A 144179-nucleotide genomic window follows, 5' to 3' on the forward strand; every position below is an offset into this window, starting at 1 on the left:
CCCGTCTGCGTGTAGACCTGCTCTAGTGCCTGTATGGCTCTCTCTCTTGTTTGTAGCTGCTGTCTGATATCTTTCAGGATACCTGCAGTCGTGCTGATACACACCCCCCGTATCGTGACTTTAAAGGCCTCCCATAGTAGACATGGGTCTTCAGTCGTGGGACCGTTCGTATCAAAATAATCTACTATAGCTTTGTGAACGGTGTCCACATATAATGGGTCTCTCAACGCAGCCGCATTGAAACGCCAAGTGAAGGGCGGCGGCTCATAGTTTGGGATGGTAACCTCCAGCAGCACCGGATTGTGGTCGGATAGTGTTCTAGGTAAGTGTTTGATGTTTGTGACCCATGTCAGTATTTCCTGCGTGCCCAGCCAGTAGTCTAGTCTGGACCAACTATTGTTTGCTGCATTAATGTGTGTCGCTACTTCCTCCCCCGGTTGACGAACCCTCCACATATCTACCATCTGTAGGTCATCCATGGCATCCCTGAGCATTGCCCTCGCATTACCATGTTGTTCCGGTGTGTGTTTCGCCCTGTCTAGTTTGTCTCGCAAGGTTACATTAAAATCGCCACCCCATATTATGTGGTCAGCCTGATTGTCAATTACGTGTTGCCACACCTTTCGAAAAAACCCTGGATCATCAATGTTAGGGCCATATGTATTTACCAACATTATTCGCCGCTGCCGTACCATACCTGTTATAATAACACATCTCCCCTCTGTATCCCTGTGCGTGTGTGTGATCTCAAATAGTATCCCATTCCGCACCAAAATACTAACCCCCCTAGAGTAAGACGAGTAGTTCGAGCTGGTAACAGTTTCTGCCCACTTAGTGCCCAAGGTGGACGTGCAATTGCTCGCTAGGTGTGTTTCCTGCAGGAAAACTATGTCAATGTGCAATCGGTCCAAGTATGCAAACAGCTGTCTAATTTTCTTCGGGTTGCCTAGGCCTCGTATATTCCACGTGAGAAGTTTAAGAGCACTAGCTTGAGACATGGTTAACAGTGTTCAGTTTGTCAGTTCTTGCTGGGTACATTCGTATCATCCGGTATGAGAGGTCTACATGCCAGTGTAATAGACAATTAAATAGCAATAGTGTGTGATAACACCCATCGGTTGTTTCGTGGTAGTGCATGAATGCGGAGATCGCCATGCTTCTCAGACACAGAGGTAATGACTCAAAAAAACCCTGTTCCCCCGCCCACCCACCACCCACTTCAGCACCCAAACATTGCCAAAGCCATCCCCCATCAACATTCAACTTCAGTATAGAACTTGTTTTGGGGCTCACCCACCTGGGGGTGTCGTCAGGTTCACACATCTCCATCCACATAGTGGACGTGGACGGACGCATGTGCTGTTAACATAAACATTGCGATAATAATCCTTCACCCTTTCCCCCGCCGCCCACCCGAATCGCTCGTGGCATGACCCAGAAACGCAGCCATCTAGGTCCACAGCGGCGCTGCCATACAGCTCAGCAATGCATTATCCCTTCACGCACTCATCTGACCCATGTGCGGTCTCCAGGTAGATACTAGTTTTAGGGGCCTTTACCGTGACCGGGCAATCCAGCTTCAGTCGCCCCCCTACATTCTGACCCAACACGTGTAACTGAAACTTCAGCCAAGTGGCAGCCCCCCACTCCCTTGGCCATGAGGGCCGACCTGCAACCATTATCTACAACATGTCCCCTGGTTACTCACTGCGTCGGATATCGTTCAGTGGGAGATCAGCTATAAAATCAGCATGCACAGTACGTTCTCGATCTCACCCATTTGTAGTAGTCCATTTCAAGCACAGTTCTCGTATCCTTCAGCAGAACCTTCTCCAGAACATCTCGACATCCGGTCGGTTTCATCCTCGCTGACCCGTAGAGTAGTCTGGAACGTGCATGGTCCTGTCCGTTCAGTCTACATCACTCGTCGGTTCATCTCGTTCCTGAGCCTTTCGTCGCTTCCCCAGTTTTTTGAGATATTCCTGTGCCGCTTGCACTGTCGGTAGGTGTAAGGGTTGCGACTGATGGGTAGCAAGTAATGAGGCAAAACCACAGAGGAAAGTATAGTGGTACTGAGGGATTTATTAAAGTCTATACGACAACAGAACTGTAGGTCGGTTATAAAGTAGTTTCCTCCGTCAGGCCAGGGTCCCCGGATGGTACATCTGGAGGAGGATCTTCTTACTCCCAGGGGGCGTGGCGCGGAAAGGAAAAGAAAGAAAGAAAACGCCACATTACTGGACTGCGTTGTTTATCTGACACGTGGAAAGGATAGGGTAGGGGCGTGAGGGGGACACCAGGGACCATCACCTTTTGTCATGTTTCTCTACCAAGGCGGCACCTTATACACTCCCGTCCCTTAGTCACTCGCACCCGCCCCTTAACCGTTTCCACCCTCCGACTGAAAGAGTCCCCGTATACGAGCTCGTACCTTGCGGTGCCACACTTCTCCAGGTGAAGTGTGGCTGGGCGAAGCGTGGTTCCGTTGGCCTCCTGGCACCCCTGTGGTCAGTCTCTCCCCGTCTCCTGCTTCAGTCTCCTCGAGCAATCCGGTTCCGGGTTCCTTCCGTCCAGCGGCGAAGACGTCCGATGCTTCCTGTGCTGCTCCGGCGTTCGCGCCCTCCTGTTCGAAACCTCGCGTTATCAGCGCCGTCGTGGAAGATGATTGGACATCAGGGCACGACGTCACCGAGGAAGGCCCCGCCTCCGGGTAAGCCCAGGCCGCCGTGGAAGGTGCATGAACATCCTGTGTGTGCCGAGGTGGAAACGAAGAGGGACAAACATCAGCAGCAGAGTCGTGGCAGGTAGGAACCCCCTGACACATCCCTCCCCCAGGATTTCCCCGATCGGGGGAAAGAGGAAACCGGGACAAGAAGTCAGCGTTGCCCTGATCACGACCCTTACGGTGTCGAACCTCAATCTGAAAGGGCTGGAGAGCAAGAAACCACCGAAGGATGCGATCATTGTGGCCACGGTTGCGTTGCAGCCAAGTCAAAGGGGCATGGTCCGTATACAGGACAAAAGGACGACCCTCCAGATAGTACCGGAGTTTTTCCACACTCCAGCGGACAGCCAAACATTCTTTTTCAATGGTGGAGTAAGCCTGTTCTCTGGGGAAGAGTTTACGACTGATGAAAAGAACCGGCCTCTCGAGTCCATCAGAATCCTCCTGGGAAAGGACCGCCCCTATACCCACCCCAGAGGCATCAGTCTGAAGAATGAAAGGCTTCCTATAGTTAGGCGAAACCAGAACAGGCGAAGTCGTAAGGACAGTTTGTAGGGCCTGAAAGGCGGTCGACTCCTTAGGACCAGGGGCCGGCAGCCTTGGGGATGACTGCGTCTTCTTCAATAAGTCCGTGAGAGGACCGGCCAATTCAGCGAACTGCGGAATGAAGCGCCTGTAGTAGCCCACTAAACCCAAGAAAGCCCTCAACTCCCACTTGGTTTTGGGATAGGAAAGGTCCAGGATAGCTTTTATTTTCTCAGTCTGGGGTTCAATCAGTCCATTGCCGAGCACGTACCCCAAGTATTTAACCTTTTTGAAGGCTACTCGGGTTTTCTTGGCATTGATGTGGAACCCCGTGCTGCGTAGACTAGAGAGTATGTTCTCAAGATGGTCTTTGTGCTCTTCCCATGTTTTACTAAAGACAACAATGTCGTCCAAATAAGCGCAAGAATACTGCTGATGTGAGGATAGTACTGTGTCAATTGCTCTTTGGAATGTGGCCGGTGCTCCATGGAGGCCAAAAGGAAGAACAGTGAAATGAAAATGGCCTGAGGGGGTGGAGAAGGCCGTTTTCTCCCGATCTGCTGGGTGTAGGGGAATCTGCCAATAGCCCTTGGTGAGATCAATAGTTGTAATGTATTGTGCCTCACCAAGACGCTCTAGCAGTTCCTCCACACGAGGTAGTGGATAAGCATCCTGTTTTGAGACCCTATTGACAGCTCGAAAGTAATACAAAAACGGATACTGCCATCCGGTTTGGGAACAAGAACAACCGGAGAACACCAGTTGCTTTTCGAGGGTACAATGACTCCAGAACATAACACCTGGTCGATTTCGTCCTGGAAGGCCTGTCTTCGGGCCTCTGGAATCCTATAGGGTTTTTGTTTCACTACAGTCCCCCTGGGGGGTGGGAATCGTGTGAACCGCTATGTTGGTTTTACCGGGCTGATCAGAAAAGACATCCTTGTAACGGAGAAGTAGGGACAGTATCTATTCTCTTTGAGTCTCCGTTATTTCAGGGTTGATAGGGGTATTGTGCACCGTATGAGGGATGACCTCAACAGTTTGTACAGACTGGGGAGGTTTTTCCAACCATTTTTTTAGGAGGTTGATGTGGTACATTTGGGTCTTATTCCCTTTTACGCGTAACACATAGGTGGTCTTTCCTATTTTCCGGAGAATCTCAAAGGGTCCTTGCCACTCTTTCTTGAGCTTGTGTGTAGAGGATGGCAACAATACTAGAGTCCAGTCGCCCACGTCTAATTCCCTCCACTTCTTTCCTCTATCGTAAAAGGTCTTTTGCTTCTTTTGGGCTACCGCTAGATGTTCATGGGCCAGCGTTCTAAGTTTGTGGAGTCTTGACTGGAGTTGTCGTGTATAATCCAAGAGAGCCTCGGCCTCTTGAACTCCCTCTTTTTCCCAACTGTCCTTCGTAATCTCCAGTAGTGTCCTGGGAGCACGACCGAACAGCAACTCAAACGGGGATGTTCCCAGGCTAGCTTGTTTTTGGCTTCGAAGGACAAAAAGGGCTAAAGGTAACAACTGGTCCCAATTCTTACCATCCCCGGACAGAAGCTTCTTTAGTGTAAGTTTTAGACTACCATTATACCGCTCGACTAAGCCATCTGTCTGGGGATGGTATACAGAGGTTTTGATATGCTTTACTCCCAGTTGTTTAAATACTTGGGCCATGAGTCGTGATACAAAGGGGGTTCCTTGGTCAGTAATGATTTCCTGAGGAAAGCCCATTCGGGAAAAGACTTCTACCAATTTCTGAGCGATGGCTGTAGAAGTGGCTGCTCTGAGAGGGAAGGCCTCAGGGTACCGAGTGGCATAGTCGACTAAGACTAGCGCATACAAATGTCCCCGTGTCGACTTCGGTAAGGGCCCAATAAGGTCCATTCCTACCCTATCAAACGGCTTTCCGATGATGGGTAGGGGGTTCGATGGAACCGGTGGAGGAACATAAGGATTCCTTCGCTGGCAAATTTGACACTCCTGGCAATAACGTTGTATCTGTGCATATACTCCAGGCCAAAAGAAGTGTTTTAGAATAGCCTGTCCTGTCTTTTCTGCCCCTGAGTGGCCTGCCAACATGTGCATGTGCAAAAAACAGTATTTGGTCTCTGAAGTCGACAGGAACTAAGAGCTGTGGGGTGTCATCGGGTTTGGCTAACCTGTATAACAACCCGTTTTTCTCAATAAAGTTGGGGAAGGTTCTCTGTGAAGGGTCTTGACTGGACCGGGCGATTTGCCAGGCATTGGAAAGAGTAGCGTCATTCAATTGCGCTGTTCTAAAGTGCGTATCTCTAGCCCAGGGCTCGGGGACAAGCAGCGCATTTCGTGGACCAGTTTGCAAGGCATCCTTTAACAAGGCAGAAAATCCCGGGTTGTCAGTGCCTATGATCACGGGTTCCGGCAGAGAAGGCATTACTCCCACCACTACCTCTGTTACTGTTCCTGCAGCAGTACACAAACTAACCGTGGCTAGGGGATATTCCCTAACGTCCCCATGAACACAACGTATATGTACAGTTTTTTCCGCCATTAAACACGAGGGAGGTACTAGTTCTTGGCGCACAACCAAGTGTTTACACCCAGAGTCTAGTAGGGCCCTTACTACCTTCCCATGTATGGTGACACTTACGTAAAACACCGGTCCAGTTTCTTCCGCAAAGAGAAGAGAATACGGTGCATAACTGACATCCATGGGCTCTTCCTCCCTTTCTTTTGGTTTTTTTCTACAAAACCTCGCTATGTGTCCCCACTCTCCGCAGTCATAGCATTGAGGACCAGGAGTAGGTTGTACCTCAGGCTTGGGATAGCGTGGTCGCTGAGGTTCAAACAGAGGTTTTACATACTTTTTCTCGACTTTCACTGGTACGGGTTTCAGAGGTTTTTCCGGTTCTTTTAGCGGGGGCCGACCCTGAGCACGGGCATAAGAGGTGGCCATTTCAATGGCATGTTCAAGAGTTAGTCCTGCGTGCTGTTTCAACCAGCGTTGTGTGCCATAAGGGAGTGCCTCTAAAAATTGTTCGAGGTAAATTTTATTCATTACATCGTCTATGTTACCTTCGTGCGGTTTCAACCAGAGATCTGCGGATGCTTTAAGTTTGTAAAACAAAGTTTTGGGAAGGTCTCCGGGGGTGCCACGTTCCTGTCTGAACTTGAGTCTGTGAGTCTCTTCATCAACACCCAGCCGATCCAAGATATACTTCTTTACGACGGCATACACTGCAGTGCCGTCTCTATTAACCGTTTGGTAAGCGGATTGGGCTTCCCCAGTAAACAACGGTTAATGGTAGAATGGCCACCTATCCCCCGGCCAAGCACTGGCGGCTCTTTCAAAGTTGAGGAAGAAAGCCAAAGGATCGTCACCCGGAGTGAATTTTTGTAGCGGAACAACGGGCCCAGGGGCGTTGGTTGTGCCTTGTCCCAACACAGCCAACAGTTGATTCTGTCCCTCAGCCAACTTCACCAGATTATCAACTTGAGCCTGTATGGCGTTAGAAAACGTTGTGCGGTCAGTGTCAGCCTGAGTAGCGGTCTGACCTATTGTCCACTCGAGTTTGGTCTGAGCCTCTTTCATTTGTTGTATTAAAGCTTCCATCTTGTATCAGAGGACGGTTCAAAGGGGAATCCGAGTCACGGCACCACTTGTAAGGGTTGCGACTGATGGGTAGCAAGTAATGAGGCAAAACCACAGAGGAAAGTATAGTGGTACTGAGGGATTTATTAAAGTCTATACGACAACAGAACTGTAGGTCGGTTATAAAGTAGTTTCCTCCATCAGGCCAGGGTCCCCGGATGGTACATCTGGAGGAGGATCTTCTTACTCCCAGGGGGCGTGGCGCGGAGAGGAAAAGAAAGAAAGAAAACGCCACATTACTGGACTGCGTTGTTTATCTGACACGTGGAAAGGATAGGGTAGGGGCGTGAGGGGGGACACCAGGGACCATCACCTTTTGTCGTGTTTCTCTACCAAGGCGGCACCTTATACACTCCCGTCCCTTAGTCACTCGCACCCGCCCCTTAACCGTTTCCACCCTCCGACTGAAAGAGTCCCAGTATACGAGCTCGTACCTTGCGGTGCCACACTTCTCCAGGTGAAGTGTGGCTGGGCGAAGCGTGGTTCCGTTGGCCTCCTGGCACCCCTGTGGTCGGTCTCTCCCCGTCTCCTGCTTCAGTCTCCTCGAGCAATCCGGTTCCGGGTTCCTTCCGTCCAGCGGCGAAGACGTCCGATGCTTCCTGTGCTGCTCCGGCGTTCGCGCCCTCCTGTTCGAAACCTCGCGTTATCAGCGCCGTCGTGGAAGATGATTGGACATCAGGGCACAACGTCACCGAGGAAGGCCCCGCCTCCGGGTAAGCCCAGGCGGCCGTGGAAGGTGCATGAACATCCTGTGTGTGCCGAGGCGGAAACGAAGAGGGACAAACATCAGCAGCAGAGTCGTGGCAGGTAGGAACCCCCTGACAGTAGGATAATTGGTTTTCCTGCGTTAGTGATTTTGAGTTTCGCCGGGTAGAGCATGGCGTACTCCACTCCGAGCTTGCGCAGTTTCTTTTTAACTGGGGCGAATTCTTTTCACGCTAGTTGCACCGCCATGGTGTGATCAGGATAGAATTCCAGGGTGCTCCCCTGGTATGCAATTTTGCCCATTTCCCTGGCAAGCCGGAGGATCGTGTCTCTGTCCCTGTAGTTGAGGACGCGGGCAATGATCATGCGTGGGGCAGCCCCGGGTTTAGGTGCTGGCGCCAGGTAGCGGTGCGCACGCTCCACCAGGAACACCGATGAGAGTTTGTCAGCGCCAAAGATCTCCTTCAGCAAGGCCTCGATGTAGGTTTCCATTTTGCCTGTGTTGGTGGTCTCCGGCAGGCCCGAAATGCGGACATTATTGCGTCGCGACCTGGCTTCCTGGTCCTCCACCTTGGCGCGTAGGTTCTCCACCGTTTTTTCCAGGCCGCCGCAGACTTTCGTCGCGGATCGACATTCATCCTCCACCTTGGAAATCCGCTGCTCCGCCTCGACAATCCGCTCGTCATGCTTTCCTATCTTCGCCGCCATGTTGTCCACCCTCAGCATTACGTTGTCCAATTTGCCATTCATCTCCTGCAGACTGTGCTGGATTGCACGTAGCACCGACTCCATTCCCGACCCCTCCGCCATTTCCCGCTCACCCTCCACCTCCGAAACTGTAGCGGTATTTTTTACCTGTTTCCTGGTTTCGAAAGGGAGCTTTGTCTGCTGTTTTTCTGGCTTCCCCATGTCTTTGGGTGGCAGAGGTGGGCTGTGTCCCGATGTCCTCGGGCTTATGGCCGTTGGAGTGTCCGTAGTAGACGCGGTGCGCCGCGCCGGTGCTGTGGCTCCCCGCTGTGAGACACTTCTACTCATCCGCTGGTTAGTGTGTGTGCCGGTAGTGGTCGGCCCACGCGATGGCTGCAAGGTGACCAGTTGTTTTATTCATCTGGGGCCCCCCACGTTGCACACATGAGTCGTAGTGTTCCCATGCAGTACTTAGAAGCTGCTCGATGTCCACCCTGGAGCGAACTGCCTGGCACACCCACAGAAATGAGCACCAACCTGGATATCCGTGTTCATCAGCGTGCCTCTCCGCTCAGGTGCACCACGCGGCTTGCGTTAGCAGCATCTCGCCTCCCGTTGTGGCTGTCCTGCATTGCTGTCGTATTGCGCCGGGGGTCGGAAGCCAGCTCTCACTGTTGTGGCCGCCAGTGCTCTCTAGGTCATTTGTTCCCCCTGTCTGCCTCACTGTGACAAACTCGCCGCATTCACTGCTCTGGTCAGCCGGTGCACGGGCAGCCGCCGCAGCAGATCACTTGCGTTCCAGCGCCGCCGCCATCTTGTGGCCGCTAGAACGCATCTCGGTCCGCAATGTTCCCCTTCTCCGCAGCGGTCCTCGGCCACCCCACAACCATGCACAGCTCACCGCACCTCCAGGCTGCCCATCCGTGGAGTGGAAGACGTCCGCACCGCTCCTAGATCCGCAGTCTTCCTCACTTGCTCCGGTCATCGGGCGCGGCCATTTTGGGTCCGTGCTGGAGCCGATTTTAAATTTCGCCTTTATGTCAGTTCACGGCTCCTAGAATGACACAAGGGTGCCATGAGTAGGTCGGTCCCGCATTCCGACGGCCGACATTATTTGTCTCAGGGTGATAGCGGCGGTTCCGAGGGGTCAAAGGCCGCTAGGAACGCGCCCGCCCGGCGGAGCTGACACTCTAGTCAGCCATTCCGCAGTGCGCCCTCTAGCGCCCCACATTTTTGTAACTTTACTTGAGTGTGATGCGCTGGACCTTTTCAAAGTCTGCTTTGAAATCTATAAACGTGGAGTATAAAGTTGACTTACTTTCTATTGCATTTCCCACACAGATTTTTGCTCTATTTCTGAGGCATGATGGAAGGCATTCTGTGTAAAAGGATTGAGATTTTGTTTTTTGGCCCAACCCATCACATCATGCAAAGTGCATTTTGCATAATATTGTGGGTTACTGTGTGACAGGGCAATAGGCTGGTAGTCTGCTCAGTTCTCTGGGTCTCCTTTTGGATAATTGTTTCTATTATGAATCTTTGTCATGTTTTTGGAATAGCTTGGGTTGTTAAGCAGGAATTAAAAAGTCGAATAACTATCTTGGCCCAGAATCCGAATTTGTTTTGGAAAAGTGCTACCTGTAGGCAATAGGGCCTGGGGCATTGTCCTGTCTCACCCTTTTTTATTGTTGCACACAAAGAGGTAACTTGCATCTTGTAGGGCGGTGTAGGAAGAGAGCTAGATGTGCCTTTGGTGATATGGTCAGGCATTGAATGATGCACTTCTATTAGTGTGACTGTCAGAATGATACACTGGACATAAAAAGCCATAAAGAATTGGTACTAACCTTCTTTAGATATGTGTTGTGAGGTCTTACCCAATTATTTGTTAAAACAATTATGTGGCCAAAAGTACCTAGGCCCTTATTTATGAGGCCTTGCTTCAGTTTTGCGCCGCCGGTGCGTCACTTTTTGTGACGCACCAGCGGCGTACAAAAAGCGACTTGTTGCGCCATATTTAAAAAGTGGCGCATCTAGGTAGATGCGTCACTTTTTAAACCCCTGCGCCACATTATACCTGCGTCAGGTATAATGTATGCAGAGGGGGCGTGCCCCCGCAAAAAGCCTCGTAATAGTGACGCAGTGAAATCTATGAGATTTCACTGCGTCACTTTTAGGATGCCGTTGCGTCAAAATCTTGCGCCTGCCTCACAGCAGGCGCAAGATTGACGCAAGCCCTTTCACATGGGGCTTACCCCATGTGAAAGGACGCATTGCTGGAGTTGCATCACTTTTGTGACACACTCCAGCAATGCGTCACTTTTGCGCTTAAAGATGCGTCAGAAATACTGATACTGATTTCCACATGTAAGTCCTTGCGACATGATGCGTCATACATTAAATATGACGCATCGTTGGTGTCGCAAGGAGTGCGCAGTGAAAAGTGACGCATCGCTGTTTTCACGCAGCGATGCGTCACTTTTCATAAATGAGGCCCCTAGGGTTTTTCTTATTTCTTGTAGTATATAGCTTGCTCCCTAGGGCAGTCCTTGTTTTATGTTTCCTGACCAGTATATACGAAAAAATTATCCTGTAGGATTTTTGGTTGTGTTCTGAACTTCCTTTGCATCGCCTTTTTCTGATCATGTAGAGGAACCTTGCTAAATGAGGAGGTACAATTTTACATTCCTCCCTATTGAGGTATATATTTATTTGATGGGAGGACTCCAACTTCTGAGAATTTCTGCCATATTATAATTTCAGTTAGGGTGAAGCTTAGAACATGTTTTATTTAGTGGAGAACAAGCTGATGGTACATGTTGGCTGTTATATCTGTAAAGATCCATACGTATTTACCTTCACTTTAGCCTTTTGAAGGTTGTCTGATTTTGGGAATCACAATGTAGTTTTCTTTGCTTCTAAAACACTGCTCTGCTAAATAATGACAAATATTTGAGGCATGTGATCACCTTCCATTCTTTTATTATTTGAAAATTTGAGATGGATGAGAACAATTGGGCATTGACATGTGTAATCCAGGATGGAGACACTTGATGAGTAATACTGGTATGGATTAGCAGGCCGGTCTTGTGGGAACCTGCCACTTAGAGGGCTAAGGACTGCAAAGTTGCTAGTAACATTTCGCCCTGATTATCTTTCCTTGTTATTAAGTAGACTGATCTTTATCTTGTATGGTGACGTTGTCCTCACACTGATGACCTGCCATTACCTATGTGTTGAAATCACTTGTGTATGAACTTTATTATTCCTGGCTTTCTTTCATGTATTCATTTTCAGACATTGAGTTGATATATATGTTGATTATTAGTAGTTGTGAGAAAGTGCCATCTTTCTTGCATTGGTATGCCCCCACTTTTTTTCTGACTGCTGATGTGCTTTGACTGAGTGTGCCCTGGGCTCCTGCCAACCAGGTACCCAGGGCCTGTGTTCCTTCCCTAAAACTGTGTTGAAACTAAAACCCAATTGGCATCTCTGGCTATCTGTCAGCCCCTAGTAAATGGTACCCTAGGTACCCAGGGCATGGTGACCAGAGAAGACCCCTAAGGGCTGCAGCACTTATTGTGCCACCCTTAGGGGCCCTGTACCCTGGCACCCACACACTGCCTTTGCAGGCTGAGTGCCTAAGTACAGAACTAAAGAGTCGATATGGGCACACATCCCTGTGTGCCATGCCCACAAACCCACTGCCCTGGCATACATCAGTCACTCCTCTAGCTGGGTGCCCTTTGCCAGTGGTGTGGGCACAGGTGTCTGAGCTCTGTGCCCCTACAGTACCCAGGGCCATTCCTGGGCACTGTAAGTGCATTGATGCCATTAAGAGTATATGGTGCTGGGAGGTCGACATTACAAACTCCACAACACCATAACGGCTACACTGAAGACTGAAAAGTTTGGTATCAAACTTCTCAGCACATCAAATCCACACTGACGCCAGTGTGGGATTTAATGAGAAATGCACCAAAGAGGGCATCTTAAAGATGCCCCCTGAAACCTAACCACAATCCACGTCTGGACTGAGAGGATGCCCAGGCTGCCACACAGCAGACATGTTGCTGGACTCCTGGGTGTAGAGCCCCCCACTCTCCTGGGCCTGCAACAATGCACATCCTGGGTGAGGTGCTAGGTCTCCTCCCTCAGGATGGGCAGGGGAAAGCTTCAAAGGCCTGTTGCCTCTGTGAGCTTCTCCAGACCATTTGCTGTACCCATCAACTGGCCCCCACCAGTCCTGACCCCCACTCTGGCGGGAAGACTGGCAGGAAAAACTATGTCATGAAGGGGTGTATGCCAGCCTGTGCCAACCCCACCCCTCAGGTGGGGGAGGCAAGGTGAAGCACGACCCCGGGCTCTGGCCATCTTGAAGATGAGGAGCCCTGCCCAATCACAGCTAGGCTCCTGCCCCCCTCCCACAGGAGAGGAACATGCTAGGGGGTGTACCCACCCCAGGACAGGGACCTATTGCTCCCTGCCCTTGCCCTACCTGTAACCCCCCTTACATTCAGTATGTAGGGGCTCCCTGAACCTTCCTTCCTCAGATCCCGATACGAAAAGATCAAGAGGAGGAGGAGCTGCAGTGCAGCTGCTAACAAGAGGACAACCACAACTGACTTGGCCCCCGACCTACCGGCCTGTCGATCCTGGAACCTGCTCCTGCCCAAACCCCAGCGACTCGAGTGGACAGCAATCTTGGGACACCCAGAGGACCTGCCTGCCTTGACCCTCTTAAAGACTGGGACTCCCATCAGCAGAAGCTCTGCTGCAACAACACCACTTGTGCCAGCAGGAAGCTCCGGACCACCCCACTCAGCACCCCACTGAGCCAGGCCCGTGCCCAAGTGATCCAAGACCACAAGGACGTCCCCCCCCGGCGACTGGGACCCAAAGTGCAGTGCCCAAAAACCCTCCTCGACGAACCAGACGACGCCTGCAGACTCAGAACCAGGGGCCCCTCCAACCGCAACCAGCCGAGGGTAAGCTTTCCTAAAGACACCCCTGCACCTGGTGCCCTACAGCCCCCTGTGCCTTCCTTTGGGGTACCTACCTGTGATCCAAGATCCCAACGTACCTCTCCAAGTGGTGGTCGCCCCTGCAGAGTCTCCGTCCCTGACCCTGCAGCCTTTGTTCGCTTGTGACCTTTCTTATTGAACAACATTGAGCGATTGAAGGCTTAAAAGCACCCTGCACCCAGCCGCCCGAGTGTCGCTGGCAGTGCCACCTTGGCCCTATCCTACTTCCCCATTTGCCCTGAGCAAGTGACCAGGAGCTCAGCTCCCACAGCCGCGGGGCCTGCTAGCCAGCAGCCACCAACCGGAGGCCCCCTGCCCCTCTTTGGATAACATTGGGCTTAATTACCTCTGCACCCGGCTGCCCCTGTGCCGCTGAGGGTGAACCAACTGTACCTACCTGACCCTGGGGGACCCCTGAGTCTATGCCCAGAAACTTAACTTCACCTTGAAACCTGTAACTCACTTACCTGCCATTGGATACCATTGCCTACTTTTGAAAACATGAAATATTCCTATAAAATCAGCCGAGTAACGAATTCTGAAGTACTCACCTGTGATGAGGGGAGAAGTCAATACTGTACCTTGTAGCCCAGTATAGAACCAAAAAAGTAATCGGAACCGGGTTTACCCTTAATCTGTATTTTCTTCATAGGAATCCATGGTCTGCTTTTCTATGAAATTTCTTCTAAGTGCATACTTTTGAAAACTTGAAATATTCTTTAAAAATCATACGAAATACTGAAACGTAATTACTTACCTGTTTACAGTTGAGACCCCAGTGCTGGACCCAGGACCCCAGTACTGGATTACAAAAGTAACGAGATCGCACTTTACCCGCAATCTGAATTTTCTCCCATTGGATAACATTGCCAGATTTCTGTTGAAAAGTTTCTTTGTGAACTTTTAAAATAGCTTTACATTCCTTCAAAATCATTGCAACAACTAAAACGTTTTTACTAAATTGTTTTCAGCTTAGACCCTAAGACTGAATCTAGGATCCAGTCCTGGAACTTCCAAAGTAATCTACAAAGTAATCAACTGTGTTTACATTGAATAACCTATTGAGCTCAATGCTAAATTGTGTGTAGAATTGTGTTCCTACTACAACCCCTGTACCTATTGTGTTTACAAAGTCTTTTGCCTTTCTGCAAAGTACACATATGAGACCTCTCATATTGAGAGCAGTATATTTTGATACCTGTTGGTTCTAAAAATAAAACAACACATCTTTTGATATAAAAACAATTGGCCTGGAGTTCAGTCTTTGAGTGTGTGAAACCCTTTGCTGACTGAGTGTGTACAACAAATGCTTTACACTATCCTCTGGTACTGCCTTACTGCTCAACCAAGCTACCACTTTAGAGAGTACGGTCACACCAGGCTTTAACCTCTGTTATACCTCTGGGGTTTGTGGACTCTATACACACTGTACCTTGTTCTGGTCCAGTAAATATAGTGCCACTTTCTCACAGTAGTGGAATGATTTTTTGTGCTTATCTCCAATTTTCTGTGCACATTGCTTGGACTGAGTTGCTGTCGAGTGCAAGATCTGTTCTTTTTAATGTATTGTCCAAGTTTGCATATTTTCTAATTGATTGAAAGCTTGGTATGAATACGTTTGTTTCGCACCATGTTTCCTCGTTACGAGTTTCGAGAAATAAGCAAGAATGTCATCATCTTTCAGCTGCCTTTTGAGGCATCCTACATTGTATGAGCATGACTGTTTTAGGTTTTGGTAAGAATAGAAGTTAGTGGGTCAAGCCTTTTTCTTTATGCTGCAGAGAAAGCCAGGTCCAGTTTTCCTTGTGTTTCTGATTAGTGGTAGACTTTAGATTTTTCACAGGGTCATTTGTGAAGATAACCTCCATTTTATGAATTCAATATTTTTCTTAGCTTTTTGTGCCAGAGGTGTTTTTCAGAATTGATGATTGGAACTTTTTGCTTCTGATTTTCAGATGTTTTATGTCTATCTTTCTCATAAGGAAGGAGAATTAGTGGATATCTCTCCGTAGTTGGTTTGATGGATTCGATCCCCCATTCCCTGAACATTGTTTTCAACTCGTAGACAAAAACTGCGTCTTCGCATGTTACTCACATGATCCTGGTCGACTCATTTTCACCACTTATTTTTGATGGGATGAACTCAGTGTGAGTTATGTTTGTGTTTTTTATGTGACTGTGATCCAGGTGAGCTTTCATGAGCTCTCATAAATTGCCTCAGATTGAGATGTTGAATTTACCTCTTGACTTGTGTTGTGAATGCAGAATGAATTACTTTGAACACTCCTAATATTCTGAACTGTATTTTGAGTTTGGCCCTTTGCATGTTCTACTCTTTTTCAAAAGGTGGGATGGGAAGGGTGAAGCATCTGTGCTACAGAGGATTTTGGCTCTCTCTTTGTACGTAGAGGGCCATGGATTAAGGGTGATTGACATATATTTTGAGAAGGAACAGCAATTGGAACTGATGCTAGCTCTAAAGCGGAAGAATGAAGGACTTGGAATGGCTTACTGAGGGATTACAGAAAATGTGGGCCTTTGTTAAGAATAGCTTGTGGCTGTGACATAGCAGTTTAAAAGGAGCACCTTTGAGATTGTCAGCCACTGCGGTGCAGGCCAGAATTTGAACACCAGTTGAGCTGGCACATTTTAAATGGTTTGCATGCTCTTCATTAGACAGGGATGCTAGAGTAAAGGGCATTCAATTAGTCTAGACAGCTGGCAGATGTGGCCTTAGTGACAATTTCATGGCAAGGCGCGGAGGCTAATATTATGTATGATTCCTTTATTACTCCTCACTCACAGTAGCAACAAAGAACTTAGAATTAGACTAGAACATCCTTAGAAATCTAGAACTTAACAACATGCATAATATGCTAGAACACGCAGCCTTCTATCTTCTTTTATTGCTGCTCATACACAGATTAGTACTATTTCTAATTACTTATGTGAAATGAGAATTTATGTTGGTCGATTTGAGAGTAGAAGGATTGGGCTGGGGTTAATACAAATAATAATAAATACGTGTTTTACAATTTTTCAAAACAACAAAATATTGATAACATTAAAAACAAACAAATTTCACAAATTCACGTAAGTAATTAACAAATGCAGTGATTAAATAACATTTTGAAAAAAATGTTACATTAGGGAAGCTTGGGAGGTACCATCAATGTAACAATGGCATTTCCCAGGCTCCAAATAGAGAACAGAAACCACAAGTTTGACATGACAGGAGTACAGTTGATTTTCAGTGGTGCTCTCGCTCTGCCAATCACAAAATGAGGTTCATAGTTGCCTATCCCTGAAATAACTGTGTGAGAGGTAGGAGGACCTACTCTGCCTGATGCCCACTCAGTTTGTTAGGAAGTTTTACAGTATCATTTAATTTCAGTCACTTTCAGTGTTACTGTGTCACAGTAGTACACACAAAGTGGCTGCACAGGCCATGTAAAGGATCACACTTTTGTAATATATTCATAACTTTTCAACTATACGTAAGATAAGATGTACATCCATAACATGTGTAGCCTTATCACTTGTCCATGATTATATGTGCAATAGACCAAATTTGTAGATTGCTCCTAGTCCATCAATCGGGATTTCAGGCCTGAAGTTGCCTTCTCTTTAAAAATGAATGCAAATATTCCACATATTTTACCTTTTTTTCTTGTGTGTCTTTAATTCCATCATCATTGTGTATAATACTTACCACTCATGTGGTAGAACAATAGTATAGATATGTGTGTACACAGTGATAGACTGTTGAATTGCGTAACATGCACACAAACTATTAATCTAGCAGACCTAGCTGGAGATGATACCTTACTATCACTTGTGTAACCATTCAAATCCATTAACCTGTATGCCAAATGCAGGAGAAATTATGTTTCTTAGATCCATATGTATAATGTTATATCTTATGTGAATTTGTGTGATGGTGCACTGTGTTAAGTAGTCATGTGTTGAGTGAGCATCTTCTGCACAGTGTTGGGTTCATGGTGGTGATTTGAACCGCTAGTACTTAATGGTAATTTGCAACTTCTGCAATTATGTCAATGTTTGCTTTGATTTTGTTTATGTTGGCAACAGTTTGTGAGAAGTCTGCTGTATTTGTGGGATTTTACAGAGAAGTGATTATAGGCAATAGCACCGTGGACCAGGTTATAGCTGTTCCATACTGCCCAACTGAAGGACGGCAGGCCCATATTTTCTGTTTCCATTAGGGGCCATGTCAGCCTTGCTAGGCTGGAGGCCTTTTCTCAGCAATAATTCAAGCTCTTCCTGCTGAATATTCATAAAGGATGACATGATTACAGCTGTTCTTTTGAAAAAAGCAGCTGCTTACTAATGAAGAACTAAATTAATATACAACATCCTTGTCCGTCTGAACTTCAAAAAGCCACTAAATTAACCTGTGCTTAACTCTCAGTTAGCTTGGCAAAAAACAAGCAGGATTAATTTATAGGCAATGTGTAAAGTAATTATTCAGCACTTAAACATAATAAAGTGAAAACGCAAAACATTAAAAATCCCAATCCACTTTAGAAAAATAGAAAATATTTTAATAAAGAAGATGACACAAAATGAAAAAAATCCAATTAGTAAACCAGGAGTTACAAATGTAAGTTTTTGTGTAGAGCAAACCACAGTATCTGCTTGGGCAAGACCAGGTCAAAGTCAAAAGTTAAGGCTGACTGTGATGGAGCATGGGTAAGATACAATGGGTTGATTAGTCCCAGTACTGGCTTTTATTCAGATTTTTAAGAAATTTCAGATAAGCTCTTGAGAGGGTAGAGTAGAGCAAGGCACTAGGCTGTATGTGAAGACTAGTTATCAATGGCAGGGAGTCACTGGACGAAGTCTTGGTGAGGCCATTGATGATGGCTGTAAAGCTCAGAGTGGGAAAAGTTGAATTTTCAGGCTAGGGAGGTTGTAGTAGTAAATGGGTGCTAGTCGTCTTTGAGGCTGGTGAAGATTTCTACCTCTGTATTTAGAGGTTTTTCTGGAGCTAGGAATACCCTAGTGGGATGAGGCCGTAGGCTGTATTGGAAGGGGGCTCCTCCAGGAGCGATACAGTCATCTAAATGTTCAGCTGAAAGGGATTTTCTGCTGTGGAGAAGAATTAAGCAGGAGCAGAAGCGAAGTCAAGCCCACCTGTGATACACATTTGTCAGATCAGCTTGCAGGTATGTCCTGGTCTCCTGTTGGTTCTGAAGGCAATTTTTGATGAAAAAGTTTGTATGTTACAGGTTTTGGATTTTGGTAGGAGTGGGCCCCTTTAGCAGCACATCAAAGATCTATTAGCTGGGAGGGCACCACTTGGGGGCTAAGACTCACTCGGGAGGGACCATCAGGAGAGTAAATTTAAGAGTCTCTGGAAATTGTTGTGTCCCGGTAACTCACACAGGAGGATAAGCGGCTCACCCTTGGAGTCACTCTGATGGTACTGGATTCTAGGAGCAAGTTCAGTCTTCATTCCTCAGGCAGCAGGGCAGTCCTTCTCGCAAAAGGGGAGCAGGACAGTCCTTCCAGCAGCAAGGAAGCAATGCAGTCTTTCTTCTTAGTCTTCCACAAGTCCAGAGGTTATCTGACCTAGGGGTCTGAAAGTGCCACCTTTTACCAGCAATGCCAACCTTTGTGTGGGGGCAACACCTGGCCTACTCCCCTGCCCTTCCTGGGTTTGGCTTCCTAATGCCTTGGGTGAGAAAAGGCTAATGTCAGGTCCTTTGTGTGTGCTACAGGCAAGGTATTTTGAAGTGTAATTCAGGGCTTGGCACAACTACTTCCTCAGCCATCCTGCCAGGATGGTTCATCCTGTCACACCTACGCCCCTTTTGTCCCCATGTCTGGGAGAAATACACATTCCACAACAGTAGAGCCATCCACAGTCATGTGACCCAGGACACTGGCAGAAAGGCACACTGGTTTAAGCACAGAAAATTGCAACTTTCTAAAAGTTACATTTTCAGAACTGTGACATAAAATCCAACTTTCTATCTATCAAGCCACATCATGAAATAAAATAGAAAATAATACTCTGAATAAGGAACAACTAAAAGGACAAGATTGGGAAAGACATCATTGCAAATTTCTTGAGTCAATCTCAGATGTGACGATTTGATGTATCAATCAATGCAGTGTATCAGGATACAAGATAATTGCAATATTGAGTATCATCATGTATACTTTCAATTATATTAGTACTAAGCAAGACTTTGAAAGACTGACTAAAAGCTGTTTTTATATATTGAACAACAGAGTGGGGAGTGTGAGAGATGTACACTTTTGTATGAAATGAATAGTTTTTTAGGGATTTTATCCGTGTTATTAACATTATTTGCACTATTTTAGATGGTTGTTTTCTTATGTGATAAGTGTCATGATCCCCCATCAGAGATAAATCAGTTATGAAAAATATGAGCAAAGAAACTCCCTAGCACACTTCAAAAATCAAGTTCTTTTCAGTTTTTTCAAAATTAATGCATTCAACATTATTGCATTCAGAAATGAATTTCGTTCGTATAATCCAGTTGTTTCTTGTGAAGTTTTATTCTTGGACTCTCACAGCCAACACGTGTTTCGTCGTATTGGGAATGTAACCCACGACTTTTTCAAGACTGCATTGGTAAAAGAAAAGAACATACACAATTTTTTGAGGACCTAATACAACAAGTACCATTGACACAGTGTTAAAAATCACACTGTTAACTATTAGTTCTTGCTCAAGTTGGTTCGTTGTTATTCATTCCTGCCATGCAACAAAGTATCACAGGTGGTGATTAGTCAGTCAACTTCGTGCTTTGAAACAATGTTTTAAAATGATATTTTTTAGAAAAAGTCATTCTTTACGTAGATGTGACTGTTCGTATTCATTAAATAATATAACACATAATGTACCCCTGTATTCAGTAGGTCTATGAACTCGTAGTAAGATGGAGAGATCAACACGTGATATGAACAACTATGTAATAGGTGCAGGTGCTCGAGGTACTATCGTATTCAGAGGTGATTTATTAAACTAGGGAACTCTTTAGTAAGGAGTTCTGGAAGGTCGTGAGAAGGGGATATATATCTTGGTGCGATATTACATGCACAATATCTGGTGAAAGAGTGTCAAAATACCCTAAAAGAATACCTCTTTGTGGTAAAGCGGTCGTATCTGTGAATAAAATAAATTTTACAAAAAGAGATATTTAGTTTCAATATACTGGATTAATGTCCATCGCCGTATTCACCTAGCTAGTCGCATTACTCACATATTTTGCGGTGATACTTCCAACCCGCAGTGGGTTTCTGTAGGGGACGATCTCGGCGTCTCAGTAAAATTCAGTGTAAGAAGTCAAGGAGTGTAGCTTCTTAACTCTGTTCATTCATATGTAGGGCTGTAGGAATAACGTACGGGTTCTAATTATTTATAAAAATGCTTTAGTCTTTATAGAGAAGCTATTTATCAAAAATCCATGTCTTTTCATTATTAAATATCTCGGTAACTGCGGTAAGATCTAATCAGACGTACCGTGCATATATATTAAAAATAACCGCTCTTCGTAATATTCGCTACGAGAGATAGAGTCACAGGGTTGATATTCGCCTCATTAGCCCGATACATTGCATTCTTTTTACACTATTATATCGCAGTTCAATTAGGCATGCTCAATAAAAAAGTGTGTGTGTGTTAAAAGAAAGGAAATGAACTCTTATTCAACATTATGCTATTAGATAAAGTCACAAGGTTGATATTCGTCTAATCAGCCCGACAAGTTACATTCTATTTATATTATTAAGCCGTAGGTCAATATGGCATGATCATTAGTAAAGTGCGTATATGTTGGGTTACATTCCCAATACGACGAAACACGTGTTGGCTGTGAGAGTCCAAGAATAAAACTTCAAAAGAAACAACCGGATTATACGAACGAAATTAATTTCTGAATGCAAGAATGTTGAATGCATAATTTTGAAAAAACTGAAAAGAACTTGATTTTTGACGTGTGCTAGGGAGTTTCTTTGCTTATGTACATGCCCTTGCCTAACTTAGCGGGAGTTGTGGTTCCCTTTACCTTATAGCACCGTTCTTCAGATACTGGTCGCACCACATTAGTGAGATATTCTGACTGGCGCCTTAGAAACCTATAAACAATACCACTGGCCTAGTGTTTCCTTTCATAAAAAATATGAATCGACTAAATAAAACAATTTTAATTCTTCAAACAAAAGTTGCTCTGAGCCTATTGCACATTCATGTTATGTTAGGACATACGCCAATTGATAGACCTGGCACCTTGGCGTGGGTCTCCCTCCATTTTTGCTATTGCCTCATGTGCTTTTGCTGGTGTTAGATGCTTAGGGTACTGTGCCACTGCTGTCCAGTGTCACAGTGCAAGTGCTCCCTATTGTAAATTGATGTATGGATTAGTGATTCCATGATTGGCTGATCTGGATTACTGGTCAGACCCTAGTACAGTGCACTGAGTGGGCCCAGGGCTTGTAAACTAAATTCTGCTGGTGGGCGTGCAGCACTGGTTGTGTCACCCACAGAAGCAGCCTTTAAAAGTGTGTCTCAGGTCTGCCATTGCAGAGTCTGTGTGAAGTCTGGTACTGCCATGCTGACTGGGCAAGTGCACCCACTTACCAGTCCCTAAACCTTACCTTTTCATCATATGAGACACCCCTATGGTAGGCCCAAGGGCAGAGTGCATTGTAAGTATAAGGTGGGACAAGCCCTGATGTGTGTGGCATGTCCTAACAGTGAATTGCAGCCATTTTCCTTTTCACTATTGCAAGGCTACCTATTCCCATAGGCCAGAATGGGCGGTTAGATTATTACTTTTTATAATCCTAACTGACTCGGGGAACTAGGTTGAAATTCGAGTTTAATATGCCTGAAATCAGAATGTTAAAATACATCTTTTAGGGAAGTTGGTTTTAACATTCTGTGTTTGAAAATACCACTTTTAGAAAGAAGGTATTTTCTTGTCTAACTATCCAAGAGTGCCTCTGCTAGGTTGTGTATTCCTTGTCTGGAGTTTGAGTGATGGGGGCTGGGGGATTCCAGGAGACAGGGTGAGGCAACCCAGTGGTGAATAGAGAGATCTGCATCTAGATGGGAGGGAAGAGTTGCACCTGGGTCCTGAATAGGACTGTGCCTTCCCTCCACAATGCTGGCTCCACCTCCTGTAGCGTGTCTGATGTCTCTGCCCTGCACTGTGAAAGGAAAGAAAGAGTCATGTAAACAGAGTGCTCCAGGACTGACCAGAACTGTTTTGTATTAGGCAAAGGCCTCTCTGCCTTCAGAGAACAAAGATAAACTGTGTATAAAAGAGGGGACCCAAACCCCAGAACTTTAGATCACTTAGGGAACAAGAAGAAACCTTTGCTGAGGAGAGGAACCAGAGAGACTGAGGAGAGACTATTCCTAAGCTGAAGTGCTGCTTGGGGGATTGGCCTCCAGTGGTTGCCTGACTGCCAAAGAAAGGAGAAAGGAACTGTGTGTACTTTTGTCAACTTGGGAAGGATCTCCAAGGGCTTGAGAAAAGAGCTTACCTCCTGTTAAAGTCTCAGGGACAACAGAGTTCATCCACCAGCTCCCCAAGAGTTCTTTGGAAGTGCCTGCAGTTCTGCTGGACTTTCTGAAGAACTGCGTGTCGCAAGGAGCTGGAAGCGCGACTCAAGAACAAGAAGTGTGTCGCCGAACTGCCGCTTCACAACACAAAAGCACCTCGTATCGCCGGAGAAGAGGATCGACGTCAAAACAGATGCTGCTGCATCACCGGGAACTATGTCGCAGAGCTTGTCGCGGCTCAGAAGAATCGTTGAGTCATCGCAGGGCCACCAAAGTGCCTCGCATTGCCAGGAGAGAGGATCGACATCGCAGCAGACGCCGCCGCATCACTGGGAAGCGTGTCGCAGGGCCTGTCATGGCTCATCACCAGAGAAGAGGATCGACGTTGCATCAGATGCTGCAGCATCTCCGGGAAGCATGCTGCAGGGCCTGTCGTGGCTCATCGCCGGAGAAGAGGATCAACGTCGCAGCAGATGCCACCGCATCACCAGGAAGAGTGATGCAGGGCCTGTAGCTGGCTTCAGTGTGGAAGCAACTCGCATCGCCAGAGGAGAGGATCGACGTCGCAGCAGATGCTGCTGCATCACTGGGAAGCGTGTCGCCGGGTCTGTCACGGCTTGCATCGTGTGGATACATCTCGAATCACCGGAGAAGAGGATCGATGTTGCAGCAGACGCCGCCGCATCACCGGGAAGCTTATTGCATCAAGAAGAAAGCACCATCTTTGTTTCTTTGCACCAGATCGTCAACGCATCACCGTCCTTGCAACACTTTCGTTTTCTTGCGTTACCCATCTTAAGGTACATTGACTCAAAGTGTTGAATTGTAAGATCTAAAGAGAACTAAGCTAATTCTACCATTTTAGGTACCGTATTGTGGGTTTTTGTCGTTTGTGGTCTTGTGTTAAATCTACATAAAGAATACTTTCATTTTAATATACAACTTGTGTGGTGTCCATCTGTAGTGTTGTCACTGGGTTACTGTATGTGTTCACAAATGCTTTACACTTACCCTGACTAGACTCAAGGTCCATATTTGTCAAAGGTACCTACTTCTACCAACTAGAGCCCCCCAAATCTAACATTGGTGGTCAGCGGTGAGGATTCTGGACTTGCATTTGTGAATCATATACAGTGATTGGTGAACACTACTACTGAGTGCACACCAAAACGCAACCACATACTTTTGGTAGATTTATTTGTTTCTGTGACTTTTTATTTTTGCCAAGGTTAACTACCATGGATAAAGCAGCATCCATAGCATCAGTTGATAATGATTGGGAAGAGGAGAAATTGGAATGCTACACTGTTAACCAGCGTAAGCACTTCTGCAGGAGGTTCAAAGTTTCTATGACCAGTATCTCCAGAAAAGAGGAGTTCCAAAAGGCGCTGAGGGCCTGGATGGAAGCTAGGAATACCCCTGAGAATGAGGAAGGGGGTGTGAATGCAGATGGGCAGCTGAAAGGGACATTGGGTCCAGTAGGGAGGAAAGTAGTCTCCCCAGCAAGTAGCAGGGTTTCTGCCAGAGGACTGTCTCCAGAAGAGTTGGAGGACAGGAAAGAGAGTAGGATGCACAAAATGGAGCTGACGAACGCTCAAGCTAATTGGGCAGTTAGATTTTGAGCTGTAAACTAGGAAATTAGCCCTGGAAGAAAAGAAACTGCAGTTTGAACATGAGACGGTTTTGAGGGAGTTGGAAGTGAAGGCCAAGAGGTTAGAAATTACTTTCTCTGGTGGCAGCACACCATCAGTGCCTGTAGAAACTAGGGTGTATATTCCTAAAGGTGTGGTGAAAGAATTTTATAAGAATGATGATATTGGGCAGTGGTTCAGAGCCTATAAGGTAGCCATGTCTTTCCACCGGGTCCCTGAGAGAGATTGGCGAGCGGGGTTGTGGGCGCAGTTCCTTAGTGAGGGACGGGACACACTGTTAGACTTACCTTCTGAAGTCCATAATTCTTATAGCCACATGAAAGATGCATTATTGTCCAGGTAGGGTTTGACATCTGAACTGTATAGACAGAGGTTCAGGAGTTGCAAGAAGATAGAGGGCAGTACCTGGGTGGAATATGTTGCTTTCTTTTGCAGAGCATTGGATGATTGGGTGAGGGGCTGCAAAGTTAATGATTCTCAGGAGCTCTTTGATTTGATTGCATGGGAGCATTTGTCCAGTAATTGTTTTCCAGAGCTACGCCAGCACCTGATTGATAGTAAGCTGACTAACCCTAAGAAGCTTGCTGAAGAGGCGGAACGTTGGGTGAGCACCCCGGTCCACAAGGGTCTCATGGGAGACTCAGCCAAAGGTGGGCAGGGTCCCCAGCAGAAGAGTGGGGGGACAAGGGTAAACAGAAGGAATTCCATAAAGGGCCCCAAAGTAATTCCTAAGGGAACCAAGGGAAAGGTTCCCAGCCTCCCCCGAGAGAAAGCAAGGGGCCTGACCGGTAGTCCTGATCACCAGGGACCCCTGCAGTATTACAAGTGTGGGGCCCTGGGTCATAAGGCGAAGGACCCCAGGTGCCGCCTATTTGGAGAGACAGCACCCCCTGGTGCTCAACCCCAGCAGATGGCGAGTGTAGCCTTGGGGGAGGAGATTGGTGTCCAAGGTGGGTGGGGCCCACAGAGATGTCCCTTGTCTCTTTAGGAGTCTGTGAGGTACTCCCAGGGACCCAACTGCCCAACAACACTAAGAAATATGGGCAGTGAATGAACATCAATAGCCATAAGGTAGAGGCTCTTGGAGATACAGGAGCCAGTGTGACAGCTGTCAAGTGTCACCTGGTGTCTCAAGAGCAGATTGTCCCTCATGCATTTTGCCGAGTTGTTGCTGCCGACAGCACAGAGAGCCATTGTCCAATGGCTAAGGTTCCCTTTGAGTGAGGGGGGTCTCTGGTACTCTTCGTGTAGCTGTGAGGCCCACCATGCCTGTTGACTGTTTGTTGGGGAATGATTTGGAGAGCTTACCTTGGGGAAAGGTAGAGCAGAGTACTCACTTGGAGATGTTGGGTCTGCCTGACTGGGCGTGTGTGACCACCCGGTCAATGGCAGCCTGTAGGGGTGTCCAAGAGGACCTGGAGCCTGAGAGGGAGGCCCAGGGACCTGCCTTAGAGAGAAGAGGCAGGGCGGCACGGGAAACCGGCCCGAAGTTCCCACAGTCCAGGAGGATATAGACCTTGAGGGGGCTGCCCTGGAGCCTACAGGGGAACAGGTAGCTGAACTGAGGGACCTGCTTGAGCCGACCCATTGGCAGCAGGAAGGAGTACCCTCCAGGGAGGACTTCTGCAAGGAGCAGAGAGAATGCCCTTCTCTAATGGGTTTGCGGCAGCTGGCTGCAAGCCAGGCAGCAGGTGATCAGTCTGGATCACATTGGATATACTGGGAGAATGGTCTCCTGTATAGTAAATGTAATGTGTAAATGTATTTGAGCTTATATAGCGCACAGCTACCCACAAAGGGTTTCCCGGCGCTTGCTTAGGGAACCCGTCCTGGTATTCCCCTGTGAGATAACCCCGGCAGGGTATCCACAAGGTGAAAGCCAGGCATCCCGCCGCGAGGAGCCGTTGTGGAGATTAAGCAAGCTATTGCCCAGAGTCGCAGAGTGTGAACCCGTGAGTCGAGAAGGCCCCGGAGCGAGAATTATCGAGTCCGTGGAATTTTTGAGCCCAAGACCCGCCGAGGCAGGGAATTGAACCCTAGTCCAGGGCCGATCTCAGCTTCCGGGTCTGCCGCCTCTAACCCCTGAGCCACACTTCTCCACACAGTACCTCAGCAGGTTTGACCTAACGTCTGGGTAATGGCAGATCACCTTGACTGATGGGGCAAAAGAGAGGTCAGAATTCTCCACACCAGATGGGCACTTCCAGTTCTGGGTTATGCCCTTTGGGATGAAGAATGCCCCTGCCACCTTGCAGAGGTTGGTCAACCAGGTGTTGGCTGGACTGGAAGAGTTCAGTGCCTCCTATCTGGATGACATTGCAGTGTTCAGCACCAGTTGGGAAGAACATCTGCACCACCTCTCGGAAGTGTTGTTGGCACTGCGGAAGGCAGGCCTCATGATCAAGGCGAGTAAATGCCAGAATGGGCAACGTTTTGTGGTGTATTTGGGACACCAGGTTGAGAGCGGCCAGGTGGCGCCCCTACAGTCCAAGATTGAAGCCATACTGACTTGGGATCCCCCAAAATCAAGACAGAGGTGAGAGCCTTTTTAGGACTCACTGGGTATTACAGGAGGTTTGTCAAGGGGTATAGCAACATTGTTGCACCCTTGACAGAGATGACTTCCAGGAAGCAGCCCAGGAAAGTGATTTGTACTGACGCCTGTCAGAAAGCGTTTGAGGCCCTGAAAGCTGCCATGTGCACGGCGCCCATGCTCCTTGCACCCAACTTCTCCAGAGAATTTATCATTCAAACAGACGCTTCAGAGCATGGTGTGGGGGCTGTTTTGTCACAGATGAATGAGGAGGGCCTAGATCAACCTGTAGCCTTCATCAGTAGGAGGTTACTTCCACGGCAACAGAGGTGGAGTGCTATTGAACGTGAGGCATTTGTTGTGGTCTGGGCACTAAAGAAGCTGAGACAAAACCTGTTTGGGACTCACTTCCGGGATCAGACAGACCACCGGCCCCTCAGATGGTTAATGCAGATGAGTGGTGAGAATCCAAAGCTGTTGAGGTGGTCCGTTTCCCTACAGGAGATGGATTTCACGGTGGAAAATCACCCTGGTAAGGAACACGGCAATGATGATGGTCTGTCCAGATTTTTCTGCCTTAGTGATGAGACCTCCCAGGAGGTAGGGTAGTTCTCCCCACATTTCAGCTGGAGGGGACATATGTTTGACCTGGCACCTTGGCTTGGGTCTCCATTCCATTTTTGCTGTTGCCTCGTGTTTTTGCTGGTGTTCGATGCTTTGGGCACTGTGCCACCACTGTCCAGTGCCACAATGCAAGTGCTCCCTATTGTAAAATGATGTATGGATTAGTGATTCCATGATTGGCTGATTTCGGTTTACTGGTCAGACCCTAGTCCAGTGCACTGAGTGTGCCCAGGGCTTGTAACCAAATACTGCTGGTGGTTTTGTAGCACTGGTTGTGCCACCCACAGAAGCAGCCTGTAAAAGTGTGTCTTAGGTCTGCCAGTGCAGAGCCTGTGTGCAGTGTGGTACTACTATGCTGACTAGGCAAATGCACCCACATGCCAGTCCCTAAACCTTCCCTTTTCTTCATATCTGACACCCCTATGGTAGGCCCAAGGGCAGGGTGCATTGTAAGTATAAGGTAGGACAAGCCCTGATGTGTGAGGCATGTCCTAATAGTGAACTACAGCCATTTTCGTTTTCACTAGTGCAAGGCTACCTATTCCCCATAGGCCAGAATAGGCAGTTAGACTATTACATCTTATAATCCTAACTGACTCAGGGAACTATGTAGAAATTCAAGTTTAGTATGCCTGAACTCAGAATGATAAAATACATCTTTTAGTGAAGTTGGTTTTAACATTCTGTGTTTGAAAATACCACTTTTAGAAAGTAGGTATTTTCTTGTCTAACTATACAAGCCTGCCTCTGCTAGGTTGATTATTTCTTGTCTGGAGTTTGAGTGACCGGGGCTTGGGGATTCCAGGAGACAGGGTGAGTCAGCCCAGTGCTGAATAGAAAGATCTGCATCTAGATGGGAGGGAGGAGTTGCACCTTGGACCTGAATAGGATTGTGCCTTCCCTCCACAATGCTGGTTCCATCTCCTGTGGTGTTTCTGAGGACTCTGCCCTGCACTGTGAAAGGAAAGAAGGAGTCATGTAAACTGAGTGCTCCAGGACTGACCAGAACTGGGTTGGACTAGGCAAAGACCTCTCTGCCTTCAGAGAACAAAGATAAACTGTGTATAAAAGAGGGGGCTCAAACCCCAGAACTTTGAAAACAAGAAGAAACCTTTGCTGAGGAGAGGAAGCAGAGAGACTGAGGAGAGACTATCCCTAAGCTCAAGTGCTGCTTGGGGGATTTGCCTGCAGTGGTTGTCTGACTGCCAAAGAAAGGAGAAAGTAACTTTGTGTACTTTTGTTAACTTTTGAAGGGTCTCCAATGGCTTGAGAAAAGAGTTTGCCTCCTGCTGAAGTCTCAGGGACAACAGACTTCATCCACCAGCTCCCCAAGAGTTCTTTTGGAAGTGCCTGCAGTTGTGCTGGACTTTCTGTAGAACTCCGTGTCGCAAGGAGATTGAAGTGTGACTCAAGAACAAGAAGCATGTTGCCGAACTGCCGCCAGAAACCGGTCCCCGGTAGCTTGTTTCCTTCCCAGTGTAAGAATTGGCTTTTGTAGTTTGGTTTGCCCTGTTCCCATCATGCACTGGGACAGGAACAGACTAATTTGCATACAGCCAGGTTCTGAAACTGGGATGGTGCAGTGAACTAAAAAACGGTGTTGGATCTAGCCCTGATCTCTGGACTGGGTGAGAGTATTCTGCTTAATTCAGAGACTCTGTCCCTCACCACCCCTTGTTGTAAATATTTTTGTCCACCCTAAGCGTGGAAGGGTATACTCAGATGTGAGTCCCTTGCTCATTGCACCATCAGGATTCAAGCAAGCCGGGCCGAAGACGGCTGAAATGCCAGAAACCGGTCCCCGGTAGCTTGTTTCCCTCCCAGTGTGAGAATTGGCTTTTGTAGTTTGGTTTGCCCTGTTCCCATCATGCACTGGGACAGGAACAGACTAATTTGCATACAGCCAGGTTCTGAAACTGGGATGGTGCAGTGAGCTAAAAAACGGTGTTGGATCTAGCCCTGATCTCTTGACTGGGTGAGAGTATTCTGCTTAATTCAGAGACTCTGTCCCTCACCACCCCTTGTTGTAAATATTTTTGTCCACCCTAAGCGTGGAAGGGTATACTCAGATGTGAGTCCCTTGCTCATTGCACCATCAGGATTCAAGCAAGCCGGGCCGAAGACGGCTGAAATGCCAGAAACCGGTCCCCGGTAGCTTGTTTCCTTCCCAGTGTAAGAATTGGCTTTTGTAGTTTGGTTTGCCCTGTTCCCATCATGCACTGGGACAGGAACAGACTAATTTGCATACAGCCAGGTTCTGAAACTGGGATGGTGCAGTGAGCTAAAAAACGGTGTTGGATCTAGCCCTGATCTCTTGACTGGGTGAGAGTATTCTGCTTAATTCAGAGACTCTGTCCCTCACCACCCCTTGTTGTAAATATTTTTGTCCACCCTAAGCGTGGAAGGGTATACTCAGATGTGAGTCCCTTGCTCATTGCACCATCAGGATTCAAGCAAGCCGGGCCGAAGACGGCTGAAATGCCAGAAACCGGTCCCCGGTAGAGTGTTGCCTTCCCAGTGTAAGAATTGGCTTTTGTAGTTTGGTTTGCCCTGTTCCCATCATGCACTGGGACAGGAACAGACTAATTTGCATACAGCCAGGTTCTGAAACTGGGATGGTGCAGTGAGCTAAAAAACGGTGTTGGATCTAGCCCTGATCTCTTGACTGGGTGAGAGTATTCTGCTTAATTCAGAGACTCTGTCCCTCACCACCCCTTGTTGTAAATATTTTTGTCCACCCTAAGCGTGGAAGGGTATACTCAGATGTGAGTCCCTTGCTCATTGCACCATCAGGATTCAAGCAAGCCGGGCCGAAGACGGCTGAAATGCCAGAAACCGGTCCCCGGTAGCTTGTTTCCTTCCCAGTGTAAGAATTGGCTTTTGTAGTTTGGTTTGCCCTGTTCCCATCATGCACTGGGACAGGAACAGACTAATTTGCATACAGCCAGGTTCTGAAACTGGGATGGTGCAGTGAGCTAAAAAACGGTGTTGGATCTAGCCCTGATCTCTTGACTGGGTGAGAGTATTCTGCTTAATTCAGAGACTCTGTCCCTCACCACCCCTTGTTGTAAATATTTTTGTCCACCCTAAGCGTGGAAGGGTATACTCAGATGTGAGTCCCTTGCTCATTGCACCATCAGGATTCAAGCAAGCCGGGCCGAAGACGGCTGAAATGCCAGAAACCGGTCCCCGGTAGCTTGTTTCCTTCCCAGTGTAAGAATTGGCTTTTGTAGTTTGGTTTGCCCTGTTCCCATCATGCACTGGGACAGGAACAGACTAATTTGCATACAGCCAGGTTCTGAAACTGGGACGGTGCAGTGAGCTAAAAAACGGTGTTGGATCTAGCCCTGATCTCTTGACTGGGTGAGAGTATTCTGCCTAATTCAGAGACTCTGTCCCTTACCACCCCTTGTTGTAAATATTTTTGTCCACCCTAAGCGTGGAAGGGTATACTCAGATGTGAGTCCCTTGCTCATTGCACCATCAGGATTCAAGCAAGCCGGGACGAAGACGGCTGATATGCCAGAAACCGGTCCCCGGTAGCTTGTTTCCTTCCCAGTGTAAGAATTGGCTTTTGTAGTTTGGTTTGCCCTGTTCCCATCATGCACTGGGACAGGAACAGACTAATTTGCATACAGCCAGGTTCTGAAACTGGGATGGTGCAGTGAGCTAAAAAACGGTGTTGGATCTAGCCCTGATCTCTTGACTGGGTGAGAGTATTCTGCTTAATTCAGAGACTCTGTCCCTCACCACCCCTTGTTGTAAATATTTTTGTCCACCCTAAGCGTGGAAGGGTATACTCAGATGTGAGTCCCTTGCTCATTGCACCATCAGGATTCAAGCAAGCCGGGCCGAAGACGGCTGAAATGCCAGAAACCGGTCCCCGGTAGCTTGTTTCCTTCCCAGTGTAAGAATTGGCTTTTGTAGTTTGGTTTGCCCTGTTCCCATCATGCACTGGGACAGGAACAGACTAATTTGCATACAGCCAGGTTCTGAAACTGGGATGGTGCAGTGAGCTAAAAAAACGGTGTTGGATCTAGCCCTGATCTCTTGACTGGGTGAGAGTATTCTGCTTAATTCAGAGACTCTGTCCCTCACCACCCCTTGTTGTAAATATTTTTGTCCACCCTAAGCGTGGAAGGGTATACTCAGATGTGAGTCCCTTGCTCATTGCACCATCAGGATTCAAGCAAGCCGGGCCGAAGACGGCTGAAATGCCAGAAACCGGTCCCCGGTAGCTTGTTTCCTTCCCAGTGTAAGAATTGGCTTTTGTAGTTTGGTTTGCCCTGTTCCCATCATGCACTGGGACAGGAACAGACTAATTTGCATACAGCCAGGTTCTGAAACTGGGACGGTGCAGTGAGCTAAAAAACGGTGTTGGATCTAGCCCTGATCTCTTGACTGGGTGAGAGTATTCTGCCTAATTCAGAGACTCTGTCCCTTACCACCCCTTGTTGTAAATATTTTTGTCCACCCTAAGCGTGGAAGGGTATACTCAGATGTGAGTCCCTTGCTCATTGCACCATCAGGATTCAAGCAAGCCGGGCCGAAGACGGCTGATATGCCAGAAACCGGTCCCCGGTAGCTTGTTTCCTTCCCAGTGTAAGAATTGGCTTTTGTAGTTTGGTTTGCCCTGTTCCCATCATGCACTGGGACAGGAACAGACTAATTTGCATACAGCCAGGTTCTGAAACTGGGATGGTGCAGTGAGCTAAAAAACGGTGTTGGATCTAGCCCTGATCTCTTGACTGGGTGAGAGTATTCTGCTTAATTCAGAGACTCTGTCCCTCACCACCCCTTGTTGTAAATATTTTTGTCCACCCTAAGCGTGGAAGGGTATACTCAGATGTGAGTCCCTTGCTCATTGCACCATCAGGATTCAAGCAAGCCGGGCCGAAGACGGCTGAAATGCCAGAAACCGGTCCCCGGTAGCTTGTTTCCTTCCCAGTGTAAGAATTGGCTTTTGTAGTTTGGTTTGCCCTGTTCCCATCATGCACTGGGACAGGAACAGACTAATTTGCATACAGCCAGGTTCTGAAACTGGGATGGTGCAGTGAGCTAAAAAATGGTGTTGGATCTAGCCCTGATCTCTTGACTGGGTGAGAGTATTCTGCTTAATTCAGAGACTCTGTCCCTCACCACCCCTTGTTGTAAATATTTTTGTCCACCCTAAGCGTGGAAGGGTATACTCAGATGTGAGTCCCTTGCTCATTGCACCATCAGGATTGAAGCAAGCCGGGCCGAAGACGGCTGACATGCCAGAAACCGGTCCCCGGTAGCTTGTTTCCTTCCCAGTGTAAGAATTGGCTTTTGTAGTTTGGTTTGCCCTGTTCCCATCATGCACTGGGACAGGAACAGACTAATTTGCATACAGCCAGGTTCTGAAACTGGGATGGTGCAGTGAGCTAAAAAACGGTGTTGGATCTAGCCCTGATCTCTTGACTGGGTGAGAGTATTCTGCTTAATTCAGAGACTCTGTCCCTCACCACCCCTTGTTGTAAATATTTTTGTCCACCCTAAGCGTGGAAGGGTATACTCAGATGTGAGTCCCTTGCTCATTGCACCATCAGGATTCAAGCAAGCCGGGCCGAAGACGGCTGACATGCCAGAAACCGGTCCCCGGTAGCTTGTTTCCTTCCCAGTGTAAGAATTGGCTTTTGTAGTTTGGTTTGCCCTGTTCCCATCATGCACTGGGACAGGAACAGACTAATTTGCATACAGCCAGGTTCTGAAACTGGGATGGTGCAGTGAGCTAAAAAACGGTGTTGGATCTAGCCCTGATCTCTTGACTGGGTGAGAGTATTCTGCTTAATTCAGAGACTCTGTCCCTCACCACCCCTTGTTGTAAATATTTTTGTCCACCCTAAGCGTGGAAGGGTATACTCAGATGTGAGTCCCTTGCTCATTGCACCATCAGGATTCAAGCAAGCCGGGCCGAAGACGGCTGAAATGCCAGAAACCGGTCCCCGGTAGCTTGTTTCCTTCCCAGTGTAAGAATTGGCTATTGTAGTTTGGTTTGCCCTGTTCCCATCATGCACTGGGACAGGAACAGACTAATTTGCATACAGCCAGGTTCTGAAACTGGGATGGTGCAGTGAGCTAAAAAACGGTGTTGGATCTAGCCCTGATCTCTTGACTGAGTGAGAGTATTCTGCTTAATTCAGAGACTCTGTCCCTCACCACCCCTTGTTGTAAATATTTTTGTCCACCCTAAGCGTGGAAGGGTATACTCAGATGTGAGTCCCTTGCTCATTGCACCATCAGGATTCAAGCAAGCCGGGCCGAAGACGGCTGAAATGCCAGAAACCGGTCCCCGGTAGCTTGTTTCCTTCCCAGTGTAAGAATTGGCTTTTGTAGTTTGGTTTGCCCTGTTCCCATCATGCACTGGGACAGGAACAGACTAATTTGCATACAGCCAGGTTCTGAAACTGGGATGGTGCAGTGAGCTAAAAAACGGTGTTGGATCTAGCCCTGATCTCTTGACTGGGTGAGAGTATTCTGCTTAATTCAGAGACTCTGTCCCTCACCACCCCTTGTTGTAAATATTTTTGTCCACCCTAAGCGTGGAAGGGTATACTCAGATGTGAGTCCCTTGCTCATTGCACCATCAGGATTCAAGCAAGCCGGGCCGAAGACGGCTGAAATGCCAGAAACCGGTCCCCGGTAGCTTGTTTCCTTCCCAGTGTAAGAATTGGCTTTTGTAGTTTGGTTTGCCCTGTTCCCATCATGCACTGGGACAGGAACAGACTAATTTGCATACAGCCAGGTTCTGAAACTGGGATGGTGCAGGGAGCTAAAAAACGGTGTTGGATCTAGCCCTGATCTCTTGACTGGGTGAGAGTATTCTGCTTAATTCAGAGACTCTGTCCCTCACCACCCCTTGTTGTAAATATTTTTGTCCACCCTAAGCGTGGAAGGGTATACTCAGATGTGAGTCCCTTGCTCATTGCACCATCAGGATTCAAGCAAGCCGGGCCGAAGACGGCTGAAATGCCAGAAACCGGTCCCCGGTAGCTTGTTTCCTTCCCAGTGTAAGAATTGGCTTTTGTAGTTTGGTTTGCCCTGTTCCCATCATGCACTGGGACAGGAACAGACTAATTTGCATACAGCCAGGTTCTGAAACTGGGATGGTGCAGTGAGCTAAAAAACGGTGTTGGATCTAGCCCTGATCTCTTGACTGGGTGAGAGTATTCTGCTTAATTCAGAGACTCTGTCCCTCACCACCCCTTGTTGTAAATATTTTTGTCCACCCTAAGCGTGGAAGGGTATACTCAGATGTGAGTCCCTTGCTCATTGCACCATCAGGATTCAAGCAAGCCGGGCTGAAGACGGCTGACATGCCAGAAACCGGTCCCCGGTAGCTTGTTTCCTTCCCAGTGTAAGAATTGGCTTTTGTAGTTTGGTTTGCCCTGTTCCCATCATGCACTGGGACAGGAACAGACTAATTTGCATACAGCCAGGTTCTGAAACTGGGATGGTGCAGTGAGCTAAAAAACGGTGTTGGATCTAGCCCTGATCTCTTGACTGGGTGAGAGTATTCTGCTTAATTCAGAGACTCTGTCCCTCACCACCCCTTGTTGTAAATATTTTTGTCCACCCTAAGCGTGGAAGGGTATACTCAGATGTGAGTCCCTTGCTCATTGCACCATCAGGATTCAAGCAAGCCGGGCCGAAGACGGCTGACATGCCAGAAACCGGTCCCCGGTAGCTTGTTTCCTTCCCAGTGTAAGAATTGGCTTTTGTAGTTTGGTTTGCCCTGTTCCCATCATGCACTGGGACAGGAACAGACTAATTTGCATACAGCCAGGTTCTGAAACTGGGATGGTGCAGTGAGCTAAAAAACAGTGTTGGATCTAGCCCTGATCTCTTGACTGGGTGAGAGTATTCTGCTTAATTCAGAGACTCTGTCCCTCACCACCCCTTGTTGTAAATATTTTTGTCCACCCTAAGCGTGGAAGGGTATACTCAGATGTGAGTCCCTTGCTCATTGCACCATCAGGATTCAAGCAAGCCGGGCCGAAGACGGCTGAAATGCCAGAAACCGGTCCCCGGTAGCTTGTTTCCTTCCCAGTGTAAGAATTGGCTTTTGTAGTTTGGTTTGCCCTGTTCCCATCATGCACTGGGACAGGAACAGACTAATTTGCATACAGCCAGGTTCTGAAACTGGGATAGTGCAGTGAGCTAAAAAACGGTGTTGGATCTAGCCCTGATCTCTTGACTGGGTGAGAGTATTCTGCTTAATTCAGAGACTCTGTCCCTCACCACCCCTTGTTGTAAATATTTTTGTCCACCCTAAGCGTGGAAGGGTATACTCAGATGTGAGTCCCTTGCTCATTGCACCATCAGGATTCAAGCAAGCCGGGCCGAAGACGGCTGAAATGCCAGAAACCGGTCCCCGGTAGCTTGTTTCCTTCCCAGTGTAAGAATTGGCTTTTGTAGTTTGGTTTGCCCTGTTCCCATCATGCACTGGGACAGGAACAGACTAATTTGCATACAGCCAGGTTCTGAAACTGGGATGGTGCAGTGAGCTAAAAAACGGTGTTGGATCTAGCCCTGATCTCTTGACTGGGTGAGAGTATTCTGCTTAATTCAGAGACTCTGTCCCTCACCACCCCTTGTTGTAAATATTTTTGTCCACCCTAAGCGTGGAAGGGTATACTCAGATGTGAGTCCCTTGCTCATTGCACCATCAGGATTCAAGCAAGCCGGGCCGAAGACGGCTGAAATGCCAGAAACCGGTCCCCGGTAGCTTGTTTCCTTCCCAGTGTAAGAATTGGCTTTTGTAGTTTGGTTTGCCCTGTCCCCATCATGCACTGGGACAGGAACAGACTAATTTGCATACAGCCAGGTTCTGAAACTGGGATGGTGCAGTGAGCTAAAAAACGGTGTTGGATCTAGCCCTGATCTCTTGACTGGGTGAGAGTATTCTGCTTAATTCAGAGACTCTGTCCCTCACCACCCCTTGTTGTAAATATTTTTGTCCACCCTAAGCGTGGAAGGGTATACTCAGATGTGAGTCCCTTGCTCATTGCACCATCAGGATTCAAGCAAGCCGGGCCGAAGACGGCTGAAATGCCAGAAACCGGTCCCCGGTAGCTTGTTTCCTTCCCAGTGTAAGAATTGGCTTTTGTAGTTTGGTTTGCCCTGTTCCCATCATGCACTGGGACAGGAACAGACTAATTTGCATACAGCCAGGTTCTGAAACTGGGATGGTGCAGTGAGCTAAAAAACGGTGTTGGATCTAGCCCTGATCTCTTGACTGGGTGAGAGTATTCTGCTTAATTCAGAGACTCTGTCCCTCACCACCCCCCTTGTTGTAAATATTTTTGTCCACCCTAAGCGTGGAAGGGTATACTCAGATGTGAGTCCCTTGCTCATTGCACCATCAGGATTCAAGCAAGCCGGGCCGAAGACGGCTGAAATGCCAGAAACCGGTCCCCGGTAGCTTGTTTCCTTCCCAGTGTAAGAATTGGCTTTTGTAGTTTGGTTTGCCCTGTTCCCATCATGCACTGGGACAGGAACAGACTAATTTGCATACAGCCAGGTTCTGAAACTAGGATGGTGCAGTGAGCTAAAAAACGGTGTTGGATCTAGCCCTGATCTCTTGACTGGGTGAGAGTATTCTGCTTAATTCAGAGACTCTGTCCCTCACCACCCCTTGTTGTAAATATTTTTGTCCACCCTAAGCGTGGAAGGGTATACTCAGATGTGAGTCCCTTGCTCATTGCACCATCAGGATTCAAGCAAGCCGGGCCGAAGACGGCTGAAATGCCAGAAACCGGTCCCCGGTAGCTTGTTTCCTTCCCAGTGTAAGAATTGGCTTTTGTAGTTTGGTTTGCCCTGTTCCCATCATGCACTGGGACAGGAACAGACTAATTTGCATACAGCCAGGTTCTGAAACTGGGATGGTGCAGTGAGCTAAAAAACAGTGTTGGATCTAGCCCTGATCTCTTGACTGGGTGAGAGTATTCTGCTTAATTCAGAGACTCTGTCCCTCACCACCCCTTGTTGTAAATATTTTTGGCCACCCTAAGCGTGGAAGGGTATACTCAGATGTGAGTCCCTTGCTCATTGCACCATCAGGATTCAAGCAAGCCGGGCCGAAGACGGCTGAAATGCCAGAAACCGGTCCCCGGTAGCTTGTTTCCTTCCCAGTGTAAGAATTGGCTTTTGTAGTTTGGTTTGCCCTGTTCCCATCATGCACTGGGACAGGAACAGACTAATTTGCATACAGCCAGGTTCTGAAACTGGGATGGTGCAGTGAGCTAAAAAACGGTGTTGGATCTAGCCCTGATCTCTTGACTGGGTGAGAGTATTCTGCTTAATTCAGAGACTCTGTCCCTCACCACCCCTTGTTGTAAATATTTTTGTCCACCCTAAGCGTGGAAGGGTATACTCAGATGTGAGTCCCTTGCTCATTGCACCATCAGGATTCAAGCAAGCCGGGCCGAAGACGGCTGAAATGCCAGAAACCGGTCCCCGGTAGCTTGTTTCCTTCCCAGTGTAAGAATTGGCTTTTGTAGTTTGGTTTGCCCTGTTCCCATCATGCACTGGGACAGGAACAGACTAATTTGCATACAGCCAGGTTCTGAAACTGGGATTGTGCAGTGAGCTAAAAAACGGTGTTGGATCTAGCCCTGATCTCTTGACTGGGTGAGAGTATTCTGCTTAATTCAGAGACTCTGTCCCTCACCACCCCTTGTTGTAAATATTTTTGTCCACCCTAAGCGTGGAAGGGTATACTCAGATGTGAGTCCCTTGCTCATTGCACCATCAGGATTCAAGCAAGCCGGGCCGAAGACGGCTGAAATGCCAGCAACCGGTCCCCGGTAGCTTGTTTCCTTCCCAGTGTAAGAATTGGCTTTTGTAGTTTGGTTTGCCCTGTTCCCATCATGCACTGGGACAGGAACAGACTAATTTGCATACAGCCAGGTTCTGAAACTGGGATGGTGCAGTGAGCTAAAAAACGGTGTTGGATCTAGCCCTGATCTCTTGACTGGGTGAGAGTATTCTGCTTAATTCAGAGACTCTGTCCCTCACCACCCCTTGTTGTAAATATTTTTGTCCACCCTAAGCGTGGAAGGGTATACTCAGATGTGAGTCCCTTGCTCATTGCACCATCAGGATTCAAGCAAGCCGGGCCGAAGACGGCTGAAATGCCAGAAACCGGTCCCCGGTAGCTTGTTTCCTTCCCAGTGTAAGAATTGGCTTTTGTAGTTTGGTTTGCCCTGTTCCCATCATGCACTGGGACAGGAACAGACTAATTTGCATACAGCCAGGTTCTGAAACTGGGATGGTGCAGTGAGCTAAAAAACGGTGTTGGATCTAGCCCTGATCTCTTGACTGGGTGAGAGTATTCTGCTTAATTCAGAGACTCTGTCCCTCACCACCCCTTGTTGTAAATGCTTCACAACACAAAGCACCTCGCATCGCCGGAGAAGAGGATCGACATCGCAGCAGATGCCGCAGCATCACGGGGAAGTATGTCGTAGAGGTTGTCGCAGCTCAAAAGAATCGTTGAGTCATCGCAGGGCACCAAAGCGCCTCGCATTGCCAAGGGATCGACGTTGCAGCAGACCCTGCCGCATCACTGGGAAGCATGTCGCAGGGCGTTTCGCTGCTCATCGCCGGAAAAGAGGATCGACATCACATCAGATGCCGCAGCATCTCCAAGAAGCATGTCACAGGGCCTTTTGCTGCTCATCGCGGGAGAAGAGGATTGACGTCACAGCAGACGCCACCACATCACCGGGAAGAGTGCTGCAGGGCCTCTCGCGCTCGCTTTGTTGTGGAAGCAACTCGCATCGCCAGGGGAGAGGATCGACATTGCAGCAAATGCGGCCACATCACTGGAAAGCATGTCGCAGGGTCTGTCGCGGCTCGCATCGTGTGGAAACATCTTGCATCGCTGGAGAAGAGGATCGGCGTTGCAGCAGACGCCGCCGCATCACCGGGAAGCTTGTCGCAAAAAGAAGAATGCACATCTTTGTTTCTTTGCACCAGATCTTCAACGCATTACAGTCCTTGCAACACTTTCGTTGTCTTACGCATCTTAAGGTACATTGACTCAAAGTGTCGTATTGTAACATCTAAAGAGAACTAAGCGAATTCTACCATTTTAAGTACAGTATTGTGTATTTTTGTCGTTTGTGGTCTTGTGTTAAATCTATATAAAGAATACTTATTTTTAATATACAACTTGTGTGGTGTCCATCTGTAGTGTTGTCACTGGGTTACTGTATGTGTTCATAAATGCTTTACACACTGCCTCTGAGATAAGCCCGTCTGCTGGTGCCAAGCTAACAAGGGAGTGCGCAGGGGTTATTTTAGGAGTGTCCCCCCTTACCCTTGACTAGACGCAAGGGTCCCTATTTGTCAAAGGTACCTACCTCTGCCAACTAGAGACCCCCAAATTTAACACTGATCAATTGAGAAGGTCAGACCAAGGTTCTTCTTGTGTGTATTAAAATATGATTCTTGCCCCATTGACCCATTGATAACAGGGGGGCCCTAGTGTTGAATTTTGTTAAAATCCTAATTTACCATTAAAAGGGTTTCAAATTACAATTCATTTGCGAGTAAAAATCATTTTTCTACCTGCTCCCAAACTTAGGTTATTGCTTATTTATTGTAATAAGTTAACCCAATGTTAGCCTAAGGGGGATAAAGGCTGAAAAATGACCGAAAAATGGTTTTATCTATTTGGACATGTAAAACTTACAGTCACATGTCCAGCTTTTTGAATACATTGCTCCTTGCTCTAGGAGATTTTAGAACCTAAATTAGGGGTGAATTATAAGTATTATAAAGGAAAGTTTATCCCTGACAAACAGTTTATTTTGCCAGGTCGAAATGGCACTTGCTAACTGCACTACAGGCTGCAATGGCAGGCCTGAGACGGATTTTAAAAGGTTACATTAGTGGGTTGCACAATGAGTTCTGCAGGCCCACTCAATCAATCAATCAGTCATTTGTAGAGCACGCTTCTCAATCCGTGAGGGTCTCAAGGTGCTGGGGGGGGGGGGGCTGCTACTGTTCTAACAACCAGGTCTTGAGAAGGCTCCTGAAGGTCAGCAGGTCCTGGGCCTGTCGCAGGTGGATGGGGAGGGTGTTCAATGTTTTGGCGACGAGGTGAGAGAAGGATCTGATGCCAGTGGTCGTTTGGTGGAAGAGTGGACCAGTGGTGAGGTCAGTGGACCAGCGGTTCGGGGTGTAGAAGGTGAGTCGTTTGTTGAGGTATGCTGGTCTGGCTTAGTGGAGTGCTTTGTGAGTGTGGGTAAGGCGCTTGAAGGTGATCCTCTTGTTGACGGGGAGCCAGTGCAAGTTCCTCAGGTGGGCGGTGAGGTGGCTGTGGTGGGGATGTTGATGAGGAGGCATACAGAGGCGTTCTGTATGCGTTGTAGTCTCTTCTGGAGTTTGGCCGTGGTTCCAGCACATAGGTCGTTTGCCGTAGTCCAGCCTGCTGGTGACGAGGGCCTGGGTGACCATATTTCTGGGTCTGGTGGGGATCCATCGGTAGATTTTGCGAAGCACGTGGAGTGTTTTTAAGCAGGAGGAGGTGGCATTGACTTGCTGGGTCATTGACAGAGTTGAGTCTAGTATGAACCCCAGGTTGCGTGCATGGTTGGTGGGTGTCGGTGCAGCTCCCAGTAAGGCCGGCCACCAGGAGTTGTCCCAGGCAGAGGGGGTGAAGCTGAGGATGAGAACCTCCGTCTTGTCCGAGTTCAGTTTCAGGCGACTGTTCTTCATCCATTCGGCGACGGCCTGCATTCCATCTTGGAAGGTTTTGGCAGTGGTGGGGTCTTTGGTGAGGGAGAGAATCAGCTGGGTGTGGTCGGCGTATGATATGATGTTGAGGTTGTGTGATCGGACAATGTTGGTGAACGGTGTAATGTAGACGTTGAAGAGGGTCGGGCTGAGGGACGATCCTTGGGGTATGCCTCAGGTGACTTGGTGGCTTCGGATCGGAATAGCGGGAGGCGGACTCTCTAGGTTCTGTCGGTGAGGAAGGAAGTGTTCCAGTCCAGGGCTTTGTCACGGATCCCTGCATTGTAGAGACGTGTGCATAGGGTGTGGTGGCCCACGGTGTCGAAGGTGGCCGAGAGGACTAGGAGGATGAGGGCCGCAGTTTCGCTGTTGTCCAGCAGGGTCCTGATGTTGTTGTTGGGGGCAATGAGGGCGGTTTCGGTGCTGTGGTTGCTGGTGAATCCGGATTGGGATAAGTCCAGGGTGTTGCTCTCTTCAAGAAAGTTGGTCAGATGTCTGCTGACGATCTTCTCGATAACTTTTGCCGGGAACGGGAGCAGGGAGATCGGTCAGAAGTTCTTGAGTTCCTTTGGGTCTGCCTTGGGCTTCTTGAGTAGGATGTTGATCTCTGCGTGTTTCCAGATTTCTGGGAAGGTGGCGTATTCGAATGAGCTGTTGAAGATCTTTCGGAGTTGGGGTGCAATAATGGAGCTCGCTTTATTGAAGATGCGGTGAGGGCAGGAGTCTGATGGTGATCCGGAGTGGATGGTGTTCATGGTTCTGTTGGTGTCTTCGTCATTGATGTGGTTCCAGGAGGGTAGCAGGCCGTTGTGGCTGGGGGGCGGTGAGTCTATGGTGTCGGCGGCTGTCGGGGGGGTCTGTAAGTTGAAGCTGTCATGGATGTATATGATCTTGTGGTGGAAGAAGATGGCTAGAGAGTCGCAGAGGTCTTGTGACGGCGGGATGTCGTTAGAGCTGGAGCTGGGGTTGGCAAGTTCCTTCTCGATGTTGAAGAGCTCTTTGCTGTTGTGTGCGTTGTTCTTGATGCGTTCCCTGAAGGAGGTTCTTTTTGCGGTTCTAATGAGTTGGTGGTGTCTGCGGCTGGTGTTTTTGAGGGCTGCATGATTGTCCAGTGTTTGCTCATGGCGCCATTTCTTCTCTAGTCTTAAGCATGTCTGCTTGAATGCCTAGAGGTCAGCAGTGAACCAGATGGCACTTCTGTTGGTGCTTCTGTTTGAGGGTTTCTTGATCAGGGACAGGGTGTTGGTGCAGTCGTCAAACCATTGCCTGAGGTTGCGGGCCGCTGTGTTGGTGTCGGTGTGGCCGTTGGTGGGTCACGGGAGAGGGTGTTGATTAGCTGGTCTTCGGTGACCTTGTTCCAGCTACGGTGGGGGACTCTTTGCTGGTGGTTGTGTACATTGGTTTTCTGGAAGGAGAAGTGGATGCAGCGGTGGTCGATCTAATGGAGTTCGATGGTGTAGCTGAAAGTGGCGTGGTTGGTGTCAGAGAAAATGAGATCAAGCATGTGTCTGGCGGAATGGGTGGTTGTCGTGATGATTTGTTTGAGACCGAGGTTGGCGAGGTTGTCCAGCAGTTTGGTGGAATTGCTCTTGTCAGTGTTCTTGAGGTGGAAGTTCAGGTCTCAAAGGAGGATGTTTTCTGTGGAGGCCAAGGTGTGCAGGTTGACGACATCTGTGATGGGGTCACTGAACTGTGTCTGGGGTCCGAGGGGTCTGTACACGAGGGTTCCCCTGAGGGTGGTGTTGGGATCGATGTGGGCCTGGAGGTGCAGGAGTTCGGTGGAGCTGAGAGTGTCTTCGGTGTTGGCCGAGATTCTGAGGGTGTTTCTGTGGACGATGGCGATTCCTCCTCCTGGTGTGTTGGTGCGGTCCATGCGGGTGATCTTGTAGCCATCTGGGTGGCTATGGCAACGTCTGGTGCCGATGAGGTGTTCATCCAAGTCTCCATCAGGAAAGCGACGTCCAGGGAGGATGAGTGGAGGGAGGAGGGCATGGCTGCAGGGGATGCAGCAGCGGGAAGGAGGAGGGCAGCAAGGGCAAGGGGTGGAAATGCTCTAAGGACAGAGAAGTAAATAACAATAAATAACAGAGAGTAACAGCAGAAGAGGTGAACGTAAATAGGAAGGCAAAAAAAGGCAAAAAGTAATTACTGAGGACGACAGAGGACATGTCTAGGGAGGGCCCTGGCAGCCTGAACTAGCGGCAGCGGTGGGGTGGGAGACATGGCACAGTCAGGTGGAGCTGCGCTGCATGGGGAGCAACCTGCCTGAGAACAGGGTCAAGGGTCTCTCTCTTTACCGTGCAGTGGCCGCCATTAAGAAGGGGAGGTGGGAGGGAGGAGCAGCTGGGAGGCGGGTGTGGTCGAATGGGTGAGCGAGCGGGGTGGCAGGGGATGCAGCAGTGGGAATGCGAGTGGCGGGAAGGAGGAGGGTGGGAAGGGCAAGGGGCGGAATGCACCATCACAGAGAAGTAAATAACAGAGAGTAAGAGCTGGACAGGTGAACAAAAATAGGAAGGCAAAGGCAAAAAAAGGCAAAAAGTAATTGCTGAGGACGACAGAGGAAATGACCAGGGAGGGCCCTGGCGGCATGAACTAGTGGCAGTGGTGGGGCGGGAGACACAGCACAGTCAGGTGGCGCTGCGCGGCGTGGGGAGCGACCTACCTGAGAACATGGTCAAGGGTCGCTCCACTAGTAGCTCCACTAGTAGCATTTAATTGACTGGCCCTGGGTACCATATACAAGGGGCTTTTAAGTAAATTAAATGTGGCAATTAGGTGTAGGCCAATATTACCATGTTTTAGCGGGAGACCACAAGCACTTTAGCACTGGTTAGCACGGTTAGCAGTGATAAAGTGCTTAGAGTCCTAATGCCAACAAAAAAGAATTCAGCAAAAAAGGAGAGATTTAAGCAAAAGTTTTGGGGAAGAATTTAAAAAATCTCTATATTACAGTCAAAACATAATTTCCTGGACTGGGGACAAAACACGGTCCTTTAGTTAGTAATTGCACTTGTTAAGACAAAGCAAATGCTGAAAGATACCAAATCGGTGTTGTATTTCAGGAAAGTTCCTGATTCCTCCTTTTTCCTATCTTTGAAATGGATGTGCTTTCAAACGGTCAGCTGAGTTTTGGGTTTGTTCCTTTCAGTCTCCAATTGCTATAAGTGCCAGGGGACAATATGTATCTGTGCCCTGAGTGGTCTTCATACAAGCTGTATTTTTCGCTCAGCAGGCTTTCTTCAAAGCTGTTTAAAGGCAGAGACAAAGTTGCAACTGGTGGGATCCTCACCTTCAATGGGCCCTCTGTTAAAGAGATCTCTTTTTCTCATCTCTGTCTTTTCTCTGTCTGCATCTCCCTTCCTTTCACTCCCTACCTCTACTTCTGAATACCTACCCTGTCCTCACTTCCGTCTTTATTCCTACCATTTGTCTCTTCATCTATCTCTTTCTTTGTTATATCGCTTCCTATACCTGACCTCATCCCTCTTTACCTCTCTGTTTCTCTGCCTACGTTCCTCTAGTTTACTCCTCACCTTCCTGTCAACCTCATGATGTACCACTCTCTCTACCCCACCTTCCTCTACCATTCTCTCATACTCTTTCCCCTGAATATTTGCACCACCCTAGCCATCCCTACCACTCTAACCCCTCTATCTAACTCACCTCTGTCTACTTCAGTCCTCTTCTGCACCTCATTGTCTTGTTTCCATCTCACTTTCATGCTGCTTTGCTCCATCACTTCACATCTTTCTTAGGTTCATCTCTTTATTTTTTTGCCTCTCTAACTTTCATCATCTCGTCATACCATCCCCCTCTCTACTTTGTTTCTCCCTGCCCCCTTACTCACACTGTTTCTCACATTTTTCTGTACCTCATTTCTCTGTACCTCATATCTTGCTCACAACCTCATTCCTCACTATCACACCTCTTGCTAGATCACCATCTCTTGCTTTCTGACTACACATTGTTCCTCACCATTCATTGGCTATCTAATATCTCCACCTCTGATTTTATGCTGTCTCTGCTCCCTTGACCTCACCTCTCTCACCAACTTACTACTTTCTCACTGTGCCTTTATCTCTAGCATTACCTCCCCAATCTCTGAGTTTCTCACTCTTAGCTTGCTCATGTAGCTCTTCTAGTTAATCACTCTCTCTACCTCACCTCTTTCTCTCTACCTCACATCTTTCTCTCTATCTCACTACTCTCTTTTTATCACTGTATTTCTATCTCTGTATGAACCTCACCTCTCTTTCTCACCTGCTTCTCTAATTCAGCTCATCGCTCTTTCTGCCTATTAGACCTCTAATTTACCTTTCTAACTTCCTCATTACTCTGTTTACTTAGCTTTTCTCTTTACACCTCACTTCTTATTCAGCCTCCCTTTCTGCCAATTAGCCCTCTAATTTACCTTTCTAACACCTCATTACTCTGTTTGCTTAGCTTTTCTCTTTACACCTCACTTCTTATTCAGCCACTCACTCTATACCTCACCACTCACTCTCTACTAATCTTTTATATATACTTATGTCATTTGCATACAGCTCTACCTTCTCTTCCTCTCTAAGTCAGTTATCTGTCTACTTTACCTCTTTCTTTAACTTGAAGCTTTGGGTAACCCACCCTCTTTCTATCTATGCATTTCCTTCTCCTTTTCTCTTCTTCTAGCTACAAGTTCACCACTCTAAAAACATTACTGTAGCAGGGTTTCCGTTCTCCCACAGAACTGTGCATAGAGATCTAGAACCTCAGTGAGTTAGGATGATCCAAAACTCATCTCAGTGTCAGAAATCCCCTTACCTAGCTAGCTACAGTGTCTCATGGATCATTATGGAATGATCCATGTCTTAGACAAACCAGAACATGATCTTTAGAATACCTCAGGAATCGTGGAACACATGAACACTCTTTCGTTATATAATCATTTCAAACCAAAACTGAGAGTCAAAGAACACAAGTGCAAGTTTGAAATATTTATTATTCAATGCAAAGTTCTCAAACGCAGTATCTTGTATAATACCAAAATGCAGATTATAAAAATCAGAGTCAGCAGCATAGTCACTAATCCATAGTAAGCAAAAGGTGCTAGCATGTTATAATGCAAAATCTATAGAAATCTATATCACCTATATTTCGCGCACCCTATCTAGCATATTATTTTATATCTAAGAAGGTCTCATTCGGGCTTTAGCAGGGCGGCCCCATACCTCTCAATGTCAGTAGGAGCAGATCACATCAACAGCTACCAGCTCTCTTCATGCGCAGCACCAAGTGTCTACGTTCATTCCGTGTAACTCTATCTTAAACCCGCGTAGAGCCCAAAATGTTGGCATCAACATTATTTGTGTTATGTCTAATGTGGTGCGAGGATCAGGCCTCCCAGCAACCTTGTGTTAGGTTAATCTTAGAGTGTGCAGCTCTCAGTGTGCAGACAGTTGTACCAAGCAAAGCTGATAGCATAGAAATAACATATTATTCTCAAATAAACCACCTCACCGCTTCTAGGGTGAAAGCGACAACAACAAGTATGTGTCGTGTGCAAAACTGAAGCCGAAGGAAAAAAGGCTGTTTAAACATGTAATGCACTCATGCTAACTTAACGCAATATATGTAACGAAGTATCCATATGACACCCCCCCATTGGTCCGAGCACCGTCAAACATAAGGGAAAAGGCAATACTAAATCAGATACAAAAATTGAAAGCAAAGTTCAATAATCTTGAGCTAAAATAAGCTAAAAATGTGTATGAATGAATATGTATGAATGCCTACAGTGGCCTCAAGTCTAAAAATAAAAACAAAACTTTCGAACCAAAAGTTATCCGCCAGGTCTCAAAAATATGGAATGTAGGACCAGGCCGCATCAATTCAAATGTCTGTAAGAGAAAAAACAAGGCACTTATCCGATATCCAAAGTCATGTGCCACATTGACGTTATCCTCAGCGACATCACGTGATTGAACTCTCCATCAGCTGAACACAGTCCATCCCTCCAATTCAGCGAGGGGAAAGTCATATTTCACAACAAAGCACTCCTCCCAGGCATGTCATGATTGGAAAGTATATGCAAAGAAAGTTGCAACAGCCTCCAGTATGAAATCACTGCCATCATCCGAAAATAGTTCAGCAATCCAATTCAGCAATGGGAAAGAACATACGTGCTCCTCCAGCATCGGATCCTCCTGTAACGTCAGAGGACAACTCGGTGGGTTCACCAGATCGCTGTGTGTCAGAAAGGCATCCGCCGCTGCAGAGATTTCCCATTGGCCCAGAACTCCATTTATCGCTGCCAAGGCCATAACTCTTTCGCCAGAACAGATCAGCTCGTGAGCCACCACGGGACGCATTAGCTGATCAAAATCGACGTCAGGAGCAGTCCTCAAGCATAGGCACAAATCAATGGCCCAATCGAACTCGCAGCTCAGGCAGTGAAACACAGGTTGGACACACGTGAAGTCGGTGAACCGAAATGACAATCCATAGGCCGTGCTTAATGCTGCAAGCGGCAATGTTCCATAGTAATTGAGCATCCGATTACGGCACAGTGTCAGGAGGCGTTGAACGGCTTCTTGTGCAGGACGGGCATCCATGTTTTATGAAGAAAAACACCAATAAAATGCCAGCGGCTACAGCCAGCAACACAGGTAGTCCGCCAAACAAACTCGAAAAAATAGAGTGGAAAAACGTGGGAATGATACCAAAAACTTTTTCAAACGTAGTCACGAGGCCACTGCTTACTAATTTAAAAAAATGTGCAAGCCCAGTCGTTGAAGAAGCATTAAAAATCTGGTGCACCAGCTCACAGAAATGAAACGGCAAATCAGTATTTAAAAGCGCCTGCACCTCTGTGCGGGTGTTAGCTATGTGAAGGACATAAGTTTCCCGGGCCGAACTCAGGGTCACTTGTTTTTGAGACAAAAGGGCCCTTATTCTGCTTAAACCATTGAATTTTGCTTCCAAGGTTGGAATCCGTGGCCAGATGGAGACATCTGAAGAACCATGCGTGGGTGGGTATAGAACATTCTTGCAACACACCACACGCTCTGATACAGTTACCACATAAGCCACACCAATTAATAACCCACAACATACTTCGTTGTTTAAAAGCAAATAACTACCATTAGTCAATAATGTAAATGTGGGAACTACTGCTGGAACTGGCGTGCCTTTTAAAACACATGCTAAATTTGGCCGGTCCTGATTACAAGAACCGTGTAACTGAATGTGTCTGCATATTAATGAATGGTCAGGTGACTGTGTGCATTCCTCACCATTAAGATTCACTTCTTTCCCATCCTTCAGACATCTGTATGTGTATGGTAATGACCATGCCTCATGTAGGAATGCATTGCCTAGTGGTTCATATCGTCCTATAGCAATATACCGCATACAGTTAGTAAATTTATATAAGGGAAATGGTAATGTAATTAATCCATGAATAAGCCACGTGGCAGTAGTGGTTTCAGCAACAGAGAAAGGCAAGGATTCTAGCTTCTCAATATGTAACATAGAAAATGAAGCATCACGCATTGAAAGCATGCGCTGTTTTTCAGTCAGATTAAAAGGGGCGAAAAGGGATGAAACGTTCAATGAGGTCCAGGGAACTCGACCAGCCTTAAGTGTCTGTAAGGTCCAGGCAAACTGCATTACAGAACGCAATTGATTCTGACCATGGTATAACGTGGACACTTCATCATGTACAATATCAACAACAGAAGAAACAATATTATCCAATGTGTAAATTCTGGAAGAAAGCATGTTAATACTGTTATCGACCACTGCAAGCACTTTTTCCAAATTTGCTTGATCAATAGCCCTCAGGCGTTTAGCTGCCTCAACTTGTGAAAATTTCCAAATTTCATTGTAAACAGCATAAATAAAGCATTTAGATCTACCCCTAGCCGGGCCTTTTATAAAATCATTCAGCTCTATATTTTCATTCAAACGTGACAGATGCAGTTTTACTGCAGCCAAAGTGGAATGTTGTAACCAGTTCTGACACAATTTGCCTACTGAATAAGTAGTAACCATGTGATCTGTATAAAAACGGGGATCTGGCCTGATGTGTTTAAAACCTTCAGCCAAACCCAAAAAACGACGTTGGCAAGAATCAGAGCTTTTTTGCCATAAAAGCCACCCCTCCGGATCAAAACTGGAAATATTAAAGGAGGAATTGTGCAATAGGTCTCGCATCTCACTGATGGACAATGTGGTGAAATTATTCCAACCTGAATATTCTTCCAAATCAGGGATGGTCGGTTCGTTTAATTTTTTAGATGTAGCCAATCCAAAACATGTTGTCTGGGAAATAGTAGAATTTAAAAACAACATGTGATTCGGAATGAGACATGCACGATGCAAAGCCTCAGTGCCTTGTACCTGCCAATCTTTGGTACCCCAAACCGATTTAAGGTCAATAGCTTCCTTCCATAACTCATAGCCATCTACAGCTAACCTGTCTAGAAAGGACTTTGAATACAGCAATTTTGTATCGGTAAGTCTGACTTTGGACATGAATTTCTGTTTCACTTTAAAATAAAACGACTCAGGATTTGATTGATTAAAATCTGTAAAATATAAGTATTTTCCCAGGAAAGTACTCGAGCTCCCTTGCAAAGGCGCAGGACAATGTTCCCACTGTGTGTAGTTTACCGGAACCCTCACGGAACTCGTTTTGTGTAAGAAATGATTCCCATAATGTTGATAGCAAAACAAATCACCATAATTAACAGAATCCAAGTACAAATCCTCAGCATCAAAGGCCGCATAATATTTCAAATCAGAGAACAATGCTTCTACGGCCTGAAGATCCCAATCATCAGAACGAATATTTTGCTTAATCACATCTCCCATGTTTACTCTAAGCACATTAGGAACATTAATAACTTCTGTGGGGCCATGTATCTGAAACCTAACCGCATCCCACACAATCCCATCAAGGACAGGCCAAGCAGTAATCTCTACTGAATGTAAGTCTCTCTTTAGTCTGTGTGCTGAATGTGAGGAGGAAAGAGGGGCCAATGTTCCATTAAGGTACCGAATTCCTGTTCTTTCTTTCACATAATGGCCATCGATCAGGCGGAAAAAATAAAACACAAAACCAATTGACATAAAAAGATAAAATGAAAATAGTATCAGCCAAATGTATGTCCAAGGTGGAATTAAAAAATGTTTTTTAAACAACGTGGCATAGATAAATCAGCAGGATCTGCATAGGTCACCTCATCAATGTTAGTAACAGGAATAGTATTTAATAAAGGACTGGATATGGCAGGCATCTCGAGGGACACCTCCTGATCTGCACCAGATGTAATAGCCAGCACAGAGTGCCTCACCATGGAAGGACAGGATACAGCCGGTGTCATGCTATGAAGAATCGGCCACCCTGTGTGTCTTGACATTGTCAATAGAAATAAATCTGTTTTCTTTACGACCTGGAAGTGGTGGTAAAATGACTGTTCTTGTGCCCTTCACTCCAAGAACCCGAACTGGTGCACGATATGAGGGACCAAACTCTTTCTTGTTATCGATCTTCTCTCGAACCAGTTCTCCAACTTGGGGTAGCCAGCCAACTACCGGGATCTGCAACGCATCATCCGACGTGGAGGGCAAGTGTTCCTTTGCAAGACTGTCTCTGGTCTTTTGTAGATCCTGTAAAACATTGCAATGTTCATCTACGTCAAAGGCCGCGGCCTGGGCCTGGCAGTCTGCACCATCAAGGTCAGGTACGTACATCTTGATACCAAAGAGCATTTCGTATGGGGTCCGCCCACCCAGAGACCTTCTAGGGAGATTATTAAGCGCACGCTGCACGCCATAGAGGTGGGTCAGCCAGTTTCTACCAGTGCCTATAACACGGGCTGTCAAAGATTGCTTTAAGTCGCGGTTCATTCTTTCTACTACAGAATTGCCCTCAGGCCTGTAGGGACTTGAAAACTTCACCTGTACTCCCAATGAAACCATAGCATCCTTATATGCCTTAGAGGCGAAAGCCGGACCCTGGTCCGAATGGAAAGCACCACAAGCAAAGATTCCCACAAAGACACGCAAATCCTTAATGACAGTTCGCGAATCAGCGCTTCGATGCGGCCATACCCATACAAAGCGTGTGCATGAGTCAACTGCTACTAAGATGTATTTATACGCAGTATCAGAAGAAAAAGGACCGCAGTGATCCCAATAAACACAACCAAGTGGTTTATTAGAGATGTACAACTGTGTCTGAGGCGGACGCGCAGCAGTAGAAGGCTTGATCTGCTGACAAATGTCACACATAAGGACATAATTGCGCGTCTGTTTGTACAGTCCCCGCCACCAGAACCTCTGTTGTAGCTGAGATACAGTGGCTGAGACGCCCGCATGCGCAGACGCCACACCTTCATGAGCCGCTGTAATCAGAGAAGCTCTGCGATCCGAGTTGGGAACTAGACGCTCTCCAACTTCAGGAATTTTCACATAAGGAACCTTATCGGGACTTAAGTGGTATGTGTACTTCGAAGGGAACCCGGCAGGATATTTACCTCCCTTCTCCGTGGCAGCAACAGCCGCCAAGATGTCATCATCTATTTTGCTTTTGGACCTCGTGACTGCTGCAACTAAGTATTTTGATACCGCTGACTTCGCTGCTTCATCAGCAAGCGAGTTGCCAACAGCGTGGACCCCCACGCGCTGGTGGCCAAGAGTATGAATCACAAACACGAGCGGCAGTTTCTCTTTAAGTTCCGCCACTCGGACCCAGATCATTTTATGTTTTATTGTGCTACCCTTGGAATCACGAAAATCATTCTGAATCCAAAAGAACAAGTTCTCATTGTAAGACTGGACACAGTAGTAAGAATCACTTACGATTAAAGTCGTCACACAAGGATCAGCGTACTCCAATGCGAGCATAAGAGCACGAAGCTCTGCTAATTGTGCGGTGCAGTCTCCTAGTGTTTGCGTGTGCACGACACTGGACTTGAACTCATCGTTCACCATGGCACCGACCACAATGGCGCAAGCGGAAACGTAGGCATGTTTAGAGCCATGCGCAACCTGCGCCGAACCATCCGTGTAAATGATACAATGGAAATCCTCCAACGGCCGCATTGCTAAAGGAGCAGGATGAACAAATTCATACTGTAAATACTCCTGCGACCGTAAAGCGGCGTCAAAAATAAACGTGACATCCTGAGATGTCAAGGATGTAGCCCACTGAATCCACCGAGGGTGCAAAGCTTTAGAATTCGGTACACTGGCTTTCGTGACCGCCTCCAAGGCAGGACACGGGGTAACAACCAACATGCGCTTTCCCTGCGACAGGGCACGTTCTTTAAGAATTGCCATCTGCACAGCCGTTAAAACTTTCTCCACAGTGGAAAAACGCAGTTCAGCCGAAGTGTACAAGTGTGACTTGTAAGCAATAGGTACAGTATCCCCCTCATTAAAAGTCAGGTACGTGAAACCCACCGTCCCAGGGATAATTCTTATCACCAGGTTGGTCTGGTTATCACGGGTCTGTAAGTAGTCAGAAGTGAGCAAATCAGCCTGCAAAGACTGCAGAATGGCTGAATGCTCAGGCAGCCAGCATGATTTGGAAAAAGATGGTTGTACCAAGGCATATAAAGGCTTGATACGCTGGGCATATTCCGGAATGTATGTCCTCCCGAAATTTAAAAAACCCAGTAAAGACTGTAATTTTTTCAGCGTTGTCGGAGAGCGCAACTGCGCGCACTTCTCCAGGAAGTGAGGAGCCAATCCCTTTCCTTCATGGTTAAGTTCATAACCTAGAAACAACACTGTGTACTCCGCAATGTGTGATTTTGCAAAGTTAAACTTGTAACCCATGTCTGCAAAGTTACAAATTATGCTGTTTACTCGACACAGATGCACCCAAAGTTCGTCGTCTGTGAGATAAATGTCATCCACATACGAACATGCAACTGGATCGAAACTCTCCAAAAGAGAGACTATGCGGGCGGAAAACACTCCAGGACTATTTTTATATCCCATTGGGAGTCGTTTAAACATTTTTTGTACGCCGCCGCACGTAAAACTGGTCCATTGAGAACTTAGACCATCTAATCTATGTGCATAAAAACCATTGGAAATGTCAAGCGTGGTTTTGAACCGTTTACGCTCAAGACTATTTACTAGGGCAGAGCCGTGAGTATTCTGTACTGCACAGTTACGGCAATGCGAGTTCAAATGCCGGTAATCCAAAACCAGACGATATGAGCCGTCCGGCTTGTTAACAGTAAAAAGGGGATTATTCATTGGTGACACACACGTTTCAATTACACCTTGATATTCCAATTGTTCAAGGATAGCCGCGACCGAAGCTTTAGCTTCACGCCGTATGGGATACTGGGGTTGTGGCTGCGGCTGTGACCGTAAAGGAATCTCATGGCTAGGGGACAATTTATCCCAGCCACACTGATTTCGGTACACAGCCGGCGCAAGCGCCAGAGCCCACTCTTCTGCAAAATGCAGCGCTTCCACTCTCGATACAGTGTGCGCGAAACTGGGGAGGATTACCTCCTCCCCTCGCGGAGCTGCGAGAACAAAAGGTGGGGGCCAGTCAGCCTCCGAAAGCAAAATGTCATACGTATCCGAAAGATTCTCCCAAAATACCCCTTTTACAGTTCGCTGCATGTCACCTTCAATTAACAGGACAATTTCAAAAAGTCTTTCAGGGGGAGCAACATGTGTATCAGCTGTTTCAATCACAATAAAAGTCTCAGTCGCTGTCACCTTCAACAGTGGACGGAGGGCCTCTCTCACTATGGTAATCTCCGCCGCGCTGTCCAGCAAGGTCAGAGCCCACGTCAGATTCCGAAGCCGCGTTCTCACTATCTGGGGCATATCGATGCGCCGTTAAGGCTGCGACTTTCTTCTTGGCAAACTGCGGTCTCTTTGGCGTAGAGTCGTCCCGCTGATCCCCTTCACTTCGCGTGCAGGGCTGGCCACGTCCTTGCTGGCCACCCCTGCCCCTGCCGCCCCCTCCACCACCGGTTGACGGAGCCGATGAGTCCTGAAAGGAACGAGGAGAGCGTTGGTCAGAAGCCTGAAATCTCTCAGGCGATTTAATCGTCGCGCGATCGCGCAAATCATAAACTCGATCTGACTGCGCAGGCTGCGAAGGCGTAGGACTAGAAACCTGTGTCTGCTGTTGTTGTTGCTTACCCCGATTCTGCTTTTTAGGCCAATTTTGTTTTTTGGACTTGGGTTGTCCACCCGTTTCCGAAGACTGTCCCTGGGGCTGCTTCCTCTCTTTTTCAGAAAAAGCTTTTAAACCCTTAGAAGTGCGGCCAACCATTTTATAAGCCGCCACAATAATTCTTGCCAGCTGACGGGGTTTCTCGGCCTCGGGAATTAACGCCAGAGCATTGGCCACCTGAAAGTTCACTGCATCCCCCTTGACATTTGCAAGGATAAGACCGCAAACCGTCTCAAACGAGCCGCTCAGGCGCATACCCAATTCAACCGCCGACTCTGGTCCGTGATCATCCTGAACACGTTTAAGGACCTCAGAAAGGTTTGACACAGACGGGGTGCCATAGCACCTCGAGTAAACCGCTGCAAAAGTCTTACCCCATGTTTCACAGTCAGCAAGTTCAGGGGCTAAATCTTTCGGTAAACTAAGCGTAAGAATCCGGTGTTTTTCACCCGGAGTCGTATTAGGAAACACAGCCTCCAGCTGGTCGAATTTCTCGGCAAGCCAGTAAGGAAAATCATCCTTATTCTCTGGCTTTCTGCCCATAACGGAATTCAGCAAGACAGGACTGATTTTCAAACCAGCCTGTTCCGCTCGAAGCTGCGCACCTGCGGGGGCTGCGCCATGAATATTACGACCAATGTAATGAACAAGCGCTCTAATCACTCCAACCGCGACATCATGAAGACGCCGCAGGTCACCCACATTACAAGTGGCGCGATTAGGATGAGGAGTAAATCCACCCACAGCGGGCCAATTTGTGCCCGGAATGGACAAAGGACCTAACCTCGGAGCCGTTAAAGAATGGGGTAGGGCGCCACCAAACCAAACTCCGTGCTGCCAAGCGTCGATAGGTACTTCCAGTGCCCTGTACGGAGCATAAGCCGCCGGTACATCCGAGGCAGTGTATGAATGGAAGACACCCGAATTAGCGTCCACTGCCGGAAATGTTACCCAGGAATAAAACAATTCGTACGGGTACGCATGTTCCGCACTCACCACTAGAACCACAGCTAAGCCTTCCGCAGGTACATTATATGCCCGCAAGTGGTCGCGAACCGCGACGCGGCTATGCTGCGCTATGTCCACGGCCATGTTAGCACAGGAAGTGAAAAGAGACAAAGAGCACTATGTAGCACAACTGGGTAGTAATTCAAAGAAACCGTTTTTAGAAAAATTCAAGCTTGAAAAGACCTATTTCAAAAATAGGTAGGTTTTTCCGACACCACCGTTTACCGGAAACGGGAATGAAGGTGTCAAGGTTTGAATGATATACTACTCGAGTGTCATGAAATAAGGCCAACCAAACCGTTGGGCGCCATGTAGCAGGGTTTCCGTTCTCCCACAGAACTGTGCATAGAGATCTAGAACCTCAGTGAGTTAGGATGATCCAAAACTCATCTCAGTGTCAGAAATCCCCTTACCTAGCTAGCTACAGTGTCTCATGGATCATTATGGAATGATCCATGTCTTAGACAAACCAGAACATGATCTTTAGAATACCTCAGGAATCGTGGAACACATGAACACTCTTTCGTTATATAATCATTTCAAACCAAAACTTAGAGTCAAAGAACACAAGTGCAAGTTTGAAATATTTATTATTCAATGCAAAGTTCTCAAACGCAGTATCTTGTATAATACCAAAATGCAGATTATAAAAATCAGAGTCAGCAGCATAGTCACTAATCCATAGTAAGCAAAAGGTGCTAGCATGTTATAATGCAAAATCTATAGAAATCTATATCACCTATATTTCGCGCACCCTATCTAGCATATTATTTTATATCTAAGAAGGTCTCATTCGGGCTTTAGCAGGGCGGCCCCATACCTCTCAATGTCAGTAGGAGCAGATCACATCAACAGCTACCAGCTCTCTTCATGCGCAGCACCAAGTGTCTACGTTCATTCCGTGTAACTCTATCTTAAACCCGCGTAGAGCCCAAAATGTTGGCATCAACATTATTTGTGTTATGTCTAATGTGGTGCGAGGATCAGGCCTCCCAGCAACCTTGTGTTAGGTTAATCTTAGAGTGTGCAGCTCTCAGTGTGCAGACAGTTGTACCAAGCAAAGCTGATAGCATAGAAATAACATATTATTCTCAAATAAACCACCTCACCGCTTCTAGGGTGAAAGCGACAACAACAAGTATGTGTCGTGTGCAAAACTGAAGCCGAAGGAAAAAAGGCTGTTTAAACATGTAATGCACTCATGCTAACTTAACGCAATATATGTAACGAAGTATCCATATGACATAATCTTTTATATATACTTATGTCATTTGCATACAGCTCTACCTTCTCTTCCTCTCTAAGTCAGTTATCTGTCTACTTTACCTCTTTCTTTAACTTGAAGCTTTGGGTAACCCACCCTCTTTCTATCTATGCATTTCCTTCTCCTTTTCTCTTCTTCTAGCTACAAGTTCACCACTCTAAAAACATTACCTATTTCATTACCTTGCTTTCTGTACTTACCTCTTCCTTTTTCTACCTCTCTGAATCATTCTTTGTAGTAACCTCACATTTCTCTCTATAGTATGTCTCTCCCTACCTCACATGTATCATTATCTCATCTCTTTCTCTACTTCCCTGTTCCCTCTACTTCATTTATCTGGCTATGCCTTTCTCATTATCTCTTTGCTTTTTCCTTCTCCTTTTCCTACCCCTCGATTTCTATTTCTCATAGGAAGAGAAGAGAAGAGAAGAAAGTGGGCATGAGAAGATAATTAAGGAAAACATTGTGAGATGTCACATGATGCTTTGGAAAACATGGTGAAAATCCTTAGAGCAGTGCTTTGGTTTTCACTGTTGCAGTGAGATTGCAGTTTTAAAGTGAGATTTATTTCTGATTATGAATATCAAGAAACAAAGTTACATTTTCAAGTGCTGTGATAAGTGTGAAATATTTAGAGGGTAGGGGGACTGGGGAGTCTCACCCTTATTTCTCATCCTTGATGAGACCTCAGAGGCAGTGAGGTAGGACATTGACTATGTTGATATAAACAGTATTTACAGTATCATGAATAATCAATATGTATGTTATGTAGCATAAACTGCATGTTGCTTTAACTTCAAGATTTGCTTTGCCACTCACGGGTGATACAGGTGACCTTGGTACAATGCACCAATGCTGAATGTGAAATACAGGTTATTGTAGCCCCGCAGAACCCCACCCAATACATTGTTGAAGTGAAATCATTGCTTCTGGGTTACTAACAATCCCTAAACTGAGATCTTAGGGAGAAGCAATACACTGTCTATCTTGTTGACAGCTAACAGCTGTAGTTAGTGAGATGTAAAGGCAGTGTTCCTTGCAAAAGGAACACACATGCAGCGGCACCGGCCTTTCTCCTGGACTCAGCTCATTCCTTATCTGTATTAAGTGCAATGTTGCATCTTCTTGGTGTGTTGGCTACAGTCAAGACTATTTCCAGCAGTATCTTGTATGAAAATCTGAGTGAAGGACCTCTTCTGAAGTGGTCAAATGTCAGTCAATATAAACTAAGGGGTCCATTTATGAGTCAGATTGCATTGAGTGACGTAAACCTTACATGTGGTTTATAAAGTCACACAATGCCACTTTATGTGGCCCTGAGTGGCTCCATAAATCTGGAGTAAGGCAGTGTAGCACAAATCGCTGGGTTGCCATACTCTGTCCTGGGAAGGCATTCTTTGGGCATTGCATGGATGTTCCCATGCATCTCCCATGGTTTCTGATGCATTCCCAGGGTTACCAGAACTGGAATATGTGGGAATGCCCCCAAAAGACTCGCCTTCTCAGGTGAGGCGTAATGAGGAGAATATCTGTATTTCTCCTTATTATTTCCTCTTTCTTTGTGTGCTGTATTCTGCAGCACAAATAGAAAGAGGCATTTGCCTCTCAGGATGGTGTTTGTGCAGGAAGGTCAGGACTGCTTTTGTGCAGGAAGATGTCCCTTCCTGCACAAAAATAATCCTGCTTGCAATGCAGGCTCCCTTGCACCACAGTGCACGGGAACCTGCATTGGCTGCCAAAAGGGTGCCAGTGCAGGGTAAAAGGTAGGAATGCACCTAATTGCCTTAAATACAGTGAATTCCTGCCCTTTCCCAGTCATCCGGTGGGGCGCAGCAAGGTGACTTGCTGCAGTGCATGCGTGACATTCTCGCAAATAGCCCACTTAATCTTATCAGAGATTGGAAATTCTGACATAAGTTTAGGACTGTCTGGCATAGAATATGTACATCAAGGTGTATGTCTCAGGTGTATCCATATGAACATATGTGGTAAAGGGATGTCAATTCAAACTACATTATTCTGTGTTTTCTTTATTTTGACCTTGATATTATGATAACCAGACACTTCTCCCAGACTTGATGTTGCATCAGGTGTGATATCTATATCACTGTCTGAATAATTTGACACTTTCACAGTTCTTAGAATGATAAGGTCAGGTGACTTCTACATCAATGGCAGACATGACAGCGATGCTGCATAAATTGAGGAAAATGGTGACTCCCATTACCTACAATTGAGAAAATGGCAACTTTCATATAAGATATGAATCAAACAAGTATGGACGTTGTAGAGTACTGGAGAACAGAATATCATTCATCAAATCAATAAAGTCACGTTTTTAAGTGACATAGCTCATCCTCCAAGTAAGGAGTCAACTCTGAGTCTTTATTCAATCCATATAAACTACAAATCATGCCATCAACACACATGGCTAATTACTTCCCATATTACATCATTCATGACATGTACAATGACATTATTGATAACACCACTGTAACATCTAAAATGGCATAATTGATGACACCACTGTGCATGACTGGGGCGCGAGTCATAGTTAATTTAGGGCATAGTGATAGTTACATGAGATAAATATAACTGGTGAATTTCAGTGGTTTTATTTGTTTAAAACTGTATGTTTTAACTGATATTTTCACCTAACTATAATGATTCTTTAACCTTTGTGGCCACAAACTGGAAGACCAAAAGGAGATGTTGCAGCTGAATTGGAGTATCTCTATTTTTCCCAAGCTTAATTTTAGACAGTTGCTGTTCTGTCCTTTGCCTATGTGCAGCATACAGTTGAGGAATTTGGCTGCAGTATGATCAGGATCACTGGACACTGAGACTACGATTTGGGTGTCATCAGCATAAGATATTACTGTTATACCAAAATATTTTATAAGCCTTTCCAAATGGGTGACATATACATTAAAAAGGATGGGGCTCCAGGAAGGCCCTTGTAGCACACCAAATGGAAGCAAAAATGGATCGGACACAAATTTGTCCAAAGCAACAAATTGTTCCCTTCCAGGCAAGAAGGATTTTAGAAGAGCAAGAGCTGCTCTCCTAATTCCTATAGAGTAGAGATGGTCAATCAGAAGGTCGTGGCTAACCGAATCGAATGTCGCCAAGAGGGCTAAAAGAATCAGGGTGGTATATCATCCTTTGTCTATGGTGAATCTAATGTCCTCAGATGCCACAATCAGGGCAGATTCAGCGCTAAACTCGCTTCTAAAGCCAAACTGAGTAGGGTCGAGCAAGTGATTGATGTTTATGAAAGAAGCCAGCTCTTGATTAATGTTTTTTTCAACTATCTTGGCCGGGAATGGCAGACGAGATATTGGCTGATAGTTGCTAGGGTCCAAAGGGTTGAGGTTAGCCATTTTTACTACAGGCATGTTAAATGCTTTTTCCAAGCCTTAGGAAAGTAGACAGAGCTAAACGTTCCATTAAAGATATCAGTCTGATATTGTTCTCTGGACAAATTGTATTGTTTTCGGAGGACATGGTTTCAAGGGGGTACCTAACATCATAGGATTGACCAAGCTAAGCACCTGATCTGCAATGAGTGGTGAGAAGGAAGCTAATGTTTCTAGCTTAGAAGGAGAGGAAAGCTCATTGAGGGAACGTAAGATCAGAGTGGAGTTAGCAGCAAAGATGTTGTACACATCTTCATCTTTAGCCTGAAAGAATGAGGCTAGCATATTACAGAATGTTTGATTAGAGTGAGTGTTTTTATTTTCAAGAATATTGGCAAGTTTTTTACAGTCTTAAAGAGTTCTTTAGTTTAATTGGTGATAGTTTGAGATACTACATCCAGTTATTTAAGGGAATTGGGCTTTGACCTAATAGGAACCAAATCTAGTGCCACTGATTCTATCTTTAGCCACAGATGCCACTTTCTAGCAGAGCACAGGGGTAATTTATCCGATATTTATATATTAAACATGACCACCAAATAGTTGGGCCAACTCAAAGGCAACATTGTCGTAATATTTAGAAATGGGCTGTCTAAGAAAATACCATCCAAAATGTGGCCAGCCAGATGAGTCAGACTTTTAAAAACTGAACAAGGCCAAGGCTGGCCATGATATCAATTGAAAGTTCTGAGTCTCTGCCTGATAGGTTCTCAAGTTGAAACTTAAAATATTGAAGAACTGTGTAGTCTGTGGAGTTAAATCTGAGGTCTAGCAGATGACTGTTACCTTGGTAAAAGCGGATCTAGGGCCCGAAGGGCGATAAATGAGTAATCCATTAAAGGTGTGGTTTTCAGTTCAAATCACTATTTAAAAAAAGTGCTTTGCAGTCTGTAATAGATGAGACTACCAAAGCCCTTTACTGCCTGTCAGCAGCACAGCGTCTGTCCCGGGGACTCCAGTCCCCAGCTGCGTCCTCGCCAGGAGGCGCAGATGTGAGCCTTTTGTGCCCGGAGGCGCATAAATCACCGGCGGGCTCTGGCAGTGCGAGAGCCCTCTACTGCCTATCAGCAGCACAACGCCTGTCCCGGGGACTCCAGCCCCCAGCTCCACCCACGCTAGGAGGTGCAGACATGAGCCTTTCACAACCGGAGGTGCATAAATCAACGGAGGGCTACCGCAGTGTGGGACATGCACGGGCTTGCCTGTCTGCTCCCGGGCAAAGCCCGGGCTAAGGGGGGCCCGTCTGCAACCGTCAGTGCCTGTAAGAGGCCGGGCTGGGCCAGGTCCCATGGTCATCTCATTTGGAACTTTCACGGGACCAGGACATTGTCCCCTTTTCATCAACAAGGTACTTTTTAAGGAATTTCTCTTAAAGAGTGTGTTAAACATTCCCCCTGGTCTATTACAATCAGTTTACACCATGCTGCGCATAAGTCTAGTTAATTCAGCGCTAGCAACATTGGCAAAAGGAAATGACTGAGAGACGGCTCTTGCTTGGGGCAGAGAAACTTGCCCAGGAGTCTGCTGTAGCCTTGAATGGTGAGGCGCAGGAAGTGGCAGGGAATATTGTGGGTATGTCAGTGGGAATTTTAAGCTCTCTCGCATCTGTGCCCATACGCCCAGTGGCCCCTCCTGGTGGACTGCAACGCCTTCAAACACCTTGACAGCCAAACCAACAGCAGGTGATGATTAAGTTTTGATCTATCCTCCAACCAAGAGGTAGCGAATAGGCTGTAACAAGGCCACAAGGAATTCTCCACTGTCTAAATCTCCATTATCAGCCGAACATTGTTGGACACTCTTTTGGTAAGACTGGAGTCAATGATTAAAGCCCCCTTAGCACCGATAATGTTAAAGTTGGAAGGGGTGGAGAGGAGAGTTAATGCTTCAATCCCCACATGAAATAAATGCCCCATAAGATCAAAACCAGTGGGGGGGGGGAGGGGGGGGGGGGATTCCTGTTCTGTGTCTGACAACTCGAATCAAAATTTTCAGGCATTATGTTCTAAATGTCAGGGTTATCAAAGCACTCTTACCTGCTTATCCTGGTTTCTTACCTGTAAGGTGCTTGGTAGTGTTTCGCAGAGACCCTATGGGCACACTCCCAGGAACCCTGGGGCATATTACCAAGGTGGGCGATATGTGATTATCACCGCTTTAGCAGCCATTTTTGGCCGCTAAGCGGCGATAATTCTATCGCCCTATTAGCAAGCTGTCTTTAACAGCACAGCTTGTAGGCGATAGCGAGCGGTTCGGGGCCCGCTTTGCATGTCAGCGATATTTATCGCTAATGACATGAAAAGTGGGCGTACCCAACCTGTTAACAACTGATAGCAGTCGCTAACGTCGCTATCGCCTATTAGAAAGGCAGGCGTAGCGATGGAAATATTTGCGCTCCAAAAACTAACGCCTGCTCAGACCAGTTCTTAGCCATTATATTCAATGGGAGGTGGATATAATGGCTAAGACCCTGTTAGAGATAATGCTTGAATATCACTGTATTCTCAGCGATATTCACAGATTTCGCGGCTATCGCCGGATATATTATCGCTTTTGAGATAAACGTTGCTAATAGCACGTTATCTCAGCGATAATATCCGGCGATGAGCGCTGATAACAAAATTGCCGCTAAGCCTACTTAGCGATAAATATCGCTAGTTGTTGGTAATATGCCCCCCTATACTGCAACCTGCGATTTTAATTATACACTGTAGGTTGATTATAGTAATTAGGGAGGAGGGCCGGATTCAAACGCTAATGAAGTTCTTGTAGTCGACCTGAGAAGCAACAAGAAATGCCCTTAGCAAAAGGAATCCTTTTATAGTTTGTTTCCTACCACTTTCTTTTAAAGATTATTTAAATTGTTCCTACCTGCGATCTACAGAATCGGGCTTCGTGTTCAGTTGTTGTCATGAGTGAAGTCCGGCATCTTTTTGAGGATATTGTCAGGTAGGTGTTGTCCTTAGTGTTGTCCTGATGGGTGTCGTTCTTTGTGTTGTCTTTTTAGGAACACTGCAGATTGGGTAGTACAGCAGTACTTATCCTGAGAAACAAACAGCAAATTAAATTAGTGGATATTCCTTCTTAATCCTGTTTCAGAACTAACATTGCTCACGTTGTTTTAACTTACTTCAAAGAAAACCTTTGTTCTTCTTATTCACCTCACAACCTTCAAATCCTAGAAAGGAATACTGTTAATAAACTATACATAACACTTTCACTAACTTGGAAAGCTTTTCAACAGAAAGAAATGTCTCTTCCAACTATTCTTATGGAAAATGTCTCTTTAAACAATTAACACTTTAACTGTTATTCAAGTCCAAAGCTCTCAGTTCCTTTTCTTGACAAAAAGGATGTTTCCAAAAATTGTTGGTAGAATTCTTTCTTGCGGTGGGCGCCTAAGAAATTAAATGGTTCACTTAGCTTAGTTTTCTTTGCTTTCTTGTAGGTTGCATCTCGCTGAAAGGAATGAAACCGAAGACTCTGGAATCCTGGACACCTCAAGGTAAGTGATGATTCCAAGCACGGTGCATAAATCCCAAGCGTGATGTTGTCCTGACGAAATCCAGAAGGCTAAGCACTTTCTGGAAGTTGGGTGTGGCTTAAATACTTCTGCCACACCCAGCCACAACCAAGGACGTCCGCCGAGCCATGCGCGTCCAAGCGTTCTCACGCTGTGGAAAGAAACCGCACCGCAAGAGAAGAAGACCTGCACACGAGCGTCTGCATGCTTTCTCCCATTTCAGAACCATAACGGAGTCACAGTCCTGCCAAGCGTCACGCAACAGGTGTTCAGACCAGCTGCAGTGCCCTCTTACAGCATTCTGTCTCCAGGCAGTGCCCTTCCATTTCTGGTGTTTTCAGCAGTTTTAGGTTCTTCTTAGACTATCTTGTTGCTCAAATGGATGCAATTTCTGCTATTTATATGTAACCCTTGTCTTCCTTGCTGGATTTTGCGTACGATAAAGTGTCACTCATAGTCGTTGAAATGTCACTCATAATTACACTGAAATTGTGAAGGTGTCACTCGCAGCAGTCTGAAACCTTGGCAGCTATGGAGTCAGCATGTAAACGCGAGCATCTTGCAAAGCCCCAACACCGCTTCTCATTGTCACCTGATGCATTTTACCAAAATCAAAGCTGAAGACGATCTCAAAGGCTGTTTTTGAAAACAAGCATTGGTAAAGCCACAGTGAATTACACGATTCTCAACATGTTGTCAAGTTGCATAGTACATAATGAAACACTACAGATTTCTGCCTCGTTATAAATTGATACACTAAAACGCACTCACACGGAAGTGCATGATGCACGGGATAGGGGTGGATTTCAATGAGGTTTGTGAACCACCCCGATATTCTAGATAGCTATGGTCCTTCCCAATTAGCATGGGACAAGGCCGGATAAGGCAGGTTCATGACACTAAAGTCCCAGAGACCGAGGAAGTGTCCTGTAGATCCAGACACAACAGCACACCCAGAGAGCTGATTCCAGCAGCTCAGGCAGCCCAGATAGCTCAGATGGGCAGGCACCTAACATCAAAGAAAGGCCCAATACCTAGGTGCACCCTGCCACAACTTTTCATGTCCAAGGACGAACACCAAAGAATTCTCGACTTGCCCCCCGCATCCGCTCCCCTAGTTGCAATATTACTAGGGCTTCCCTCATCTTCTCAAGGATCTAAGGAATCCTCCCTTGATCTTATAAATAAGGTTATTCACTGGTGCAATAAGAATGTGGTAAATGGCAAGAACATATCTTCTGATATTATTATGGCCTGAAGAGTTGGATGGATTGGCCACAGGACCAAATACAAAATGTAGTTGGGGATTGCATAGTTGTTAATTTTAAGCACTCTATGCAGGCTAATTGCTAGTGGGTTGTGTTTATAAGAATAGCTCTACTTCCACAATCAGAACAGAACAGAATCAGTTCTTCTGTCCCCCCAAGCAGCCGCTGGCAATTCCTCAATGGCAGTTACCCTCAAATCCAATGGGGCCCTGCCATATAAGCAATATTGATACAATCCTACCCATGAGTAACCACTTTCAACCCCTAGCCAGTCTCCAGGGCCTGGATGAAAATGACTGACTAAAGCTGGAGGATGAAAAGATCCAGGGCAAGAGATAACCCCATATGGTCCCTAACACTTTAATTCCACCAGTCTTTATGCCCGACATAATGGGTGCTGAATCCCCTGGCACTATTCCCTCATCAACCTTTTCTGTTGCCTCATGTGTGAAGGCTCTCTCGTGGAATATTGCGGGTCTTAGGTCGAAAAGGGGCATTATATCCTGGGAAAATTTCCTTTCAATGCACCACAATATTCCCCTACAAGAAACATGGGAGGCAAATGATTGTTTTTAGTTAGACTGTTTCATTTAGTTCTGTAAACATACTACACCTTCAAATATGGGAAAAGCTAGAGGGGGTTTGATTTTAATCTTTCTCTCAAACTTTCTTGTAAGACCAGAATGATTGACTGCCGTTCACCCCATGTCTTAGCAGTAGAGCTGTCTTTTAAGAATCTCCCCCACCCTGCTAGTGGTCAGTTTTTACAATTCTTTTTCCAGAAGCCATGAGTTAGAATTACTCCTGGCTCTAGAGGATCTCTTGGAACGTTATGAGGAATATGTGAGGAAGATAGATTAGTTCATTACAACCTGATAATTTTAGAGGATTTTAACATTCATCAGTGCTGTTCCAATTGTATTTTAAAGTCGGAGCAGGGGGATCCTTTTCCATCATTTAATCATATTGAGCACACACCACGAGGCATATCCCTAGAAGGTCTTCTTTCAGCCCACAATCTACACCGCTTACAGCAAACAGACACCTTGGCTCTGGTTCCTACCTGTGCAGGATACGGAAGGCCCAGTATTATCGATCATATTATGCTTTCTGCGCCATTATCACTGGCCGGAGAGAACTTGAGTGTCTCCTTTTCTGGTCTTAGCAGTCACAATACCCTCACACTTGTGCTGTCCCTTTCTGCCATTCTAACAGGGGAGGCGACCTCCTGCATCACAAATAAAAAAGTTAGCACCACAGTTCAAGCTCGCAGGTTGAAGTGGGAAATGATTGTCCTGGAAAGTTTCCTGGACAATATGTCTGTGCTACAGAGGTTCAAGCATATCTGGATCCCACTACACATGGCAGAGTCACTTTAGAGGCCTTTGACAAATTACTAATTAGATATCATCTAACATAACCACCGTAAGCAGAGTAAGATCCCCTAAGGCCAAGAGGTGGTTTGATGGCTCCTGCTCCGTGGCCCATAGGGAACTTTTGTAGGCCCTTAAGCATAACCCAAGGGATGAAGCTGTGGTCAGGAGTAGAATATAGGCATACAAACTTGCAGTGCAGGAGAGAAAGAAGCTTAAAAGAGAGCAAGTGTGTTGGCATATAACTCCAAATTCCGGTTGGTGGTTAATAGTTCATTCTTCTCTGATATGCCAAATTCCAATATAGACTGCATAATTCCGGCTGCCCAATGGGTACAGCGCATTGGTCATTTTTTTGTGGTACCAATTTAGGATATTCTGAGGTCCATATGGAAGGTGGGCCAATTAGTGTACCCCTCCACTGTAGCATAGATGATGTCGAAAATACAATCATCTCTACATCTGGGGGCAAGGCTCCTGGCCCAGACAAGTTACCTGCAGACTTATGTAAAGCTGACCCTAAGGTTTAGCCAAGATTTTAGCTTTCGTTTTTAATGCAGTGTGTTCATGTGGTTTTCCCCCTTCATGGGCAATGGCAGTTATTATCCCGATTTTTAAAAATGATTCATGGGATGACCCCACATGTTACAGACCGATCTTTTAGATTTCGCTGTTAAAATTATGGGCAAAGTAATACTGGATCGTCCAACATCATTGCTTGATCATTTTAAGGTTATTTCTGATTTGTAGTACCGTTTTAGGCAGGGCAAGGGGACACTGGATCAATGTCTTAACTTACACTTAGTGATTGAAAAATATACCATTGTCAAGAAGGAAATTTTACATTTGGCTTTCAATGATTTGGTATCAAGCCTTTGATTGTGTAAACAGATCTAAATTATGGTTGATTTTAGGTAACATGGGCCTTGATGCAGAGATGGTGGCCTTTTTACATACTGCTCACGAAAATACCACTGCTGCAGTCAGATATAATAGGGATGGTGGTCTGATGGATTCCTGGGCTGTGAAGAGAGGGGTTAGTCAGGGCAGTATCTTGGAACCCCTGCTGTTCATGCTTTACATGAATAAGTTAGGGGATTTTTTATTTTAGATGCAAAGACATTTCCAGGGCTGGCATCAAGATGATCCCTGCACTCCTGTATTCAGATGATGTGGTTCTGCTTGCTAGAACCCCCGTGGGCCTACAACTACTTTTGCATGGTTTTATAGCTTTTATGGACTCCTTAGACCCGACCACAAATTTCACTAAATCGCATGCTATGTCTATAGGCCCCCAAAAGGCCATTAAAGCTAAATTTTACTGTAAGGGGGTTGAGCTAACTGAAGTCCAAACCTTACCCTATTTAGGGGTACTTTTTGATGAGCGTGGGTCTTAGTGTGCACTAATCACACAAAATAAGAACACCTTAACTAGAGCGGCGAGGGCACTCTAATTTTTGATAAGAGATTAGGGTCCACACCATTCCCCGCTCTCTTGAAGATCTACAAAGAAAAGTGCATCCCCATGGCAACTTATGGATGTGATGTCTGGGGTTACAAGGACTGAAAGAATATCCAGGGGCCTGAAAACAAGTTTATGCGTAATATCCTGGTAGTCCCGTCACTACCCCGGCATTTATTTTACATGAGGAATTAGGGGTAGGGTACATCTCAGATCTGATAGCGGTTGCACCCCTGTTGCGCTGGCTGAGAGTTTGGGCCGGTCCCATTACTAATTTAAATCAACTCATAATTACTGATTGTGTAGCGCTGGAGGGGGCTATGAACATCCCTTGGCTAAAATATGCGGAACTGACAAAATGGCTTGGCTGCCCTGATCTGTTCCTGACCCCCAAACCTTTGGGTAAAGCAGCTGTCAGAATTATCAAACAACAATGCCTGGACAAACGGCAGGAGCTCAGGGAGGAGAAGGAGTTAGCAAAGCCCACTGTGAGAAGATATGTCACTCTGTCCTTGTGCAAACAAATTCAACTGTATTTAATCATTGTTAGGAACGCTTTTCATCGCTTTGTGTTGACTAGATTCCAACTGCATTTGGTCTCTTGGCTTCTGGCCTTTCCTCAGGGATTCACAAAACCTGGTACTTTAAAACCATGCCCCTCTGACAACTTCTCTTAGCAAGATACCCAGCATTTGATTTTTTTTCTCTGTGATTTTTATCATTCACTGCACAGAAGGTTTTTATTCCCGCTGCTTAGAGATCGCCACTTCACTTAAGTTAGTCCTGCTTTACTGTAGCTTCAAATGTTATCCTCCCATATGTTCTGTTTTGGGGTAGCAAGTTTTTTAACAGGGGCTACCATGCATAGGAAAAAGCTATCCCTGAAGTAGGCAGCCAGTTCTTTCTTGCCCTGGGGCTAGGGCCCATTTTATGTTAGTATGTTCACTTTATAATATACTGCCCATTGCATTTGGTCTTTAGCACTACGCTCTTTACATAATGTATCCTGTGTAACTTCAAAACCAGAATCCTGGTCTTTTTTTATATCAATGATGCTTCTATGTTATCCTTTTATGTGACCAAGGTTTTATAAATTCGGATCTATGTTGATTAAATGAATCTTTTTATAAAATGTTTTCTTTTATGGCTTTTAAGTGCCGAATAAAGTACTTTTTGACTTGACTTGACTTGACTATCAAAAGAGGGGAGGTCAACTGATCGCAATAAAGTATTACTAGTCCATCACCTCTTTTTTCAGGTCAGTCCCTTCTAAAAATGGAGTATGCTGACGGAATGGCGGCCACCAAATTAGGCCCGGAAGAGGAGTCAGCCTGGGTTTCAGTTATTTCAGTTATAAATGTCAAGTCTAGTTTATGGGAGTTTAAGAAGTCCCTAAACCATTTTTCTTTTTTTTTTTTTTACCAAAGATCTGACGTTAATTAAAGTGCATACACAGATCTGTTGATTAATGGGCTTGTATGTAGTGGCTGATTTGACAGAGTTAATGTTTCCAAATCTATGGCTAATTAGTACAAACTTACAAGCCTGACATTTCATGGTATCCATAGTCCCAGAGGTTCCAAGGTGGTGCAGTGAGGTTTCAGTAGTTCTTCCCATGAATAGCTACAGGTGGTGGAATGGAAACAGACAGGGAAGGACAGGCGGAGGGCACTGTCCTGGCACGGAATAACGCATACAGGCATGATTTTCGTACACCTTCGGCGTTCCAGGGGCGCACCTGCTGCGGGCAGATGCTCTGTTCTAATTGCTTGTACGCAGGCATCCAGGGGGTATGTCAGGGGGCTTGACGAGACAGCACTTCTCAGCACGACTTACAAACTAGTGAGCGGAACATTTTATTCAAATAAGGGTCCAGCAACCACTCGTATGCTACCACAAGCTCCCTTTCAGAGTGGTACTACTGGTAAAGCAAACAGAGCTACATTAAAGGTGAGGAATATAAGAAATCATAAAACAAAGTGATTAAAAAGGGCACAAGCCTTTTGCAAGTGGCACAGGAGAAACAATGCAGGACCCAGTCACCTCCTGAAAACCGCACACTAGTTGGAGAAACGGGTGGGCACTCACCTTGATGCGAGGGAGTAGACTTGAGGCAAGTGTGACTACAGGCGCCCCTTTCCCTCGTATGGTCTCGTGATGCAATTAAGAGGCAACAATAATTTGATAATCTATCTATGATGATTTCGACACCAATGGGTGCTGTATACATTTATTCATTATTATATTTATCACTAGCATAAGAGTGGTACCAGGGATTTTTTTCATCCTTGGTCCTGAAGAATAGCCTTGGGGTAGGGATAGAAACATATCGATCAGTGAAACCTAGGCACATTGTTAGCTTCAAGTTCCCCAATTTCCCCATAGTTTAACTATACCAGACAGGGGTAATAATCCTTCTGTCTGGGTTTTTTTAACCTTTGTTTCCCCACTTAGACCTCCACACTTCATCAACACATAGCACCAACTATAAGTGCTGCCACGTCTCCATAGTTCGCGACATGCCCTGTTCCGCAGCAGGATGGGAAGAACCCGATGATGAAGCATGCCACCAAGGGGGAAGCCTGGTGGTTAAGGGTTAAGAAAAACACAGGGGCATATTCACAAGCCCTTATCACTTTCAGTGACGTTGTGGTGGCGATAGGGGCCTCGCCTTATTCACAGGGCAGCGTTAAACCACTTAAAGTGGCTTAAAGCTGCCTTGTGAATAGGCCCCCTTTCACGCTGTGTTTAGGGTGAAAGGGGCATGCAGTGGGTGTTGTGATGGGCTTCCATCGCAACCCCCATTGATATTTACACTGCCCCTATTCACAAGGGCAGCGTAAATAGGAGCTAACGCCAAACTAAAGACCATGAAAACCCTGGTCTTAAGTTGGCGATATGAGGAGAAAATGCTGTATTTCTGCTTGTTTTGCATCTTCCATGTGTGCTGCCTTGTGCAGCAAACATGGAAAATGCAAAATGCCATGGTTTGTTTATGTACAGGAAGGTGTCCCTTCCTGTACATAAACAAACCTTTTTTTTAAAATGTTGTTTTGTAACTTACATGTGTGCTGCATGAAGCAGCACACATGTAAGTTACAAACTGGCATTTTAGGTTTGTTTATGTGCAGGAAGGGACACCTTCCTGTACATAAACAAACCTCCCTGCTTGCAGACACCCTTGCACTCTGGTGCAAGGGTGCCTGCGTTGGCGCTGAGTTGTGAAACTTAGTGCCATCGCAGGGGGAAAAGCAAGGCTGCAGCATGTCCTTGTTAATATGGTGCAGCCTTGCTTTACCGAAGTGGTGGAGAGAGACGTTAAGCCAACAAGACCTCTCTCCGACATTTCCTTGTGAATATCCTCTACAGTGTTTTCCTTAGAAAAACGTCATTACCATCTAGGTGGAAAGAAAAAAAGCCTTTTGGCATAGCAGGGGGACTCTTTTTGATTGTTATATGTTTATCTTTGGAGGACGGTCCTCATATTTCTAATTTTCCTCTACCTCTCCATTATTTTTTATGTATCAAATGGGCCATGACAGGGGGCTTGATGAGACAGAGCGTCTCAGCACAAGCTAAAAACTAGGTAGGAGATCATTTTAACCAAACTAGAGTAAAGCAACCCCTTGTATGCTATATGGTACCGCAAGCGGATTTGTAGAGTGGTACTACTGGTAAAGCAAAGAGAGCTAAATTAAAGGTGAGAAATATAAGAAATCATAAAACAAAGTGATTAAAAAGGGCACAAGCCTTTTGCAAGTGGCACAGGAGAAATGATGCAGGAGCCAGCCACCTCCTGAAAAACACACTCTAGTGCATTGCATTGAAGGTATAGGCAGAAAACACTACCTGCTACTCAAATTAGGCAAAGAAAACACGTATTTATTTATTTTTTATTTTCCCCTATAGTCTTATTCGTAGGAGTTCAATCGGCCTATCCATTACTATTTTTTATTAGGAAAACTTTCAAGGACAGATTAAACGACACTGGTGTGTCAAAATTAATTTCAATTTATAATTTTATTTTATCCCCTGGGGTTACATGTGTTCTTTCTTAACAGAGGAAACGAGCCATATGCTTTTCCGCTTGATTCCTTCTCTGTAGTCAAAATAAATACAATAAAAAATAAAAGTTCGCGTTCTCTGCATTGACAGTGCAAGCATGCCCCTGGTGTATAATTTCTGTTTGTTTGGAATTTTTAGGGGTGTAGCTGTGCTCAGGCAGCAAGCCAGGAAATTCCATTTCCTGATGACACCTACACACCAAGGACTTGAGAGGGGTATGAGACAGGAATTCTTTAATCTTTGACGTTAAAAAATACGTCTTCCGACTTCACCCCTACTTTTGCTGTACCATGCTTTCAATCAAATAGCTGGGACCCGCTGCAGTTGTTTTAATACATAAAAAAGACATGAAATATGATTTGAGATTTGCGGGCATCTACAACAGATGGCACGCGGGATTATCAGCTCAATTTACCATACCCACCTGGCCCCTAAACATAGACACCTAGAACCTGTAATCCAGCCTAACTTCCTGCCTATCAGAAATTAATTTCCCTTTTAGGACTTGCACCTGTCCACCATGACTTACCATGACTTACCAAATCCTTGTCACCTGTAGTCTAAGTCCTAAGGATCAATACGGGAGTTAGAATAATATGTAGAATATAACAGTTACCTTAATGAAATAACCACAGACTCAGGAAAATGTTTAAACACTTTATCTATGCAATATTTTGTGAGTTGACAGCCGCAATAGAGAAACTAAAGACTTTTCGAGTAAGAAAAAAATTATTAAAGCAATAATTCTGCAAGACTTTAAAGATCTAGGGCCAGATGTAGGTGGCTAAATATCGGTCGGTAACGCCGAAATTCGGTAAATTTCAGCATTACCGACCAGTATTTAGCCATTCCTAATGTAGGCAAGGAATCGGTAAATAAGCAATCGTTAAATAGGGAATCGGTAAATACCAATTCCTTATTGCTCTTGCATTTAAGGAATCGGTAATACTTATTCCCTAAAAGCAATGTAGGAAGCACATTAAAGAGTGCTTTTGAGCCTTAAGAAATTGGTAATTACCACCAACTTCAAGTTGGTGGTAATTATTGATTTCCTTTAAAAAATCACTTTTTGTTTTTTTGTAAAGTGCCATGTGGCACACATTCATACCCTTAGGGCATGGATGTGTGCCACATATGCACACAATGTGCAGGTATGGGCAATGAAGTTTCAAAAAGAAGCGGTTTACCTACAAGGGATTTTGTTTATCTTAAGATTCAACAACGTTTTGTGACAATTTTTATCTCACCCGAAACCGTGGTGAAAAATAGAATAAATCAAAACTAAAAATACAAAATAATCACAATTTATCTAATGATCAATAAATCATACACGGGGCAACAAAATATATTTCAAAAAAACATTTATATATTTAATATATATGTATTTAAAAATTTGAAAGAGAAAAGCAAAAAAAACACAGTCTGTAAGGTGACGTCAGAAAACCTATACAAAAAACTATGTTAACACCTTCTCTATGTCATTAAAACACTCAATGTGATGTAGAGATAGATGTTGGAGTCAACGTTTCGGTCTGTCAAAGGAATTAAACCATCAGACCATCTTCAGGACAGTGTGTTGACTGTAGCTCCATATAGGTATACAGTTGACCTGTAACCTGTTGTATTGATTTAGCTGGTGTAATGGTAGAGTAATTTTTTGTTTGAAGACCAGAAATAGGTAACTGTCGCGTATCATCAAACAGCTATTATGTGTCGGTCAAACCGTCAATTGGAGGTACCACTCTTTTGTATTTTAACTGCCGGTTTAGTTGTGGTAATGAACTGTGTCTCAAAGCGACAGTTTTGAGGAAAACGGGGAACGAAGACTCGTATTGTTGGGTTACAATGTATCTCAGAGCAACAATTTGAATAAATCTCTGTACACGGCTGTAGTTCAGTTCATCTTGACACGTTATCACCCCTCTCTGTGGCTAACACTCAGACCCCGACTGGGTCATCGAATCTTCTCCCTCAGTAAACTCCCGATTCTTCTGACAGAGTGCTTGACTAGCACTCTGCTCTCGATTCTCCTTCAGCATACGTTGGGTCAGTGACAGGACCACGCAGCACTTTTATGGCTCCAGTGAGCCATAAGACTTTAGACTTATTTGAACAAATCGTCAAACAGGACCTTTCAACACTTAACTTTCAGAAAAAAAGCCCTAGGAATAATCTCACAGCCAAAGAATTTGGTATACTATGATCAATTTCTAACAATACTGCTATAGTTTGTCAAAAGGTGGACAAAGGAGGCGCTCTAGTTCTTATGAACACAACATACTATTTACAACAGGTGAACCAACACCTACAGGATGAGAACACATATATGCAACTTGACTCAAACCCAACTATGGAAATTAATGCCACCTTAATGGAAATCATTCAAAGAGCGGAAGACAAAGGCATCATCAACGCAAGAGCTAAAAAATATTTAATACAGGACAACCCGATTAGCCTATCATTTTACATGGTACCCAAAATTCACAAGAACGCATAAAGACCTCCTTGTCGTCCAATCGTTTCTACACGAGGAAGTATCTATGAACCAGTAGGGAAGTTCCTAGACAGATACTTACAACCAAGCGTACTCAGGATGAAATCTTTTTTGAAAGACACCACTGATTTTTTTAACAAGATCGGCAACATCATATTATCTGACGGAGAGAATTACGTTCTATGCATCATCGACGTTAGATCACTCTACACGTCAATCCCACACCAAGAAGGTATAGAGGCGGTGGAAAAAGTCTTATTAAATACTGAATATGAAGAAAACATGCAAATCTTCCTAATGGAACTGTTGAGTTTTACACTCGTGCACAGCTATTTCAGATGGCAAGACAGTTGGTATCTCCAGAAGAGTGGAACATCAATGGGAAATTGTGCCGCACCCACATGTGCCAATATTTATATGAATGAATATGAGGAACAACACATCTTGAACGCAGAAGAACGGAAAAACAACTTAACACTGTACCTATGATTTATAGATGATATTTTCATCGGATCACTGACAGAATATCGAGGAGCAAAATATCAACCTGCCAAAATATCGTGGGGAAAATATAGAATGCCAGAATATTGAATTCCTATCTTCAAACAGGTAAGTACAAAAATATCGACTCCAAAATATCGATGTTAAAAATATAGACAGTCAAAATATCGAATTTTTTAAATGTCTTAAAAGTAATTTAAAAGTAATATGATAATAAATATAATTAATTTAAACATACTTAAAATACTTAAATAAACTTAAAATTAATCAATAATTAATGTAACTTTAAAAAAGAAATTATAATTTTTTTTATAAATCTTTTTATTATTTTAAAACAAGAAAAAAGGAATAGACATATCCGGTGCCATACATACATATGTTGATAATAGGGTGAACAGGAACAATAACAGGATAGATATGGAGCAACAGAAGAATACCTGAGATGCCCGCGCTAATGAATACCAAATAAGTCTTGCAACATTACAATCGCTAAACAGTTTAAATGCGGACCCTCAAGACCCTCCCACCCATTAATTCAAAACCGCAGAAGAATCATGGCAACCAGACACTAGAATTTGAAAAACAAAATCAGGATATTTCGCCAATATTACTAGTAAAGGAAGAACTAAAAAGAGATTGAAATAAAGGGAAACCATATCAGCGATAACAGAAAGAAAACAATAAACCCATCCCCCCACCCTGCACCCCTGCAACGGCTATCGCCTAACCCCCACTAGCAGTGTGCATGTCGGCCCAACTAACTAGGTTCTAAAAGTAGAAAAGAAAAACAGTGGAGGAGGGCATTTCCATATGAGCTCCCGGTCCCCTTTCCCCCCGCCCGAGACCAGCACCCCCTATGATGAAAAGTCAATAATATCTATAATCACAAAAAATAAATTAGGGGGAGCCGTGATGCACCGCCCAACCTTCCGTGAGACCAACAGCCACGAGTTCTACATCCATTAAGGCCGTAATACCAATTACAGTCAATCACTCTTAGCACTGGCCCTTCCGAACCATTATGTAAACCCCTCCCATTACTTCAGCAGGAGAATCAAAGTGAAAAAAGAGTCTGAGTAAATTCAGTACAATACAATTCAAAGTCAGCGAGTGGCCAAGAACTTCAGCAGCACAGGAACACTCCTTCATGGACGGATAGTCCCAATGTAGTTTTCTCCAAGATCGTAAATTCGCTAAAGAGGGAAAGGATGGAACAGAAGTCCAAGGATAATCACCCACAGGATTCTCCGGGAAGGGGACGCAAATCTATTCTCCCAAACTCAGCGATGATGGTAGGTATGTCAATATGTTCAAAACACTGGGTTTGGGATTCCCCAGGGGACCAACCAAGGGCTGCTGCACCTCTTGTCGCACAGGGTCCTCGTTCAGAATTAAGATGGCCGTAGTTGAAATCGTAGCTTGTGGCAATACCTGGGATGTAACAGGGTCCGGTTCCACGCACTCCATCACCAATAAGCCCGTCATCATTTTGTGAATCAGGGCATCCACATGTGAATGAAAGGCCCAGATGGCTGCCAATATCATCTTTAGCGACGGCTCACGCTCCGTCCGGTCCATTTCTCCACACTCAACACCAATCATGTTCACCTCCCCCGGGGAGCCGGCTTCTTTGGGGGGAACAGACAGGAGCGGAACGTACGGCATTGGAGGAGACTGATCGGTTTCCGCGGCAACAATATGTATCTCGCTTCCGCGAGCGAAGACCCCGACTCACCGAACCCAGGCCATACCGGGTCCGCGGGTCAGGGACCTCCATCCCCAGCCACTGTCGTGCCACGTCACTCCTCCCTCAATATTGGTCAGTCAAAATGAGCGCCGTCAAGATCGGGCAAAGAAAAAACCTCCACTGCGGTAGACCAGACCCTGACTGCCTCTCAGAGCCGATGTTGTTCAACTACGACACGGCCAGATCAAAACTCGAGGCCCCGGCTCTCCTGCTGGATTAGGCCGCAAACTTCAACTCGACGCAGCTCCGTCACCCAAGCAAGTTAAGTTTTCGGAATTACACCATCGGAGTGAGCATCGGTTCATCTACACGGAGGTCGGGCGTTAAATCAGGATTATCGTCAGGATCTTCTGGCAGGATACGGAGGTCGGAGGAGCCGGGAGCCTAAGCGGCCATCTTGGTTGCTAGCGTAGCTCCTCCTTAATAATTTTAATACATATATATATTTATATATATATATATATATATATTATTACCAAAATATATACAATATTTTCAACATAGGATAGCGAGAGGGTTACATTTACTATTACCACTCCAGTGAGTGCAACAGTAGAGAAAACATTGGATAGCGTAGGGGTAAAAATTACTATTCCCACTCCAGAGAGTGCATCAGTAGGGAAAGCGTTGGATAGCATAGGGGTAAAAATTACTATTCCCACTCCTGTGAGTGCAACAGTAGGGAAAGCGTTGGATAGCGGGAGGGTAAAAATGACTATTCCCACTCCAATGAGTGCAACAGTAGGGAAAGCGTTGGATAACGGGAGGGTAAGAATTACTATTCCCACTCCAATGAGTGCAACAGTAGGGAAAGCATTGGATAGTGGGAGAGTAAAAATTACTATTCCCACTCCAGAGAGTGCAACAGTAAGGAAAGCGTTGGATAGCGTACGGGTAAAAATTACTTTTCCAACTCCAGAGAGTGCAACAGTAGGGAAAGCGTTGGATAGCGTAGGGGTAAAATTACTATTCCCACTCCAGTGAGCGTAACAGTAGGGAAAGCATTGGATAGCGTAGGGGTAAAAATTACTATTCCCACTCCAGTGAGTGCAACAGTAGGGTAAGCATTGGATAGCGGGAGGATAAAAATTACTGTTCCCACTCCAGAGAGTGCAAAAGTAGGGTAAGCGTTGGATAGGTAGAGGTACAAATTACTATTCCCACTCCAGAGAGTGCAACAGTAGGGAAAGCGTTGGATAGCGTAGGGCACAGGTCTTCAATCTGTGGGGAGCGACCCCGAGGGGGGTCGTGGAGTCCTGGGAAGGGGGTCGCCATTCCAGGCCTCACTTCTGTCTGGAATTTAAAACTTGCTCTTACCTTTGAAAACCGGGACGCAGTCGTTCAAATGCTGCAGCTGTAGTTAATTGTCTTCTGTGATGTGAAACAAAGTGGCTGGGCCTGAAACAAACCTTCGTTCAAGGGTGCCTGCTAACTTGAATGAAATGATAATGTGTGTATTGAGGAAATCTGCAAATGTAAATGGTGCTTGGGAGCGCTCTGGCTTTAAGTGCTTTGTGATGGCAAAGATTTTTTTTTAAGTGGTAGTATGAAGACTTTTAACTGGGCTGTGAAGTGCATGCTTTTAATTGCACCGTCCCTCTGAGGAGGTGTTAAAGGTACAGGTATGCAACAAAAAAATAATGCATTACTTATATTCTGGTATTACTAAAATCTACACTTTGGAAGCTCCATATATCCTAAAACTATTTGCACAGTTTGTAGCAGTCTACTTTATAATGTATGTAATACAAGAATAAAATAATGACTTACACTTTCACAGTACTTTTTGTCCCAGGCTGTGACATTGTAGCACTAAAAATCCCCAAGTCACTATTCCCAACTGCACCAACTAAATTTAGGGCCAGATTTACAAGAAACTGACGCATTTGCATAGGTGCGTCAGTTTCCTTGCGCCAGCGCAAAATGTCCTTCTGCCACCACGGATGCGATGTATTTACAATACAGTGCTCCATGGCACAAGGATTAACAGATGCGTCAGAAATACTGATGCATCTGTTGGCACAAAAGTGACGCATCGCTGGAGTTGCTCATGAAAGTGTCACAACTCCAGCAATGTGCCACACCAGATAGGTGAGTCTCACACAAAAAGCCCTGCGTCATTTCTTACGCCTGGTCTGAGCAGGCATAGGGATTTTGAAGCAGTGAAGGCTTAGAGTGACGCAGTAAAATGTTGTAAATTTCACTACGTTAGTTCTACATGTCTTTTTGTGTGGGAACGCCTAGCCTGCATATAATGTGACACAATGCTTTACAATGTGGCGCATCTCCCTACATGCGTCACATTGTAAAGTGGCCCAATTGTTTGTGCCGTTGTTTCATCAAAAAAAGTGATGCAATGGCCTTTGCAAGTATGCAAACATGGCTTTTAAATGTGCCCCAAAATTCTGTGGCTCTCTGATTACACACAGACCTCTGCAGTGCGTTAATTAACAGAGGATTCCTAATGTACTACAGTGCATTTCCTACTCATTAGCAACTTTTATTAACATTATTTTTCATTTAAGCTACCACTTATTTTATATGTAGCTACCTGATGGTGAAAGACCGAAAAAACTAGGAAAATACTTTGGGGCTGATTTATTAATGGCTTGAACCGCTGGAGAATCAGTTTTTTAAAGCTCCGGCAGCACAAGCGTGCAATTGTATCTATGAGGCGACGCAAAGTCACCCTGCATGGCTATGAGTGCGCTCATACATATGGAGTAAGTCGCTGCCTTGCCTTAATCTGTCAAGTAGGAGTTCCATGGGCGTTGCGGTGAGTGTTCCCACTCAACAACGATGGATTTTGACATTGCCCCAGATTTACCAATCCATGTAAACCTGGGGCAGTGCCAAAACCATATGCTACCCCACAGCAGGCGTAATGAGGAGAAATGTTTTCATGTCTCCTTGTATTTTATCCTCTTTCCATGTGTGCTGCATTCTGCAACTCACATAGAAAGAGGAAACTCCCTCTCAGGGCACCCTCCTGCACAACAAAAATCCTGCCTACATTGGCGCTAGGCAGCAATTTGTGCACCAAAGCAATGGGAAAGGACAGGATTGCATCATATTTTATAAATGAGGTGCATTCCTGCCCTTTCACGTTGGCATAGGGCAACGCAGCAAGAAGACTTGCGGCGCTGCCCTACGCCAATTTGTTTTTAGCTACACCTCTGACCACGCCCCCATGCTCACCGATCTTTCATTTGATAAACACTGTTTAATATTATTTCCCCACTGCAAAACATTATTTGCTGTCGGAATTGGGGGTGTTTATGGTTGTAGATAGTTGTCAATGTTGAGGAGTACCAAGTTCTAGACATTTGTGTCAAGAGGGGGTCCCTATGCCTAAAACATTTTGACAGGGGGGTCTCGGCACCAAAAAGTTTGAAGACCTCTGGCGTAGGGGTAAAAATTACTATTCCCACTCCAGTGAGTGCAACAGTAGGGTAAGTAAATACTTCATATATGAATTAAATTAAATTAAATATTAATACCAATTACAAATAATATAAAATAATTAACAATTGTATATAATATGTTAATTAATCAATTAAAAATACAAATGAAATTTAAATATTAAAATTAATTACCTACTAATAAAAATTATGTACCAATTAACACCAATTTATTTAACAATTAATAAAAAAAAATATTACAACAAAAATAAGCAATAAATAAATTTAAAAAAGTTAATTATTTATAATTCAATTACTTCCCACACTATTCCCCTATAAACGCACTACCAACTACTGAAAAGAAATTAATAAAATGAACATAATTATCAATTAATCAATTAATTAAAACTATTGACCAATTATATTTTAATTAAATACCAATTATTAATTAATTAACAATTCATTCAAAATAAATACCAATAAATAAATTAACATATTTAATTAATTATATTTAAATTACTTCCCACCCTTTTCCCCTATAAACCCACAACCCGCTGCAGAAAATACATTCATTTAATTAACATAAATATCAATTAATCAATTAATTAAAATGAATTACCAATTATATTTTAATTAATTACCAATTAATAATTAATTACCAAATAATTCAACATAAATACCAATAAATAAATTAACATATTTAATGAATTATATTTAAATTATTTCCCACCCTATTCCCCTATAAACCCACAACCCGCTACAGAATTATATTACGCAAAAATTAAATACAATTAAATTAATTAATTAAAATGAATTATAAAATAAATATACACTTTTCACACATATAGTAACATAAAAAACACTTAAATTCATATTAACTTACTTACCTCAAATTCGATATTTTTGTTGTCTATATTCTGTCCATTCGGTATTTTGTTCATTCTATATTTTGGATTCGATATTAATGCTATTCTATTCAATATTTGGCTATTCTATTCAATATTTTTGTAGTCTATATTCTGTCCATTCGATATTGTGTCCATTCTATATTTTTAACTCAATATTTTGGCCAGTCGATATTTTTTATTCGATATTATAACTGTATACCATTTTCATCATATGTAGAGGCACTAATGAATCTTTGGAAACACAGATTGAACACCATAAAAAATAGAATTCAACCAACTTTCGAGATACAGGATCAAACCATACACTTTCTGGATGTGTCCATCACTAAACAAGGAGCAAGTTTTATAACAGACATGTATAGAAAACCAACCGACAGAAACAACATGTTAACCTATGACAGTTTTCACCCACAAGCACTAAAGCAGCATCTCCCATACTCTCAACTCTTGAGAGTGAAACGGATAGTCTCTGACCCAGATAAAGGCATCAACCAAATACAATCCATGACACAACGATTCAGAGATAGAGCATACCCGTATAACATTTTAACATCGGCATTCCAGAGAGCTAATTTAAAGACTAGAGCGTCTGCAAATGCAGCTACCACATAAAATGGAACGCACTATATGTGTGTGAAAATATTCCACCATGAGTAAACATTACAAAAGGATAATCAAAAAATATTGGATGTTGCTTAAAATGGAACCAGATTTTAATAACATCTATCAACAAGAACCCATCTTTGCACATACACGTGTCAAAAACCTTGGAGAAATCATAAAACAGAACACTAAACAATCAAAGGCACTTGAATATAAAGTTACAAAACCGTGTTGGAACTGCAACAACTGCAGCAATATCATGAGCGGTGGATACATCAAACACCCTATGAAAGGTCACAAAATAAAACTATAAGTAAATGCCACGTGTGACACATCCAACATCATATATATGCTTAAGTGCCCTTGCGGGAAAGTGTACGTAGGTCAAACAGAGCCTAAATTGAAGGTACAAATGAATGAACATAAGAGCAACAATAGGACCCATTCGACGAGATCAGTAGTTGCAACTCATTTTTCAGAAGCTCAACATCATACCAGTCAACTGAGGGCATGCATTTTGAAAATAGTAGAGAAAAAGAAAGGAAGAGACAATAAAATAACACTACTAAGAAGAGAAAATCACTGGATTTACCATTTGAATAGCTTGAAACTGAACGGAATGAACGCAAGGACAGAATTTTCATGCGACTTATAAGAACATTTTGAACTATATGGCAACATTCCTGGAACAGATACCATAGTTGCCACAGACAGAACTGTCACTATTGTTTATTGTTTATTATAGTGTATTACAGGTTTTATTCAACACATCGCATTAACATTGTTCACATGAGTGCATCAAACACTTAGGGGGTCATTAGGATGACGGGCGGACTTAGTCCGCCCGCCATCCTATCGGGACTAGGGACTGCCCGCCATAAGAGGGGGGTCCCATGGGTGTAATTAGGATGCGGCCGCCACAGTGGCAGCCGCATCCTGCATTTATAACATTGTGGCGGGCGGTGCTCTCTGTACCGCCCACCACAATGCCATAAATGCATGTATGCATTTGCATACACAATGCGACAGGCACCGCGCACCCCCACCCCTCCTTCACTTTGGGGGCCCACAGGGGGTCCCCCAAGTGAAGACTGCATGCCTTTCAGAGTTTGAGAAGATTATATTTTGTTTGATACCAGCTGTACGCAGCATCGCGGCCACGGAAAGCACCTCCCAGGCCCATCGTAATAAGGCTGGCGGTGTCTAATAGACACTGCCACTATATTATTCCTTTTCCACCCCGGCCGCAAGGCGACTGGGGCGGAAAAGCGGCGGACGGTCTTGCCGTCCGCCGAGGTCCTCCCCGCCATACTAATATGGCAGGGGGAAACGAGTGTGGATGTCGGGCGTATTGCCCCAGCCAGGCTGGCGGTGGCTACCGTCAGCCTGGCGGGGGCAATCCGCCCAACATCATAATGGGCCCCTTACTGTTTATATTCATGTTTATCCACAATCACTAGTAGACACAATAGACATGCTACATTAGGCGAATAGTTTTTTCAACATAAATGCAACACTTTATTGACACCATAGCAGAGGGCTTTAAGAGAACTTATGGAATGTCCCTTTCACAAGATCAGTAAACGTACAATCGTATTTAGAGACGGTCCCTAATAAGCGCCGTCATTAGCCGTAATGTACACGATGTAACGCACACACATTGCGAAAGACCATTGCGGCGTCTAGCCATCAGAGAGGAAGGACACACGGCTGCACATTACTGGTAAGCCAGCAGAATTCACTCCACATGAACTTGGTTGAAGACGCCCTCTCGTATGCGAGAGAAAACAGGCTGTTATAGAGACACGTGAACGGGTTCAAACTTGGAGCACGGCTATCATGCGCGCACTGTAGACGTGGTAAACACTGACGTTAGTAATTGGTAAGCACGTTAACACTAAGCGCGAGTGTAAAATGATGGCTACTAGTGGCTCACTGACAATTCACACCGGCTAAACAGATAGGTTCACGATAGGGTATTCATCACGGTGCCTAAGATAGTAAACACAGACAAAGAAAATTAGGTTCCATTTCACAACTCGCTCTTTTTTGTTCTTTTTCTTAAAATAGTCACACAGTCACAATTACGGTGGTGGTTGTACCTGAAGTGAAGCACAGGAACTCAAACGTTAAACGTTTTTTAATGCTTTCAGGTATTCCCTTGATGAAGGCATGACACGCCGAAATACATCGGAAGAATGTAGCATGTGCACACCAAGCAAATGCATCGTGGGAAACTAAGTTTCACTTGTAAAGAATGACTCTATGTAAAAGGAATGGATTATAAATACATTGTTTTGGAACCATATGTGAAATGTATGATTATTGAAAAAACAACTCAGAGTTTGAGAAGATTATATATTTTTTTTATACCAGCTGTACGCAGCAAACATTAACCCAGTGCCCAGAGTGACACGCTGCAGTCGCTGTGGTGCAACTTGGTTCATTTAATTTACGCCTCCGAGCGGGAGACGATACTTTGGAGCACGGGCAACCGACTAATCCACATTTGAACTCAGCAGTGCACGACCAACATCCCATTTTAGCTTTTAGCAGGTTGCCATTTTCTTGTCCTAACCATTTGGTGTCTGTATTTGTGTCCAGGACATGAGTGAGTGTAGAGGGCATTTGTTCTCTGTGCATTCTTCCCAGACAGTCAGACAAAGGGGGACTAAGCGGTGACAGGATGGGACATCCAACCAGGATGGCAGGGGAGGAGTTATTCTCTGCCCCACTTAAATTTCAAAGTGGCTGCCTCAGCACACCCACAAATAACTTTACACAAGTCCATTGTCACCCTAGACCACTCGGAGCCTGAGCAGGGTAGGAAGGATATTACATAACTAGATGTGGGGGGAAGTCTCGAAGTCTCTCCCGCTTTAAAGACTGGCACCAGGTATGAATACGGATCCTCAAACCAACTCTTTAATTGACTCCTGGACCTGTGGAGGACCTTCCAAAAGACTGTTTTGTATTTTAGAGGACTGCCCTGCAGCTTGTGGCCTGCTTTGTACCTCAGGTGACTGCCCTGATGCTACCAGAATAATGCCCTAGAGCCTAAAGCTTGCGCTGTACACTTAAAAGGCAGTCCTGCTGCTTGAGGCCTGCCCTGCTGCTTTATCCCAGGACTACCATAGTGACCCAAGCATCAAGTGGCTGACCTCCCATTTTGAGCTATGACACAAAAAGTTGCAGAGGCCTCCCTGCAACTGCCGAGCTGAACTGCTGCACTGCACCTGCCTGCACCTTCAACTGTATTTGCTTGAGCCCTGCTGGCATCTGCTGAGATAGTTACTGACCCCCATGATGTGCCTCCCAAGGTTCTGCGCCGTTGACTGGCATCAGTGTAGCTCCTCCTGTGAAGAAAAGGAGAAATCTTGAAGTTTTGGGCTCTTTACGACCACAAACACTTGTGCTCATGTAAAGCGCTCTGATACCTGATAACTTCTGGTCATGTTCACGCTATATAAAGAAAACAACAGGCCTGTTTATGCTGAGATCTTGTCGCCCGCAACAACCGCCAACGTGAAACTCCGGTTAACCCAACTCTGCACTACAGAAACCAACAGTGATGACTAGTAACATGAGATCTGCATTTCGCGATCAGCAATAACAGCCTGCAGTGACCACCAATGCAAATCTCCAACGACTGTCTTCAATTCCCGACAGGATATTTGTGCTCTACAACAACTTTCTGTGATGCCCAGCCTGTTCTTCGCACTACATCAACGACCATCTGCAATGCTCTCCTCGCCCCTAGTGACCTCTTCTACCACGACCTGGACTCTTCATGCCAGACTTATAAAGGTAATTTTTTCAGCTGTACTAACCTGGTCCATGTAACGAACCCACACTATATCGCAGGCTGCCTGAACTTGTCCTTTTCCCCCGGTCTAGCAAGACCAGATGACAGTGAGTTTTACTTTTTGCTTTTACCCGCTTTAATTATCTAAATCTTTGAAACTGCATTTCTACGGTTCTTCTGACTGAATTTTTGTTACTTTGATCCCAAATTATTTATTAAATTTTTCTTGACTTTTCAAAATTGGTGGGGGATTTTTCTTGTGTGTGTTTTCACTTTATTTCTTTTTGTGTGCTACATAAATACTTAACACATTGCCTCTGAGTTAAGCCTGCCTGCTTTTGCGCTGTGCTATCAGAAGATTAAGCACAAGTTAATTTAGACATTTTTCTGGTTCACCCAAAAGGGGTTTGGTCGGTCCTCGAGAAGAGTATTCACCCACTCAACCAAAAACCCAATTTCCTACAAGTATTTACAGTGTACATAATGTGTTTCCTTAAAGGCCACAGTATATGAATACACCTTTGATATAGAAGTTTATTATGTCCCTGTGGACTGCAGCACTTGTTGTGTCATTCTCTAGGGTGACACCTATATTTCCTACAATGTGAGACACTGAATCACTGAATTTCATGTGAAATGTTGTTGCAAGACAAAAAAATCCTTAATTCATGAGCAAAAACGGAGACTTCATTAAGACATTTCAAGCTTACTTTTTGATGCTGTTTGGATGGCAAATGCCAGGCAGCGTTGGATTTTGAGTGCTTTTGTGGGTTCTCCCATTTCCGAATGTTTAGCACATCATTCAATACTGTTTCGCATAACGAGGGCTGGAATTACCTACAAATGGGTAATAAATGCAAAGTTATTCCAAACAGGGAGTCCAAAAACATGTCCTGCCCTGCTCCAAAAATGTCTTAGATGGCACTGTTTTTCTAGTGCTTGGGTGAATGGATCCTTATGTTTTCTTTCTAAATTGTAGTTGCAAATATCCATATAGCTTTTGTTGACCTCTACACCTGCATAGATTCCATTTACCTCTCATTTTACAGTGCTAAAGTGAGAGATACGCAACTGGCCGGATAATTAACTATCATTAGAATGACACTGTTCAATTTTCTTAATTTATAGAAGGAAATGAAATGAAAGAAAATCTTGTCTGAATCCCCATTTGAGGAAACAAACTCACAATGTGCCATCAGGAAGCAACATTTGACACTGGTGGAACATCATTCTGAGATTTGTCGAATCGAACTTCCAGGGGAAAGTTTCTACTGTCAAAGAGCAACTAAATTGAAAATACTAAACGTGGTTTTCAGATGTATATTTACTAACCACTGGGTGTCGCTGTTGTAGAAGATAAGCGTGTGTCTCTTTAAAATGTTTTAACACATGTAGTTGAGGGAAGAAGGCGCATTGGTAAAATAATGACAAAAAAAGATTGCATTCCCCATGGCTGAACGACTGCTTTGAATTAGTATGTCTATTGGTATTAAACCACTCGTCATGAAATATTAAAAACTGTTGAGTCTCGATTAAATAACTTTGCCTTAGCAAAGGATTATGTTTACATATGTTGTGGGGGAAAAGAAAGTTGATTTATATTTTCTCATCTTACAAAAAAAATATTTACTTTTTTGTTGTTGTTGTTGTCCAGGATTCTTATGCCTAGGAGCCCAATCGACCTGTCAATGTACTTTTATTTTATTGAAATATTTTCTTGGAACGATAGAACGACACTGAATTGCCACAATTAATTACAATCTACATTTTTATTTCATCCCTTAGGATTGCATTTGTCCTTTCTTAACAGAGGAAACAAGCCACGTGCTTTTCAACTTGACCCCTTCTTTGTAGTCCAAATAAATACAATAAAGATATAAAAGATCACATCCTCCGCTTTAACTGTGCAAGCGTGCCTCTGGTGTATAATTTATGTCTGTTTGGAACTTTTAGACGGGTGTAACTGCGCTCGAAGCAGCCATCCAGGAAATTCCTTTTCCAGATGACACCTACACACCGAGGACTTGAGAGAGGGGGGGATGTGGCAGGAATTCTTTACTCTCCGAAGTTAAAAGTATGCCTTCCTACTTCGCCCCCCTTTAGCTCCACCATGTTTTCCAGTAAATTTCTGATCCCACTGTAATTGCTTTAATGAATAAAAAAGACATGAAATCCTATTTCAGATGAAAGTATCTTCCTGGGGTTTAGCAGATTACAATAGTTGAATTTTATGTATCAAGACCCAACAGTGGAGCAGGAGCTTCGAGAACGTGGTTTACTATAGGGTTTCGAGATTATTACATTTACTCATCGAAAAAGAGTTGACAAATTTTACTTAAAATGGGAATCTCCAAGCATTTTTTTAAATTTGGGGCGTGTGTAAATTGATCTCAGAATTGAATAAAATAAAAATATAATTTAGATATATTTAAATTGATAAGTTACAAAGTGAATACGCTGACTGGTGAACTTTGAAAGTGATGTGGCATAAATAAGTAAGAAAATTAATTTTCCCAAAACTTTTGAGGTAAGTCTTACACTCAGCAAGGGGATGTTGAGACACACCCTCTTCAAGAAAACACTGAAAAATCAGACCGAATATTGGGGCAGATCTACAAGGAAGTGCTGCAGCGCGGCACCGCAAGCCCTTTAGTTGGGTACACAGACAAAATATCGAGTTTTAAATTTCGATATACAATTATATCGAAGTTTAAATATCGATGGGACAAAATATCGAAGGTAAGTAATATCGACAGTCTTAATATCGATATTAGTATGATATCAGTAATATCGAAGTTTTAAATATCGATTTCAATAATATCGAAATAAATAACTTCAATGTTACTAATATCAATTTTTAAATAAATTTAGTGTATATTATATTGTATTTATTATGTTTTATTATTTCTTTTTAATGTAATTTAATTAAATATTGTCTTTTACTACTGTAGCGGGTTGTGGGTTTATAGGGGAATAGGGTGGGAAGTAATTTAATTATGTTAAACTAATTATTAATTAGTAGGAATTATTAATTAATTAATTGAGAATTAATTTTTAATTAATGTTAATTAATTGATTAATTGATAAATATGTTCTGTAGCGGGTTATGGGTTTATAGGGGAATAGGGTGGGAAGTAATTTAATAATAATTAATTAATTAATATATGTTTGTACATATTTTAATTAATAATTAATTGGTAATTAATTTATATTAACTAGTTAATTATTAATATAATTTTGTACATATTTTTAATTATTAATTAGTTGGTAATTAATTAATATTAATCAGATAATTACATTAATTAGAGTAATTTTTTTATATATAATTTTTGTTATTCTTAATTAATTAATTGGGAAAAATAATATTAATTATTAAATTAAATTATTTACAGCTAATGTGCTAATATATTTACTTTATTGTTATTGTTAATTAATAATTAATTGGTAATTAAATAATATTAATTAATTTTGGGTAAAGGAGTATTTTTAGGGTTCAGGGTCAGTTTTCAGTTTTTGGGTAAAGGGGTATTTTTAGGGTTCAGGGTCAGTTTTCAGTTTTTGGGTAAAGGGGTATTTTTAGGGTTCAGGGTCAGTTTTCAGTTTTTGGGTAAAGGGGTATTTTTAGGGTTCAGGGTCAGTTTTCAGTTCTTGGGTAAAGGGGTATTTTTAGGGTTCAGGGTCAGTTTTCAGTTTTTGGGTAAAGGGGTATTTTTAGGGTTCAGGGTCAATTTTCAGTTTTTGGGTAAAGGGGTATTTTTAGGGTTCAGGGTCAGTTTTCAGTTCTTGGGTAAAGGGGTATTTTTAGGGTTCAGGGTCAGTTTTCAGTTTTTGGGTAAAGGGGTATTTTTAGGGTTCAGGGTCAGTTTTCAGTTTTTGGGTAAAGGGGTATTTTTAGGGTTCAGGGTCAGTTTTGGGTTTTTGGGGTACAGGGATATTTTTAGGGTTCAGGGTCAGTTTTGGGTTTTTGGGGTACAGTGATATTTTTAGGGTTCAGGGTCAGTTTTGGGTTTTTGGGGTACAGGCGTACAGGGTAAAAATTATTTTTTTTTACATTAAATCACTTAAATGAAATTAAAAAAAAGAAAATTACATTAAATTATTAAGTGTTTTATTTATTTTAAATGTATATGTATTAGTTTTAATTTTCTTTTAATATTTTTATTTAATATTTGTAAAATTATATGTATTTTAAAATTATTTTTACATTATTATTAATACATTTAAAAAAACGATATTTTTGATTTCGATATTTTTGTACTACGATATTATTTTTTCGATATTTTTGTACTTACCTTTATGAAGATATGACTCCGATATTTTTGATGTCGATATTTTTGTGCCGATATTTTTGTATTTCGATATTCTGTCTGTCGATATTATGTCAGACATTCCTTTAGTTGTGCTACGCTGCTGCATATCCAAAGCACAGGAATGTGACATATTTACAATAATTAGTCACATTTCTGTGCTCTCCCCTGTGCTGGTAAAAAAACTGCAGCCATGTTCGGCGCAGGCACCCTCACACCAAGGTGCAAGGAAGCCTGCATCACGGGGAGATTAGACACCTTCCTGCACAAAACAATCACTACAGGCATTTTCCTCTTTCAATGCGTGCTGTAGAAGAGGAAAAATAAAACGAGGAGAAATGAAAACATTTCTCCTCATTGCACCTCGCTACACCTCCCCTGGGGAGGCGTAGCATTGAGACACATTTCCAGATTTACGATTTCTCGTACATCTGGAAATGTGTCTCGTTCCATGGGTGTTCTGTGAGAACACCCACAGCAACACCCATGGAACCCCCCTTCCACGCAAAGTGCAGCGTGTGAAGGTGCCATATTTAAAAGGAGAGAAAAAGCCATGCAGGGTGGCTTTTTCTCTCCTTGTAAATATGGAGAAGTGAAATGCGCTTCCAGTACGTCACAAAAAGTGACGTACTGGTGGCGCAGGAGGCTCGTAAATATGCCCCATCGTTTTTTTAGCAATGAGTAGGTAAAACTGGCTATAGGGAAACATATGTTAGTTACTGTTAAGCAAATCTGGTTCCACAATGTCACATGGTGCAACTTTTTTTCAAAATGTGCAAAGCATCCTTTTTTAATTAATATTTCCGAACTACCTGGAATTCTCAGTCATGATATGACTGCATGTTTATTGGAAGAGACAGGGTGGAAAAATCAAAAGTAATACAAATCTCACAATCCCTGGCAAAAGGTTGCTGAGGGAGACAAATCTTATAAGTCAGACAGTAATGCTTCTGCTCTATTACCCATAAATTACACCATCAGACAGATTATACCAACTGTGATTGCTCTTGCCTCATACAGCAGGAGTGATATCACAGAAAGCTTTATCAATATTGATGATAAATACATTTTCACAAATCAATAAATAGCAGCTAAGCAAAAATTCAACATGGTACCAAGCAACTAAAATCAGCAATAAGCTTTCAGAACCGGGCTTGAACTTTCCTCCAAACACCAGCTTAAAATTATCTGTTACAAATGGAGTATCATTATTGGAAACATGGTATTGCCAGGTCCTGAAAAAGCAGGCATTTCACTTTAAATATATATATATTTTCATTTAGCATAAATTGGAATTAATTTCTCCAAGTAGAACAATGTTATTTTTCTAAGTGCTCACACAGAGATCAATTTCTCCTTTCAGGCTCCTTTTGGAGCATCAAATACACAAAATATTCATTACACAGCACAGATTTACACCACAGGTATGGGAGTTGAGCCAAACGTATGTCAGGACGGGTACAATATACAATCAATATGTACATGTATGAGACATGCCAAGGATGGAAATGACTAGGATATTGATACGCAAAATGTCACTAGAATTGGCCACAATATTTCATGGAGAGGCCAAGTATGTGGGAGGGGGGGGCAGTATGGTGACAAAAATGCCCCATTATTAACTTTGGTTCTCCATTTTAGTTTTACAATTTACATGTTTAGCAGACTCCGTTTTGTTCATATTATTTTTACATGTTTTATTTCTGAAAAGACACTGTACATGGTGCTTGTTTTTAGACAGCCTTTAGAAATTCAGCAGTTATAGTTATACGTATAGTTAAACTTATGTTAAGAAACTATGACTCATTGCCTTAATTTACTTTATGGCACTAGTTATAGTTTCTTCAGATATGTGTAACAATAAGTATAACTATAACTACTGAATTTCTATGGTTTTTTTGTGAGTAAATTTAGAACATAACTATGACGTCCTTGTAACCTTAGTATTTTTCAGTGAATTTCTGTTTTTTTCGCACGTACGTTAATATAACCAGCTCCGCGCATGAGCTTTTTTCTTTTTTGAAAGCCAACCCTGCTACATGCACCCAAACATCCTTTGCTGGGATTTGATGAACCATATTTGAAAGAAAATGGTTTTGTCTCATGATTTTCTCATAGAGGTTATGGAAGATGCTCCAGAAGCTAAAATGAGAGGTGATTTTCTATAAGCTTACACTATTGTTCCCAAGCATGTGATAAAATGTATCTATTTAACCTTGACAGGTCTCCCCTCCCCTGCTAGTATCCCTCTCACTCAAATGGGCATAAAAGTAATTTAAATACACAAAGAATAAATGCAGGTATCATTTGTTTACATAGCGAACAAAAGGTTGAGGTACAGTCATGGCATCTACACACAATTGGTTATGCTAGTGGGAAAACAGCATTACTGATAAATTTACCAATAGTTCAAATCCTTAAAGTTTGTATCTATCTCAGCAACTCTAGAAAAGTTTGGAAGGAAACACAAAATATGTCTTATGTTGATTGTGCAGTTTGTTACTCATATTGAGTCACCTTGCGAACAGTCCCAGTTGGTGTGCTTATCATGATCAACTTAGGCAATAACTTGCACTAATTTTAGGTGTGTGTGTCACGATTCAACAAATCAAGAACAAGCGTAGAATTACTGGTGTGCATTTTACCATTCTATACAAAATTGATAACACGCTGAATTCCAGGTGTGCTTGTCACTGCCTGCTGTAACGATGAGTGAGTGTCGCCCAAAGGTGTGCGTATCACTGATTTGCACCAGGAAGTAATACACAAAGATTCCTGGTGTGCATATCACTGCGTTCACAGATGCTGAATGAGCGGAGCCAAATCCAAAACGGTTGCTCATACTTATGCTTCTGTGCTTTCTTTTCTGCAGTACTTCCCCCAAGGCTTGAGCCAGTAGACGTATAGAAGGGTGTGTTATCAACCGCTGTGTGAGATTGACCTGGGAGGATGTAGAGTCATCCATAGACACTGCAGAGAACCATGCGAGCCAAGATAGATGACTGTGACTTTTAAATAGTGCTGCAACTGCAAACGCTTTAATGTAGGTCTTGTATGCGAGGGAAGACTATCACTGTAGAGCACCACTAAAAACATAAAAAGCCTGTAACAGTACGAAGATTTATAAATACTGTGAGCCGATGCCAGCATAGTGATTTCCACGCTGCGACCAAAGATAAAATGATCTTACAGTTGTAGAAGTAGAAGGTCAGAGTAGCTGCGTGAGTTTGATGGAGTTTGAGACATTTATCGTCACTTTGTTGAGTCTATTAGTCCACCACAGTGAAGTTATTTTAGCTCCTTTATTCTTCAGCTTAAGTTAAAACCTGGAATGAGCTAACATCTCCCACGTCCAACAGTCTCCAGAGTTGTCTTACAAGTCCCCACTCCCTGAGCTCACTAAATTCTAGGGTTAGAATACTGCTAAACTTTATATGGCATCATAACATTCTTAATGCAGACTCAACAGAAATACAGTAAACACTTTGCCTCTAAGACATCTATTATGATAGTTGTTGTAATTGCAATTTGGCTGGTAACAGGAGCTAAAGGTCTGGGAGAAACAATGGGAATTAAATGAGAAAGAACCAGAGAAATCATGACTCCAATTTCCTAGGGAACACTCGCTATTTCGAGCAGTTAGAGTCACAATTCACTGTGCCTGTGCACAAGTCCAACCCTGGATCAAAAAAAAGGTAACCCAACTCATGGTTTAACCGGGAGAGCAGTCAGTCAAGAATCCAACTTTCCCTGGCCCTTAAATAGAAGGATATGACCCTCATAAGATTTCTAAGAAAGTCCTATACACATGCTCAGACAAAGGCAAAACAGGAATGGGATGAGATTAGGTGACATCTTATCAAGGAAGCTTGTGATTTTAAAGATCCCAAAAAGTTTTTATCCCTGGTTGTGTGGGGTGGAGGCATGGGGGCAACCACTCCCAAAAAACATATTTCTGTCTTTGCTTGGTACCATTAAACTCCCTTTATTCCAATAGCAATCTGACTCCCTCCCCATCAGCCCAAATGCCACCAACCCAGACTGTTAAGAAGGACCTCTTCACCTTGGGTGACATTCAGGCTTCCATTGAGTCAATTGTCTAAGCCAAAGCACCATCCCCGGCAACCTCTTTATTTGCATAAGAGGGCTTATTGGTCACTCAATATCCTGTCACTTTCAAAGACCATAGCAGGGGGTGGGCCAATTCCAGAGCCTTTAAAGGATGCAGAGGTGAATCACTATTCAAGAAGGGAGATAGAAATAACCTTACAACTATGGGCCTTATCAAGCTGGCTTTAGACAGCGGACTGGAAACATCGTTCAGGTTTTTCATTTTCTCCTCTTGTTTTGCAAAACGGTTGTCATTGGCAAAGGAAATTTGTATGTTGCCTTTAAAGACTTAAAGTCATCTTTTGATCAAGTCCCATGTTGTAAGTTGCGGCATGTATTGCACAAAATGGGGATGCCCAAGGAGATTTTATCTTTAGTCATTTGCCTCCATGAGGCAAATTATGCTAGAGTGCGATTGGGTGATCAAGGCCAGATCACTGACCCAATTAATGTCAACAGAGGAGTTTTACAAGGGTGCGTTTTTGCCACCAACTCTCTTTTCCCTCTATTTGAACAATGTACTCCAATTTATGTCTCTCCATCCTGCAGAACCTCCCCTGCTTTGGACGGAAACAATTGTGACCCTTCCATTTGCAGATGACACACTGTATTTCTACGATGTGCATGGGCATGAGGTCAACGTGACGAAGACCAAATATATGGCACTAAACCCCTATAACTCCTATAGGGGGAGGGCTACCCTTGTGGAGTTTTGCTTGGGAGGGTAAACACCTTTGACAACTTGGGCATAAAATTATCCATCGGCATGTCTTAGAAACCTCATATTACCAAGATGTCCTCGAAACATAAGTAAATCATTGGTGCACTATTGAAGGAACATCTCACATCAACCAGCAAACCAGTCTCAGCACCCTACAGCGTTATGATTCCAAAGCTCCAAGCTCTGCCCTTTATGCATCTGAACTGTGGAGGTTTGCTAAAATAGATGACCTGTCTAGAACTGAACACATGTTTTTGAGGAGCTTGGTGCTCTTACTCCGACTACTCTACTCCATCCCCAAAAGTTGGATATGGGCAGGAAATCCATTCCTGATAAGGCAAAGGTACACCCATGCTATTTTGGAGAACAATCATGCTCATACAAGAATTGCTTCCCTATGCTAATGCGCTAAAGGAAGTTAGCACTTTAGATAATTCCAACAAGATAGCTTGGATAAGTAAAGTGAAGAAACTGTTGTCTGATATTGAGTTGCAAGATGCCTGGAATAATTATGTTTCCAATTCTTTTCCCTCAAATTATCTTGTGAAAACACATAATTTGGAAAGGGTTGTACAAACAGAGACTAGCAATTCATTTCATGGGTGACTTAGACGTGAGTTTCTGGATTTGAAATTGGTCAGTACACAGGTTCACTATTTAGACATCATCCAGGTACTGAACGATAGAAAGCTCTACATCCAGTTCAGAATTGGTACACTCCCAATGTACACCTTTACTAGTAATTAGTATCATAACTCATTGCCAACTCTGTCATGCATTGGTCTCAAGGATGCTAATGAATCTGTCACCCATGTCGTTTTCCGTTTTAGTTTGTCCAGCGTATGAGCTTCCACGAGCTAAGTGGATCAAATAAATCTTTAGTCAGTTGGGAACTATGGGGCATATTAGCAAAAACTTCCTTAATATTATCGCCATTTTATCGGCAGGAAACTGCCACTAAAACGGCAATAATGGGCTTGCTATTATGCGTTATAGAATTCCAATAGAAGCCCAGGTTAGATGTGCAGGACATCTATCCTGGGCTTCTATTGGAATTCTATAACGCATTTTAGCAATCCCATTATTCGCCGTTCTAGCAGCAGTTTCCTGATGCTAAAACGGCGATAATTTTAACAAGGTTCTTGCTAATATGCCCCTATGAATCTGATCAGCGCATATTAAGATCTGATGCCAGACCCTTATGTGCTTGCAAAGTTACTACATTGTTATGGCATATGTGGGGCATCAGGAGGTAAACTTGAAAGTATGAATGTATTATTCATGTTATAGCTGACAATTGTACATACATAGATTCTATCTTCTAACTGTTAATCGCTAAGTGCTTCTCTCTAATATAGCTTGCATTGTAGAGTCAATTTTTTAGTCTTGCATTTTACAATCTAATCCATTGTGGCATGAGAATAATAAGACAATGTATCTTGAGTACTGTATATGTTTTACCTACTTATTTTGTTGTATATAATTGTATAGCCAGCGATTATCTGGAAAGTTTTATGGCATGAATGCCAAAATAAAATTATCAAATTCAGTAACTCTGGAGGGGGAAGAGCCACAGGATACTGCATTAAATGCCTATCATGATGGGATTATCTGGTACAGTGTGGAGCTGAGCACCTACATTTTTTTAACTCAATATGTTTCTATGTTACGCTTTATTTTCAGACAGCACAGCTGAAAAGCTGAAAGAGGCACATCTTGTTCACTGTTTCCGATCTGTAATATATGCAAATAATGCACTAACTCAGAGAAATATCTGTTTAGATGAATCCACTTGATTCCCTGCAGCCCAGATGTACTTAGAATGCAAACAAGGTGTGGCAGCAAATAATATTCTGCTCTGTGCTGCATGAAAGGGAGAGAGCAGAACAGTACCATATCTGTTAAGGCTTGGTGCCATTATGCTTTCCACCTGAGCTGCCTCACTTTCGGCTGTCATGGACCAATGCGGACACCCTTCCACATAGTCCAAGAGTGTCTGCATTGTGGGAAGCATATTTTTTGTGCTGGAAGGGGTCCCCCAGTACATAAATTATGCTTTAAGCCATTTTCCCCTTTGTTGTTTTCTGTGTATTGCAGCACACATACAAAGTGGAAAAAACGAGGAGAAATTATAGAAAATCTCTTTGTTATGCCTGCTTTGAGGAGACACAGGATTTTGGCACAAATTCATGTCTGAAGTTCTTTGTAGATATGGATTTGTGTTAAAACCAAAGGTTGGTTGCTTGGGATCGCCCATGCACCACCAATGGAATGCAACCCCAGACACAAAGAAATGCAAGGCACTTTACGCAGGAATCCCAGCCAAACACCTACAACGACTACAACACAACCAAAACGCCTCCGCCCGACTGATCGTCAACGTCCCCCGCCACTGCCACATCACCCCCACCTGAGAGACATACACTGGCTCCCCGTCGACAAGAGGATCACCTTCAAGCTCCTCAACCACGCACACAAAGCACTCCACAAAGCCGGACCAGCCTACCTTAACAGCAGACTCAGCTTCTACACCCTCACCTGCCAGCTCCGCTCCGCCAGCCTCGCCCTCGCCGCTGTCCCCAGCGTCCAACGAACAACCTCCAGTGGCAGATCCTTCTCCTACCTCGCGGCCAAGACCTGGAACACCCTCCCTACCACCTACAGCAGACCCAGGACCTGCTCGCCTTCAGAAGACTTCTCAAGACCTGGCTCTTCAAACAGTAGCGGCACCCACTCCCCTCAGCGCCTTCCGACCCACACAGGTAATTGGCGTGCTGTACAAGTACTCTGATTGATTTATTGAAGGCAGCATATTCTTCAGCCTTGAGATACAATTCATTGGAGATTGTGATTTGCATTAGATTATAAAACCCAGTACAACACTTTGCGTCAGGTTTTAATACAAAAGTAAGCCAAACCTGACGTAAAGTGTTAGTAAATCTGTGCTACACCGTAAAACCCCATCATAATACAACACTAGTCCACTTGTATAAAGACCTTAAAAGGCTCCAGCAAGCACCTCAATAAACTAACAATGGCAATTATTTAGTGAATTACAGGCATGCCATTCCTTTTTTAAAGAGGATGATCTCACCTTGCATTAATTACAATATTTGAAGTCTCACAGTTTTCGTGGGGTGCTGTTAGGTAATATGAACAAATGGACTGGTTACCAGGTATCCTACGTAATGCACGTCTGATTCATCAGGGAAAATCTAAGAAGTAGGTGGAGGTATTTGGCAATGGTTTCACATGGACTGTACACAGTATGTGCTTTTTCCCTGCAGGTTATTTTAGAGAGCATCTGTGATTCCTCATTCAGTGGAAAAACTCCAGATGGATGTCAGTGGTATTGTCAGAGCAGGTACGTTTAAAGCTATAAACCGTTTGCTTTATGTCAGATGTCATGGCCAGTGAGTATTGTTTTCTACTCAGTCAATGGAAATTTCTGCGTCATGGGGTTGAGTCACATCCATGGTTTTTGCAAAGTGGAAACAATTTAATTGTGGAAATAGAGTGGGGTGGCTTTGAATTTAAAGTTATATAAACATACACACACACTCACACACTCACAACATTACATACCGATTATTATGAGGACCAGTCATCACCGTAATGAAGTGTGTAATTACTATTTTAACTCCACACACGCTTTCATAGTAGGGAAGGTTATAAGGCAAATCTCACTGTGTTTTCAGTTTTGATACACTCCCTCGAAAGAACCTAAACACAGTACTGAAAAAGGGTTCTCAGAATGCACTGGTCCTCACAAAGATAGTGTTTCTCATGTTCTAACAAGGTTAACCCAAGCTGCTAGGACTGAGCCGTTCCCCACAGCACAGGTTAAACATACACACACACACACGCACACATACACACACATGTTTAATTAAGGACGAGCATGGCATAAAGTCCCAAAGCATTTTGGCACATATCCTGATCCTGGGTATGTGGAAAAGGGTGGAACTACAATCAAAAATAAAGTGCTGACAGGCTCAATAGTAAACCTATAAGACAGTGTACAAATGTCATGCTATTGGCCCTACTGCAAATGACGCATATTGAAATATGTTTTATGTCATCATTGTACATCACAAATTTTATCAGTATGATACATATAAAACATTAGAGAACATTGTAGAGGTCAGATATTGACAATGGATAGATGTTAAGTGTACTTAATTAAAAAAAAAATCACACATAATGCTAAAGTAGAAAACGTAAAATCAGTACAGTATGATATCTATTTGCATGATTTTTAGGTCAAGCCTAGCAGCAGCGCGCATGCACTGGTTGCTCTGCGAGACTGCTGTAGTAGAGTATGGGAGAGAAGTTGCGCCCACCCTTCGCCCATACTTTTCATTGGCTTGTGTCATTGTCTTTCGTAATTGCTGCCTTCGGATTTGTTAATAGGCGTGTTAGTCCCTCCTTAAAACGGCCTTGTTTTCATTTGTAACCTCCCATGGCTACTGACCCCTTTACTTTGTTTTTTTCATGGGATCCGTTATTTAGCATGTAAGCACTATTTATTTAATTGAGTTTCTCTTACTGCAGACCGGACATGTGCTGCTTCAGCTGAAACCACTTGTGTTATTTTGAGCAGCATGACTGCCCCCGTAACACCGGCGCCCACTTTCAATCAAATTAACCCGGCATTATCTTGTGTCTGTTTCAACCCTCCAAATACAATGGATTTAGAATTTATTATAAATTTAAGTCATGTGAATTCCAGTTAGCACATAATCGTGTGCTAATGAACTGAAGCTGGCAACAGCACATCTGTGTTACATGCCATCTGCACTAAAGCCACCTGACGGGTTGTTTTCGCAAGCCTGCTTTATTAACAACAACAACATCACCACTACCAATAACACCCCCAACCATGCCATCACACATACCCCCACCAATACATCCACCACCAATACCCACAACACCAATACCACCACCAGCAATTCCACCACAACCACCAATACCACCACCATCAATACCACCATATCCACCACCAATACCACCAATACTACCATCACCAATACCAACACCAACATCACCAATAACACCACCACCACCAATACCACCTCCACCAATACCACCGCCAATACCACCACTACTGCCACAACCACAAATTCCACCACCACCAATACCACCGCTCCCAATACCACCACCAATTCCACCAATACAATACCACCAATACCAAGACCACCACCACCAATATCATCACCACTAATACCAACAATACCACCACCAATACCGACACCAATACTACCACCACCAATACCAATACCACAACCACTAATACTGCCACTACACCACCAATACTAAGCATGGGCGGAAAATCCGTTCCGCTCGCGGATTTTGCGGATTTTCGGTAAATTTGCAATCCGCGAACGCTCGCGAATTTACCGAAAATCCGCAAATTCGCACGCAGCTGATTTTTTTTTCTTGGTGATACAATTTTGCGGCGTGCGGTGTAAGTTCGCAATTGCGAACATGTAGGTGCGGCGGGCAGCAACAATCTTGCACACGCGAAATTACAAAATTTGCAATTCTGCACAAGAAATCCACTAGTAAGCAGCATAGACCTTCTGAAAATGATGATTTTTATCAGAATAACTCCTCAGGTTGACATTTGCCTGCCCTTTTTTGGATTTGAGGCCTTTTGACTTTCTTTGGATCACTTTGGATTAGAAATAAACTTTCGCAAGTAAGTTTGTTGGCATTACATTTGCTGTTCTGCAGAAAAACGAGTTTTGCTAAACTGAAAGCACTCAGCAGCAGGTGCAAAAGTTCAAATTCATCATTAGTAACCATTCCCTTTAGTGCTTCCTGAGCGGGGCCCCTCCAGAGTTCAGTTGCTAGTTGCAACAATTGTATGACCCTGCTCTGACCCTCACAGCCGGATCATAGAATAGCTACAAGTAGGCCACAAAGGTCCTGGAAAAAAAATTGCACTGCAACAGAAAGCAAATTACAGATAAGGAAGCAGGTGCAGACTGGAATTTTAAAACTCACACATTAATAAATCAACCCCAAATTAATTCATGTCAGTTGAAGCAGGGCAGGTGTGCTTGCTTTTCCCCCTCATAATCTACAGTGATGATGAACCAGAGGGTGGCATTGATGTACCAGAGGGTGGCATGGGTGAAACAGAGGGTGGCAGTGTTGAAACAGAGGGTGCTGGGAACCTGTGATGATGAACCAGACATAGAAACAACATAATATCGACCGTTGAGAGCCGACATGTAAGTTCGCAATTGCGAACTGGTACAAAACCCTCGCGCACTGGCAGAAATCCTTGCGAACACAAAAAAAAATCCGCAAATTCGCGAGAATTCGCAGATTTTGCGGATTGCAAGTTCGCAAATCCGCAAATTCGCAAACGCCAGATTCTTAAAATTCGCCCATGCTTAACCAATACCAATAACACCACCACCAATACCCCACCGCCAATACCCCCACCACCAAAAACACTACCACCAATAACACCACCAATATCACCACCGCCACAATATCACCACCGCCATCAATACCACCACCAATAACACCCCCACTGCCAATACCACCACCACCACCAAAACTACTGCCACCAACACCTATACTACCACCACTACCGCTAATACCACCACCAAAACCAATACCACCATCACGACCACCAATACCACCACCACCAATACCATCACCAATACCACCACCATCAATACCACCACCTCCACCACCAATACCACCAATACTACCACCACCAATACCATCACCAACCCCGCCAATACCACCACCACCACCATCAATACCACCACCAATACCTCCACCACCAATACCACCACCACCAATTCCACCACCATCAACACCACCATCTCCACCACCAATACTACCACCACCAATACCACCACCAACACCACCACCAAAACCACCACCACCAATACCACCACCCATACCACAAATACCACCACCACCAATACCATCACCACCATCACCAATACCCCTACCACCACCGCAAATACCACCACAATATCACCAACATCAATACCACCACCAATACCTCCACTACCAATACCACTACCACCACCAATACCACCACCATCAATACCACCACCTCAACCACCAATACTACCACCCCTAATCCCACCACCAATACGCCACCAAAACCACCACCACCAATAACACCACCCATACCACAAATACCACAAATACCAACACCAAACAATGCCACCACCACCAATACCATCACCACCATCACCAATACCACTACCACCACCACCAATACCACCACAATATCACCACCACCACCATTACCACCACCACCAATGCCACCACCCCCAATACCACCAATACAATACCACCACCCCCACCAATACCAACACCAATACCACCAATACCACCACCAATACCACCACCAATATCACAACCACCACCACCAATACCAGAACCACCAACACCAATACCACCACCACCAATACCATCACCACCACCAATAGCACCACCAGTAATACCAATACCATCAATACCACCACCACTACCAATACCTCCACCACCTCTAATATTCACAATCTAATAAGCGGTCGAGAAAGCCATTTATTGCAATGCAATAAGTCTCACATTTGTTAGAGTTTAAGCTATTAGTATTGTAAATGACAATGCCTTTTATTTATGTTTTAAAACCCAACACCTAAATAAAATGCATTGTCATTTACAATGCCAATAGCTCAAACTCGTGTGAATGCGAGACCTATTGCAATGCAAATGCTTTTTTACTAAAGAGAGTGCCTAGAAGACAAAAGTTCATTGTCAAAATGATGTAATGTCCAAAAATCATGAAATCATGAAATACAGGAATTAGCATTTAAAAAACCTATTAAATTCACTGAAAAAAACATAGGTTTGACACCAGTTATAGTTAGCTGGAAATTTTACTGACATAAAACCATTGAAATTCCCACGTTATAGTTAGTTGGACTCACTATAACTTGCGCGCCTGCAATGCACTGCTGATGATGTCACATATTACATCACTCATGACATGGTCAGTGACATCACTCATGACATCACTGATGACACCATCCTTGTGACAGAGTGACAGACCTCCTTTCAGTGTAATGTAACCCTTGAAACACATATTCAAAAATAGAAACTAACATTTTCAAAACAATGGAGATACCCATACCAGTTACAACAACCAATTCAGTAATTCCACCATCTATATACACATCCACTCATTCACCAACAGTTCTATATAGTCACTCATACATATACTCACTCATCATATGGAGTGATACACCTATACATCCTGTTACACACCGACAGTCATCCAAAAGTTACTCACACACATACTCACACATGCAAATAAACTATTGAACATCCATTTATTTGCATATACAACTATACACACACTACCACCTTACTTCTAAGGAAACTTACACATACTTACTCTCTTAAACAATCACTTATAGAAAACACATACTTATTTAAACAGGAACTCTTACAATCTCTCACTCTCACATATACTCACTTATATACATCAATACTCACATATACTAGATTAAAACATATGTCGTTACTGATAAAGACACTAGTGAGACAGTCATTCACTCACTAATACACACATATACACACTCATCCACCCATACAGTCCTGCACATATGCTGTCTTCAAAACACATACAAACAGTGAGTTGGTCATTGATGCATCTATGTGCTAAGTAATACCCCCACCAAACCATACAGACCCTCATACTGATACTAAAAAAACATCTAATAACCCATATACACACACATGTAGCTATTCACCAACCCATGCAGCCACTTATACACAAAGTGAAACACTGATACATATATTTAAATATTTAAACATTACTCGCTAATATATGTATTCACTAAGATACACTTAAAAAGCGGTTAACCAATCATTTTTTTTTTAAACATCCTTTTAAACACTTATTTAAACATTTATTCTTTCATCGACCTTTACATATACATATATAAAACATATTTATTTTTCAGAAAGACACACATTCACTGGATGTGTACATTCACGTACCGGGGCGCGCTTATAGATATATATATTTTTTTGAACCTAAATTACTCAAAATCCACTGTTTTCTTTGTGACTCAGGGATCATTGTTGACAAACTTTTGATATCACATATTCTGTGCACTATTTCCCTCTCTTATAGGAAAGGACAAATTATTCATTTTTCCACCAGTTTAGATTGGGGATCCAAGTTCCTGGTAGGAATATAATGATTTAATATTGCATGGTATTATTATTATCATTTTTCACGTTATTACTCACTTTGCAGTCACTATTAGATCACGGTCCTGAAGAAAGCTGGATAGTTGATTCCATACAGCTGAAAAATGTCGACCATACTGCACTGCGCCACTATATAGTCATATTTTCAGACTATCAGGCGTTATTTTAATCTTGACACTAGAACAGTGCCTATTAAACACATTTTCTGTTCTAGTAGTCATTTTTATCTTATCACTCACCCTTCTCACAGCACTGCACATCATCAGCACCACTTGAAATACACTGTGGCTAGAGGTCTATCTCGGAAATCCATCTCTGCACCATCACTAGATGGGTTGGGCGAGACTTGGATCCACCATCCGTATCCCACGTGATGATATTCCGCCACAATTGCGGGCTGATGGGAGTTTTTCAGCCTAGTGTAATTTCATGTTGTTGTTTCATGATCCCTGTTTGTCCTTAGTCTCAGAACAGCACACATTTATCATTGTGACCAGACATCTCTTGTTAATTTTTTTTTTTTTTTTATTTAGATTGTTACAACACAAAGATTTTTGGCCTCTAATAGGAAGATGGGAAACAACATATGCTGTAAAGCTGTAGGAATGACACTAGTAATTATAATACTTTTAGTATTAGTTGATCTGTTGTTGTGCTTACTGCCTCCTGGAGGAAATGTTTCAGACCGTATGAATAGTAATGTTGAAGTTAGAACTAATTAAAAACAATTTAAACAAATGACACCAATACTTGAAGAGCATTTATTGAAAGGTTATAAGGATAGTGTGTATAGAAAATGGCTAAGGAGTACATAAACATAATGAAAATTCGTAAATGCTATGAGCCTTATTTCTGAGAAGTGTGGTGTCAGAGTAGCACCTGCTATGCCCAACACTGCAGAAGTGAAGATATGCCCAGTCCGCCCCCACTGCCGTGGCAGCAAACACTGATCTCACACAGTGTACTTGCCCCCAGAACACAGGGAGAGGGTGGGAGAATATGGAAAAGGATGGGAAAGGAATACAAGGATACCACGCCTGGGCTCTGTCCTTTCAATCACTACAGGCAATTCGCAGCTCCAGGACCTGGATTGTGAGACAAAATAACAAAGAAATCAGGTACCCAATATATGTATACCTTTATCTATTCAAAGACATGCATTAACATGCCCTGAATAAGCTGCAACAGTATACTTCCTTACCAGTCCAGAGGTCCGTGGTGCCGCTTACTTGTTCATGGTAGAAAAAGCAATGAGCAGAGTCCAGGATAACACAAAAGAACTCCCTTGTAGCACGTAGGTAAATCCCACAAAAACAACAGCAAGGGGACAAAGTCAATCGACATTAAAAAACACTCTTCTATTTATGCAAATAATACCCAAGGAAAAACATCCCGTAATAGCGGGGAAAAGTATGCCATGGCCACGAACATAAAAAAGCTACCGGGAAATGAAAATGCACCCTAAAACCCACAACAACGTGGATAGGCTCCAAAACATTCAGGAAGTGTCTCGCTCTATCATCCTCAGCAGAGGAAACTGTTCTGCAGCCGCGGACGGGAAGGAAATGTCCCACAACACAAAGAAAGAAGACCAGGAGGGTAAAAGGCAAATCCCAATGAGAGGCGCAGCAGAGTTGATCCAGGACAACAGCAACCAGATGTCTGCAAGCCTGCAGACACTGCGTCAAGCACTCGAAGAGCAAAGGTCCCAGAAACCCCAGCAAGAAACCAGATCCAATAGCAAAGATCCAATAGCAAAGTCCTTCCGGGTAACCAGACCGGGAGAAGAAACCAAGCAAGGAGAATCGGCCTCGGCTTCCTTTTAGAAGACCAGAAGCACACAGATTGACTATGCTCAGCCAGCTGACCTGCCAATACATGCCCATAGAAAAAGGACCAGTGGGAAGGTAAGTCCGCCTAAAACCTAACAGTACCCCCGCAAAGGCCTCCCCACTGGACGGGGCTTGGAGGGATGATGTAAGTGGAATAAACGTACTAATCGGGGAGCATGAACATCACCCGCAGGCTCCCATGTACGATCTACGGGGGAGTAACCCTTCCAGTCCATGAGGTAATATAACTTCCCTCTCCTTCGCCTAGAATCCATCATAGCATTTATCTCAAACTCCTCATGTCCATCTATCTCTATAGGAGGGGGAGGAGGCAACTTCTGGGTTGTCCTAATATATGGTTTCAAAAGGGACGTATGAAACACAGGATGGATACGTAACTCATCTGGCAATTCCAACTTCATAGCCACTGGATTCACCACCCTAACAAAGGAAAAGGGCCCCACATAACATGGCTGCAGTTTCCTAGAACATCTCAATCGTAAGTTCCTCGTTGCCAACCATACCTGATCTCCTTCTGCGTAGGAAGGAGTGAGAATCCTGTGTTGATCCTCTTGCTTTTTCATGTTAACCTTGGCTTTCAGCAACTGTTCCTGTGCCCTTTCCCAAATCTGAACCAGAGACAAACTAAGGGTGTCTAATGCTGGTACATCCCCTGTGGGTTGAATGGGAATAGCTTTTGGATGGAATCCCATAGAACAAAAAATAGGAGTCGTCCCTAATGCAGAATGCACGCGGTTATTATATGCAAATTCTGCCAGAGAGCTCGCCATCAACCAACTACATGTCAATGAAGTTAAGAGACACCGAAGATACTGCTCCATTGTTTGATTGGTGCGTTTCATCTGTGCATCCGTCTGCGGATGATATGCAGACGACAGACGCAACTCCATTTGCAATGAGGAGCACAATTCAGTCCAGAAATGGGATACAAATTGGGCCCCCATCCGACACTATAGCCGAAGGCAGCCCATATAACTTCACCACAGAATTCACAAAAACTGAGGCCAATTCCCGCGCTTTAGGTACCTTGGGTAGCGGGATAAAGTGTGCCATTTTTGTGAACAAATCCACCACCACTAATATAGCAGTAAACCCTGACTCAAGGGGGAGATCCGTCACAAAATCCATACTAATAGTATGCCATGGTGCAGGAGGGATAGGCAACGGCTGCAAAAACCGAGGATGGCTTACATGTGTTGGTTTATTAATGGCACAAACAGGGCAAGAGGCCACAAACACCTGAACATCGTGTACCAAAGTCTCCCACCAAAACCAACGTAAACAAAATTCCTTGGTCTTATTCATTCCAGGATGCCCCACCAAGGATGAAGAATAACACCATTCAAGCACTGAATCCCGAAGTTCTGGAGGTACAAACAAGCGTTCCTCACAATATAATAACCCATCTTGTACAGAAAAAAGCGGGTTGGACAGCCAAGGGGTAAGATCTACTTTCTCCATCTGGTCCTTCACCAAAGACAGAAAGTCCTCTGCTGAAACGCTTCCCACAATTCTCTCATTTGCTATCATAGGTCTAATTTCTGTCTTCTACCTGATCCACATGTATGTGTGACAAGGCATCTGATTTCACTTGTTGGGCTGCAGGCCTATACGTTATGACAAAATTGTATTCATTGAAGAACAAAACCCAACCCATCTGTCTCGGGGTCAAAGCTCTGGCCCAACGAAAAAACGTAAGGTTCTTATGATCTGTATATATTGTAACAGAATGCCGAGCCCCCCACAAATGATGTCTCCAAACTTCAAAAGATAGCTTTATGGCCAGCAATTCCCTCTCTGCCACTGTATAATTGCGTTAAGCTGGTAACAGAGTTTTAGAAAAGAACGCAATCGGGTGCATAAAACCCGTATCTACATCCCTCCGAGAGAGTTCACCACCCACTGCACACAAAGAGGCATCAGCCTCCACATAGAACGGTAAGGCAGGATCCGGATGAACAAGTACAGGGGCCGAGGTGAATTTATCAACCAACAAACAAAAGGCAGCTTGGGCACTAGGGGACCAAACAGAAGGTACCCCCTTCCTCAACAAGGCAGTCATGGGGGCCACTACATTCGAAAAATGGGAAATGAACCGTTGGTAAAAGTTGGCCAAACCGAGTAGGACCTGTATGTCTTTAACACACGTGGGTGACAGCCAAGTTATGATGGCCTCTATCGTATGAGGATCCATCTTAATCCCATCTGTTGAAACAATAAAACCCAAAAACTCCACACTCGAAGTATGGAATTTACATTTCTCCATCTTTACGTACAACTGGTATTCCTTCAATTTCTGCAGTACTTGGGAAACGTGCAACTCATGATGAAGAACAGTTTTAGAAAAAAATCAAAATGTCGTTGATATACACTATTACACTCAAACCTAAAAACTCTCTACAAACCTCGTTAATAAAAAACTGAAAAGCAGCTGGAGCGTTACATAAACCGAAAGGCATAACGCAATACTCAAATAAATCAAACTTTGCCCGAAAGGCTGTCTTCCATTCGTCTCCTTCACGGACATGAATGAGATGGTACGCGCCCCTAAGATCCAGCTTAGTAAAAACAGTAGCATGCTTCAGTTGGTCCAACAATACAGGGCTCAACGGGAGTGGATATTAATTCTTTATTGTGACCTTCTTAAGAGCCCTATAGTCCACACACACGCAAAGACTGCCCTCCTTCTTTGGTATAAAAAAGATAGCAGAGGACACAGGCGAGGAGGACGGATGAATGAAACCAGTTGCCAACATCTCATCCAGATAGTCCTTTAAGTCTCGCTCCTCAGGTCCAGACAGTGCATATTCTCGACTACAAGGCAACGTAGCACCAGGCAACAAATCAATTCGGCAATCAAAAGACTGATGTGGCGGAAGAATGTTAGCCCGACCCTTGTCAAATACTTCACTAAACATTCCATATGGGACTGACATAGCTATCAAGGTTTCAGATTGCCCTGAGTGACGTTTTCATAATTTTAGTGAAATTATGAGTGACATTTCAACGACTATGAGTTATACTTTTTCGTAAGCAAAATAATAATGCAATGAAGACTGGAAAGTCATGCATATCAGCAGTTCCACAAAATCTGAGCAACAAGATACTCTAAGAACACATCAAAACTGATGGAAAGCACCAGAACCTGAAGCACCTACTGCCCTCCTAAACTGATCGTACTGTTAAAAAAAAAAAGACACTGACTCATATCTGCATTCCTCTCATTGACAGTGCACGCTGCACCACTACAAACAAAAGAACGTTTCTGTAAATTTCATCAGTCAGTTATTGTAGTAGGGTCAGATTACCTGTTTTGAAAACCAGCGCAGTGTGCCTGCCACTTTTTCACCTCAAGTAAAGAAAATAACATGACTGCAACGCTGGAGAAGGGGTGGGGGTCGGGGGGGCTCACTTGAGAGCACACATCATTCGCTGGGTACTGAATGTAGTCGAGGTGCAGACTCCTTTGCCCACATGCATCAAAGTCAATTGCATTCGCAAATTGTGCGAATCGCAATTTTCGGCCGTTTGCAAATGCAATTGACTAATTTGGAATGCATCATGCATTTCGCAATTTTAGGAACCGCAACCATGTTGTGATTTCTAAAATTGCAATTGCATTTAAGAAATCGCAATTTCAGATTTCTTAAATGCAATGCATGATTGTTTTTAAATTGCGAATTGGCACTTTGGAAGTTGAACTTCATGCTAATTTACCGAAAACTTTCAAACATGCACTAGTTGCATATTTTAAAGTTTTAATTTACACACACACATGTCCTTGGTTCATAGGTGTGTGTAAATTGCACTTAAAGTTAAATTTCAGGGGTGCAGGGAGGGGTTCTTTGGACCCCCCTGCACCATTGAAATTGCATTCACATTTTGCAAATCGCAATTTGAAATTAGCAAAATGTGAATGCCTTCCCATTCATTCATATGGGCCTTTTGGCCCATAGGAATCAATGGGAAGGGTTTTCCTTAATTGCGATTCGCAAATTGTGAATCGTAATTAAGGAAAAATACCGAATCGCAAAAAATATTGTGATTTTTTAATGCATAGCATTTTGCGATTTCTTAATTGCGATTCCTTAATGTTCGCAATTAAGAAATCGCCAAATGTTACAATGATGCATGTGGGCCCATTTCCCTTATTTTTGTGTTCCGCTTTAGTTTCTTCTGCTGAGACAAACGGAAACAAAAGCTTTACCTAATAATGGCTTTCTTGACTGCTCTATGCCGCTTCCCAGGTGGACCTCGGAGAGGCCGCGGTGGTGCGAGAGGCAGCATGCTCGTCACGTCAACTACCCCGGCCGGACCTTTTGTTACAATCATCTGCTCCTGCAGTGCCTCTGCCATGACTAGGGGCCACAAGACCGTCCGGTGTCTATTCTCTCCGCCGGCTGCCGTAATATTGAATAAAGCTGGGGAGAACTTTTATTAACTACAGTGATGAGAGGCGGTAAGCCCGAGCCGGTGCGTCCTGTAGAAAACAGGGCTGGGAGCACTCAGGCCGGAGCCATGACTATTATATGCACCACAAACTGCCTTTTAGCTTGCAAAATAAACTTCCCGCGCGCGCTCTTGCAGCAGGATGTGACGTCTCCTCCTAATGACGTCATGCTGGTAGTGAGAGCCGCACGGATTGGAAAGCACACGATACATTATAGCAGTTGAGTAAGCCTTGTCAGCAAACATAGCTCTACTGCGACCCCAAGCCTGCTGCAGCAAGGGGAAGCCACTGGGGTGCACTGCCACAGACAGTTTTATCAGCGATTTTAGTGACAGCTGACACAATTTTAGTGACAGCTGACATGCAGAGATATGCGTGACAATGCATTTCAGTGCGGTAATGCGGATTACCACACTGAAATGTGCTAGTGTCACGCCTGATGCGTGACACTTGACAGGCCTGGACTGAGATATCTCTCACTTCTCCACAGTCACCCACAGCACAGGTCAAAGGCATAGCCCAATCTATAGCTACCTGATAACAACATTGTAAACACTGAACAGAATCTAAAGCTCCTGTCTGCCTCACCCAATCCATCCGAGGATTATGTGTCTGCAGCCAGGGCACCCCGAGAACTATGCCAAAAGAAGGGGCATCAATTAAATCAAAACATATGGACTCAGAATCCCCGTTGTCACACAACAAGCACAAAGGTTCTCTACGGCGGGTTATGGATCCAGAGGACAATTCAGTCCCATCTATTGCTCTAACAGGTTCTGGCTGTTCCTGAAACACACAAGAGACCTTCAACTTCTCCACCAATTGGATGTCCATAAAATTTCCTGTTGCTCCAGAATCAAGTAACACAGTTAGAGTCGCTCTATTGCTGTTAGACACTGTAGGAGGGTGGATACCTGACTATGGTTCTCCCCCAAATTTTTGCCTAGTGTTTCGCTGGTTTTTTACTTAGTTGGCCTGGGATCCTGCTAATCAGGGCCCCAGGCTATCTGCTCTCACTGTAAAATGGACTCCATGTACTTTAGGTACATCTCCAATTGGACATTGGGTCACCTTATGAGCCCCTGTATAGTGTACCTTAGGTACCCAGGGCATAGGTGCATCCAAGGCCTACCAGGGGCTGCAGCATGTATTATGCCACCCCTGGCTGGACATCCAAATTGACACAACTGGCTTATCACTCAGCTGGAGCAAGGTTGTGTAATCACCCTTTGCTTTAGATATAGTATACCTATATCTAACCTTATATATAGACACATATACACCTATAAGTCACTCCTATGACAGGCCTTAACAATCCTGGAGGCAGAGTGTTTGGTTTTTATGTGAGATGGTGCTCTAGCATGAGCTGAGCCTGTCTGCAGCTTTCGGAACCATGTCCTTATAGCTGCTCTATGATATAGCCATACCATATACTCTTAAGTGCATTATCATCCTCGTGGTTGAATGCTAACTTTGGTTTGGCTTTATCAAAACATGTCGTGGAAGGTGTCATACACTTTGGAATGCTACCACTTCGCCAGTTCTGGCAACAGGAGTAGCATTCCACCCTTGGAGAGGGAGAAGACATGTTGTTCCTACTAATTCCGGTTAAAGTTAACCAGAGCCTCAGCATCACAAAATGGATGCTGCTGCCACAGACACAAGTCTGACCTCCTGCTGCTGGGAGACCTTCCAGGGAGGGAGGCTTGGACAATAGGTTTCCTGTCTTGGGAGGTGCTGGAACTACCCCAGACAGGCCATAGTGTATTGGGGCAGGGAGGGCTGAATGAAATGAGACACTGCCTGGGGCACACAAGGTGTCCCATGCATAAGCCCGGTTCAAACCAGTTGCTGGAGCACTCCAGCCCCAGCTCTGGTGCAAAACTGGACAAAGGGAAAGGGGTGTAACCACCCCCTTCCCTGGTCCCACCCATTGGAGGGACCTAGAAGGTAAGTAAGCATGGGCGTAAAATCCGTTCAGCTCGCGGATTTTGCGGATTTTCAGTAAATTTGCAATCCGCGAACTCTCGCGAATTTGCCGAAAATCCGCAAATTCGCACGCGTCGAATTTTTTTGCTTGGTGATACAATATTGCTGTGCGCGGCGTTCACTTACTGTCATTCAGCGTTTGGCGAGTTGTTTTTCTTGATATTTTGCGAGTGCTGCGCCATTTTGGATCTTGCTGCGGGATCCCGCGGGAGTTTGGCGACCGCGATTACCGTTGCCACCTTGCACAGCAAGAGTTTGTCAACGCGAGTACGCCATGATCACGTATCGCGGGAGTCCGCAATTGCGAATACGTAGATGCGGCGGGCAGCAACAATCTCGCACTCGCAAAATTACAAAATTAGCAATTCTGCACAAGAAATCCACCAGCAAGCAGCATAAACATTCTGAAAATGATGATTTTTATCAGAATAACTCCTCAGGTTGACATTTACCTGCACTTTTTTTTGCAAGGAGTCCATTTTGGGGCGGGGGTGGGAGGAAAGAAGTGCCCCACAGTCTCCAACTTCCTGTTCCTGTCCAGCAGGCTCCTCCCAGTGCTTTCTTCATGTGATGGTCACTTTCATTCGGATCTTGACCTGGAAGGATTACTTTTTGTGGATGCTGCTGGATATTTGGATTTGAGGCATTTTTGACTTTCTTTGGATCACTTTTGGATTAGACATTTCATAAGTAAGTTTGTTTGGGGCATTACAGTTGCTGCAACTACAATTTTGGAACTTTCGATTTTTGGGCTGTTGTTGGGGCCTTTTGCCCAGGGGTAGTGAGTGGTGCATGGACTGAGTCTTTCTGTGGGGTCTCTTTAATGTAAATATCATGGAGGGCATGGATGGCATGGGATTGTGCTGATTTTTGTGTGTTTTTCGATTCTTTTGGCTGCTGTTGGGGCCTTTTGCCCAGGGGTAGTGAGTGGTGGATGGGCCTAGTCTTTCTGTGGGGTGTCTTGAATTTAAACATCATTGAGGGCATGGACGGCATGGGATTGCGCTGATTTTTATGTGGTTTTCGATTTTTGGGCTGCTGTTGGGGCCTTTTGCCCAGGGCTATTGAGTGGTGCATGGACTGAGTCCTTCTGTGGGGTGTCTTTAATGTAAACATCATGGAGGGCATGGATGGCATGGGATTGTGCTGATTTTTGTGTGTTTTTCGATTTTTTTGGGGTGTTCATGAGGACTGGCCATGTGGGTGGGGGCTATTTTGAGTGCTGGTACAGGCAGGCCCTGGCCATGTGCTGGGAGGCAAGGGGCCATTTTGAATGCAGGCAGTGTTCTCAGGCCTGCACCCATTTTGTTAAGCTTTCATCCATTATGCCCAGGGCTAGTGAGCGGTGCTTGGACTGAGTCTTTCTGTGGGGTCTCTTTAATGTAAACATCATGGAGGGCATGGATGGCATGGGATTGTGCTGATTTTTGTGTGTTTTTCGATGTTTTGGGGTGTTCATGGGGACTGGCCATGTGAGTGGGGGCCATTTTGAGTGCTGTTACATGCAGGTCCTGGCCATGTGCTGGGAGACAAGGGGCCATTTTGAATGCAGGCAGTGTTATCAGGACTGCACCCATTTTGCCTAGCTTTCATCCATTATGCCCAGGGGTAGTGAGTGGTGCATGGGCCTAGTCTTTCTGTGGGGTGTCTTGAATTTAAACATCATTGAGGGCATGGATGGCATGGGTTTGTGCTGATTTTTATGTGGTTTTCGAGTTTTTGGGGTGTATAACTGAACTGATGTTCCTCTGTCTTCCATTGCTTTTAGGTGCACAAGACTCAAGAGAACCACCAGTGCCAGGAAGAAGTCCTGCAGCGGTGTGTGTGTGCAGCATAATGTCACGCGACGTCACGTCTGGCCACAGACAACTCTGCAACTCGTGCAACTGCGGCCTGCTGTTCTGACCTCTGTAAAAGATGGCCCCCAAAAAAGTTCCCCGTAGCTCCTCTAGCAAGAAAGTTGCCAGTAAGGAGCAGAAGAAGCAAGTTACCAAGGAGACTGGTGTGCCGCCCGCCACATTTTTTGGGGAAAAAAAAGTACGCCTGCAGCAGTAGCGGGATCTGCTGGGGACAAAGCTGGGAGCAGCACCCCGCTCCATTGGGCTCAGTGCCACCACCACCACGCCAACTTAAGTCCAAGCCCTTGAGTGCTGCAGAGGCAGCCAGTCTACTTGTTCAATCACCATCGACCAGTGATGTTGGCTCATCGCAAGAAAGTAGCAGCAATGTCCCTCAATCAACACAGGTTGTTGTAACTCATCTGACGAGTGTTCAACAACCACAGCCGCAACAACAACCACATGTGCAAGTACAAGCCCAAGTACATGTGGAAGGAGAGGCAGCGCAAGGAGATGCGGAAGCAGAGGTGCATGGAGGGGCACAAGTGCCCACAATAGTTGTTCCTCCCAAAGTAGGGGCACATCAGGAAATCGACATTCAAGCCGAGGTATCATTTGAGGAAGCCACTCCCCCTGATGATCTTTCATTGTCTTCCACATCCCTAGCAAGGAAAAGATCAAGGATGGTGTCTACATCTTCTTCAAGCCCACCTCCTTCTGATGATATGGATCAAACTTGGGAACCACCACTGCCGTCTGAGAGTGAGGCACACCATGATCTGACAAAGGTAGCTAAGCGTAAAAGGAAGGTCCCCGAAACTCTCATAGTTATGGAGTGTGATGCTGACGCTGAACAAGAAGTGGCGTATACTCCTGCTGATGAAAACTCTCACGACGACGACGCAGTCATCATAGACTTCACTCCAGCCTCAGCTCGCATGCAGCAAACAGACATTTTGACCCTAGCCCGAAAAGCTGCTGAGCGTGATGATGTTGTAGACGAGGAGGCAATGGGAACACCACTGTCATTGGAGTTAACTAGTACACCACCACCTACTGCTTCCATATTTCTTTCTTGCAAGGGACCTCCATCCACCTCCACCTCAATTAGTGGTGGTGCAAGTGCACAACGTAGTAAAGTTCGGCAACACACATCCTCCACTTCATCTGGCATTAGCAGCATGACCACCACCAGTATCACCTCCTCCGGCCCCCACAGACATTTCAAGTCCGCAGTTTGGGACGTCTTTAGTGTTTGCCCAAAAAAGGAAACCATAGCCATTTGTAGCATTTGTAAGCTTGCAGTTAGTCGTGGTAAGTTTGGAACCAACTATGGTACGGGAGGCCAGAGAGGTCATCTTAAGAGACAGCACACTGTCCAGTGGTTTGCACACCTAAAGGAGATCAAGGAAGCCCGAATTAGAAGTCAACAAACTGTATACAATGATGTTTCATCTGATGATGACGAGGAGGAAGAAGCATCAAACACTTCACTTACACCCAGTACCCCTGTCAGCACACCCTCTGTGAGCCACACTAAGAGAGTGGGAGAGAGTGAAAAAGTTCATCATCAAGCGTAACTGGGTCGAAGAAGTCCTCATCATCATCCCGTAAAATGGTCCAGCCCACAATTAGAGGCATGTTGTTTTCAGAAGCGCCATTTGATCTCAACCACCCACTGACGCGTCTGTATAACACTAAGCTGGCTAAAATGCTAGCTCTGGAGCTTCTCCCTTTTTCTTTTGTGGAAGGGGTTGGTTTTCTAGAATTAGTGGCAACGCTCAGCCCTAAATGGAAGGTTCCTAGCCGGTTCTATTTTGCCAGAGTTGCGGTTCCAGCACTACACGAAGATGTGCTGGAGGTGATTGGGGCAGCTTTGCAGAAGAGTGCTGTTCACACTATACATCTGACAACAGACATGTGGACCAGTGGCACAGGCACTGATTACATGTGCATCACTACACACTGGGTCTCTTTTTCAGGGGTTAAAGCAAAGCTAAACGCAGATGTTGACCGGACAACGTTTTTAAAGCTGCTCGGAAACATGCAACACTAGCCATGTTTGGCATGTAGAAAAGTCATACAGGAGAAAACATTTTGAAGAAGTTTAACACAAAGGTCTTTCAGTGGCTGTCCCTAAAAAAACGCACGATTGGTTATGTTTCCACGGATAACGGCGTCAATGTAGTTAAGGCCATGGATCTGGGTAAATATTTCAGAGTGCCATGTTTGGCGCACTGTATAAACCTGGTTGAGTGAAGAAAGTCCAGTGTGCGAGTTAGTGACCACCTGCCGAAGAATGTGCAACCATTTCAGCCATTTTTTTAAGGCCCGGAAGCATCTGAGGGGCCTGCTACATGAACGTCGAATGCAAGGTGAAAGCACTCATCTAGGAGGTGCCAACACTTTGGAACTCAACCTTCTACATGCTTGAGCGTCTGTATGAGCAGTTTACGGTACTCGATCAGTATTTCTTAACACTGGGTACAGCTCAGAAGGACCTGAGGCTAGATGCGGCGCAATGGGAGCTAGTTAAAAGTCTGACAGACATGCTTCATCCTTTTGAGGTCTTCACGCGTGTAGTCAGCAGGGAGGACTTTAATTTGGGAAAAGCTATCCCATTGTTGCGCATGCTGGAGCACCAACTGAAGGCAGTGTCTTCTATGTTTCAAAAAGATGAAGAAAAGCAAGAAGCTTTTGTTTTGGCGGAGAAATCATTACAGCGCCTACTTGGCGATGAACGTCTTCAAATGATCCACTCAGAACAGCATTACATTTGTGCTACTATTCTGGATCCACGCTACAAAAAGGCACTGTCAGGCAAAGAATTCTTTGCTTTTGGTGACGAAGATGTTACAAAGTACAAACATTGGCTTGCTGTGTCAGCCATGAGGTTTGAAAGAGAACGGCAGAAAATTGAAGGAAAAGGCAGTACATCAGCATCAGCAGGCCATCCACAGTCAAAAGAATCCACTTCTGCACCTGTGGCTGTGGCAGAAGTGACCTCTCAGCCGTTAAAGACACTGGCAACTGGATCATCTGCTCCAGACACAACAGTAACATTGGGTGAAGAAGAGGATTGGCTAACTCAGCTTGGGTTTGGTTCTCAAAAGGTCCCAGCAAAAAGTAAGCAAAGTGGAGGAACCGTGAAGAACCATGAGTCGATGGTGCGGGACTATCTGAATGACTCAACAGAGGTCTATGTTAATGCTGACCCATTGGCGTATTGGCATGGGAAAAAAGAATTGCGGCCAGAGATCTCCAACCTGGCTATAAACTACTTGTCTTGCCCGCTCGCAAGCGTGTCTTCTGAACGTGTTTTCAGTGCTGCTGGTAGCATTGTAACTTGAAAAAGGACCCGCCTCTCGCCCAAAAATGTGGAGAGGTTAACAATGATCAAGATGAATCAGCACCTCATACCACCAGATTACAAAGTACGAGAACACACGTCGGAAGAAGACGAGGAGGACAACAACTTAGATGAGGGAATTTCTTCTCTGTTAGGTGACCTACTCCCGCCTGAATTCACAGAGTATGAGGACGAACTCTTATTCCCTGACACCAAGCCCTGAAAATGAGCCAATGAATCAATAACTTTCTTTTTCGTTCTTATTCACTTTTATTCCTGTGTGTCTGTCTTTCTTTGTTTTGCACAGTTAATATAATTAAAACTTTAATCACCTAATCACAAAAACAAGCCCTCAGCAGAACTGTCTTCACTTATTTGCTTATTGATTTGAAGGTGCCGCAGTCTGCATTCCTCAGGTTCACAAGTTCACAAGAACATGCTCCTCTATCCTCCTCCTCCAGACTCCTGTTTCCCTCAAAGCAGAGGGCTGGATTACGCCCAATGAAGAAAGACTCTGCAGTTGTGGGGGTGTTCTACTCCTTTGTGGGTGAGTTTACGAGTCTTGGGGCATTGCTGGGAAGGTCTAATACCGGATAAAACTGGTTTTGACCAAATCAGACTTAAAAACGTTTTTGACTTTTTGCTCACTATCATGTTTTCAGGGGCCTGTTTGGGGGGCTTCCTGGTGTTTGTGGGTGGCTTTCGGGGTCTGGGAGCACTGCTGGGTATGGATACTTTTGATTGCAAGAGGTTTGAAGCAAATCCATGGTGGCAGAGGGTAGTTAGGGCCTAGCTGCAGAGCGTGCGCGGAGTGATACTGGAAATTGCCCTGAAAATGACTAAGTACCCATTTTTGTACTTTTGCTTTTTGGCTGTTTCGAGGTCTTCTACTTGTTTTCGCCTGGGTTGACGGCTCTGTGGCCATTGCTGGGAAGGTCTAATACCGGATAAAACTGGTCTGGTTTGGACCAAATCGGAGGCGAAATTTTGTTTTGCGTTTTTGCTGACTTGCTTGTCTTTGAGGTGCTCTTTGGGGGGGTTCCGGGTGTTTGTGGGTGGGTTTTGGGGTCTGGGAGCACTGCTGGCACAGTCTAATTTTGATTGCATTTGCTTTTCAGGAAATCCATGGTGAAAAACGGGAGTTATGACCTAGCTGCACAGCGCGTTTGGACAGAAGGCCGAAAAATATTGTAAGTATGAGATTTTCCAATTTGGCTTTTTGGCTGTTTGGGGGTGTTGTGCTTTTTTGCGGGTGGGTTGGTGGGTCTTGGGGCATTGCTGGGAAGGTCTAATACCGGATAAAATTGGTTTTGACCAAATCAGACTTGAAAACGTTTTTGACTTTTTGCTCACAATCATGTTTTAGGGGGCCTGTTTGGGGGGCTTCCTGGTGTTTGTGGGTGGCTTTCGGGGTCTGGGAGCACGGCTGGGTATGGATACTTTTGATTGCAAGAGGTTTGAAGCACATCCATGGTGGCAGAGGGGAGTTAGGGCCTAGCTGCAGAGCGCGCGTGGAGTGATTCTGGAAATTGCCCTGAAAATGACTAAGTACCCATTTTTGTACTTTTGCTTTTTGGCTGTTTGGGGGTCTTCTACTTGTTTTCGCTTAGGTTGACGGCTCTGTGGCCATTGCTGGGAAGGTCTAATACCGGATAAAACTGGTTTGGTCCAAATCCATGAGGAAAACGTTTTTGCTTTTTCTGACATTTCGCTCAATTTAGCGTTTTCAGGGGCCTGTTTGGGGGGCTTCCTGGTGTTTGTGGGTGGGTTTCGGGGTGGGTTTCGGGGTCTGGGAGCAATGCTGGGGATGAATACTTTTGATTGCAAGAGGTTTGAAGCAAATCCATGGTGGCAGAGGGGAGGTAGGGCCTAGCTGCAGAGCACGCGCGGATTGATTCTGGAAATTGCCCTGAAAATGACTTTTGCTTTTTGGCTGTTTGGGGGTCTTCTACTTGTTTTCGCCTGGGTTTACGGCTCTGTGGCCATTGCTGGGAAGGTCTAATACCAAATAAAACTGGTTTGGACCAAATCGGAGGCAAATTTTTTTTGCATTTTTGCTGACTTGCTTGTCTTTGAGGTGCTCTTTGGGGGGTTCCGGGTGTTTTTGGGTGGGTTTTGGGGTCTGGGAGCACTGCTGGCACAGTCTAATTTTGATTGCATTTGCTTTTCAGGAAATCCATGGTGGAAAACGGGAGTTATGACCTAGCTGCACAGCGCGTTTGGACAGAATGCCGAAAAATATTGTAAGTATGAGATTTTCCATTTTGGCTTTTTGGCTGCTTGTGGGTGTTGTGCTTTTTTGTAGGTGGGTTGGCGGGTCTTGGGGCATTGCTGGGAAGGTCTAATACCGGATAAAACTGGTTTGGAGAAAATCCATTCGGAAAAACCTTTTGGCACTTTTTGTAACAGGGTTCGTTAGGGTTAGCACTAGCAGCAGGATTGCATGTGTTTCGGGGTGTTCTAGATTTTTGCAACTGAGTTCTGGGGTCTTAGAGCACTCGTGGGAATGTGTAATTTTGTTTGCAAGTGATTTGAAGAAAATCCGTGGTGGGAAAGGGGGGATTTGGCATAGTTAAAGAAAGCGTTTGCCACTATTCTTAACTTAGGGCTCATTAGGGTTAGCAGTATTTGTATTGCATGTGTTTGGGCGGGGGTCTGTTTGTGGGGGGTTTGCGAGTCTTGGAGCGATGCTGGGTATGGATACTTTTGCTTGCTTGGAAGTGGTTTGAATACAATCCACGGTGGGTAAGGGGGGATTTGGGCCTACTTTTACTTTCAAAGTACGTTTTGTCACCAGTTTTCTACTAGGCCTCGTTTTTTGAGATCTGATTGGGGGTCTTCTACATTTTTGCGACTGGCTTTAGTAAGAGTCTGGGTGGGAGCACTGCTGGGAAGGTCTAATTTTGTTCTAAAACACAGTTTACAGTACACCTAGCTTGAGGGGAAAGATCCGCTAAATTAATTTGCCCATACTTATTTATCCTTCAAAAGGAGACTCAGACAGAGTACGCACTTTCAAAAATATTGTACTGTCTATTAGGAAACTCAAAGTGTGACTTTTTGCACTACACAGCGTACATACCTTATATTTATTTGTCAGTGGTGTTCTAATATCACTTCCTGTTTTTCCATCAATAATTACAGGCCGGCTTTCAGTCTGTGCAATGGGAAAAAAGGATGAAGTCAGGCTTCACATTAGCGAGCCGCAATTCAGCATCCGCCAGGCAGGCAGTGGACAGAGTGTCTTCTGGTCACCAACATTGATGGACGGAGCGTCAGCTGGAATGGAGGAGTCCCGCTAATAAGTGGAATGGTTTGATGCGTGCAACTTACCAAATTCAACAGGACAACTACAACAACATACAGATACAGTATCCGTTCTTTTCTAATTATCTTTTAAGTAATGTTATTGCTGCCTGTGAACTTCTATGAGTGTGACTCTGCATTTCTTGGATCTCTCTCTGCTTCTAAATTCATCCCTACAGCCATTCTATAGGTTTTACTTCTGCTATTTTTTAAACCTAATTTAATGTAAGAAGTGTTTCTCTGAGTGCAGAGATAGGCAAGTGAAAACGCTGCAGCCCTGTACCGTCGCATTCTGTCATTCACGATTGTCGAAATTACTACTTACTTTTCAGTAACCATGCATGCAGTAGTGCATGCACTTCCTTTATGTCACTTAAAAGATTTATGGTTAGCTTTGTACCCAAAGATTTCTTTATTTTCATTTATTGTTTGTCCATGCTGTGCTTTTTTTTTCTTCTCTCAACAACACTTTCCCAAAATCCCCCATTCCCATCCATTTTCCAAACCCTAACCCTCTTTCCCCGGGCTGTGTGGTTTTGATTGATGTGTGACTAAATGACAGCAATAATGCCACCCACTTGCTGGGGAGGATAAGGTCATAGCAACAGGCTGGTGAAGGAATCCGAGGATATATTCTATTCTTACTCAGCTTGACACTCAGTCACTATTGGCAAATAAAAGCAGATTTTCATGTGCGCCATCAACTTAATAGGTCATCAAGAACATCCTCCTCCTAGACGTGGCAAATTATTACGCTGCTGTGTCCTTCACCTTCGGTACTATTTCTTGTAGTAGTAGCCAATGTCAAAGAAATTCAACGCAAGTACTAGTTATACTTTCAATACTTTACCATTTGTTGGGCTACATTGTGGCACTGTTCTAGTGTACTGTAACCTGCTATATTCTCTATCCTACCGTTCTAATGCTACGGTAAGGACAAACAAGGTTTCATTTTCTTTTTTTTCAGATGCTGCAACTGCCATTGTGTAACACCACTAGTACCAACGCAATGATGACATTTCATCCGCCCAGGATTGTCAACCTTAATCACCATTTGCCGTGCAGCCAGCCCTGTGCCTAGCCCTATTTCCAAACACAAATTACAGTTAAGATAAGCGTTTGGGGGGGAGGAAGTATAATGGAGTATTAGGAGAGACGAGAGACTGACGCTAGTACTAGTAAAGTCCTAGGACTATTGAATTCACTTACTCTGTGAGAGGCACTTACTTTTGAAAACATTTGGGCAATTAATTACACAACTTGAATCAAGATGTCACTTAAGAGGGGGCGCTAGAGGGCGCCGGGCAAGATGGCCGCACTTATGTGAGGCTCTGCCGGACCGGTATAAAATCCTCTCAATATCCTGCTCATCCTGCCACTACCACCTTCCAGCTTGATGGCAATCTGAAGCTGAGGCGATACGGCGAAAAGTGAGTCCGTTTTTCTTCGCTGAGCGTTACGCCTGAACTGTTTTCCCGGCGGTGACGTGCTGCGCCGGAGCCGGACCTGGTGGCGTGCGGCCCTGCACACGGAGCCCCGCGGCTGATTCGGGGTTCTGCAGCTCCCAACCCTGGTCGAGGGGTCAGTGAAGGAGGTCGGAGGCACACGCTGAGGAGAGCGAGGGCACGTCTCATCGGAGCAGTGGAGATCGGCGATCCTTTGATCTGGCGCTCGGCCCTGCTGGAAGCGGTGAGTGGGGTAGGGGTCTAGGCAAGTCCGGGGCTGCGGAGGCGGCGCTGGGCCGCACTAGGCCGTTCTGCGCGAGCTGTGACCGGCGGGGACACGGGCGGGGTGCGGACCCCGGCGGCTGGGGAGTGCTGGAGGTGTGGTGTCGGCTGCGAACCTACAGGGGGCGCTACCTACAATTGGGTGCCGTAGCTGAGCTTGAGGACGGAGCGTGTGAGGATCCCTGGCCTCCTGCAATACCGATATCGGGCCCTACTCTGGTATTGTCGCTGGGCCGGCGGGGGAGCCCGAACACTGTCTGGATCTGCCTACTCGTGGGTACTGGCTGCAACTGCGCCACAGCTCTGCACTGCGAGGGCGACTGGGTTGATCTCTTCCCACGGGCTACTGCTGTTGAACCTCGCTGTAGCGATTAGAATACAGCATGGGCAGGCCTGAGAGAAATCAGCCCAAGATAAATTTTGAGGCCAAGAAAACTGCGATGTCTTCCTCGCAGGCGCTCCAGGACACTGAATCCACTGGGGCTGTTGGCGGTACCCCGAATTAGGAAGACACACTGGTAGCAATGCAGAAAACGCTCCAATCCATAGAAGGCACCATGGAAGCGGTCAATCATAGACTCGACCACATGGCGACGCAGTTTGACCGACAAAATGAACGGATGGGCGAAGTCGAACAGAGAGTATCGGCCACGGAGGACGGGCTCGCTATGGTGACAACTAAGGTGTTCAACATGGAGCGTGTGTTGGCGGTAATCCAGGCCAAGAATGAGGAGTTGGAAGGGAGATCCAGACGCAATACCATCCGCGTTACGTGCCTGCCGTAATCTACGAATGTTGGTAGAATGGAGGAGTTCATGGAGCGCATGCTGGTAGACATTTTTGGATCGGACCAACTGTCGCGAGTATTTATAGTGGAGCGTGCACATCGATGCTTGGCGAAACAACCAGTACCAGGGGCGCAGCCTTGTCCTATCATTGCCCGTATTCTTAACTATAAGGATCGTGATATCATCTTGCGCCTTGCACGAGAGAAAGGTGCCATTGAGTATCAGGGCAATAAACTTGAATTTTATCCTGATTTCACCGTGGCGGTGCAAACGGCAAGGAAAGAAATCGCCTTGGTGAAACAGCTTCTTCGCGCCGAAAATATCCCGTATGCCATGTACCCGGCTCGTCTTCGGATTGGGGCTCCATCGGACAACAAAATCTTTGCTTCCCCTAAAGCGGCCATGGACTATGCAAAAAGGCAGAAAAAGCGTAAGAGGGACTCGAATGTGGCGCAGGATGGGGAGGAGGACCAGCAAGAAGAGGTGGCATAAGTGTTTGCTCTAGTACTGGTAACTAACTGCTGCTTTCCAAATTCTATCAGTAGAGCTGCCGCTCAGTTTCAGGTTGTTCAAATTCCTAATGCCTTTGAATCACATGCTTTGTATTACGGGAACAGTGTCTCCATCTACATGATTTAAGCGGCAGACACTCTTGATTACTGAGTATGGTTCACACATTGGGTACCTTGCAGTTGCAGGGATTATTGTGTTGGTCTACCACGCGTCCAAGTATTATTGAGGAACTGCAGGGTTGGTGGCTATGTTTGGGGGAGTACTTGCTGAACTGGTATGGCCATTCATGAGATGTTCAAAGTGAACTGCGGGTTGCACTGAGGCGAAGTTGGAGATATTTATATGGCACTTGCCAAACGCTGTGCGAATCTGAGACTTTTATATCCTTAAAGCTGTGGAGTTGGGATGGGAGGGGTGGGATGTTTATATGGCTTACACGGTCTGCTCTTGAGTTAGTTTACTAGCGGGAGCTGTGCGCCTCTACGCCCCCACATATGGGAGTTCCCCACACACTCATGGTTGCACTGTTGGGGTTTTGGGGTATGGGGGGTTGGGGACAGCTTTGGCAGGTTGGGGGTGCTGAAGTGGGCGGAGGGGGGATTGGGGGTTTCCGGAGATTTCAGGTTAAGGCGGTCTGTTTCGTTATCTGTGGTGGGTGGTTGGGATGGACTGGACAAAGGTTGGGACGATGCTGGTCAGTATGTCGCCTTGCTTGTAAGGCATTTCCCGCAGATACTCGATTGCTTGATGGCTGTATGCTATGCACCTATTGTTGGGCACAGGGGTTGTTTTACTGTTTTCAGGATATTCTAAAGGTCTGGTCATATGGATAGGGGGGTAAACTTACCTGTATCACTTGGAATGTTAGGGGATTGAATCGTCCGCAGAAAACTAGACAAATGTTAGTATTTATGAATAGGCACGGTGTACAGGTTGCTTTCATTCAGGAGAAACACCTTTGGGGGAAGGCGGCTGACACTGTGGGTAGGCAATGAGCTGGCACCAGACTGGCATCGAATTACTCATTGTATGCACGTGGAGTTATGATCCTAATCAAAAAAAATGTACCGTTCATTCCCCTACATGAGGAGATTGACAAGGATGGCCGATATATCATATTACATGGAAAGCTGTGTGGCACCCTGGTTACGCTGATTAACGTATATGGTCCAAATGTTGATGACCCCGACTTTTATGTCAATCTGTGGAATAAGATCTACATGTTACCCCCATAGGTCATCATTTGTGGTGGGGATTTGAATGTCACTCTTGATGGTGCACTGGACAGGAAAAATGATAGGCCTTATGTGCATAGGAGAGCGGCTGATGCGGTGCGAGATGGTATGAGCGGGCTTGGATTGGTGGATGCGTGGCGGCTAGGACACCCTGGGATGAGAGAGGGCACGTGTTATACGTCAGCACATGACACGTGGTCGAGACTAGACTATTGGTTGGTTACCCGGGATGTCAGCGGTTGGGTGATGAATGTCAGGCACCTGCCTCGAACGATCTCTGATCATGCGCCTGTTTGCATGGAGGTGTGGATGCCATCGCATGACCCGGCCCCCTTCTCCTGGCGATTGCCGCCGGGGACCTTGACTGACCTGGTGTTGCGTGAACGGCTGAGAACAATTATTGAAGAGTTCTTTGATAAGAATGTTGGTTCTGTGGAGAGTATGTGTACGGTGTGGGAAGCCTTTAAAGTGACCATAAGGGGAGCATGTATAGGTCTACAGTCGGGTGTGCTTAAATCGCTGAGGGATGCTGTGACTAAATTGGAAGGGGAATTGTTGTCGCTTGAACGCCAACTGGAGGCGCTACCGGAGGAGTCCTTATTGGCCAGCATTCGGCTGAAAGTTACTGAATATAATGATCTAGCCGATCAGGAGGTCAAATTCCTATCCAAACAGACTAGGGCGCGGTATTACGGTGAAGGGGGGCGTCCAGGGCGAGGATTGGCGGATCGGATTAAAGACCCATGGGCTAGACATTGTGCAGTGCAGGAGATCGAGGACGGGGATGCCACTGTAACTAGTGCGACCGGTGTTCTCAACTGTTTTGCAAGATATTATGAACAGATGTATGAGTATAGGGAGACGGCGGGGGAGAAGGAGATAGCACAATACTTTGAGGATATAGCTCTGGTCTGGCTCTCGAAGGGCCAACAGGATTTTCTTATGCATCATATAACGGAGGGGGAGTTTAGGGATGCGATAGCGGCCCTGCCAAACGGCAAGGCAGCTGGAACTGATGGTTTGCCGTCCCAATTCTATAAAGAATATGTGGATCTCTTACTTCCACACCTGGCGATGGTTCTGGAGGAGGCTGTGGAACAGGGTCAGTTACCGGCTACGATGAGAGAAGTTCTTCTGGTTGCACTGCCGGGTAAACCGTGCAATAGGTGCGAGTCGTATCGTCCCTTATCCCTTATGAATACCGATGTTAAAAACATTGCTAAAGTGCTGGCGACTCGGCTGCGCCTGCTTCTCCCGGTTATGGTGTTACCGGATCAGTCCGGATTTATTCCCCTCCGATCTACCACTCACAATTTGAGAGCTCTATTTGCGGTACTGCATCTCCTCAAACCAGAATTGGCTGCGGTGGCTGTCATGCTAGACGCCGCGAAAGCCTTCGACTCAGTTGCATGGCAGTATATGATAGCGGTACTGCGTCGTATGGGAGTACCTTTTTTCTTTACATCGCTAATCACTCTGCTCTACACGAATCCAATAGCGCGCGTAAGAGTAAACGGTCATGTATCGGCTCCATTCCCTGTACGGAGGGGGACTAGACAGGGCTGTCCTCTTTCGCCTTTACTATTTGCTCTTGTGTTGGAACCTCTGGCGTGTGTTCTGAGGCAAAGATATACGGATGCTGCCCTGAGGTTCCCTCTTCGGTCCCTGGCGGTGTCCATGTATGCCGATTATATGGTCCTGTATGTGCGAGAGCCTGCTCGACATCTTGAATCCATACTTCGGGAGTTCATTCGGTTTGGGCGTCACTCGGGCCTTTCCATCAACTGGGAGAAATCTATTATGCTGCCACCCACCGACGTCACACTGCCTTTTCCCTTGGAATTCCCGTTGGAATGGGCGACGGAACTGGTGCGTTATCTAGGGATTTGGATGCATAGAGATAGCCAAGAAATTATCCGGGCTAACTATGGAGTGGCCATTTCAAAACTAGAGGACCAGGTGGCACGTTGGATTCGGCTCCCTCTCACCTTCGCTGATCGGGTGTCTCTGATTAAAATGGTGGTACTTCCGAAATTTTTATATCTTTTTGTTAATATCCCTCTCCCGCTGAAGTCGCATTTCTCCGCCAGACTGCAATCTTTGATGATTGCCTTGACCTGGGCTGGAAAGAAACCACAAGTGAAATGGGATGTGTTGACTAAGCCATTTGACTTGGGGGGCTTCGCCATACCAGACATGAAACTGTACTATCTATGCGCCCTGGCACACTTTGCCACCTACTGGCTGTCGGCCCCACCATATACTCCACACGTGGCACTCAAGGCTAGTGCGGTCCTACCCATTCCCCTAAAGGCGATGATAGTCAACACTCACTCGGTATTTGATAAAGGGGAAGTGGACACGGTGCAATCTACCTCTAAAGCTTGGCGTGAATTGGGTAGACGTGCAAACAGACTGCCGTTGTATGCCCCTAGTATGCCATTGCTGTATCACGCGGAGATATCGGTCTCAAGTGAAATTGGGGGCCCGCAGGTATTACAGGGTGCGGGGATCAACACTGTAGGGGATCTCTTCCCGGGTGCCTCGTTCCTCTCCTTACAGGCTGTGACGGAACGTTCCCCTAACACTGCTATGTCTACGTTTATATACGTCAGGCTCCGGGCTGCCATACATACCTTATATCCTACGTATCCGGAGGAACCATTGGCGCTGGGAGCTTTACAGTTGCTATATACCACAACGGATAGAATAAAATTGCTCTCCAGACTATACCGAGCCTCGCAAGAGGACGAGGGAGGAGGCGCGATGACAGCCAAGGCTAGGTGGGATGGGTGCTTACCAGAACCGCTAACTGATGATGAGTGGTCCGAGTGCTGCTCCATGACGGGAGGATTTGTGGCCAACGGCAATTTTCGCCTCATTCATTATAGGTTTTTGCACCAATGGTACTACACACCAGTGCAGTTGGTTAGGTATGGTCTCCGTGATACGTCTCAATGTGTCCGGTGTGGTATGGACAGTGCAGACTTTGTACACCTGGCCTGGGGATGTGAACGTGTGTATGCCTTCTGGGTTGCTGTGACTGAGGCACTCTCAAAAATGACGTCGACTGATGTTGTGCTGGACATACGCCTGTGCTTGTTGGGATTGGCCTCCGGTGTGCCGGCGGGTGTGAGGCTCTTGATAGTACTGGCACTGCAGATTGCTAAACGCAGGGTTGCTATGGCCTGGGGGGGAGACGAGCGCCAGATGTTCAACTATGGTTGAAAGACATGGCGTATTGCAGGGATCAACTGGTTTGCTATTATGAGGGGCTTCCTGCAAAGTCTCGACCACGTGATATCTGGGGCCCATATACGGCATACATGCTCTCCCTGGCTGATGACGATAGCGCTGAAAGTATAAGCGGGGAGTCACCGACAGGTGCAGGTGGTCCTGTGTAACTGTGTATAAGCGGTGCCTGTTATACAGTAGTGCTAGATGAGTGATGCTTCTTCCCCTCTGCACAGGTTGTCTCCTGAGAATTGATTGCATGAACGCGTGGCTTTCCCCTCCGTGCACCAATAGCTTGTGCTCTATGCCGGGGTGGGTGCTCAGGGGCTGCAAGGTTTGATCAACTGATTTACTGATTGAATGCATATTGTGCCTTGCTGGTCCCATCCTCTTTTGTAATACATGACAATGCTATGACCTGAATACTGGGATGTTTGGGTGGGGGGATGTTGGGGTTCTGTGTTGTTGTTCATATAAAATCACAAAATGAGACTGCTTTTAATGTGTATGATGCTAATACAAGATACGCGCGGGGCCTGGAGCAATACTTATCGTTTGCTTTTGCTTATATCACACAGTAATGCCAGAGGTCATTGATTATATGCATCATTTTATTCTCCAGTTGTTTGTTTGCAGCCGGCCTTCTCTATGGGTTTTAGGCACGCTGCTGTGTACTTGTATCAAGAGCAATAAAGGTCTTCCAAAAAAAATAAAAAAAAGATGCGACTTAAGTTTAACGAAAACAAAGTTACTGTTAAACCCCCACCCACCAGCCTCAAAAGCAGTAAAAAAAACACGATGCTAAGATAAAGTTTGAAGTATATTTATATCCCTGACAAAAATAATCTCCCACAAGACCCAACCCACCCCCACTCCCTAACCCCAACGAATGTCCGTGAAAAGTCCAAAAAAGTGAAAAAACCCAACTCCCAATTCCCACCCCCCAGAAGTCTTTAAAAAAGGGGCAAGGGACAGTCTCCTCCTACTGCTGGCTGCTGCTGTTGAATTTCCAGGCCAGGTCGGAATGCTCCTTGCGGAGGGTCTTGAGCAGGGTTTTCGTGTTGAGCAGCTCCTGCTCGAGGTAGGAAACCCTCAGGGAAAGGCGGTGCATGCGTTTTTTGCAACTGCTGTGGGGGGCAGCTGATTTCTTTGCTCGGCGGTGGCGGGTGGCTGCGGTAGCCTGGCTCCGTACCACTGGAGACCTGCTGCGCTGACTGGGTGACCCAGGGAGCGTGGAGGAGGATGCAGCTGTGCCAGTAGATGTTTTTGTAGACTGCGTGTCCCCCCTCCTCCTGGGCTACCAGCCGGCGATATTCAGCGACAGTGGCCTCCAGCCTCCGTTGCCGGGCCCGTCTAGCTAGCTCCTTCCGGGTTAGTTTGGAAGGAGCATCTATATGAAGAAAGAAAGACATAGTCTGTAACCAATGCTCTTTAAGATTAACACAAAATGATTCAGCAAAAAGTTGTGTCACAGTAGAACTAGCAACTTGCAAGTGCAGTACATACCTATTGTGGCCAGTATCTATCTAACCTCCCACTTCTTCACCCTTGCTCTAACATTAGTGGGAGTTTAAGGAATCAATTCTACGAGCACTATGGACTCACTCCATTAGAGTCGACTATGACAGTACACCAGTCTTATTCTTCTTCTCTCTTGTTTAGCAAAATTGGTACGTTAAGTTCTGCAAGCCGGCATAATGCCAGCGCAGTCAACTTGCACCCGAGAAAAACAGACGCCCGCCATGATGAGTGAGACAGACTTGCGTTACTGTACCAGTCCAGTACATGCAGGTGGTGATGCTCTTACTTTTCTGTTACGGGTGGCACTGAGAATAGTCTGTTACAAGGGCTACTGCTTAATTAATGTAACTTTCACCCTACAGTGCCAATGAATACTAGAAAAGGAAAATGAAGAAGATAAATAATCTGATTATCTATCACTGCACATGGTATGTATTTGCTTACATATGGGATGACTTTAGGTGCTTTGCTTTTTATTGAGTGAACAGTGATACATCCACACATGAATGACCGAGTTCTACTAAACTTATTAACAGAGGTAGTGAGTGGCCATCATAATAGCCGGATATATGCTGTGCTTGCAATACAAACTACTGCTACTATTCATGGTAGTATTCGGACAAAATTACAACTTCTTTTCCTTGCCTTTCCTACACTGGGACAGACGTGTGGGTGCGGTGTTACATGCTCTTCAAAGTAACACTTAGTTCATCCAGTGACCGTCTACTCTCTCTAGATACACATATGCTATCTAAGAGTCAGATAGTACCATGATCCAGGCATCCATCCATTCAAACTATGGGGCAGATTAGGAGTGCGGATTTCCTGCATCCTCCGGGCCAGCGGAATCCACTGCCGGCCCGGAGGATGCGGGAAATCTGCAGCGGACTGAAAAAGACCCCCCGCCAGATTAGGACGGATGGCTGGGGGATCGTTTTTCAGTCCGCAGCTTTTCCGCCGCGGTCGGCTCCCGTCCGCGGCGGAAAAGCACTAACATGGCTGGCGGTGTCTATCAGACCCCGCCAGCCATATTAGGAAGTCTGGAGGAACATGCCTTTACACGGCGGCATTTCTGACGTGCAAAGGCATACGGATTTTTGTTTGGGGGCCCATTGCGGGCCACCAGAGGTGAAAGGGGGTGGTGGGGGGTGCACATGGGGGGTACCTATGGTACCCCCCTGCATTTGCCTGCACAAAGCGGCAGGCACCGCGCGGTGCCTGCTGCTTTGTACATGCAATTGCAAAACTTAAATTTTTATCATTGCAGCAGGTGCTGCTTCAAGCAGCACCCGCCGCAATGATAAAAATACAGGATGCGACCACCAGGGTGGCGGTCACATCCTAATTACCATGGAGGGACCGCCGCTGCCCCTGTGGACGGTCCCTCCTACTCTATGGTGGCGGACGGACTCAGGTCCGTCCGCCATCATAATAGGCCCCTAAATGTCAATCATTCTTCTTCATGTCTCTCATCTTGACAAACCTTAGGTTTTCTCACGGGGAGCAGCACACTATGCAGTCTGCAATCTCAATAAGTAAGGAATATAAGAGCTTACCACTGCCCGCCACTACCGTGGCAACCCGCACAGCAGTTTGGTCCGGCACTTGCTCCGCCTCCTCCCCAGAGCTTCCCTCCACCTCCGCGCTGGGCCCAGCACCAGATGTTCCACCTACAAAGTACACTTAAGAATGTTAGATGTCATAGACATACACCACTCACTAGTATTTTGTCTAGGAGTGACGAAATGTGAATACAGAAACCAATCTAATAATTTGTGACTGTCTACTCTAAAGTAAAAATGTCCCTTTTTCCAGGGAAGGGTGTTGTCTTGCTGCACTTTTTGGCACAACTGATGAATGCTTGCTTTTTAACACGCACCATTTTCCTCATAACAGACAGAAGCTTCACTTCTAAGAACAAATCATTAGGACAAAGGGACCAATGATTCAGCACCAAAAAGAAAAAGAAAAGTTCAAACCAGGTGAGGGCTCGGCTCGCCCACAATAAATGTGTGAAATAAAAAATGACTGTAATCACTTTCCCATTTTTAATCAATGGTTTATGTTTTATGACAAGCTTGATTTTAATAAATATTTTTACTTTTAATAAAGCTTTAAAACTTAAATAGACTCTGTGGTTTTTGGTCATGAGTGAATGAGCAAAAAGTTTTGCAATTTGCAAGCATGAGTCCGTGCCTCTGACACTTCTGGACTGTGACTCCGTACTCTTGTCCTGCGTTGGATAATCATCATTGGGGATCAATCATCGATGAATTCGGCAGCTAAATGACTCTGCCACACTATCTAGTCAGTAAGGAGATTGGGGGTTCTTCAAAGTCTGATATCACTGAGGTATGTGGAAAGTCTACCTGCGCCTATTATAATTGATAAACAATGCACTATTTAGTGTCCATAGTTCTGTTTGTGCAGATTTGCCCCTGCAACAGTAGTAGAATGGATTGTCCTCCTATCCAAACCAAAAGTAAAGTAGTATCTTATTCTTTCTTGGTGGTCATTCACCTTTTTATTGTTGTTAATTGTCAAAGGATAAACATTTAGAAGACTTGAAAAGACATTATGGACAATCCCAGAGGACTGCACTCAGTGCATAGAGCTATGGCTGACTAGAATGGGAGTTTCGTTTTATACCATTAGCCAAATGTGCAATCTTAGGGCCCTATTAGGATGGCGGACGGACCTGCGTCCGTCCGCCACCCCAGAGGAGGAGGGACCGTCCGCAGGGGCAGCGGCGGTCCCACCGAACAAATTAGGATGTGACCGCCACCCTGGTGGTCACATCCTAAAATGTTTAACATTGCGGCGGGGGTCGTGCTTGAAGCAGCAACCGCCGCAATGTTAAAAATGCAATCAGTGCATTTGCATGCACAAAGCAGCAGGCACCGCGCGGTGCCTGCTGCTTTGTGCATGCAAATGAAGGGGGGTACCATAGGTACCCCCCATGTGCACCCCCACACCCCCTTCACCCGGGGGGCCCGCAACGGGCCCCCAAAGAAAGTCTGTATGCCTTTTCGTGGCGGCATTGTCGCCACGGAAAGGCATTACAAAATTCAAATCGTAATATGGCTGGCGGTGTCTTATAGACACCGCCAGCCATGTTAGAGCTTTCCTGCCGCGATCGGAAGGCGACCGCAGCGGAAAAGCGGCGGACTTAAAAAATGACCCCCCAGCCATCCTAATCTGGCTGGGGTAATTTGTGTGTCTGCCGCGGTGAATCCGCATACTCCGGGCCGGCGGTGGCTTCCGCCGGCCCGGAGTATGCGGATTCACCGCAATCATAATGAGGCCCTTTGTTAGCTACACAGACAGACTAATAAGAATAATCTAGTAATACCACAGGGAGTCATAGTCGAGGCAGGATAAGAATTTAGATACAGTCTACAAGAAGATCAAAGACGACTTAGAAAAAATCGAATGAGGAATGCTACGAAAAAATAGGTACTCTATATTAAAATTAAAACTTACCAGGGCCAGCAAAGGAGCCCTCGCCTGACCGATCCTGGCCTTGTTCAGCAGCAGCAGCAGCCTCCTCCAATGCCCTCTCGCCCCTGGGGGGAGCTGATGTACAACATGAAAGAAAGAAAGACCAGAAAACATGGATGATATTTGTCAACCAAATCAAACATTTCAAAAGAACAATAACAAAATATTTTGGCGATATAGCAAATAGACAAGTATTCCACGGGATATATTGACCTATCTCATGTGGTCTACTACAATATTAGTATTGCTTGATTTGCGGACCGTCAACTTGGAAAATTATGTAACTCACTAAACAAACTACTAAAAAGGTTTGCCTAGTACTGGCAGGCAGCAGTCCGCAGCACGCGAAGTGACAGACAAAGTCCATCGTGATTGCAGATCAGTGACAACACTAAAAAGTTTCCTACCACATTAACCAGTCATTAAAATACTCAAACTATCAATCCACCACCACTATTTCTTCTTATTGCCAGGTGTACAAAGGAAGGACTGGACTTGAGTCTGTAGGGGCAGATTTACAAGCCCCTTGCGGCTCTTTTGCTCCATTGTTGCGTGACTTTTGTGACGCAGCGGCAGAACAAAAGAGGCGCCATGGTGCAGCGTATATTAACAAAGTGACGCATATGGGAGATGCATCACGTTGTAAAGCCCTGCGCCATCAGGGGGCATTCCGGCGCAAGGTAGGGCGTTCCTGTGCAGGAACGCATCCTAAAAGTGGCTGAGGGAAATCTACAAGATTTCAATCAGTCACTTTGAGGACAATGATGCGTGACTCAAACCATGCGCCTGCTTGAAGCAGACGTAAGGCTTGACGCAGCATTGGGGAGATAGGGCACCCCAGAGCATTGCTGGAGCTGCGCCATCGTTGCGACGCAACTCCAGCAATGCGCCGCCTTTACTGCACAGATGCGTAACGTTTCGGTGACGTTTTGGGCCCATGGTGCGCCGCATTGTAAATACGGCGCACCATGGGTGGTGGTGGCGTGGCGCACAATTACTGGCTCATCCCTGCTACTTTGCAGGGATGCGCCGGTAATTAAAAATCTGACCCTAAGTGTCTAGCATTACGCAGTTCTTTAAACTACACTCATACATAATTTCACAGGCCAATGAAATGAACACAAAATCGAAAACAAATAAGCATAGTAGCAACGCTACTGAGAAGGAGAGCAGAGCACCTGAAATGAACAGAAGATTTCGAAATATAATTTACCTACAATGTAATCAGCAGCATTATTGCTCTTGGTAAAAAACAAAAATATGCAATATAATAACACACAGAGCAGGAGAAAACAGAGTAGTAAAGAAATAGCTACTACTACTCACCAAGCCCGAGGATCTCAAGGCCGAGCAGGTCGAGCAGATCGCGTTCCCGGTCCAGGAGATCCGTCCAATGGTTGGTGGCCTGGTTGTAGGTGCGCCGGACCCAAGAGTGTTGGTACATGGCCCGGCACTACTTCTCCCACCGCTTCCGGCGCTCCCGGAGCCCATAGCCGCTTGCGATCCTGCCGCCTGCCATGATGGTCCTGGGGAGGCGGCGCTGAACATAAAAAACTAGTGCGGCCACCTCCTTCGCGCTGAAGATCTCCCGGGCTGTGACCTGCTCCCCCCTCAAACGCCCGCACGGAAGCCGGGCACGGGGTGCGGGATCCTTCCCCTTCTCAGGATGCTTTCCGGCTCCCTTTACCATGGTCTGGGCAGAAAGGAAGCTAAATAATAAAGAAGAAATAGAATAGGGAAGAAGAAAAGAAAAGAGTTTAAAAAAGTAGTTTAAAATTAACCAAAAGTAGCAGAAAACACAAAAATATAGATCTAGAAAAATAGAGGGATAGATAATAAGTAAAATAGATTAAAAAAAACTTTAAACAAGCAAAGGATGGCAGAGATTCAGAGAGGATACAGAAAGCATGCCCAGAACCATAGCAATGAATGAGAAACAAGATGGCCGCGCCCGTTCACGACCGCGTGGGTAAGTTCGCGTGAGATTTTCCTCGCGATAACACGCGAAATTGTACTAGCGAGCTGCACACTTTGCGAGATTACACATCGTGCCCGGAAACGGAAATACGTCATGCAAACAAGATGGCCGCGCCCGTGAACGACCGTGAGGGTAACTTCGCGCTGTTGCACTACAAGCGGCTCGCTAAAACGCACAAAACCTTGCGAACAAACACGCCGCAAAAAAACAAATCGCATATTTGCACGAATTTGCGGCTTCCGAATTCGATCTCGTGCAAATTCGCGCCCCGTGAATCCCGCGAAATTGCAGAAAAACGAGTTTTGCAAAACTGAAAGCACTCAGCAGGTGCAAAAGTTCAAACTCATCATTAGTAACCATTCCCTGTAGTGCTTTGTTAGAACCGGCTGTCTCTAGTTGGCAGAGGTATGCACTTCTGACAAATAGGGACACACCTTTTCTAGTCAGGGCAAGGGGATCACATCCTTTGATAACCCCTGCTCACCCCCTTGGTAGCTTGGCAGAGCAGACAGGCTTATCTCAGAGGCTGTGTGTTAAGCATTTATGACCACATACAGTAATCAAGTGAATACACTACAAATGGACACGACACAGTAGTATTATAAAAATAAGGATTTTTATATAAGGCTTAGCACAAGACCAAATAACGACAAAAATATACCATAATCTTAATAAATACTCTTGGAAGGAAAAATAATAGTTCAAGTGTAGTTTCTTCTTAGCACAAAAGTCTTTAGTATCAAAAGCAACTATTCTTCTTTAAAACACAGTTCTTGGCAACAATGTAACCCACACGGGAGTCACACGATGTCGAGGCAAAGTTAATCCAAAGGGTTCGGCGTCGACTGCGAGGAGTGCTACGTCGAGCCCGGAGTCACACGGACCCCCCTAACACAGTACCTTGGAAAAGCGAAGCACACGATGATCAGCGGCGTCGAGATGTCCGGCGTCGCGTCTTCGGCGTCGATCCGGCCTCGGAGTCGGGGCGACTGCAGCGGCGTCGACAGATGTCAGGCAGGAGCAGCGCTCACGGGGTGAAGCAGGATACGGCGTTGTCGTCGATGTCGATGATGATGTTGCATGAGTGAGCAGCGCTCACGGCGTCGAGAGGGCACGAAGTCGATGCGATCAGAAGCGGTGCAGACCTGGGGTCACTTGGAGCTGGAGCCGAACTCGCTACTCACTGACGTTGCTGCTGGCGTCGATCGGGCCCGGCGGCCGGCGTCGAGGAAGCGGGACACTGGAGCCGTTACTCACGATGTCGAGCTGGATTCCGCAACGTCCGTCGGCGTCGAGATTGCTGGTTTCTTTCAGAGTGGCTGGATTCTCAAGTTCCAGCAACAAGCACTTTTAGCAAATGATGAAGTCCTTTAGCCCTGTGACTTCAACAGGAGACTGTCACTCTTCCAGTCCTTGGAGATTTTCTTAGCAAAGTTTGAGAGTACACACACAGTTCCTCTCTCCTGGTTCCTTGGCAAAAATAAAGAAGCACATGCAGGATTCCCCTCAGCAAACAGCACACTGGCAGAAGGGGTAGGCAAGTCCTTGGATCAGCAGGCTTCTTGTCCTTGGTTTCAGGGTTCCTTGTCAGAAGTGATCTAAATTCTTGGTTCAGGGGTCCTTCTCTTATACCCCTTTTTGGCTTTGATCCCTTTGTCCATGCAGGGGAATTTCCCAACATCCTGGGTCTGTTGTGGGTGTAGCCAGGCAGAGGCACCTGGCCTATTCACTGAGCAGGGCTGGGTCCTCAGACGCCCAGCAGGAGGTGGAGCCAGCATTGTCACTGGCAGGAGCAGAGCTATCGGCCTCCTGGTAGGAGGTGGGGCCAGGATCGTCCATGGCAGGTACAGAGCCATCAGTCGCCTGGCAGGACGTGGAGCCAGCATTGTATCAGGCAGGGCAGGCTATCAGGAGCTACTCTTCCCCTACTCCCAATGCAAATGTCCCACTCATCCCACACTGACTCATCAGATCTCTGGAGCCACCCAGCTCCTGTCACACACACACCAAACCAGCAGAAACCAGAAATAGTTAGACAAGAAAATAGCCACTTTCTAAAGTGCTATTTTCAAACCCAGAGTCCAAAAACCATCCACACCAATGGATGCGTGATTAAACCCCGAGTTCAGGGATACCAAACTCGGCATTGCACCATGCTCCCCGAGACAGCTAGGATTATAGCATTAATAACCCAGGCAGCCCATTCTAACTAATGGAGAGCAGGTTACCTTACAATAGAGAAAAACGAATATGGCTGTAATTCACTATTAGGACATGCCAACTTGGTCAGGCTTGTCCTACCTTATACTTACAATGCACCCTGCCCGTGGGCCTACCATAGGGGTGGCTAACATGAAGTTAAGGGAAGGTTTAGGGACTGGCAAGTAGGTGTACCTGTGCAGTCAGCGTGACAGTACTAGACTGCACGTAGGTCTAGCAATGGTAGACCTGCAGACACACTTTACTAGGCCGCTCTTGTGGGTGGCACAACATGTGCTGCAAGCCCACGAGCAGCATTTCTATTTACAAGCCCTGGCACTCCTGGTGCACTAGACTAGGGACTGACAGTAAACCAAATAAGCCAAACATGGAATTCAATCAATACAGCAATTTTACATAGGGAGCACTTGCACTGTGGCACTGATCAGCAGTGGCACGGTGCCCAAAGCAGTATACCAGCAAAAACATCGTAAACAGAGGAGGCAAACAGAAAAAAATGGAGGAGAGACTCAAGCCAATGATGTCAGGTCTAACATGCTTCCTAAGGGGCCCCTCCAGAGTTCAGTTGCTTACTTGCAACTATTCTATGACCCTGCTCTGACACTCACAGCAGGCTCATAGAATAGCTACAAGTAGGCCACAAAGGTCCTGTGAAAAAAATTGCACTGCAACAGAAAGCAAATTACAGATAAGGAAGCAGGTGCCAGACTGGAAGTTTAAATTCAGTGACACATTAATCAACCCCAAATTAATTCATGTCAGTTGAAGCAGGGCAGGTGTGCTTGCTTTCCCCCCCCCCCCCATAATCTACAGTGATGAACCAGAGGGTGGCAGTTATGTACCAGAGGGTGGCATGGGTGAACCAGAGGGTGGCAGTGGTAAAACTGAGGGTAACGAAATGCTCCCAAGAACCCACAACAACGTGGATAGGCCCCAAAACATCCAGGAAGGGTCTCGCTCTGTCGTCCTCACCTGAGGAAACTGTTCCGCAGCCGCTGACTGGAAGGAAATGTCCCGCAACACAACGAAAGAAGGTCAGGAGGGTAAAAGGCAAATCCCGATGAGAAGCGCAGCAGAGTTGCGTGATCCAGGACAACAGCAACCAGATGCCTGCAAGCCTGCAGACATCGCGTCCAGCACTCGAAGAGCAAAGGTCCCAGAAACCCCAGGAAGAAACCGGATCCAATAGCAAAGTCCTTCCAGGTAACCAGACCGGGAGAAGAAACCAAGCAAGGGGAATCGGCCTCGGCTTCCTTTTAGAAGACCAGAAGCACGCTGGTTGACTATGCTCAGCCAGCTGACCTGCCAATGCATGCCCATAGAAAGAGGACCAGTGGAAGGTAAGGCCGCCTAAAACCTAACAGTACCCCCCACCCCCAAAGGCCTTTCCACAGGACGGGGCTTGGAGGGATGACATAAGTGGAATAAACATACTAATCGGGGAGCATGAACATCACCCGCAGGCTCCCATGTACGATCTTCGGGGGAGTAACTCCATTCCTCTGGAATCAAGCTATCCAGGCTGATGAGGACTGAAAGTCCGAAACCGGTCCTTGGATACTTGTTTCCAGTCCAGGGAAGACCTGGCTTGGCAGTTCGGGCTGGACTGTTCCCATGGGGCACAGGGTCAAGCCTGATTTGCATATGTCTGGGTTCAAACTGGAATACATGGTGAGCAAAAAAACGATGGATTTAGGCCCAGATCTCTGTACTGGGGGGAAAGTATGACATTGTTCTGCATTCTGTCCATCAACTGTTGTTTTTGCATTTGACACCCGAGTGGGACGGGTATGCTCAGACGTGAGTCCCGTGCTCTCCATGCCACTGGAATCAAGCTATCCAGGCTGATGAGGGCTAAAAGCCCGAAACGGGTCCTTGGATGCTTGTTTCCAGTCCAGGGAGGACCTGACTTGGCAGTTCAGGCTGGACTGTTCCCATGAGGCACAGGGGCAAGACTGATTTGCATATGGATGGGTTCAAACTGGAATGGCATGGTAAACAAAAAACGATGGATTTAGACCCAGATCTCTGTACTAGTGTGAATGTATGACATTGTTCTGAATTCTGTACATCAACTGTTGTTTTTGCATTTGTCACCCCGAGTGGGACGGGTATGCTCAGACATGAGACCCGTGCTCTCCATGCCACTGGAATCAAGCTATCCAGGCTAATGAGGGCTGAAAGCCTGAAACCGGTCCTTGGATGCTTGTTTCTAGTCCAGGGAGGAACTGGCTTGGCAGTTCGGGCTGGACTGTTCCCATGGGGCACAGGGTCAAGACTGATTTGCATATGGCTGGGTTCAAACTGGAATGGCATGGTGAGCAAAAAAACGATGGATTTAGTTCCCAGGTCTCTGTACTGGGGTGAATGTATGACATTGTTCTGCATTCTGTCCATCAACTGTTGTTTTTGCATTTGTCACCCCGAGTGGGACGGGTATGCTCAGATGTGAGTCCTGTGCTTTCCATGCCACTGGAATCAAGCTATCCAGGCTGATGAGGGCTGAAAGTCCGAAACCTGTCCTTGGATGCTTGTTTCCAGTCCAGGGAGGACCTGGCTTGGCAGTTCGGGCTGGACTATTGCATTGCTGCGACAAAGCAGTGATGTGACACTTCTTAGTGCGCTCTCGTTCCGACACCATTGATGCATCATATTTTCTGTAAGATGCATCATGTTGCAAGGAATGACAGATACGTCTGTGTTACTGATGTATCTATGCAAAACTGATGCATAGCTGGAGTGGTGTCAGAAGCATGACGCAATTCCAGTAATGCAGGGGGAGGGCTATGATTATAGCACTGTGTCACCCTTACGCCTGCTATGAGGCAGACTAAGGATTTGACACAATTGCATCCTAGAGTGGCTCACTGAAATCTTATAGATTTCCATTAACCACTTCTACGAGGCTTTGATGCACGGGAATGCCCACCTTGCATACTTTATACCTGGTGCTGGTATAATGTAGTGCAGGGGGTTATGAAGTGACGCATCTGCCTAGATGACTGATTTCATGCACACCCTCAGGATAAGTTGGCCTATGTCCTAGCTAGCCACAGTGCTCCATCTGTAACTCTAACCTTACAGGGCAACAAATGTCTGTGCAACCCCAGAACATGACAACGCTGATACCCAAGATAACTGTGGTAATAGGTCTAGAACCTTTTTGTTTGGACTTTCATGCATACCCAAAGAAATACGCAATAAATTTTTAGCAAAGTTTTTCAATATTTATTGAAATATTGTGATTCTTGCATACAATATTTGTGTTGTGATCATTAGTAGAATGAAACAGATTAGCATAATTAACACCACAAGAACAGTGAAAAGGATTAACATTTCCACCAATGTGCTAAGACTGTGAATATATGCAAGCATACAAGTACTGTGTATAGTTGTACCTGTACCTAGTGCTCCCTAACCTAGTTTTTCCTAGGGTGGGTCATCTTCCAAAGCCCTGCCAGGGTGGACTAACTCTCTGTTTCCTCTGGGTAAGTGTAATCAGTCTTGGTGTAAAGATGGACATCCCTCGTGTTGGTACACCAGAATCAGATGAGCTGGAATTTCGACATGTGGCAACCCTGCAGTGTCAGCTGAGTGCTCCTCTGCCTAAAAAAGGAAATGGGTCTTTATATATAATAATAAAACCCATGTGGCCATGTCGCATTCCCTGTCAGGCCCCAATTTGTTTATCTAGTTGTATAACTTTGCCGCCTTATGTACAATAACTTAAATAACATTAGTGCAATGAAATTTATCCCATGCACTGAATGTTCAAGGTATCATGAAAGTGTGCCTACAAATTGGAAATGTAGGCAATGCAGATTAAGAGAATGTTATCCTGCATGGTCACACATGTAAATGTATGTCAAATTTCACTGTGTGTAAAAGAGAAGGCAACTTCAGAAATGGGAGCATGCAAAATGATTGCATTTCTAACTGGGCCTGTCTTGACCATGTGACACCAAGAGATTAATCTAGCCATTGAGCTAGTTTGCACAGGTTAAACCTGTTGTCAAGGATAAAGGATGAAGTCAAGTGATTTTGTGTTTTCAATGATAGTCTGAAAGCAATCTAGGATTTTAGGGAATCCAGTCATTGTTGCACTGGTATGGAGGAGGTGTGTGATGAAATCAATGAGAACCCACTTTATTGGGATTAAAATTGAAGTGATAAGTTGACATTCAATAATGTGTTTTGGCTAGAGGCATCACCAGTAGAGAGATATCTTCTCTTGAGGATACCTTCAGATACATCTGGTTCTCAGCATATTGATATGAAATTACACATTATTTTATAATGTCACCTAGCAGTCAGAGAGGAAGAAGACGACAAGTGCTGGAACCAGAACAGAGCCTTGAGAAACGAGCATGCCATTGCAGAGAGTTTATTCAATATTAATCAATTGTGATTAGTTGGCTATGTAAGATTTCGACAGAAACTGTACCCTCGTTATCCATACTTAGTTAAAGCATCTGCATGAGGATGTTGCGGTTGTTGGTGTCAAACTCTGCACAGAAGTCAAGTGGAATCAGCATGCAGGGATTCACAATGTCAAGGATATGAAGAGTGTTCGAAATGGCTTTTTTTGCAGGGTCGCCCCAAAACTATTTGCCTTCCTCCTCCTTTTTTTACTGGATTTGTGCTTCTGTTGGCCTTAGAACTCTCTACACTTTAACACTGCTGACCAGTGCTTGTGCTCACATCCCTAAACATAGTTTGATTGGCATACCCATTAGTGGCATATTTAATGTACCGACAAGTTCCTAGTAGAGTGCACTACATGTTCCCAGGGCCTGTAAATTAAATGCTACTAGCTGGCCTGCAGCACTGATTGTGCCACCCACTTATGTAGCCCTGTAAGCATGTCTCAGGTCTGCCATTGCAGAGTTGTGTGTGTAGTTGTAAACTTTCATGTCGACCTAGCTAGTTAAACCTCTTGTCCGGCCAAAGCCTTACTTTTTAATACATATAAGTCACCCCTAGGGCAGGAAATGGACAGCCCCAAGGGCAGGGTGCAATGAATTTAAATATATGGACAAATACTTTGAAGAGTTACATGTCCGGGCAGTGAAAGACTCAAAAGTTTGTTTGTCAATATGGCAAGGCCTATATCTCCCATAAGATAACATAGGGATTATTTTGTTACATTTTATATTTGTAATTTTCAAAAGAGAATATATTACTGGTTCATGTTTGCTGTCTCTGGAATCCTAATTTAAAATCCTAACTTATAGTGAAGATGGATTTTAAATCACAATTCTGAAATTGGCACTTTTAGAAAGTTGGCATTTTCTTTCCTTAGCCATTTGGTGCCTACAGTCTGTCTATGGTCACATAACTGGGTGTAGTTGGCGGTTGGGCTTTGTGTATTCCACCTAGGCAGGCACACACAATGGGAGCTAAGGTGTGACTGAGTGGGCTATCCTGACAGGATGGGAGGGAGGAGCTGGACCCAGCCCCAATTACACCTGAATAGACTGTGTCCTGTCCCCACACAAAGGGCTGCCTACACCCTGCAGTTAGTCTGGAGCCAGGGCTGGCAGGGCAGGACATTTATGCACTTCAAAGGCTTGCCTCTATCACTTTGTCCCACTTTAAAAGACACAACTGGGTAACAGAGAAGGACCTCAGACACCATCACTTCAGGACACTTCAAGACCTTTGGATACTCTGTCAGGAAGATGGAATGTTGTGCTGCTGAAGACCTGTCATTCTGCTGAACTGTGGCTCTGGAAGAACTGCTGCCCTGCTGTGCTAACCTACTACCGGCTACCCTTCTTGCCTGGGCGAGAAAGATTAGACCTGCATCACTTGAACCCAGTGTGACTCCAAGGGCTAGTTGGCTGGCCTCCTGATCTGAAGCCTCAGGGACATAACATGCTTGCAACAACCTTGCATCTGCACCTGGACCCTTGGAAGTGGGCCTAAGGAGCTTAGCAGCAGATCTAACACATCTTCTCAGCTGAGTGGCGCATCCTTTCGCCAAAACCAACCCATCTCCTCGGCTGAGTGGTGCATCCTAGAGCAGAACCAATGCATCACTGCTGGTGCATGGATTAGGCCTTGTGCAGAAGGTCTGCATCATCCGCGCATCTTTGGAACTGATGCATCGCCAATGAATGCAGCACATCTCCAGCTCAGGTCCTCATATCTCTCATAGAAGGGCAGCTTGATGACGATGCAGGCCCTCGCATCTCAGCCTCTCAGCTCATCGGAACCAATGCATCTCCTCGTCTGCATGCCACATCCTCAATGCCTGGACTTCGCATTGCAAGCTCCGTCGAAGGATCTTCAACGATGACTTAATAGGACATCACACCGCAACCTCGCCGCATCTCAGAACCAACGCATCGCTTCAACTGCACAGCACTTCTTCACCTTAGATTTATGCACCACTTCACAACCATGATTTAAGGTTCTTTATTCAGCTGACCTAACTTGGTCCTTGTAGCCAGTCCTCACTCCATCGCAGTCAGCCTGAAGTTGTGACTTTGTCCTGGTCCAGCGATACCAGATACTCCTTGTTGGCACATGGTGCTTTTTGGTGCTATTTCAACCTAGAACTTTAAAAATAATTTTCTCCTGTTCCCCTGATTGTACTTTTATTGTTTTGGTCTTGTTTATTTATTGAACTACATTCTATTTTTCTACACCTGGCGTGGGATATTTTTGTGTGATGTGATGCTAAATATTGTGCTTTTGCTTACCACTTTCTAATGGAGCCATCTCCTGTAACTACAAGGCTGGGCTGGTTTGAAGAGTCATAGAAATATAGTGAAAAGAATTTTACTCACCTACCCTTAGCTAAGTAGTGTGACGTTTAAC

The sequence above is a fragment of the Lissotriton vulgaris genome, chromosome 7 (genome assembly GCF_964263255.1).
Source record: "Lissotriton vulgaris chromosome 7, aLisVul1.2, whole genome shotgun sequence".
In the NCBI taxonomy this organism is placed as follows: Eukaryota; Metazoa; Chordata; class Amphibia; order Caudata; family Salamandridae; genus Lissotriton; species Lissotriton vulgaris.